The 121896-nt window shown below is 42.9% G+C and overlaps 1 protein-coding gene across 1 annotated transcript; it reads right to left on the bottom strand.

Moving 5' to 3' along the window:
- Positions 1-449: 449 nt before the first annotated feature.
- Positions 450-78717, bottom strand: GADL1 (glutamate decarboxylase like 1). The gene is made up of 10 exons (XM_077809303.1): positions 78375-78717; positions 71968-72047; positions 71802-71856; positions 67961-68077; positions 62785-62849; positions 62446-62527; positions 55469-55668; positions 45926-45977; positions 42480-42569; positions 450-623 (listed from the first exon to the last, which is right to left on the bottom strand). Exons 1-10 carry the CDS (start codon positions 78471-78473, stop codon positions 450-452), a joined length of 1014 nt encoding a protein of 337 aa, XP_077665429.1. The 5' UTR covers positions 78474-78717.
- Between the last annotated feature and the right edge of the window lie 43179 nt (positions 78718-121896).

The following is a 121896-nucleotide window of genomic DNA, read 5'->3' as shown; positions in this document are numbered from 1 at the left end:
CATGCCAGGCTAAAATCTTAATGTATCAGAGATGTGCTTTGATTTTAATACTCACTGAGCTAAATTCATGGCTGACATAAGCAGGCATGACTCCACTGAAGTTAATGATATCATGCCCACTTATGTCAGTGGCCAATCTGGCCCAGTCTGTCCACCAGTACCTGCCAAATATCTGCCTTATTAGCCTATAGGAGATCATTCTCACAAGGTGATGCTTCTCCGAACGGTAGTGAGGGTGACATTTAGGCAGCTGCTGTAAGCAGTGGCATAGCTATGACCACTTGTAAGAACAGATGCTCAAGTCCAGAGGTACTCTACCTGCGAAATCCTTAGTATTGCTACTTGTTGAACTTTCAACTACCTGTTACAAAATATAATACCAGTAGGCTACAAGCATTCTTGATCGGTAAACATCAGGCATATAAGCAGCTGGTGCTGCTGACCTACAGCTACAAGTCTCTGCCAAGCAAGTCAATCTCGTCCAGCAGGAAGTCCATGTCCTCACGGCTCACCTGGGGACTGATCACTACCTGGCGAAAGAAGTTGACTTTGCCACGGTGGGGTTGGTACCCTAACATCATGCTGCCTTTCTTCATCATTCTCTCTTTAATTACAGGAGCAACCTACAGTGGGGAAAGAGAACAGGTGTTTAAAGTTGTAAGCTTGAATCATATTTAGCACCAGGACAGGTGTTCTTAGCCTGGACGTTGTGACCACCTTGCCTTGCCGCTAAATGGGAGGGAGGGCCCCCAGTATGGAAAACGTGGTCCAGTTAGGAACAGATTGAGAACCACTGAGTTAGGACAAGATCTTGCCACCCTTTACTTACATGAATTGGCCCACTGATTTCAATGGTACAACCCACATAAGAGTTCTTTGCATGGATAAGGGAGATCAGGATTGGGCCTATGCATATCTCTATCTACCTATGAACGGCCATATTGGGTCAGACCAAAGGTCTATCTAGTCCAGAATCCTACCTTCCAACAGTGGCCATTGCCAGACGCTTCAGAGGGAATGAACAGAACAGGTAACCCTCAAGTGATCCATCCCGTCGCCCATTCCCAGCTTCTGGCAAACAGAAACTAGGGACTCTGGCCAATAGCCATTGATGGAACTATCCTCCATGAATCTAAAACACAATTTACATTTTCAAAGGTCTGTGCAAACACCGACTAATTAATCTTTACACTTCTGGTGTGTGACCTAAGTAGCTGAATGATGGTTACCAAAACCAAATGCCTTACTTAAGAGCGGCATTATCAATCAGCAGTATGAAATGTTGCAATGAGTAATACATCAATCAAGGCTAGAACCTATCCTTCTCTGGCTACTGCTTTTTGTAATTGTTTATTATAAACTGAAACAAATGTTGAGAGATAACTCAAGCCACCTGCACATTAGCTAATCTCATTAGCTGATCTCAACTACCACCAGGCCTTGATGTCAGTGGAGTTACTCTGGATTTAAATGAGTGTGAATGAAGAGCAGAATCTGGCCCACAACCTTACAGTTTCAGTCCATGCCTGTTTCATCTTATATCATACCAATAACTCAGCCACACACAGTTTCCTTGGGCCTTTATGACCAGTCTGGTTACTTCTCCAAGCTGGTCATTAATCCCTCAGCACCTGCCCTGAGTTTCAATCTTTAGGGCTAGCTTTTGCCTTTAGGCTCAGGCCTGAGCAAGGATTGGTACATGAATACACCAGCCCCCTCGTGCTGTGCACGGGAAGGGTGTGGGGCACAAGGAGAAATAAGTTACTGCAGCCCTCAAAAGGTCACAGTTGAGCTCCCACACGTGCCCAGCCTGTGATTAGTGAAACTGAGCTAAGATTCTGCCCCCTCCCCAACCACTCGCTAGGAGGAGACGTATCTGGGGAGCAGGCACTGCCCTCCGTGTGCACCCCCTGCACAGCTGAATAAGAGGCAACTAAGTGCAGCATCCAGGTTGAAATCCTGGTTCCACTGAAGTCAATGGCAAAACTCCTACAGATTTAAATGGAGCCAGGATCTCACCCCTTAGGTTTTATTGTTTACTTAGTGACTAGTGCTGCCACACTTGTTCCCGTGAGCAGCATGTTACTCTGCAAGTAACCCCATTGCAAAGTAAACATGAATAAGACTCGCTGAATAAGGCCTGGTTTTCTGAACCAGCAAAGTATTTCACCACATGCATATCTTTAGGCATGTGAGTAGAGCCACGGAGGCCAATGAGCTCTTCACATGCCTAAAGTTAAGCATGTGCTTACATTCTGTGCTGGACTGAGACCAGAGCAACCAGCTCCTGGCATGACCAAGCCCTTTATGAACATGACAAAGTCTTGGCCTGATTCTACAGGCTGGGGACCGACTGGCTAAGCAGCAGTTCTGCAGAAAAGGACCTGGGGATTACATTGGCGAGAAGCTGGATGTGTGTCACAGTGTGCCCTTGTTGCCAAGAAGGCTAATGGCATATTGGGCTGCATTAGTAGGAGCATTGCCAGCAGATCGAGGGAAGCGATTATTCCCCTCTATTCAGCACTGGTAAGGCCACATCCGGAGTACTGCGTCCAGTTTGGGCCTCCCCACTACAGAAAGGATGTGCACAAAGTGGAGAGAGTCCAGCAGCAGGCAACGAAAATGATTAGGGGGCTGGGGCACATGACTTACACGGAGAGGCTGAGGGAACTGGGCTTATTTAGTCTGCAGAAGAGAAGAGGGAGGGGGGATTTGATAGCAGCCTTCAACTACCTGAAGGGGGATTCCAAAGAGGATGGAGCTAGGCTGTTCTCAGTGGTGGCAGACAGAACAAGAAGCAATGGTCTCAAGTTGCAGTGAGGGTGATCTAGGTTGGATATTAGGAAAAACTATTTCACTAGGAGGGTGGTGAAGCACTGGGCTGGGTTACCTAGGGAGGTGGTGGACTCTCCATCCATAGAGGTTTTTAAGGCCCGGCTTGACAAAGCCCTGGCTGGGATGATTTACTTGGGTTATGTCCTGCTTTGAGCAGGGGGTTGGACTAGATGACTTCCTGAGGTCTGTTCTAATCACTAATCTTCTATGATTCATATTTTAGGCATTTTTAAATTTTTTCAACATTTTCTACATTCAACCGTATCTTCAGAACAGCCCCTCCCCTCACCCTTTTTGGCGAGATTTTGGCTTTAAGCTGAGCAAATAGAGCTATAGATCCAGCCTCAGTTCCTGCAGTAATTTATTTCAGCTCTAAAAGCCTGTGGCAGAAAATGCTACTGGATCCAGAAAAGAAAAATGATGGTGCCAACCTTTATTTAATAGCATTATTTCTACATGGCACGTATGCACACACATTTCACTAGGTAACTCTCAAGCAACTTGTTTTGATATAAACATCTCATGGTTAGTCAATGTATTTTACAAGATACCATTCTACCACACTAGTTTAGCTGTGGATCCGCATGATGATCTTGGCTTAAAATCAATTTTGGATTTAAAGAAAATATTCTTGGCTCTAGCTCAGGGTGGGCAAAGTACGCACGGGCCAAAGCTGACCCATCAGGGCTTTGGATCCGGCCTGCAGGATTGCCACCCCCATGGCACAGCGAGCTAAGGCAGGCTCCCTGCCTGTCCTGGCCTCACGCTGCTCCCGGATGTAGCCAGCACCACATCCCTGCGGCCCCTGGGGGGGACAGAGGGCTCCACGCCCTGCCCTCACCTACAGGTACCTCCCCCAAAGCTCCTATTGGCTGGGAACGGGGAACTGTGGCCAATGGGAGCTTCGGGGGAGGTACCTGCAGGCAAGAGCAGCACACAGAGCCCCCTTCCTGCCCCAGGGGCCGCAGGGACACAGTGCCGGCCACTTCCGGGAGTGGAGTGGCACAGGGCCAGGACAGGCAGGGAGCCCGCCTTAGCCCCACTGCGCGCCACTGCCACCCCAGAGCCGCTCCAGGTAAGCGGCGCCAGGCTGGAGCCCGCACCCCAACCCCAACCCCCTGCCCTGAGCCCCCTGCCGCACTCCACACCCCTACTGCACCCCAATCCCCTGCCCTGAGCCCCCTGCCGCACTCCTGCACCCCAGCCCCCTGCCCTGAGCCCCCAACCTCCTGCCCTGAGCCCCCTCATGCACTCTGCACCCCCTGATCTGAGCCCCCAGCAGCATCCCGCACCTGTCCCCCACATTCATGGCCCTGCATGCCATTTCCCCACCCAGATGTGGCCCTCAGGCCAAAAAGTTTGCCCACCCCTGATCTGGCTTAATTTGTCTCTACCACTCCTTGTTGTCTTTGTACTAAGTCTACTTTTTTTTATTTAGTGGGTTTTTTAAAAATTGATAGAGTTAGAATTTTAATTAAAATCCACAACGCGACATAAGTATGAATGAAGTACATTATGACAATGAATAACAATGCAGAATTCAGTCTATTCCCAGAAGTTTGCCTTTTGCCTAATAATACAAACAAGAGAGGAAAGAGATTAGTAGTGAAATCAGCATTAATAAAGATTTGGAGGAAAGAGGACAATAATCACAACAAACCTGACAATGAGAATTTGAAAATTCAACACAGCATCAAAAGTTTTAAAGACAGATTGTGATCCCCTTGCTAATACTGAACAGAACCTTGCATCATGTCCCATAAAAGCCAAGCGGACTACTCATGGTTTAGGTATTACTCAGTGTGAGCAGAGGGATCACAGTACTAGTTTGTAGCTGCAATGTGTGTGTAATTTAGGGCTTGTCTACACGGTGCACTAGTCTGCCCAAAGAGGTGTAAATTCTCATGTGCACTAGAGTGTTGCACACTAACTGGCCCATGTGGACCCCGGTGGCAGGCACTGTAAGTTCCCTAGCGACCATCAGTGTATATCTGTTTCAAACAGGCCTACATTAACGTGCACTAGGGAACTTCTAGTGCATGCTAGCTGGGGCCACGGGGTCCAGTTAGCACACAACCTGCTAATGAGCACTAGAATTTATACCCCTCTGGTGCAGACTAATGCACCATGTAGACAAGTCTCTAGAAACAAATGTTATCAAAGATAGCTCTGCCAATATAATATGTGCAAAACCACCACCCTCCCAACCTGGGTTTTTATCTGCATGACAAAAACCCCAAGGACTTGCCAACCTGGGTTGTTTTATAGTATGAGCTACATTATTCTCGTCTCAGGCTCTGTCTACACTACAAGCTAGTGCTGTGATTCCCATACTGGTGTACACATAACTCATGCTAGCTCTCATTCAGCTAGTGCAAGTATAAATAACAGTGTAGCAGCAGTGGCTGTTTCTTGGCTGAGCCATACCGAATACAAACTCGCCCTGGGAACCGATGGGTCTGTATTTGGCATGGCTCACACGTGCCTCCATTGCAGATCCTAGTGCTATTGCAGCTACACTGCTATATATTTACACTTGCGCTAGCTCACTGAGAGCGAGTGTGAGATGGGCGTTCACAAACAGCAGAATCACAGCAATAACTCCTAGTGTAGACAACCTCATTTAGTCCATACTCAAGAAAAACTTCCACTGAAGGACTGCTGGATATGGCTGTGCCACATGAGCCATCCTTACTCACTCTCCTCTGGAAGTAGTCACACTGCAGGTAGGCATTACTCGGCATAATGGTGGCTGAATCTGCCTCTATGCTTGGGACCAAAGCCATTTCAGTACTGTCGCACAGTGTGAACCTTGGGGCAGAATTTGGACCTTTGAACTGTCCTTGTACAATTTTCAAATGTGAGTTGGACAGGGTAGGGTTTTGTGAGCTTGTACATACAGGTTTATTTGCTCCAAATATGCCCTCTCAGACACAGAATATATTTGGCATGATGGAAATTCTCATGCTCCAATTTGGTTTGAATGTCCTGGTCCCTTTTACCATTACATCAAGTTAGTAACAGTTCAGCTCTTCCGCTCTTACTACTACTTTATACTGCACTCAGAAGGAGTAATTATTTGTACTCAGGTAGTGCTCAAAAGCCCCAGTCAAGACTGGGGCTACAGTGTGCTGCTTGCCACACAAATACAGAAGAGAGACAACTTCTGGTTTACCCCACAAGTGGTCCCAGTGGACATCCTCATAGAACAAAGGTGTAACAGTGGCAGACCTGCATCCTTATTATAATAATTTCTCAGGCTCTCCTTTAAGATTCAAATGCCATGGGCAATTTTAATATTTATTGATGTTCTATCAGTTATTTCTTCTTTTGAAATGGATTCCCTTCATCTCACTGAGTGCCGTTCCAGCATGCGTTCTGTAACTCGCCACCTCAAACTGTGCAGTAGTACAAACAGAGATTGTGAAAGCAGAAATATTGAGAGCATCAGCATCAGCAATACTGGGATAAATATACTGTGCTACAGCAATGCTGGTCTCATGGAAATAGGAGGTAGAAAATCTCTTATATTATCTAGTTTATCATGCTGCAAATGAAGGCCTGTCCCCACAATACATTCTTAAGTGTCTCTTTCCCTTTGTGCACTATGAAGCCAAGCATTTTCTACTTACAAAGCACAGCTGCTGGTTTGCCATCAAGTATTCTGAAGGAACATGGCTGGGTTGTGGTAACAATTTCACCCATGATCATTTCCACTTGGGGAAAAAAAGGAGCAGAACATACACACAAACTCTAAGCACAAGCCTCAGAACATAGGCATTAAAGGTTGGCTTGCATGTAGGGCCTGATTTTCAGAGGTGCCAACCATCCATAACTGTTCGGAGCTGCCGGTGCTCAACAGCCTGGAAATCAGACCCTTAGTCTATAGGGCCTGATTCTGTGAGGGAATTCAATGTCTTGAACTTCCACTGAAATAAATGTGAAGTCAATGGGAGCAGAGGGTGCTAAACTACTGGCAGGAGCTGCTCAGCACCTAACAGAATAGACCCCTAGGAAAGCAGTTTGGTAAGAGTGAGACTGCTTCACCTTTCCAATTATTTTACTCCTGGATTTACTTCAAATTATAAATCAAATTCTTTATTTTGCACTTCAGAGGAATAGTCTCAGAATGGTAAGTGAAAGGCAATCTTAGCCCTAAATTCTTTAGCTCTCTCAACAGCTCAACTTGGGCCCTTTGGCAGTGGAATTGCTCCAGGTCTGCTGTGCAAGATAAGGCAGGTGCTAGGGAAGCTATTACAAGGAGCGCACACCCTCTGCTCTGCATAGCCTCCCAGAGCACTGCTACACAGGGGAATTTGGGGGTCTAGACTGGGGGATAGCTACGGAAGAAGTATCTGCTGCAACCTGTATTCTTCTCCTAACTCATAGCAGCTATCCAATTATTAGGCTGGGTTAGCAGCCACAGAGTAGTACAGCTCCTCCTCCAAAGTTGTCCAGCACCCAGCCCTGTTACTCAGGTTGGGGGGAGTTTAGCATTAAGGTTTTAGTTGCCTGCATTTTAGAGTCCAGACTGTGGCTGACACCTGCACATATTTGTGAGGAAGTGGGTGCAAGGATCATCCTGCCCTGCACAGCCGCCAAGACAACTCCCTCTATGCACCCCACAGGGGACAGAAAGCAGTGAGGGAAGGAGGCCGGGCCTATAAGGACAGTGCAGTTTGCAAACTCCTCATGTGCATCAGGGTGCTCTGGGAATGACGGTCTCTCCCTGAAGCTCTCCTCTCACATGGGGTAGCTCTGCATGACCCCAATGCAGGGCTGTGCCTTTAAAAACACTATCTAGTCCTTCACTGGCATACTTGATGGTATTTAATATTCTTCAGAATGGTGAAAACTCCCATCTGAGCTCAAGTACAGTGTCTTACAAATAAACTCTATTCAGCCCCCAGCATTAAGGCCTAGCCATCAGAAGAGTCGAGCAACTGCAAATCCTGTAGTCAGTAAGAGATGCAGGTGCTCAGCATCTCTGAGGATTAATTCGTGAGTTTTGACACTAGGATCCTCCAAGAGAAGCTGAAGAAATGTCCATTCAAAGCCATCCACTATTACACCAACTACCAAGGTGTAGTAGGTGTCACTTCAGAGTGACAATGCTATATGAACAATACAAACTCCTGGAACAACTTCCTGGCTCATGGAGGAACGACTCAGGCATTTGTTTCTGTGCAATGGGAAATCTCAAAAGTAGCTAGGTTGAACACCTGATATTTTAACCACAGCACTCAAGTGGGACCCTAGCAATCCAGCGTAGGTCACTCAGCCTCATACTCTGCAATATGGAAACTTAATGAAGGTTTATTCTAATGAAAAATAAAACAAAATCTAGATAAAGGGGCTTGGTCAGATGTTCTGTACTAATCATTCCAAATCACACTGACTCATAAATAAGTTGTAAAGGAGTGGCCCCCTATTACAAGACTGTGATTCTGTTATTTTATTGGTTGCAAAATATTTAATATGTTTGGGCTACAGAGAACAGTAACCCAGCTCTCTTCTTCTGATTAGACAGATTCACTAGGCTGCTGTTCAGAATATCCCCACTGCCTTAACATTCCTTGGTTGTGGGAGAATATCTGTAAAAAGTGAAAGAAATTCTCCTCACAGGTCAGAATTTCCCCAACAGGCATGTAACACCTCTTACATCTATACAAGAGCAGAGTAATGGCCAGCCTGGATGAGACTAGTGTTCCTTCTGGTGCAGTATCCTGTCTCAGACAATGACAAGTACCAGACAGCCCCATATTGGACAATTATAAAATAACCTGCCTATAATGGAAGTTTCTTTCTAACCCCTAGCTTATGTTCTGACGCATGAAGATTTATATCCAATGATAAAGGATACACTTTCTAAAATAACTGTGGATGTTCTCATTGATATGGCCAACAGTTTTAAGCCTAATAAACTCAGACAAAATGTGCATAAAAAAGAATGTTCTTTCATTATCTTTAGCTATATCTCCTTTCATTTTCATTGATTGTTCCCTGGTTCTTAGTAAAGAAGAGTGCCTGATTAGTTTCTCTACACTATTCCTTACTCTGTATACTTCTTTTATGGGACTCCTCTCTAGACAACACTGTCCAATATTTTCAAATCTATTCTCTCTCCAATATATTTTCCTGCCTCAAATCACTCTCATTACCCTTCTCTGAAAGCCCTCTATTTCTGCTCATTCAGAACCAAAGGCGCCTCTGAACTGCTGTAGTATTATATGCTATGGGCCCAGTCCTGTTACGTGCTGAGCTTCCACAGCTCCCATTCAAAACAGTGGGAGTTTTTAAGAGAGTGTGTATTTGGAGACCTAGACTTTGTGACTTTCAAATTTATTTTGTAATTAATGTCAGACACTCCAGAGCTAAGGCAATAGTGATCATTTATAAATTGATGAATAAATGGGAAGAAAAATGTTGGAATAGCTTATGAAAAACTGTTTTGGTAGAATTTCCACCCTAAATCAAAGCATAAAGTACCAGAAAACTCCTGATGCACTTGTCCTGTCTGTAAAGTTTGGCCAGGAATTTCACAGGTACTGTAATAAGCATTAGTCCAAAGAATTTCACAAAGACACAGTGTCCTCCAGTACTAAGGTTAATGTTAGTATCTTGGTTGAATAATATTTTACAAATATTCCAGATAAACCAGACAGTTTCCAATTTACTGCAAGCTCATTCACCAACGAAGGACTGCCCCACAATGTATTTTGAAGTGTTGCCTTCCCTTCAGGCACATTCTCAGCCTGGGCTTGGCTGTCATCTCTTGCCCCGGGTACCCTCAAGACCTGCCACTCCTGGGCAAGCTCACTGTTCCCTGCGGGAGTTGGGCTCACTCCCAGGGCCCTTTCAGAGTCTATTGCCAGTCCACGGCACTGCTCTACACGTCCAACAACAGGGCACTGATGGAGAGCAGACGTCCAGAGACCGTATCAGGGCTGCAGTGTCTGTTTGCCCTAAACAAAAAGGTGGTGGAGGGAAGGGAAGGCTAATCATTGCCTTGAGCTTGGGTCCCCTGGCTATCAGGCTTTCCTAGTAACTTCTCTACTTGGGAAAACTTTCCCACCTTGCTCCATGGCCAGCTTCACCTTTTTAAGCTCCCCTTTTCCAGGCAACACATGCTCTGCAGGTGCACCTAATTGGCACTGCCTGAGTGCAGGGACGTTCGTTAGGCTTGCTGTCAGTGGGATGGGGGCATGTCCCATCACAGTACACACAGCAGACCTTCTACTTACAAAACACAGCTGCTGCTCTGCCAGCACTTGTTCTGGATGTTCTAGTCGCAGAACATGACAGGGTTCTTGTAACAATTCTACCAAGGATCCTTTCCACTGGGGTTAAAAAGGGAGAAGAATGAAGTTGTAAGATGCAATCTGGGGGAATTTAAGAAGCCTGAATCCTCCCCTGATGACTCTTGCCAAAGGAAGACAACTTGCCAGGGACCACTCCAGATGGAAGGCCATTCGACACACTACCATAGCTACAACATAGCCATGTGAATCTGCTGCTTCTGCTTCACTCCAAAGCTATTCCTATTTATGTTAATAGTAACCTACATGCACTGGACCAGATTCTGCTCCCACTGAAATCAGTGGCAAAATTCCTCATTTACTTCAATGGGAGCAGAATCTGGCTATCTAAATTTTCTCCAGATCCACAATTAAGATGGTAGCTTACAAAAAGATTTTAGCTTTAACTAGGAAAAACCACTTGTAGTTAAATCCATATACGTTGTAGGGATCCACAAGAGTCACTTTCTGGAAGGTCGCAGGATACTGGCAGATCAACTACAGTATTAAGGATTTCAGCTGCTCAGATGATGAATCTTCCCAAAGTTTCAAGTATCAGAGGGGTAGCCGTATTTGCCGCTCTTACAGATCCAGACTAAGAGTCCTGTGGCACCCTATAGACTAACAGACTTACTGGAGCATAAGTTTTCGTGGGTGAATACCCACTTCGTCGGATGCATGTATTCACCCACGAAAGCTTATGCTCCAATACATCAGTTAGCCTATAATGTGCCACAGGACTCTCTGCCGCTTTCCAAAGTTTGGGACACTGCAGTAGAATTTGGCAGTAGACATGTAGTGGAAAGAAAAAAAAAATCTCCCTGCTGATAAAACTCGAGAAAAATCACGATTTCATAAAAATGTAAACCATTTTCCATTCTTGCCTTAGCTATTTTGCTAAATGGAAGACAAGTTTATACATGAAACAGTCTCATTTGACCACAAAAATCTGTTTTGGCTACAAAGGAGGCATTCATGATTCATGATTTTGCCTTAAGTATTTGGCCATTTTTGGTTATGCAAAACTGCTTGCTGCTAGATTGGCTGGACCAAATTCACAGATATTTACAACAGAATGAGTTACTAACCTGGGCTCTGAGACTTGCTGCCACAGGGTATTTTTGTTGTTGTTGTGTAGACATACCCTCTGTCTCCCTGTGGCTCAGTTCCTCATCAGTAACGTGGGAACAACTATAATTTCCTCTTCCCTCACCCTCATTATTGGACTGTCTTGTCTGTGAGATTTCTCAGCAGGGACTATCTCTTATTAGATGTTCATACAGCACGTCGCACAGCGGGGCCCCAATATCACATGGTTTCTCTGGATGCTACTAGAACATAAACAACATTTACCAACAAATCTTGCGAACAGTTGCCACACCACAGCTGCCAGTTTTTTTCCTATTCTGAATACAGACGATGACTATGGAACCAAAGATACCAATGAGTATTAACTGTTGATATATTGACCGCTGTATACAAGTAAGCAAACAACTTTATTTGGTTGTTTATAATCACTACACTAACTCCCCACCATAAATATATGGAAGCAATGGCTCTTTCAAAACATTTTAAAACTAAGAAAACATTCTCCATTGTTTAGTAACTTCTTGTCTTTGTGTTGGAAAATTGGTTGCAGACTTTCAATGAAAGCTTTTTCTTTTTTGGTGATAATTAAAACCAAACCCCGACTATTTGTCAGATGTCACCCCAAGTGGGACAAGCTAAATACCAAATGTTTGCACTCCCAATCACAGCTTTGTTCCTGTAGCCAAGGCGCTCTGTAAAAACCCAAACATGTTTTTCTTTTGTCTAGAATTTGTTCTGGGCCCACAGCCCTAACCCACTAATAAATTATGACAAAACATGACTGCGCCAGCATTTCCCTCGTGTCATACCATACGACAAACAGAGAAATAAATACAATTTGTAAAAGTAACAGTAAACCACTTCCACATTCTTCAGAGCTACTAGAGAATCAAAGTGAGAAATGGATGCCTCTGTATTTTTGCTCTGCCACGGACGTTCTCTGTGCATTTTGATCTGGGGGCTGTGGTGCTACACCTTCCATAAAGCGATCTGTGTGCGCTCCTCCCATTTGTTACTTTCTGTGACCAGGAACATGAATTAATTATAAAAATTTCTTGACCAATAATATATGGCAGGTTGGCTAAGCTTCATCTTGCTTCAAACAATTGTTTTAGCCATTCATTTATGCAATGATTACAGCTGTCTAATGCATCACCTTTTTATTGTGCGTCTCTACCCAATATTGCATTTGACTTATCCTTGATTAAACCACAATATTTACACAGGGCTCCCAACCAATCCCCTTACTAGGGTCCTACCAAATTCAGAGTCCGTTTTGGTCAATTTCACGGTCAGGATTTTAAAAATTGTTAATTTCATTATTTCAGATATTTAAATCTCAAATTTCACAGTGTTGTAATTGCAGGGGTCCTGACCCAAAAAGGAATTGTGTGGTGGCTGTAATGTTATTGGGGGGGGGGGGAGTTGCGGTACTGTTACCCTTCCTTCTGTGCTGCTGCTGGCAGTGGTGCTGCTTTCAGAGCTGGGCAGCTGGAGAGCGGCAGCTGCTGGCCGGGAGCCCAGCTCTGAAGGCAGAGCCGCCGCCAGCAGCAGCGCAGAAGGAAGGGTGGGGCATGGGATGGTGTTGCCACCGTTACTTCTGCGCTGCTGCGGGCGAGGCGCTGCCTTCAGAGCTGGTCACCCAGCCAACAGCCACCGTTCTCCAGCCACCCAACTCTGAAGTCAGAACAAAAGTAAAGATGGCAATGCCACGACCCCCCAACAATAACCTAGTGAGCCCCCCCATAGCCCCTTTTGGGTCAGGACCCCCAATTTGAGAAACGCTGGTTTCCCCCATAAAGTCTGTATAGCAGAGGGTAAAAGCACACAAACGACCAGATTTCATGGACCGTGAAGCATTTTTCATGGCCGCGAATTTGGTAGGGCCCTAGTCATTACAAAGGTGAGATCTAGCATTTAATGTGAAGGGATTCATTTCACTTTACGTTTTCAGAAAACTGATTTAAATTTATGGTACTCATTTTTAAAAAGGATGAGGCAGGAGAGAGAGTGCAACTGACTCAGCATTTACAGATGAGTGCATGGTTTTCTACAGAAACTACAGAATGCAAACCACCACAAAACAAAAAAAATCAACCTTCTGCTGATGGCATCTGACTCAGATAATGAAAATGAACATGCATTGGTCCACACTGCTTTGGATTGTTATCGACAAGAATCCATAATCAGCATGGACGCACGTTCACTGGAATGGTGGTTGAAGCATGAAGGGACATATGAATCTTTAGTGCATCTGGCACGTAAATATCTTGCAACGCCAGCTATAACAATGCCATGCAAACGTCTGGTCTCAATTTCAGGTGAGACTGTAAACAAGAGGTGGGCAGCATTATGTCCTGCAAATGTAAACTAACTTGTTTGTCTGTGCGTGTCATAAATATAAAGGGAAGGGCAAACACCTTTAAATCCCTCCTGGCCAGAGGAAAAACCCTTTCACCTGTAGAGGGTTAAGAAGCTAAGATAACCTCGCTGGCACCTGACCAAAATGACCAATGAGGAGACAAGATACTTTCAAAGCTGGAGGGGGGAAAAAACAAAGGGTTCTCTCTGTCCGTGTGATGCTTTTGCCGGGACCAGAGCAGGAATGCAGGTCAGAACTCCTGTAAAAAGTCAGTAAGCTATGCATTAGATTCTGTTTTGTTTAAATGGCTAATAAAATAGGTTGAGAGGAATGAAATGTATATTCCTGTTTTTGTGTCTTTTTGTAACTTAAGGTTTTGCCTAGAGCGATTCTCTATGTTTTGAATCTGATTACCCTGTAAGGTATTTACCATCCTGATTTTACAGAGGTGATTCTTTTACTTTTTCTTTAATTAAAATCCTTTTTTTAAGAACCTGACTGCTTTTTCATTGTTCTTAAGATCCAAGGGTTTGGGTCTGTGTTCACCTATGCAAATTGGTGAGGATTTTTATCAAGCCTTCCTCAGGAAAGGGGGTGTGGGGCTTGGGGGGATTTTGGGGGAAAGAAGTTTCCAAGTGGGCTCTTTCCCTGTTATTTTTGTTAGACGCTTGGTGGTGGCAGCAATAAGGTCCAGGGACAAAAAAGGTAAAATAGTTTGTACCTTGGGGAAGTTTTAACCTAAGCTGGTAAAAATAAGCCTAGGGGGTTTTTCATGCAGGTCCCCACATCTGTACCCTAGAGTTCAGAGTGGAGAAGGAACCTTGATAGGGCGATTGGCTGAACAAGAGGTAGGCCCTGGCTGGGATGATTTAATTGGGGATGGGTCCTGCTTTTGAGCAGGGGGTTGGACTAGATGACCTCCTGAGGTCCCTTCCAACCCTGATATTCTATGATTCTATGACTTGCAGGCTCTAAAATTTTACACTGTTTTATTTTTGAATGCAGGGTTTTTTGTACATAATTCTACATTAGTAAGTTCAACTTTCATGATAAAGAGATTGCACTACAGTACTCGTATGAGGTGAATTGAAAAATATAATTTCTTTTGTTTTCTACAGTGCAAATATTTGTAATCAAAAATAAATATAAAGTGAGCACTGTACACTTTGTATTCTGTGTTGTAACTGAAATCAATATATTTGAAAATGTAGAAAACATCCAAAAATATTTAAATAAATGGTATTCTATTATTAACAGTGCGATTAATCATGATTAATTTTTTTTAATCATGATTAATTTTTTTAATCGCTTGACAGCACTAGTGATTAGGTTTTCCTATCTTTCAATACTGGCAAAGGAAGGTTCCATGCAGGAATGAAACAACAGCTTGTCATCTTGAAAGAAAGAGATACCAACAAAAAACATCCCTTTTTACTTTGTATGCATAGGGATGAGCTTGTGTTTTCCTTCTCCGCTGGGAAAGGGAAATCACAATGCAATGTGTGTGGTGGGTGTATGTTACAGTAAGCAACTTACATTATTTGGTGACATAAGTTCAAAAACCCAACACACTTCTCCTGCAGAAAAATAAATGTCTCTTCAGAAATTTGGAATGGTTCCCTACTGTTAAGAACTCTTATTCCGTTTGCACGAGCCAGCTTCTGGCATAAGGTACATATGTAGCAACACTCTGTATTTGCATTACAGTAAAGATCAGAGAGCTGCAATGAGCCTTTGTTCATTTTTTTACACTGGATCTAAAGGCAAAATGAGCATTAAAACAAAGCCAGGTTCTTTGTATCCTTTTCTATCTTGTAAAGGAGAGTAATGACCTTCATGGAGGTTGCTGACAGTTTCTCTGCAGGGAAAAAGTGGACTGTTAAGGGAGGCAAGACTGTCTGATCTGATCACCCTATTTAACAGAGAACACATTACTCACCCTCAAAAACCAAAATCAATAATTGTGCCTGGTTTTATTCCTCACCAGTAATTCTTTTTACCTTCCTCAGACTCCTGTTTCAAGCCCTGATCCTGACATGAAATGGGCACTGCCAGACCCCTCCTTCTCCATGGACCTCTGCTGAAGTCAAAAGGGCTCCGAGAAGGCAGAAGGGTCTGTCCACATGCATCTCATTGCAGGATCGAGATTGTGCTATGGTCACACCATTCCCTCTTCTCCTAATCTCCTATCTATATTCAGCTATCAGTGGTGTGTTGTATCTGACATTTTTCTTCATGACGGAAATGAGAAATGTTACAAAGTCTCTATGCTTTAAAATGATGCGTGATCAGGGAATTGAAACAATAAAACAACCCCACAAATGCATGAGATTTCATGGCATGAGTGGGTAGGGGCGTGTGTATGTGTTGGAGGGAGGGCGGGGGAGAATAAGAGGAATTGCTGAAATAAGAATTTACACCTGCAGCCTTTCACAAACTGAGTAAGCGAAAGATGCACAAGTGCTTCTGAAATTCTGGTCAATAGTGTTAACCATATGGGGCTAGATTGTGGCAGCCCTTAGACAGCTGAGTTGTGGGTAGGGTGAGAGGGAGAAAGAAACTTCCTATATAGCCTGTGTAAGGCCTTGGCCGAAAGTGCAACCTCTGCCCTCCAGGGACTTCTAACAAGATGTTCCCCACACCCTGCAAGCAGCTCACCTGAAAGTGGGTGAGTATGCATGGAAAATAGGCAGGAAGCAGCCCTGGCTGGCCAAGAAGTGGGGGTCAGGGGGAGGTGAGCGGCATCCCATAATGGGGCCTAGAAACTTACACTTGGGAGTATGGAATGGGGAAACTCCAGAAACTTTTTTGTTTCTCCAAGACCAGTCTGTGAACTAGATTTTTACTATGGGCAGCAGCTAAGTGCTACAATCTACACCACAGTCAAAGTAACTGAAACGTACCACCAGAAAAATAACCCTAATGCAACCAAAAGTTTCAGCGGAAAAATGGTTCTAACAAATGTTGTATGCTGTACTCATCAAAAGCGGTGTACTTATCATTAATAACCCATACTATGTTTTGTATAGATGTCTGGAAACAATATGTTTAACAGAAACATAATAAAGCTAACAAAATTCTAGATCTGTTGTGGGATTCCTTGTCACAAGCAACCTATGGCAACTATGCAAGGGTGACATTTAGCCCTGGTGTAATATCACCTTTACTTGAGTTGAATTAAGAATGAATTTGGCCCCATGACTTTAATTACCTTGACATACTTGCAAACCCCCTGCTAATCTTTACTCTTGGTGCCAACAGAATTATTTGTGTGAGTTGAGGCTACTCACAGAAGGGTTTGCAGGACTGGCCCAAAGGGCATCGTGCTCATTTCTTGTAGCAAAGGCAGAGAGACTGGCCACCAGATGGGTTTCAGAGTAACTGTTATTGCTCTCATTAAATACATTATAACTGATCATATAAAGTCTTTATTGCTTTACTATAAATAGGAGTAACAACATTTTTAGTTTTGTGGAGCATTGTTATAGGAATATTTTAATTAAGCAAGCAAAAGCTTTAAGCTTTTATATTTCTAGTACTCCATATGAGCAAATAAATATTAATTAATATTTTTAAAATGCAGCTTTCAAGTTCACTGTGCAACACTTCAGTCTGGAGACAGGATTGCAAGAATCCCCTTTTCCTTACACATCTCCCAGGGTTGAAGGTCCAAAGGAATTCTGAAACCTGCTCTGGTATCTGCTATATTAACAGAACTAAAATTTACATGTAACATTCTTTTTAAAATATTTATACACCAAATCACCTTCTTTTGAAGAGATGGGTGGAGTTTGGAGGATGACAAGGAACAATCTTGTCTGAGATTTTCTGTGACTTCTGTATTGTATTTGCAAACTCTAGGTCTTAGTGCTTCTCTGGCCAAGACCATGGGACAGAAATGAGTGTGGGTCACAAGACACAATTTGTAAGGTATTCTGCCTCTCACAACTTTTGCCTATGCAGAAGTGTTGCTAAAATTGAGGAAGCTCTACAAAGAGCCAAACAGCCCTTCCAGTCATCAGCATGGTTCCTCTCACATCCCACGGCACAGTGGGGAGGGTCCTGAAACTGGAAAGGGAGCCAAGCTGGGCTGGGTGATGGCAGGTGGCGGTGATGGAAAGAGACTCTGTCAGGAGAAAGACAGGTTTATAGCCATATGATGGGGGAGGGAGTGGGAAAATGGGAGGGACTCTGAGAGGATAGGAACAGAACCAGATTTCTACCAGGGGATAGGAGGGCTGGAAACAGAGGTGTTTACAGGTGATGGAGTGGATCAGTAGCATTGTGCAGCTTGCACAACAGGAGTACGAGCAAAGATAGGGTGCTGAGTTTCAGGGACTCAGGAACCAAGTCAGACTTCGGGCTGGTGAGGTTGGTGGGAAGAGATGGGAAGGCTCTATAGTTAGGATGAAGAAAAGGAGTACTTGTGGCACCTTAGAGACTAACCAATTTATTTGAGCATAAGCTTTCGTGAGCTACAGCTCACTTCATCGGATGCATAAAAGTGGAAAATGCAGTGAGGATGTTTTTATACACACAGACCATGAAAAAATAGGTGTTTATCACTTCAAAAGGTCTTCTCCCCCCACCCCACTCTCCTGCTGGTAATAGCTTATCTAAAGTGATCACTCTCCTTACAACGTGTATGATAATCAAGGTGGGCCATTTCCAGCACAAATCCAGGGTTTACCAAGAACATCTCAGGAACTGGGGGAGGAAGGAAGGGGGTAGGAAAAAACAAGGGGAAATAGGTTACCTTGCATAATGACTTAGTCACTCCCAGTCTCTATTCAAGCCTAAGTTAATTGTATCCAATTTGCAAATGAATTCCAATTCAGCAGTCTCTCGCTGGAGTCTGGTTTTGAAGTTTTTCTGTTGTAATATTGCAACTTTCATGTCTGTAATCGCGTGACCAGAGAGATTGAAGTGTTCTCCGACTGGTTTATGAACGTTATAATTCTTGACATCTGATTTGTGTCCATTTATTCTTTTACATAGAGACTGTCCAATTTGACCAATGTAAATGGCAGAGGGGCATTGCTTGCACATGATGGCATATATCACATTGGCAGATGTGCAGGTGAACGAGCCTTCAGACGTTCGTGTTAAACCCTGGATTTGTGCTGGAAATGGCCCACCTTGATGATCATACACATTGTAAGGAGAGTGATCACTTTAGATAAGCTATTAACAGCAGGAGAGTGGGGTGGGGGGAGAAAACCTTTTGAAGTGATAAACACCCATTTTTTTCATGGTCTGTGTGTATAAAAACATCCTCACTGCATTTTCCACTTTTATGCATCCGATGAAGTGAGCTGTAGCTCATGAAAGCTTATGCTCAATTGGTTAGTCTCTAAGGTGCCACAAGTACTCCTTTTCTTTTTGCGAATACAGACTAACACGGCTGCTACTCTGATAGTTAGGATGGAAAAACCCAGGGTGGAGCAATCTGTGCTGGCCTTATGGGGTAGGAGCAGGTGAGAACTCAAGCAGGAAAAACTATGGGAATCACATTCTTGATGATTTTCCACCTGTAGGTTGGTATAAACTTTCGCTCAAATTTTGCTTTTGTGCCTGAACATCACAGTGTTTGGGAGATGTAGAGGTGTCATCTCACCCATCCCCAATAGCCCCATCCAGTGTTTTCAGTCCACATTCAGTGAGGCAGAAAATACTGGACTGAATGTTGTCTAGCTTTTTCCCATTGGCTGTGCCACAGGGCCAGCTCACAACACAAGGAATCATCCCTTTGCATGCTTACTGAGGACTTGAACCCTTCTGCAAATTGGGGGTTGCCTTTAACCTTAAAAGTTGCCAATTTCATGCAAAAGTCTTAGTTCTACTACCAACATCTTTGCTGGTTAAATCACCAATGCAGTAATTTTCTAAATTTCCCTACAAGCAATTCTGTCTAGCTTTGGGCCCCAGTGCACATGCTAAAGTGCTTTGCTAGATCAGGGCCTTTGTGATTTACTTGTCAACAGTGGGATACCAAAGAGAGAAAAGGTAAAATAGTTTCAAACTCTTGCTTTTGCTGAGTTTCTGCACTGAAGTTGTATTTTTACTGAATACCGTGATAAAAGCAAGCCTTAATAGAAACAAATTGCATTATTCTGGCTGAGTAACCTTCTTTATTAGCCAGTTTTTAAATTCCAAAATTCCTATGTTAATTAAAAAAACCCTGTGTGAGCAGGACTCCCTGAACAATCTGATGATCTTTTAAAGTAGTTATGACCTAGTTTAGAGAAGTTGCCTTTGATAGTCTGCTAAACTTCCCTTCCTTTATTGAAGAGGTCTGTACAATTTAATAGAGAACAATAATCTTTCTGTAGCGTTTTTGAACCAATCTATTTATCAGTGACTTAGGGTGAGATTTTCACAGTGACTCTGCATTGGCCTAACTATGCTCCCATTGAAGCAATGGTAGTTTCATCTCTGACTTATAGGAACAGAGTAACACTGAGCACTTTTGAAAATCCCACATAATTCTTTATTAAATTTTGTAAAATGACTTAAATATTCTGCTGAAAGGATATAATTCTCTAATGAGTTCTATATGTTTTAGAAGAATTCCTATTGGTTATAACCATATTACATATTATAGGTAAGGCCCTACCAAATTCACAGCCATGAAAAATATATCAGACTGTGAAATCTGGTCTTTTGTGTGCTTTTACACAATTATACAGATTTCATGGCGAAGACCAGCATTTCTCAAATTCGGGGTTCTGACCCAAAAGGCAGTTGCAGGGGGGTCACAAGGCTTAAGAGGGTCACAGTATTGCCACCTTTACTTCTGCGTTGCTGCCTTCAGAGCTGGGTGGCCAGAGAAGTGGCGGTTGCTGACCAAGGGCCCAGCTCTGCAGACAGCAGCACAGAAGTAAGGGTGGCTATACCATACCATGCCATCCTTACTTCTCTGCTGCTACAGGTGGCGGCTCTGCCTTTGCCTTCAGAGCTAGGCTTCTAGCCAGCAGCTGCAGCTCTCCAGCCGCCCAGCTCTCACAGCAATGCCGCTGCCAGCAGCAGCGCAGAAGCAAGGGTAGCAATACCGTGACCCCCACCCCCATACCTCCTTTTTGGGTCAGGACCCCTATAATTACAACACCATGAAATTTCAGATTTAAATATTTGCAATCATGAAATTTACAATTTTTAAAATCCTGTAATCGTGAAATTGACCCAAATGGACTGTGAATTTGGTAGGGCCCTAATTATAGGACTTCTGGATATTTTTGACTAATCAGATCTCTTTATAGAGTGATCTACACATACATACATACATACACACACACACACACCTACATCTACTGTATGTTCATGGGGAAGAAACTTATTCCATTTCAATCCCATTGAGAAATTACTTCTATTTAAACAGGGATCTATTTTTAGGTGTCCTAAAAATACTAAAATCCAAAGTTCTAGAAGACTTTACACCTCAGTCCACAATAGAAAGCTGGATAGTTTTGAAAAAACATTACAGGTATTACCATCAGCATACACACAAGATATATCTCAATGCAGAGGGGTGTACCACAAAAGCATGAGACAAATATGCAGATGCAAATCACCATGCAGCACCAATTTTTCCACCATCATTAGCAATGATTTTTGAATATTTCTGCAATCCTTTATACAAGCAAACCTAATGGGAGTTTTGCCTGAGTAAAGGATGTAGGGATTAGACCCCAATCCTTTTTTGTAATTGGAGTGGAAATAGTGCTTCCCACCAATATACTACAGCAAAGTAGAAGGGCAATTGAACTCTACACACTCCGATGCTGGTGACAGGGAACAACTAAGTACTACTGTGTGTATTAAATGAAGGCCAAACTCAAGATTTATTGACCTGAGAGCAAAAAGGTCAATATTTATTCAAACAATGAATCTTGATATCTGACTCTAACAGATGTTAATCTGTGTATTATAAAATCCATCCTAATTACACTAATTACATTCAGTGTACTCATGAGTTCTGTGCCAATATTCATTACTATTGCATAGGCTTCTGATAATTAATCTAAATGCTAGGAGATGAAAATACTTATTTTTGCTACTATAATTTTATATTTGTACATTTTATTGGGTCCCCTGAGTTGAGTTCCCCCTTCATGCTACTGCAGATGATCCTTCTATTCAAACCCCAGCAGCAGCATAGCCATGCATTTACACCATTGTCAAGCTCTCTCTAATTAGATTTAAACCTTAAAACTCTTGGAGCCAGATTAAGATATTTTTAGGCACTATGGAGGGGTTGGGGGGGGGTGGACAAATGGAAAGAAAGTTGCTTCCCCAAAAAAGGCACAGGTGAAAATTGAGTACTTAGGCCATGTTATAGTGCTTTTCATTTGTAGATCCCAAAGGACTTTACAAATGTGCTTCTTAATCCCCATTTTATGCAGATGGGGAAACTAAGGAACATAGAGGTTAAGCTGCCCACAGTCAAATAGAGATCAGCAACAGAGCTGGGAACAGAACCTAGGGCACCTAGTTGCCAAGCCAATGCCTTATCTGTTGGGCCACACTGACTCATAGCAGAATTTTACCATTAATATGTATGCTGCACTATACCTTCAAGACTCTTCAAGCAGGCTGTGCAAAGACTCCAGGTGCAAGAAGTCAGCTTCACAGAGCCAGAGACTACACGCTTCCCCCACAACTGAAAGCAAGGTATGGAAATTCTACAAGTCAGTGCAGCTATTGCCCATATTAGCCTGCTACTCGCAGACTATGGAACACATTGCGTGGGCCAAAGTCACTAATTCATTGAACCAATGGCAACAGGTGTGGAGGGCAAACAGACTGGGGGAACTTGGTGCATCATGGAAGCACAGCCAATGTGTGCACTGAACTGATGTTTCCAATGCTTTTCCTGTAGTATTTAAGCCAGCAAATTATTTCCTGGTCTTTTTCATTGCAGTTTTTGGAACTGATGCTTTGGAACATTTTATGTAACATGTACTCTGCCTTTGACTGTGGCAGGAGAGCACGTAGCCCCATACACACCACTCAACTGTGCCTTTCAGACTCAAGAGGCCTAAATGCAAAACAAGTCCAGAACACAAGGGAAAAAAACCAAAAGGCACCAAAGAAGCTTCAGATGAGTTGCTCTGTAAATCAGGTGTTCTATAAGTCTCACATGTCAAAGGTCACTAACTTAAAATAATCAAAGTGAATCAACACCAGGTTTACAGGTCAACTTGAGTCTGAGGGCCATCTCTTAGCAGGAAGAACAGCTCAGGGGAACATGTAGCAGCCCATGCCCACTTTCCTTTCCATTTCCAGAGACAGATTTATAAAATTTGGGGCATACAAATAACCCATTACAGTTGCCAAGCTGGTCACCTGCAAGTACCTGCTGTGTGCATGTACACAGACTATTTGAATGTATATACTCTGTACATGCAAATGTAAGCATGCAATAGTGCAGATCTAACTTTATAAATCTGACCCATGATGGACTCCCAATTAAAAAAACCCAACTATTACATGGCATAAACTCTCCATACCCAAAGTACTATGGGGCACTTACATAGCCACTCTGCATGCATCCGATGAAGTGAGCTGTAGCTCACGAAAGCTTATGCTCAAATAAATGTTAGTCTCTAAGGTGCCACAAGTACTCCTTTTCTTTTTGCGAATAGAGACTAACACGGCTGCTACTTTGAAATCTGCATGTAGAGTGGCTACAGAATAAGGCTCTCCTATTAACATTCTAGACACTCTAAACTGTTATTTTAACCCCAGATGATTTTCATTATAACCAGATTAAATTAACAAAACTAGTGTATCAATCATATCATGTGCTCAGCAGCTTGGAATCTTGCTTGACACTGTATTTCCTATACATAGATCTCCACTTTAAAAATATTTTCTATACACGTCCCAGTTTCCTTTTATTTATTTTTAAATTCTGCAATCATCTGTGAGTGGATACTTATCAGTTACCTCTATCACGCTGCACAGCCAATTCACCTATGTCACTGATCTCCCTGTACAAACCTTGTCTTAATTGCTGGCCTTTCCAGAGATTATGATTATGATTCAGTTTCTTTTGAAGATGTAAATGCCATCCATTCAGTAAGTTTCTGGACTAGATCCTCAGCTGTACCAGAATTATGCTCAGCATGCAAGCTAATTTAGAGCAGCCTCAGAACTGCTCAAAGTTACATAAAATGATTCAACACACCTGTTCCAAGAACTGCCATAAAAATGGCCAGGAAATAATCCTGCTAAAATAGCACAGAAAAGTCCCAGTTCAATGGCACACACTAACATCCTCTCAGGGATTGTTACACAAATGAGGGATGACAGGAGACCACCACATTTCAGCCACTGCCACACCCACTCTCATCTCCAGCACATCAGAGTTATACAGAGCTGTTTACACCAACTCTTAGCCACTCTGAGAGGAATTCCCAGCTTCCCATTTAGCGGAATTTTATGGTCCTCTGTTCCTCTCAAGAGGCACATTGGGGCTGTAGTGGAGGCCATAAGGTAGCCCTCTTGATCTTACAGTCCAGAATGTTGTGCGTTTTCCTGAAGGGAACCACACATGCACAGTATTCATTGACCTTTTCTAGATATTTTCAATGGTTGACAGTATTTATTAGTCTTCCCCCCGCCATCACACAGAACTCCTTCCACAAGCTCTAAACCTGAAAGTTATTTTCCAGCTTTTACCAAAAGGAAAGTCTTTGGCTGATTCTCTGTTACAAAACACATTTTCCAGTTATATAATCTAAAATTCATCTTACATTCTTTCCCTTAGAAACTGGCAATGCTCTCAAGACACAGGAATGAGAATTATTATAGGGATAGTTTTTATAATTTTGGATCTGGCAGTATAAAATGTTTCTCATCAGTTCAATTTGAGTCTTACCAAAATCCACCCTCAAACTTTCTGAACAGAACTTCACATTTCCTCTTATTACCTAGTACTACATATTTTATCACATGATAGTAGATTTCTGTAGTCAGAGACTGGGTTTCAGGCTTTTGCAATTAAATGGAAACTGGTATATTTGAATTCCTTGATTGTGGCAAAGACACTAATCTGATGCCAGTTTAAGTCATGAGACATTTCATGGATATCTGGTAATGACAGTGGCAGAAGCATTTCCTTGGTTTTATCAAATAACTTGATAATTGCAGTAACAATATCGTAATGATGTACCAATTCCACAGCACCTTTCAAACTCCTTGCTTCTTCTTTACTCTCTAAGAAGATTCTGGAAAAAAGATTAATCATTCTGGGATGGAAAAAAAAAGTTTAAAAGCTTGTCAAGGAAAATAGTATCATGTATTTTCATTTTCTGCTGTGGCAGTGGTAATTTAGGGAAGGAGAGGAGACTAACACAACTTGGATTGCTTTTGATCTCCATCTAGTGAGTGAATTAAAGAATTGCATGAATGTAGGGAGTGACTTCCTGATTTGGAATTAAGCAACAGTACAATTCTTTATATTGTTTTAAATTAACCCTCAACAAAAGACTGAGTAAGCTTGAAAGAGCAGGAATTTCCAAATGGCCACGGTTGTCTGATGAAAGCCAGATGTTCTGCAATGATCTTATTTTCTAATCTCTTTGCTACATTCATTGCTCATTATACGATGTTTGCTCAAAATTCTACTGGAAATATATATTATTTGATATATTTTTCACTTCTAAAATCCATTCTGTTGGGTGTTTTTACTATCAAAAATGTGTGTCCTTTTTGTGCTTCACATCATCTATAATGCTTATCTGTGCATCAGAGACACTGTCTCACAGTTGGTGGGTCAGTAACACAACAAACCTGATAAAGGACCTCTGAGCAATTTCACTGTGACAGTCCCTGGCAGCTTTAGGCTTAGCAGTGATGTAGATGAGTCAGGCAAGCTTGGCTAACCCTGGACTGCGTTGGCTAAGTAGGTCTAGGTTCTGGCCAGTGGCCACTCCCTTCAGAAAACCTATTACCAGGGACTCCTTACATCAATCAAAGCACTGAAACTCAGTGGCAAAATCATTACCTAAGAGCTCCTTTGATCATGCTGGCTCTGAATGAGGGTTCACACAGCATGCACTGAACTCTTCAAAGTCCTGTCTCAGGATGTACTGGGCTCAACATGAAAACTGGGGTATATTCTTTCAGGGCACAGCTTCTTCTGATTGTTCCAATTCCCTGTACAAAGCACCGAGTTCACCTACAGTATTATGGTACTAGATACCAATGTTGAACAACAATATAGTAGTCCAAAACTTTGGTCAAAAATCGAGAAGGAATATCCCAAGAAGTTGCAAAACAATGCTCAAGGCCTCTGCCCTGCAGTGAACCAAGAATGGCTGAAAGAAGGATACGGATATCTTTCCATATAAGAAAAGAGCTCCTGATCCACAGATACCCCAAGTCAGGGAGTACTTACCTCCCTGCTTCCTATTAGATGCCATGTCATGTCAGTTCCCCATGGCCACAAAGGGAATAATTACAGACCATCTGTAGAGCCCTGGGCGGATGCAAAAATTTGGATCCGCATCTGTGATAATTAACTTGTATCCGACCCATGATCTGCACTCCACCTTTTTATATATATCTATCCACATTCGCATTTGCATCTGCACCAGCCCCCTACCTCACTAAGAGAGCCCTGCATGGATACCAAAATTGGATCCACATCCAATCTGCAAAAATGTTAAAAACAACCGCAATCGCGTCCGCAGATTAAGATATTGCCGGATATAAAGCAGATATTCACAGATTTTCAGGGCTCTAACCATCTACCCAGGCTGAAAGCCATACATAGCAATTGGTCATAAGGGACCTCTCCGTGTATCCTTTTAAGTCTTCACAAAGGCTGAGTAGTTTCTTCCTTGGATGACTGACAGTTCAAATGTCTTCAGTTAAAAGTATATACTAGTTTCTCAAACATTTGTGGATTCAGTTCTCAGTGGATATACATGCTACGTTGAATATAGGATTGTCTATCTTTACAAACATGCTTTCACATTTCATTGAACACCAACCTCTCAGTGATAACTACATTCAAAGTAAATATATACTTTCTATTCTAAATCTTAAGTAATACTCTGTATAAAATTACATATTATAAAAAAAGGACAGCAGCAATTGCTCCTTGGAAGGTTGGAGAAAATTCACACATACTGTAGGATCTTCCCTAACAGCAGCTTGTCTCCTCAGAAAACAGCACACTGTGGACACATCGGTGAAAATTATGTTAATATAAAAACTGAAGAGAATTTTTTTTTTCTTTTTAGCAGTAGATTTTGCATGACTGCACCCAGCAGACATTAACAGTGTGTATGCTAATTAGTAGCTCAAACCTATTCCTATTGTTCTGGTGCCCCCTAATGGTCTTACTAGTTCACTACCTGCTATGGCTTCAGATATTTTGTTGAGCAGAATTTTGCAGGGTTAAAAATGCATGTGTGGCTCTATGTACAGTTACAGTGGTACTGTTTATGTATCAGAATGGCTGCATTCTGAAAACAAGTCTAGCTGTTAAGATTCAGCATAGATTTCAATACATATTGAATGCCCAAGCACTAAAGCCGTTTAAGTCCTTTACCAGCTTTTAACTGGCATGAAAAATGAATCACAACTGAGAGAATGCTTCACTGGGAAGCTCAAGCAAGGGATATGGAATTTTCCATAAGGTATGGTTTAGAAATTTCAAGGTTAGTGTTGTTTATAAAAAGAACCAGATTCACAAAACAGAAGCCTGCTTGTAGGGTTGACGGAGGACATGAATTTCCACAACCCAGCTGAGATGCCACACATCCAGCCAGATTGCAGGAAAGCCCTGCAATTGCTGCTGCATCCCTCTTCCCCAAAGAAATACTAATACTGCTGCCAACCCAGCCATCTATCACCACAACCCACTGTCATCCCCCACCCCAGATACCTCCAGCACCTCCCACCATACCACTCATTACTTGGCACCCCCAAACACTCTCCAGCATGCACCCATCCCAGGAAGAGCTGCCAAGTTTTGTGTAGCTCCTTGTTCTACCTTTGTCTGAGTCACAGTATAGAACACAAGGTATTGCACCCAACCCTAGGTACCTATTGGGACCTCACTATCACCAAAAATGATGAATTAGTCACTTGACTAGCAGTTAGAGGATGAGAAAGTACTTTCCAGTCCATTAGTAACTAAGGAGGACGTTAAAGAACATCATCTACTAGAGATAAACATTTTAAACTTAGCAGGCCCAGACAACTTTCACCCAGGAGTCTGAAAAGAGCAGACCGAGGAGATCTCTGGCCCATTGTTAAACATTAATTGATGTTAATGTTTAATAGATCTTGGAATACTGAAGAAATTCTGTAAGACTGAAGAGTGCTAATGTTGTGTCACTATTTTAAAAAGGGCAAGTGGGATGATTCAGGCAACTACAGGCCAGTTAGCCTGACATCAGTCCCAGGCAAAACAATGGAAAGTCTGATATGGGATTCAATTACGAATTAAATGATAGCTATTTAATTAATACCAGTCAACATGGTTTTATGGAAAATAGGTCTTGTCAAATCAACTTGATTTCATTCTCTGATGATATAACAAGTTTGTTGTACTTTATTAACCAATGCCTAAATACCTTTAAAAATCTGGCCCTTAGGTGTTCTGATGCTGAGTGTTGCAGTGCCTAACTTTTAGGCACCTAGAAAAAAAAAATCACAGGAACACCACTGTGATTTACAAAGCCTGAGAAGAGCACCTAGGCTCTAAACAATGAATGGGGAGAGACAGGCACATTAGAATGCGATCCACAAAGCAGCACACTAGGCGAGGAGCCATCTAAGCTAGCCAATGGGAGATGGAAACCAGAGGGGTGTGCTAAGCCCCACCCCTCTCACAGAGATAGATGACTAAGACCAGGCAACAGGGCCATGCATATCTCTGCCAGCGATTCGTTAACTGGGAAATATGGGCGCTCCTGTGTCTAACTCACAGTGGGGCCTGCGCTGGTAAGTGTGCTCAGAAGCCACCTACCTCCACACAAAACAGTTGTGAGGGAGGGCAGAAAGGAGGATGAGGACCTCCCTTATGACCTCTGGGGATGTGAAAGACCCCTGATTCAAGTCCCCCCTCTGCCTGATGAGAATGGATTTAAACAGGGAACAGCCACCTTTCAGGTGAGCGCTCTAACCACCAAGCTATGGGATATTCTGATGCGGGTCTCCCTAAATCTCGCCTCCTGAAGTTGTTCCACTTTAATTAAATAACTGAATAATGAAATATTAATTGGACCAGCAAAAGAGTTAGAATGACTCTATAGCCCAGTGGTTAGGGAACTCACTGAAGAGGTGGCAGATGTCCATTCAAAGCCCTTCTCCTCATCTGGCAAAGGCAAAAATATAAGCACCTACCAAACTTTTATTCCAAAAATGTAGGGACAGCATGAGTTTAAGCACCTCCAGGCTTAGGCATCAGCCAAGCAGGAGTTTTGTGAATCTTAGTTGTGCCTAAAAACAGTACTTAGGCTCCTAAATCTTAGCATTAGACACCTCAGTACCTTTGTAAACCTAGCCCATAGTCTTAAGGCTTTTGACTTACTACCACAAGACATTCTGACTTAAAAACAAACAGGATTAAAATTAGCATTACATTTCAATAAATTACCCGCTAAATGGATTAAGACCTGACTAAATAAAGATTTCAAAAAGTGATGGTCAATGGGGAGGCATCATTGAATGAGGGTCTTTCTAATGAGGTTCCATGGAATTCGGTACCAGGCCCAACACTATTCAACATTTTCACCAATTAGCTGGAAATAAATATAAAATCTCTGCTGATGTAATTTGTGGGTGACACGAAGATTGGTGGAGTGGCAAATAATGAGGAGGCCAGTGCAGTCAGACAGCGTGATCTGAATCTCTTGGTAAGCTCTGCTCCTTGAAACAAATTGCTTTTTAATACAGCCAAATGCAAAGGTTACATCTAAGAAGAAGGCATGCAGGCCGTACTACAGAATAGAGGACTGTGTCCTGGTAAGAAGGGACTTTGAAAAGAATCTAGGGGTCAGAATGGACAAACAACTCAACATGAGGTCCCTACGTGATGCTATGGCAAAAAAGGTGAATGTGATCCTTGGATGTATAAAGAGGGGAGAAGAGAGTAGAAGTAGGGAAGAGGGCATGCTAGAATACTGTGTCCAGTTCAGGTATCCAGATTTTTAAAAAGGATGTTGAAAAATTGGAGAGGGTGCAGACAAGAGCCACAAAATTGATTCAAGAGCTGGTGACAATGCCTCACAACGAGACTTAAAGTGCTCTATAAGTTTAGCTTACCAAAAAGAGGATTGAGTGGTGACTTCGTTACAGTGCATCAGTACCTTCGTGGGGAGAAAATATTAGGTAATAAAGGGCTGTTCAATCTAGCAGAGAAAGGCATAACAAGACCTTCCAGCTGCAAAATGAAGCCACACACATTCCAAGTAGATACAAATTTTCAACAATGATGCTGATTTACCACTGGAACAAACTATCAAGGGAAGTGGGAGATTCTCCATCTCTTGGGGTCTTCAAACTTTCAAGTGGAAGGAGTTGAAACTACTAACAATCTGTTTTCACACAGCTTGTATGACTGTCTCCCCTCCGCTAGACTGCCAAAGGAGGGACAAGGCACGAAAACTGTCCGCCTTCCCCTCCCCCTCCCACACACTCCCATGCATCGTGTCTCTTCATTGTCAGAGTAAAGACACAAGCACTGTAGCAGCCTAGAACTGCTGCCAACACTAGACACCTCAAAGCGGATGCATCCCATTCCTCTTCTGCAGCCTCCAGCAGAGAATGCATGTCACCCCCTGCATAAAGGTGGAAGATGAGCTTTGTTCCGGTATTTGCTCCACAATAGTTCCCAGAGGCACTCTTTGGCTGCTCAGGCAGAATGCTTCCAGAACCCCCTATACTCCTTCATGGTCTCCCGGCATACTCTCCACACAGTGGCTTAAAGCAGCAATCTAGCCATACCTTTATATTGGCAGCCTTTATGTAATATCTAGTTAAACCATCGTTCCCATTATATGATTAACTTGGGTATATTTTTGCCATCTCTTTCAAAAATTCCCCATAACAGAGCTGAGTCTTGCAACCTAGTGCCAGTGTTCTGCAGTACTGTACGTGAGCAACAGGTTCCATTTCCAGGACCAAGTTCATCCCTGGTGTAATGGAGTCTTTCCCTAAAGGAGTTACTAGGGGCAAAATTGGCCCAACTTTGTCTCACTTTCTGGGCTAGCATGGCAGATCCCCCCTAAGAGGTGGGAAAAACCAAAGGGAACATTCACATGGTTAAACAGTCACTGTTTTCTGGATGATTAAGGAGAAGCTCCAAAAGGGAGTCCAGTCTGGTCCTCTGGCAAACAGATGACCCGAGGGCTTCCATGTTTACGAGTGAAAGAACCTCACGGCTTCTACCCAGGAGAAGATAAATTGTCCAGCTCATCAACGTGTAATTACTTCTTTCATCACTGGCATTCCACCACACCAGGCACATTGTCATCATTCATTAACTTTACACTGAAACCAGCAGAATGCTAGGATGCACCAGGCACTTACAGCACACACAGCTGGTGCCGGTTACCCTGGACAGGAATGGTACAATCAGCTGAGCTGACCGGGTAGCAGTGGAGTGGTTAGGTATAAATTAGGGGTGTAAACACGGTTTAAAAAGTTAACCACTGAAATGATTAAAAATATTTCATTTAAATGGTTAACTGATTAAGCGGCTGGGGCCGATCCGACTGGTGCCGCTGGGCCTGCTCTAGCCAGGGAGCGCTGCTCTGGAGGCACTGCTCCAGCACTCCGGCCAGGTGGTGCAGGGCGGCTGGGGTCAGCGGACCGGGCAGACAGCGTAGGACCACTGGGGTTGGCGGACTGGGCAGCCAGATCCGGGCCACTGGGGCCGGCCAGCCCGCCAGCCCAGGGTTAACAGTTAAGGCCAGCTAACTGGTAAGACTACTGCTTATGCAGCTAACATTTTACATCCCTAGTATAAATGGGAATGAACACTACAGCGCAGTATTAATGACTGCACTAATATGGTGAAAAGGTTTGTAACCAGAGACCACCTCTATTCTTGTGGAAAAGGTTTGTTCAAAAAGCCGATACCAATAGACAACCCAGTGTTCATTACTCATTTATAAGATTGTGATTTACAACAATTATTACTTCTGACATTTAAGTAGCTTCATAAATATTTTACATAACCAAAGACATTCCTGTTACCATACACCGGCAGTAAGAGAAACTGCCTTTAAACTGTGCAAACAAAGACCATTGCAATCTATATTACACAGACACTTTGTAATCCTTGTGAGGAAAATTATTCACTAACAGTTAAGTGACTGCTAATTACAATTTTGCTTCAGCCATGTTTGCTTTTTCACTGTGGATGAAATCTACCCTGTGCAGAAAGGCTACACAAGGTCCAGGCATCACTTAAGTCCCATTTAAGCTCCTCAAAGTTGAAATATTGAATGTTAAATTTTAGAAGGAATAATCACATCTAACAGTTGAAAAGCCACAGGCTTTGTTGTCAAAAAATATCTGTTGAGCAATTGTGAACAGTGAACAAATCAGTAAGTCACAGTGTGTTTGCAGATAATTCAAGTACAGAAAATAAGGGTTACACTGACCCAAAAAAAGGTGTTCACCCAGAATCATCATCATTGTCGCATTTACCTCCTCAGTCTATGAATCCTCTCTTTAATTCAAACTGTTTCAAGATAGCATTTATTCTTCACTTATCCTCTTTAAAAAACTCACTCAGTGAAGTTCAGGCCCTTTCCCCTCCCACCTCCAGACATGCATGCTTGTCAGTAGGCAGAATTTCTGTGCGGGGACTACAGGAGAGTTGGGGGAATGGAATCCACTCCCCAATCCACAAGCAGAGAGCTGGGCATCTCTGCAACCCCTCTGTAACTGCTCTTTGATTTCCTGGACTGAGAAAGGGGCCACATTGCCTAAGCAGACCCAGAACTATAACTATTGGACACATGTAACTGAAGACCCAGTTTCATGCCCCAGATACCCCGCCAGGCTCCCCCTCTTGAGGAGTCAATGCAGAAGTGCTGAGCAAAGGACATGTTCAGTTTCCTATGTGCCTCTTCTCAGATCCCCAGCATCCAGAACAATAATAAGGCAAGGTACTGACAAGGCCTTATGAATACTGCATACAATTCAAGTCACCCATGTTCAAGAAAAAAACATTCGAAACTAAAACAGGTCCAGTGAAGAGCTACTAGGATTATTGGGGAATGGAGAGCCTCTCTTATCAAAGCAGACAAAAACACCAAGTCTCATTTAGCCTAGCAAAAATAAGGCTGAGAAGAGATATGATTGCTCTTTGTAAATACATCAGAGCGGACTAAATACTAGTGAGAGTGATGAGCTACTTAAGCTAAAGGACAACATTAGCACAAGAACAAATGGGTATAAATTGGCCATGAACAAATTCAGGCTGGAAATTAGAAGGTTTCTAACCTTCAGGGGGTGTTCTGGAACAGCCTCCCAACAGTAGTTATGAGGGCAAACAACTTAATTAGTTTTAAGAGAGCTGGACAAATGTATGGGTGTGATTATATGATGGGGTTACTTGAGATGCTAGGGGCAGGGCTCAGCACCCCTGGGGCTCACTTTTGGTTTATGTCTTATGTTCCTAAAAGCTCATGCTTCAGGGCTTCAGCTGACCAGGAAGGGATTTCTCCATCATCAATATATTGGGGGCAGAGGATCTAGTCTCCTTCCTCTGAACAGTCAGGGATGAGCATGGCTGGAGATGGCACAATGCAAGCTGTAGCCATTAATTCTGTGCATTAAAATCTGATCTATATTTGTTAAAAGAGAAGAAAAGGCCTTTAGTCAGGTAAAATCTGGGCACAATGAATAAAGCTTCTAGCGAGCTCAAGATTCCAATTACTTAGACATTCTTGGGATGCTTCAATTATTGAGTTCTCCTGTGATGTATATCAGGTTTCATTTTGATCCCTAGTCCATTAAACATTTTCTGTGACACATTCAAAATAACTGCAGTTTGGAGTTCAGCATGTAACTCAAACTCGTTTTTCTTCCATCATTGGTTATTAATGTGTGTACAGCATGGAGAAAGACACTGCATAATGAAGAGGTGCACAGAGATGCACGAACACAATGACACTTTATAAAAGAAGCGTATAGCACCATACAGAAGTAAATAGAACTAAGTAACACAAAATTAACCTCTTGTTGAACCTTGGAATCCATCTTCCTGGGGGGAAAAAACCCACTAGAGCAGGTATAAAAGATCATATTAAATACCAACTGATATTTTAAAACTTCAAAAGGGAATGAAGGAATAGAAAGTAAGTACTCAGATTTAAGCAGAGCAAAAATTATGCTGTTTGTTCAAAGGGGCCGGGTGGAGTCAGGGATCCAGACACACTAACTGAAGCTGACCGATTATGCAGAGTGTATCACCATGCACTGGCTAATACGTAAGCCTCAGAATTGAAGATATTTGATGGTAAATAGGGCAGGAATGACAAAAAAATTACTTTCTGCAAAAATCATACTGCTGACACAAAATCCTCTGCTGCCTGGGAGCCCTAGGTTTTTTTTGTTTTTTTTTTTTGGGGGGGGGGGGGCAGGCGGAGGTTTAAGTAGCTGACAGTAAAATAAGTAGTAAGACGTTGACTATGCTTATCAGAGAGAAACTGGCAAATGCAGGAGATGTAATAATCCAACATCTTTTTCTAAAAATTGAGGTTTAACTCAGTGCCACTAGAGAGTCACCATTACTCCTAACCTAGTTCTACCACCGTCATTTCAAGAACAGTAATGTTTATTCTAGATAAGTCTGATAAAAATCATCATATCTGAAAAGTGTGATGAGCAATTCCTGAAAGCCTCCTGGAATCTGTGGCAAAACATGTAATTTTTGTTCCATTTAATCTCTACAGCAATAGCGAACGGATTCTGCAATGCGGCTGAATATGGCAAAACATGTCCAAGAGTTGCTATTATTGAGCTATTTTGAAACAATTATGATGAATCAGTAAATGCATGCATGCAGGGGTAGGAGTCAGGAACTCACGTTCTAACCCCGCTCCATCTATGGAGCGAACTGCTTAATCTCTTTGCCTCAGTTTCCTCATTGGTAAAATACTACCTCATTAATTACCTAACTCTCAAGGGTGTGCTCAGGATTAGCTAATGAGACACATTCAGCCTAAATTTCCACTAGTTTCCTATGCTCTTTAAATAGTGTCAGCACTAGCAATTTTTAAAAAAATTCAGTCTATTTTCTGGCTGGGTGGTGTTGCACCATTCAACTTGCATGGTAGAGAGGGCTGGTTAATCCAGGACATGCCAATTTCTTCTTTGTTCTTCTTCTCAGCAGATTCTGCTCGTGACTATTTTCTCTCCATTCCTCAAATAACTCCTAATACTCCGAGCCTGATTACCACTGTGGCTCTCCAGTTTTACACCACTGTAACTACTGAAAGTAATGGAGTAACTGAGCCGGTGAATCAAAACCACTATTTCCTTATTAGAATGCTTAGACAGTCTACCTTTCTAACTCTTCGTCAACATAAACACACTGACGGAGGATATCATGGCTCAGAAAAGCGTGTCACAGGCTTTCTACCATGGCCTCATTTCCTATACGAAGAGACAAAGACTGTCTGAGAACTCACTTATCCGGGACAGACGTGGAGACAGATTTTCTTCTTCCTTACTTCTACCCGTGAGTAAAGGGAGGGCAAAATTCTATTGTTCAGACCTGGTAAAATGCTGCACCCACTTCAAATTGACGCAAAAGACTATTTTGTTTTTATTTAGGCCAGGCCTACACTGCAGACCTAACCTGGCATAACTATATCGCTCAGGGGTGTGAAAAATCCACACCGCTTAGCAATGTGGTTATACCGACCTGACCCCCCCACGTAGACAGCGCTATATCAACAGGAGGTGAATTAACTACGCTGACAAGAGAAGCTCTCCCATCGGCGCAGCAGCGCCTTCACTACAGAGGCCCAGCTGCATCAATGCATCTGCCCCATTGTTGCACTGTACGTGAAGACAAGCCCTTAGAGAGAAGCCAGCCAAAGGAGAATGCCAGTCCACAGCTTGAGGTGCCTTTCCCATCAGGCAACACAATTTGGAATGGCACAAAGTGCAGGGAAATGAAGAATCCAGCCCTACCAAGCCCCAGCATCCTTGGAGTCTATGGTCCTTCAGTTTGGGGAAAAAAAAAAAAAAAGGCTCTTTACCCTCTTTCTCCCAGGAAACACCCCCATAAAAGCTGTTCACACTGAGATATTTTGAAACCCAGAGGGTTTATTTTAATTCAATGCTTTTTTTTTAAAAAAAAAAATATCAATCTGCAAACAGTATTTCATGTGCTGTGGAAGTGTCCTTTCAACATCTGGAATGGAAGTATGAATGAATTGGGCCTTTTGAGGTTTTACTAAGGCTGCATAGAAGATTTAGAAGGCCCAGGCCAAGTGGAAGCAATGCCTTCTGCAGTGGTTTATCCCTCCCCCCCACACCACAAAAGTCCCAGTCTTGTTATACGCTATAGCTCCGCCCTAGAGGGTTCAGTCTTTCACTTTGTTTCTGCCATTCTCCCCAACCTTGGTGTTTTAATTTCCTCTTTGTCTCCATCCTCCCTAATTGTTTTCCTTCCTTTCTGGTCCCTCTTCCATGACCATTTTGGCCATGATGGGTTTTGCCACAATCGAAGACTGTGACAGAGTGCAGGGAGTGATTAGGGGAGCCTGCACTCTGGTCACTTAGATGCTAATTAGTGCCCCAGGAGAAGCTGATTGGGGGTAATTATCTGATCAGGCTGGTGGGCTGGGTGGACCCATCAGTCCAGGGCTGATAAAGCAGGCACAGGAAGGAAGTGGAGGGGGTCAGAAGAGGGAGGAACAGGGCTAGCTGAGTCTAGTCATTCAGGGGCCTCAGACTGGGGAGACCTCTCTGCCGTCAGGTCCTGCTGAGAGGGCCTAAAGCTTGGCTAATATTGTATATAAGCATGGGACTGTGGTGATACTGGTGAAGAGAAACTGACAAAGTTTCACTGAGAGCACACCCGGTGGAACCTGTGTGGTTTCTACGGGAAGAGGACAGGAGTGGAGACTGGCCCCTGTTACACATGGGGGGTTGTCCAGGATTGTGATTCCCTCAGCTGTGGTGACAGAGGACTAGATAGGGAAAGCCGGTGCAAAGAGACAGCATTTGCGTGATGGAGCAGACACTACTATGGTTAGTGGAGCAACAAATGGAGATGCAGAAGGCTATGCAATTGTTCCTGGCATCCTACTAGGTGGAACGACAGTCCCTCCTTGCGTGGAAGGCTGAGCAGCAGAAGCGTCCACAAGAGTTTATAAAAGAACAAGCACAAGCACAGCAGCAATGCATACAAGGTCTGGTGAGTCTCAGTACCAGGAACAGGGGAAGAGTTGGCTGCAGAGAAGTAGGTCTGAGCAGCAATGTAACCGCCGGCAATGTTACCCTTCAAGTGTAGACATACTCTTTAAAGCTAGTAGTCCTGGCATTGTCCCTTAACAATTCTCAATTCTTAATGGCTTATCTTGAGCCAGTCTTTCCTTACCTGCCCGTTTTTGAAGACATTCTCCAGTTGCATTAAGCTATTATAGTCATGCAGAAAACAGCCCGACAAACAGTATTAATAAATTATTACAGAGCATCTCCCAATCCATCATAGCTATGACTGTCGGGCCAATCCCACTCCCATGGATTTCAGTGCAAATCTCTCCATTTATTTTAATGGGAATTGGATGAGTCCTTATATAAGGACTCTTTGGCTCACACAGACTGATTCTATAGCCCATGAGACTTTGCTGAGATTAAGAATTACTCATGTAAACAAGAGTTTACAGAATCAGGACTGCAACACCTACTCTCCCGAAGTACACATTTTTAAAGTCAAATTTCTTAATGAGGAAAAGGGAAATGTAAAGTAATGTAAAGAGAGTGATGGGGTAAAAGAGAAACTCTGAGCCCAAATCCTGCATCCCATATGCAGACAAAACTCACAGTGATACCAAGGAGCCATTTGGCTGTGCAAAAACTTGGCCCTCTTGTTTAATGTAGCAGCTGTGAACTGTGCCATTAATTTTTTGCTGTCCTAAGATAAATAATGAAGGGCAAATACTAGTCATCCAGACTATTCTAGGTCTTGCATTTCTTGCCCACTCAAAACTCCTATTGCAGTCAATGGATATTTTGGGTGTGCAGAATTGGGCCCTTGATTTATATTTGATTAATACTACAAGACTCGGAAGTTGCCAAGGCAACCCTATTTCAACCCCCTTACGTTTCTGCATTGATAGACAACTTTTCAGTCTATAAATGTATCAGAACACTACTCATGTGATAGGCTCTTTTACCAACCTCGCTATCCGCTAACCAGAAACATGTTTTTCTCCAAAAGGTGGGTAGGGGTGGGAAGGAATTAGTCTGGATAAAGGGGGAAATAACACACCAAGGTTTAGGTTTTATAGCACAGCTACATACGAGTGCAGAAAAAGTATCTTACACTCATAAAATGCTTTGCCTTCTGGTCATTGAAATATAATCAAACTAATTTTTGTAAAACTTGACCAAAAAATCCTATAAAGGACAGCATCCAAACACAAAAAGGCAAAATCCAAATAAACTTTCAGACTAAAAGGCCAGTATCAGAACTAAAATAATTTTGTATAGAAGCAGTACAGACATGACAGGAATATGATGCGTGAACATATATTGTTCAGAAATACAATACAGATGAAATTCACCCCAGTGCAAAGGACCCACCACATGGTCAATTACATCACTTAAATCCGGCTTTCTGGGCTTACCTGGTGTCTAGTATGTTCCTTTGGTCCTCTGCACTGGGATAAATTTCATCCTACATGAACACATAAAATTATGGCCCATATCCTCTTCTGAGCACAGATTCCAATGGGCCAGTAGAATAGGGAATCAACCAGAAGAAAGTTACTACTACCTTTTCTTGGTGCTGGTTTTATGCTTGTCCCAGGCCCAGCAGAGTTTGGACCAGCCTGCAATCTCCTCTAAAATATACTAGCTGGCAATGTCATTGGTCAATAGAGGAGATCTGGAGAGCAACATGCTCCAGCTGCACCCCTGACAAACCCCTTCTCCACCCCAACACGGCCCTGGACAGGAGGCTGCAGGGGTGGCATGACCAGGAACCAGCTATGCAATCTCAATGCCTTGTGGGGATTCTCTCATGCAGCAGTAATCCCCAGCTACAGTGATGGAACCAGTTTCCTTCCTCTGTGCTGCTGGGGCCCTGCAAACAGAGCGGGGGCGGGTGTGCAGAACCTGACCCCTCTATGAACAAAAATGCACATGGATACCTGTAGTTATGAAATGATACCATTTGAAGTGTAGAGGGGGCTGGGTTTAAATTTCCACTTTCCTTTCCCTCCCCTTCCCATATGGTAGGGACCATCACAGTTTTCAGTTTTCTTTCTTTATCATGTCTTTAATAAGCTCTATATATTCCATTTGCTCCCTTTGTTTTAAAATCATACCTATTTACAGTGCATTCATAAAAGAATGAGCAGCAAAAAAACCACCAGGGGGCATGTACGGTACTAACAAAGCTATTCAAGGCTTGTCACTTTATCCAATGAGCTGCATCAATTCCAGGTTAGAAGCAATTTCCTTTATTTTGCAGTGAGAAGCATACAGAGATCCACACTAATTTCCTATTTGATTGTAACAAAAGCTTCCCATTTACCAGGACACGCCACTTATTTTTTTTTATAAGCCCAAGAAAGAAATCCCTCCTATCATCTTCTTTTACTTTTTCAGAATCTTGTTTTAAAGCATTTGGTTTGAATCCATTTTTGCTCTGGAGTTTGTGCTGTGTGCCAGGAATTCAAGAGGCATTTAAGGTGATATAAGCTCTTTAGAGCAATGACTCTCTCACACTGTGCATGTGTACAGGTCCTAGCACAATGAGGCCCTGGTTTTCAATGGGACCCCTAGCTGCTACTGTAAGCTTGAAAATATTTTAGTCTTTTATGGTAAAGTGCTGAATGCTCCAAATAAAGCCCATTTCACTACATTACTAATGTCTGGCAACCTTATTTTTCCCCTCCACCTTCATTGTCTTCTGCTCTTTAAAATGCCCCAGTATATACTCCGATGAAGATCTACTGTTGACAGTATCATATCTGCTTCTAGTGGTATAGCAAGTCCATTCCCCCTCCTCCCCCTCCCCCACCCACACACAAATTTTTGCATTTAGGAGCCTGCATTCTAGTTTTATATTCTGTACAAATTTACAGTAAGCATTAAACGGAAAAATGCTTTGAGAGAGATAACAGGTTGTGCAGGACAACAACAGCTGTGACATCATAATCAGATCACGCCATGGCCTCAGCCAGTCCTGACTCATGCCCTGCACCACGTGGGCCATGAAATCTGGAGTAAAGCCAACGTGCAGGTAAGCTTTAAGGTTACTTTGCACCACTCTAATGGCACAAAGTCCCCTTAGCAAGGCTGAGTATATGGTCCCAGTGCTGTTAGCTTAGCATCTTTCACAAGCACTAAACTTAAATAACCTTAGAAAATCATGTATAATTCTGATTTCTATTGCTGATTATGCAGTGTAATAAATCAGTGACCTGCACAAGGAATTTCTAACATACATCCTCACTTAATTATTCACAGACTTGCAGATCATCAAAAAAGTAGATGACTGATCTTTGTCTAAATGAAATAATTTACTGTGTTTAAGTATGGTATGAAAAGATATTGTAAATTAATTTTTTTTAATGTTCGTTTTAGTGAAATAATGAAGATATTCAGGAAGTGCCAGCAGTTAAGAAGGAAATCGTATACATCCCCACACTGAATTATGATGACATGATGCAACAAGCCTCTTAAATCTTCAGCTATCTAGGTCTTAAGCCTCTTGGCAAGGATTGCACTCCTTACTACCCTCTTTTCTTCCACCTTTTCACTAATTAGTTTAGTATTAATTATTAGATTAATTATTGTAAATTATTTAAATCAACAATGAATCATGGAACTAAATTATACTGATGTTAAAGACATTAACCCCCAGGTGTTCGAATCTTTCAGCTATATTCTTTTCTGCTTCTCTCTCTCATTGAGCGTCTTTGTTGCACTTTGTGTCCCACATTTGCCTCCCCCCCCCCCATTGTTGGGGATGGAGAAATAAAATAACCACAGAGCTGCTCCCTGGATTATTGGGAAGGCGAAGGAAAACACTCTTCCCTTCCTTTGTACAGAAACTCCCTTTCTTTCCTTCAAATCCTTTCTTACAACCTACTTTCTACTGGGATGCACAGTCCCGTTCCAACCTTATAAAAGCTAACTTAACAAAGCTAACAGAATGGGATATGTTGCGGTATTTACACCACAGCCCTGATAGGTGGTGCGTGGAGCTGCACTGCTCCACGGGAAGCACTGGGGAGACTCAGGAAGGCATTCTCTGTGTGCCTTAAGGTGCTCAATCTATTCCATCTCTACCCCTTCCCTCCTCCCTAGTGCACCAGCCCTTCTACACAAGTGGGCACAGGGAAAGGTGGGGGGCCATCACCTCCCCTCTTCTATGCTCCTCCCTGCCCCGTTTTCAGAGTCTTGCTCACTGAGGGCACAGACACTGTTACAGTGATAGGCCATTGACAGTTGTGTATGGAGGGGAGAGGAAGCATCTTGCGTTAAGGGGTCCTCATGATCTGACCCAACATGAGCGGCGTCTTGCGATACGGAATATGGAAACCTCTCTTTTTCCCCCCCCACCCTGCTTGGGGCCATAGAGCACCTAATGTACTTTATAAGCTTCTTGGCGCAGGGACCATGGGCCAGATCCTCAGCTGATGTAAAACAGCATAGCTCTGTTGCAGTCAATGGAGCTCTGCTGACTTTTACCAGCTGAGTACCTGACCCATTTTTGCTTATGGGGCTAGTAAAAATGTTAGGTAATACTTCTGTTTCTTTTCTTCCTTTTTTTTATTTTTTTTTAAAAGAATAATATATTTGGAGGAGAGAAGATCTCATCCCAAAAGACAGAAGTATCCTGCTTTAATTCAAAGGGGGTCTTTTTGTGTTGTGAGCACCACTGGGAGAAGAGCTGGGCTCTGCAGAAAAGATTTCCTAGCTGTGTCTAGGATTTACATATCCTCATTCCACCTTGAAATTCTACTGCCTAGTTTAATGTATGTTAAAAGGAAAAGCAGAACAAGCCACCCACCAACAATTGGCTAGGCTCACTTTGTGGCAGAGTTTCTTAGTCAAGAATACACAGATATCCCAGTTTCCATTACTTTTCTAATTAATCTTAACTGTTGGCTCCTCTTTAGTTAATTTACTCTGATCAAGGAATTTAGTACATTTTCAAAATATTAGTAATTTTCCATAAGAGTGACAAAAGTTACCAAAAGGCTCACCATTACTTTTTTTCCATTCTAGTCCTACTTCCTTTTATGGGTTGCTTAACATCAGAAATGCATTCTTAAGCACATCTTCCCTTACAATATCCATTGATAATGCAAGACAAGTCCCAAGGACAATGTTAAGTGTATGAAATAGGTAATGAATGCTCTGTCTAGACAAGAGATACAGACAATACTGTTCCTCTTCTCTCAACTCCATCGTCTAACAGTTTTGATAGTAAACTGAATACTTGCATAATATCTGCTTTTGTTACATTAAGAAAGAAACTTAATTAGCCTTGTCTAAATAGAGAGCATAATAAACTTAGAAATCCTACTAACATCTATTTAAGGATTAAATAACATTCTATTGATGGGTTAATGGTGGGCACATCCAGGAGCTAGTTCTCCTTCTTCCCTGGCAGAAGGGATAATCATAATAAACCAGTAAGCCATGTGTGTACTACTCACCTGATGGAGCTTCTTCCAGAACTCAGGTCCTTCCTCCATTTTTCTTAAGCCTGATGGAATGTACCAAAAGCAAATGTTCGCATACTCTGGCTGAGTAAGAGAAAAAATGATTGCTTATTTCTCTCTCATGTCACGTCATATTCACGAGAGCGGGTCAAAAAGTTCTATTATATTTCTGTGAAATTTTTCAGCTAAAACATTTGAGCTTTAGAAAGTTTCATCAAAAAAACCTCATCAGATTGAAGGTGCTTTTGTTCAGTTGCCATAGTAAAAAACCGCAAATGCTGACTTTTATATTTTTTCACCCCCTTTACTCTTATACAATGCCTATACCCACCCCTGCTTTCCCCATCCCGGACGGGCAGGGGAGTCTTCAAGGTTTTACACACACACACACACACACACACACACACACACACACACACACACACACACACACACACACACACACACACACACACACACACACACACACACACACACACACACACACACACACACACACACACACACACACCCCTTCCTTTTCCAGTGGAAAAAAGGAGGAGGGAAGGGAAGCAGAGAGAAGGTGAGCATTTTAGCAAAATTTCAAAATTAAAACTTAATTTTGATTTTTCCTTAATTTTTAATTTCAAGTAAAAAAATTGAAATTTCATGAATTTCATCAAAATTTCAATAATTTTGCATTATTTCAATAATAATGCACAAAAAAAATCAGAAAAATTTGGTTTCAGAAAACCATTTAAAAAACCCTTGTAATGGCAATTTTTTTGACCGCCTGGTACTCATACAGTATAATGATGGACCTGATGCCAGAATTCCATGCGTTTAATAAGAGTCCCAAACTCCTTGAGGTGATGTACAAGTCCTGCCCAGGAGACAGTCTCTCAAAATTTCTGAACGTGACTGTGGAACAAAGGAAGACTCTACTTCTCCACCCCGCTCCCAAATATCTCTCTTAGGTTTTATGCTCAATTCAGAGCTTGCTGTGAGTCTCCCAACATCAACAATGACCATTCACAGTTGGTTAAAATTAGGACACTTCATATTTATGAGGCTTCTGCATGTAGGATTCACAAATTTTTCCAATAGGCCCCTACAGATTCAGCCCACTCTCTTCTGGGACAAATGAAGGACACATAGTACCATCCAGAGAAACAGTTAATGCATCCCAGTTCTGTTCAAACTTCCCCAAAAAACTCCACCTCCTTAACAGTGACCTGTCATGTCTTTGCAATTCAGTGCTCTACTTGAGGGGGGGCAAAGGATGGAGAGGATTAGAACATACCTCCCCACTACTAAACCCTACTATACCCACAGTTCTCACTGATGCTGGCTGAAAAAGAAGGAACAAATATTGAAATAGGGAAGAAGATAGCTAGATCACACCATCATTTTGCCCCAGTGCAAACACTGCTGGTAGTTCCAGACCTCCTCCAAAGCACGTGGAGACTACCTAGACCATGCCAAATTCTTTCATGAAAGGGCACTGGGAACTATTTATAGTTGCTGCCTCACTTTAAACTGCATTTAATACATTATTTGATCAGCAAGGAGAATATCATTATCAGCAGGACGAGATCAGCAGACTTGCCACCTGCTGCTAAAGAATGAAATTAAGTTCAGCTCTAAAAGTCTCAGATTTCTCTAATAGGAATGGATCAAGCCCTGGACATATAGTAGTTTCCTCATGAGCTGAAGCTCTAGCTGACTAATATGGGGTTTTAATCTCAATTCTGTTTCAGGGCAGAGGGTGCACGCAGTCCGTGGCTTACCTTCCCTTCATCAGATGCAGCCGTGACTCAGTTTCCCTTCATTCACTGGGTAGGTTAACCCTCTGACTATGTGAGAAAAACTCTTACCTTTTCCAGAGTCAACAGAAGTCTAAGAAAAACTGGCTCCACTCAGCCATTTTTCACATAGCTTCCAGTCCCTTCCTCAGGGCCTGAACTATCTTACCCCTTCATGCAGCGAGTGAGGGCAAAGCTTTTCTCCCACCTTCTCTAGAAGTCCCAGCCTGGGGCCTCTAAACAATAAGCAATTGCCCAATCCCGCCATCAGGCTCTTTTGCCCCAGGTAGTTTCCTTCATGGGCTTCCTTGCACAAACCTAAAACCCTCACCGTTGGTGCAGGACTGACACTTCTGGGTCACTGGCAGCCTTTTCCCAAATGGGCAGCTTACTCCTCCTTAGGGTTCTTATTCTTCTGCAGGCCTCTTCCCATCCGTTCCTCCTTCCCACAGCCCCTCCTTGGCTACTTTCTGCAAGTCCCACCCATACTCCTGCACCCCGGCACTGGAGAGGCTCACCAGCAGCTATGGCTGCTCTCTCCAGGTTTTTCACTCTGTAGAGGACCCCACATCAGATCTGACCTCTTCCCTGAGCTCTTTTACATCCCTGCCTTCCCTTTCCCAACACACATTGCTGCCAAGTTGTTTACAATTCCTACCAGTTCTTCTGGACTACAAATTCCAGAACACCTTGCCACTCAAACAGGCTTGAGACAAGCCAAAAAACCTTATTACCCAGGATAATCCTCCCCCACCCGCACCTTTGTGCTCTTTCCAAATTAGCAGAAGTTTACTGGGAAAAATTTGTTTAGAATTTCTTTCCACTTCCACTCCAACCATGATAGTTAATGGATAATCAGCAAAAAAGCAGCACAAATATAAACCCACATTTCAATTTTAAACAATTCGCTTCTGTTTTGTTTTTTTTTTTAAATTCTCTTTCCACCCCGTTGCTCTGCATGGGTCTGCTGCTCCCTTCCTCCTCCTGTCCCTTTTTTCTCCCCCTATGCCTCTGCCATCCTGTTATTCTCCATCTTCCTGCCTACTCTGCTCCTTCTCCCATTGCTGCCTTTCACTTACACACTTCCTCTAAATAGACTCCCCTCGTCGATGTCCCCAGGTGCTGATCTCATTGGCCAAAGAGCTGAGCAGGGGCAGGAGCCGAGACCCCTGCTACTCAGCACATTCTCTGCAAACAGGATCTTCATCAATTTACTTTGCCATGGAGTAAATTGGAAGGGAAAAAGAAGTTATCAGTAGAGCTGGTTGAAAAGTGCCAGTTGTTCTGCCCTGGAAATTTGGGAGTGCAGGGGAAACGGTGCACAGGGTGGGGGGTTAAATGAAGAAGAGTCCACTTTCAGGACAAAAGTTTTAACTGAAAAATTCCAACCAGCTCTAGTTCTTAGCCATAACTCTAGGATGGGTGGTCCTTTTGCAACCCTACCAATTGCCATACAAGGGGATTACTCAAGCCGTACGTCCCAATGCCTACACAACCCCAGAAGCAAGGGAAATGGACAGACTATGTGAAATATGGACAATATGATGTGGTTTAACACTTCTGTGCATCAGCAATTTACAAAGTTTATTTAAATATGCACCCAAAATACAGACTGACATTTGACAAAAACACAAACTCAGTTCTATAGTCACGTACCTCCAACAGAAGCTGGAATCCTTCTCTTTTCTTAATTTCATCTACTAGATATCTGTAAGTAAACACACAATGTTACAAGATGTAACAGAAATACAGGATATGCAGGTAGCAAAAAATTGTCTTGAACAAGTCTAGATTTCTTAATAGCAGAGCTTAAAAATAGTTTCTATCTGCTGTAAAAATACAACAGTTAATGGGATAACCAGCTCCCGAAAATAAGTAAAGACTGGAGCCAAGTGGTGAGTGATGGTGTAGACCAAATGCTGCCCACTTTCAGGGGGAGCAGAAATAGGGCCTACCTGTATTAGAATTGTGAGCTGCACTGATCCACCAATGTAGCAACTTTTTCCAACATTGAGGGCTTGTTTACACTTAAAATGCTGCAGCAATGTAGCTACACTGATGCAGCTGCGCCGCTGTAGCACTTAGTGGAGTCACGATCTACATCGACAGTGTAGGTACTCCACCACCCCGAGAGGCAGTAGCTTTGTCAACGGCAGAAGCTCTCCCATCGACATAGTGCTGTCTACCCTGGGAGTTAGGTCCACTATAACTGCGTCGCTCAGGAGTACGGATTTTCCACACCCCAGAACAACATAGTTATACTAACGCAAGTTGCTAGTATAGACCACGCCTGAGTTGTTCTCCATTAATAACTCACTTTCTGTTCCACAGCTGAAAGCTCTGTGCTGTCATCTCATTTCACTTCACTGCTTACTTCTGACATTTCTCTCAGTCCTGCCACTGCCCCCAGTTCTCTTACTCTCTCCTATTCTTCAGGAGCATGCCCCAGTGCACGGGGCCTCTCGCTCTCTCTCTCTCAGCAACCCCCCGGTATCCTCACAATTCCACTTTTACACAACAATATATATCACTGATGCACAATAATTCCTGGGAATTCTCCAACAGTGCACTAAAAGAAAAATTTCCTCTTTCACTAGCAGCAGAAACACACTAATGTAATAAGCGAAAATTGATCTGAACCAAAATCCTGGATCCAAAACCCCTCAAATTACAGAAATATTTGGATCTTGACCCAAACATACAGCAGGCACAAATCTCCACAGAATTCTAAATCAAAAAGGGTGGATTTCACCCCATCTGATTGTCAGAAGACTTTGGGTGTGGATCCAAAGTTTGCAGCTCAGTTCCATCTCTAGTCATAAAGGTAGTAATTAGAGCTGTGTGTGGAAGATGCAGGTTCCATTTTGCAAAGGATTTCAAAGTTTGGCTTTGTTCCAAATCATAATGAAAACTGAAAATTTTATAATTCTCCACAAAGGAAAACTCAAAAAAAAAACTGGTTTGGGTCAATTAAAACATTTCATTTTGATGGAATCAAAACTTTGCAACATTGGCTATTTTGTATTATATTATAACATTTTAAAAAAATTAAAACAAGGTCATTTCAAAACAAAAAATCTAAACATTTTGTTCCAAAAATGTTGAAATGGGACATCTCACTATTGTCGGAACTTTTTTCCACATTTTTCTTCTGAAACGAAACAGTGGTAAAATCAACCTGATTTTGCGACATGTTTGAAGTTCAACAGAACTGCATATTCCAATGCAATATGGTTCCATCAAAGTTTTTCCAACTGGCTCTAGAAGTAATGCACCAAGAGTAGAGATAGTCAAACTATTCATTGTGAACAATTTGTCCACATTTTGCCTTTTTTTTTTTCCTGTTTGTGAATTGTTCAGAGTTTCATTTGTTATTCATAATTGTTCAAACTATTGAGGCTGAAATTTTTTTGCATATGAGCTCTTTGAAAGTTGTTCACTGCCTGTATTTGTTATTCACTTTTACTGCTGTGCAAGTAGTCACCTTAGCCACATGGTATTGTTTCTGTGCCCTAACTCGATCAGTATAACTGTAATAAGGAGTGGAAGTGTGTGATCAAGTCACCCAGTATTTGATTTTCTGAAGTTAGGAGGAGCAACCCTGCCGGATTAGGAAATGGTTAGGACATTTAAAACCTTTTTTCCCCTAGACCACTTGAGTCAGGTCTTGCCTAAGACATCACTTCTAGAAAATTTTAACTATTGAATTATTACAGGCTGGGATCAGATTTTAAATTACAACTGACAGCCCGACCCCCGCACCTCACCGCCCGCTGCTGACAGCTGGAACCCCGCGCCTGGGGCTGAAGCATGTAACTTAGCTTCCCAGGGCCTGCTGTGGCATGAGGTCCCAAGCAATTGCCTTGCTTGCCACCCCCTAATATTGGCTCTATACTTGCAACCCCCTAAACCCGTCCTGTGACCACTAGCTTGATAAACATTGGTCTACAAAGTCTGTTTAATGTTACACAAGTTACCATCTCTATTTAGCTTATGTACACATATCACAAAGAGTACAATTTAAAAAAAATGCAGAAATGATAATCACAAAGCATTAAAACAGACTCCCCCTTCCTTATTTACAGCGTACACAAACATTAATTCTAGAAAAGAGTACCAGTTTTTTAAAATGCAGAAATGATCATTTTAAGTTGCAACAACAGCAATACTAATGGTAACAACAACACATAATATGCAGAAAGTACAGTACATAGCACAATGGTAGGTACAGCAGCACTCACATTTATAATGGCTAGAAAAAAATCTGACAGTTTGTGTTGTTTTAGATGAGAGGTTCTCTTCTTCATTGTGTGGTCATGGAGTTGCTTCATCATCAGCAGTTCAGAGGGGTCGGTATCAGGCTGTTGCTCTAAGTACTGAAGGAAGAGGTTTCCTGCTATTGCAGCATCGCAGTGAGAATTTTTTTCCATCAATCCTTCCTCAGCAGACTCTTCAGATACACAGTCGCTGTCAGCATGTAGTACAGTCTGTATGATTTTGGCATCATCCAATAAGGGATGGCCAAGGTAGTTAGTATCATTTTCAAGCCAATCTGCAATATCATCTTTGTCGACTTCTGTGCAGCCAGGAAGTCTGTGGAGAAGATCCACAAATGCACTGGTCTCTTCTTCAGCTGCCAGTGCTGTTGTTGCAGCTGCAAGGTCACTGTTCTGAACGTCAGCAATAACTTCAGGCCACAGATTTTTCTACAATTTTTGTAAGGTTGACCTGGAGATGTCTTCCCATGCTTCTGCAACCCCGTATACAGCTTCCGTGATACATTTATTTTTCCAGCGCTGCAACATATTTCCTTTGTTCTTAGCTGCTTCATCAGACATCAGTAGTCGATTAAGAAGATCCCGTTGATAGCGCTGTTTTAGACTTTCCAGGACGCCTTGGTCCATAGGCTGCACAAGAGAGGTTACATTTGGAGGGAGAAAAAAACCCAGAAGTTTGAGTCACCTTGGAAGGTGAGCCATCAGAGTGAGTGGTTGCATTGTCCAGCAGTAAGACAGCTTTCAATGGTGTTTGTTCAAATGAGCTCACATGCTTGGAACAAAAGTTTTAAAAAACTCGATCACAAAACAAAACACTGTCCATCCAGGTTTTTCCCTGTGATTTGTAGATGACTGGCAAAGCATCCATCTTTAAGCACACGCGGATTCATTGCTTTACCAATGATAATTAACGGGAGCTCGTATGTGCAACTAGCATTAGTACAGGCCAGGGCCGTCAAACGTTCTTTGCTCTGTTTGTAGCCAGGCACAGATTTTTCCATTCTGGCAGCAAGTCCCGTCACAGTTGTAAACTTGTTCCAGAGACAAGTTATGCTCAGCTAAGATACTTGCCTTTTTTTTTTTTTTTTTGGATAGTCAGAAATAACTCCTGAATCAGTAGACAGCTTTTCCCAGGTGACTGTTAGTTGTCGGATGTCATGACGCTTTTTAAATTGACTGAACCATCCCTAACTAGCACAGAAACATGGGTCCCCTTCTAAACCTTGATGAAAGCCTTAAGCCTTCTCACATAGTGAAGGACCACTAATAGGAATGCCTCTCTCTCTTGCCGGTATAAACTACAGATAAAGGGCTTCATCTAGACCAGCATCATTCAGTTTCTTCATGGTCTTCTAGTGTGCAGAGTTATTGAGTTATTCATGCAATATTTAAGAATTTGCTCTGCATTGTGTTTTCGATGTCCAATACTGTGCTTCTCCCAATGCTATAATTTTGGGCTATTTTTGCTAGTGACTCCTTTTTAAAATTTTATTAATAATCTCTAATTTAGCATCCAATGCCAGTACTACACATTTTTGTTTAGTAGCGTCAATCGTTTTACAAGACTGAAAACATGGCATGCTAACACTATCATGGAGGTGATGTCAATTTCCCATGATGCTGTGTGCGCGCGGGTGGTTCTGTTAATAAGAGCCGCCACATAATGGAGGCTCGGATAAACTGGGTTCTATGGTAATTATATGTTGCCATATTCACACAAAGTAATTACATGTGACATTTGCACGCACAGCCCCAGCTGCAAAGGTTGCAGCCAAATCCTTGTCAGGCCTATTTAATTGCTTCTGAGGCTAAGTCTACACTATCAATTATGTTGGCATAATGTATGTCCCTCAGGGGTGTGAATAAGCCATCCTCCCCCCGAGCGACATAAGCTACACCGACTTAGGCACCGGCAGTGACAGCACTATGACGCGGGAGAGCTTCTTCCGCCGACACAGATGCGGCCACTCATTGGGGGTGGATTAATGCAGCTGACGGGAGAGAGCGCTTCCATCAGCTTAGACCAGCTACACGAGAGAGCTTACAGCGGCACTGCTGCATCGGTGTAAGCTCTCTAGCGCAGCCATAGCCTGAGTAAAGGCACTAGGTAAGGGGTTTTGTGCGGCCCCTGCTGTGAATGGAGTGGTTGCATACTTCTATCTGTCTTTAACTACAGTGGCTCCAGGGAGTTCTCCTGGAGTTTGGAGAACATTGTTCCCATGTCACTGTATTGTTGTTAATCGCTGTGTCCCATTCCACACACAGAAATATTCCATACATCTAGCTACCTGCATTTATTGAATGTACTTTATCTCCGGTTTGTTCTGTCAGCAACTGCAAATTAGTAATGCCAGCATGAGTCTGTGTGTGCAGTCAGCATGATCAGACCCCATAAAAGTCCTTTTGCCAGGATTCTGGCCAGGGTCTGGGAATATTTCAATAAATCTGCCCGTTTGTTGCGATACTTAGGCATTTTTCTGCTTGTAACTGCTTTTACTGGTTATCGCCACATACAGTGAGCACAAATAGAGGGAGGAGGAAGAAATCTGTCAGAACACCAACTTTGGGCCCTGTGTACCTGCCAGAGGAAAGTCCCAATATGGGCACCACCAGCACAGTTTCATTGTCACAGTCTGGCACTTCAACTGAGATCCTGCAGAGATTGTTTATCCAGGGGCTCAATAAAGAATACCTTAGAGAGCATACATTTTTCAAAGCAGAGCATGGGGAGTTGCCGTGTTGTTTGTGGTTAACCAGACTTGTGCATGTGACTCATTACCCTTAGTGTATATCCATATAACCCGATTGCCATGACAAAGTGCTGATGTCAGCTCTGAATGCTGTATCTAACTGCATGCTGCTGAGATCCTTCCACCTGTCTTATCAAAATGAAGCCAGCACTGAATCTCTTTTTCAAAGTCCATTTAGATCAACAGTTATGTTCGCATTATAGTTTGCCACCTGGTCACCATGATCAACCACAGAACTGTTCAGGTTGACAAACCGAAGCATAGAATAAAGAAAGATGCTTTATCATTATTGCACCAAGGATTAGACTGATTTTATTATGGGCTCGTTAGCAAACTGGGCAAAGACCCACCATGCCTCTGGAGGAGATATTTTTGTGGACTTAAGTGAAACAAGTTTGGTGACCGTGACTACTGGCTAGATGACATTTGTCCATATCATAAAACTACAGCACCGAGCACAACAAACAATCTGCTCAGAAGAGGTCCTAGACTGGAATAGCCAGTGTTCCCTCATTCATTTAAAACAAAACTTTACACGAAAACACAACACCAGTCCTTGTTTTTGGATGACCTAAAATGAGATCACCTTGTTTTTGAAAGAGGTTAGCAATTTTAAAATAGTGTTAGCAAGACAGTTTGCATTGTAGAATAGCTCTCCCCCCCATGGCTAGCATTTTGTCTTTTTTTTTTTTTTAAATCACCCACTGAAACAAGGTTAAAAGTGGTGTGTCACTGACATCTGATGTTTCTCTGACCACTGTTCACAGCCAAAAAATGGAGCCACTAGAAAATCCATCACTCTCGATTTCTAATGTCTGGTCCATTTGGCACCAGTGGTGTAATTTTCATCCTACATCTTTCCATCATTGACAGTGGAACTGTATTTTTATTATCCCTGGACTGTGGAATCACAGAAGGGGCAGAGTCCTAGTACAACAACTTCATAACAGAGCAGAAAAAACACGAAGTATTTGAAATTATTAACACTGCAGAAAATGAGGGGGATCCAGTAGTGAATGAAGCTAGGTTTCAGGAGGAGGGGTGCCTTTAGAAAAGGAATCAGACAGAAGTGATACGAACTGTGGAGATGATGGTCTAACACAACATCCAGATGTGATCGCAATCTTGTGACATATTCTAAAATGCAGCTTATTCCACAAAGCAATAAGGGAATCTAATTATTTGCCACCAGGACTAAATGTAAAGAAAATAATCTCCGAAGTGATCAGCTGAGCACTCTGTCATAAGTACTTTAAAAATAAGTCCTTTCAAGTAAATAGCTTAGGAGCACTCTGATTTGATCTAAATGAATGCTATGAAAACACGATTCACCTCTTTAAAAAAAAAAAAAAAAAAAAAGGAAGAAATCAATGCAACGGCCAATGGGCAGAGTTTGATGCAAAGGGAGCACAGAATTGCAATCAGATTAAAACCTTTGCAACTCTGCCTGGCAGTGGAAAAATTCTCACCTTCAAATTGTAAGGTCAATGGACTAGCTCCAGGTCATATTCAGGAACGCTAAAATATCATCTCTACAGCATCAAAGTAAACCCTACTGTAACATAGCAAGAAAAAGGCTGCACAGTTAGTCGTGTAGTTATGAAATCTGTTTTAGTGCCCAGGGAAACAGATGTCTCAGCTCCCAAGTGCCCGTGCCCATGCAAAATCAAGATAGCAAAGCAGCTACTGTACAGAATATCACTGGTAGCCGTTATCTGATTAAGGCAATTTCATTAAAAACAAAACAAAAAAACCCCACACTGTCACTTAGAAACACCACCAGCTAAATCCTAACTATCAAAGAAGGTATTGATCCCACCATTAATCTGTACATTCTCAGTCAGATGACCTGTGCCGGTGACCTTGATGCGGCTGAATCCTTCTACTGATAGCAGAAGGAACTGACGCGCTCTGTATACATATATTAACGGAGGGCCCTGAAGTGCACACAAGACTGCAATTTACTCAGAAGACTCTAGGGACATTTAAGCAGCAGAATCACGACAGTAGATTTAGTTTTCAATGACTTCCATCTAGCGCCACCTTTTTTCTGTATAATACACATATTTTTAGGCAATTAATGTTTTAGCTTTGTCTTTATATGGAAGTGTGGAAGAGGAACTGTCCCTTTAACTTGCACCATTGTAAACGCTAGGGTATTACTCTCTCTGACATGGTATTTGGCATCAAATTAAAAATAAAATATTAACATAGGTCTGATAAGTATTATTATTTATATTTATTATTTGTATTTTGAAGCCAAGGAGCCCCCGTCATGGATCAGGACCCTGTGCTAGGACCCTGTGCTGTACAAAAAGAACAAGAAAAAAAAAGGACATTTTGTTTAAACAGATTATTTTAAAAGATCAGTGTCCATGCAAAATAACCCATATAAATAATTCTCTTCCTAGAGCCTCTGGCAACACCATCTTGGAAGTGCTCATTGAGGGAGAATTTTACACAGTGCACAATGAGCTTATGGAACTTACTGATACAAGACAGAGGTCAAGAACTTAGCATGGTTCAAAAATAAAAAAGGATTGAAAATTTATAAGGATAACAAGAACATACAAAGATACACTAGTAGAGAGGTTTTGCAGGGATGCTTCAGGGAAGAAGCCAACCTCTAATTAATGGGGCTTAGAAAGAAAAATTCCCTGTGGACCAGGTATTCTATAAAATCCTGCTGTACGGTTTCTTGCATGTTCTTCTGAGGCACAAGATACAGGCCACCAATGGAGTATGGACTTGATGAAGCACTTGTGTGATCCATTATGGTAATCCCAACCTTAATTTTTAAATCCAGGTTCTGCACCTGACTTTCAAGAACATTATGGCTCATGCTCAAACATATTTTAAAAACAAAGCATTAATTTCAAATGCCTCTTGGAAGCACTTGCAAATGCTAGAGTGGTGGGATTTCTTGGCTACTGCAAGAAGCGAAGCCACAGATGCTAACACACTTTAAAAACGATGGCACTCTACATATTAAAACCTTGTCTGCACCAGGGAGTTGTAGGGGAAGGGGAGGAAAACCCACTCTCCCTACAGATGCCACCCCCAATTTGGTGGCATAAAAGAGCAGTAAAGGGGCTGCAGTGGCCCCAGGGAATTTCCCCAGCATACACTGTCTATGGCATGGAGCATGAAAGAAGGCAGGAGGAGAATGGTAAATTCACCTCCAGCTGGATACAGCACAGAATCTGGCCCAATGTGTTTTGGTATTAATGAAAAACAGCAGCGCTGATTCTAAATTAGATATCTGAAATAAAAAGGGTGTTCTTCACTGGACCACATCAGTTTCCAGATCACCACCATTAGGCCTGATACAGATTGATGGTTTCCCTTTAATTTGGGCCCTGAACTTTATTTTATCCCTAATTTATCAATTATTAGAAGATTTTAAAGTTACAAAGGTTTAAGTGGTTTCAGGATAGACCAGAGGTGGGTAAACTACAGCCCGCTGGCCACATCCGGCCTGCGGGACCGTCTTGCCCGGCCCTTGAGGCTGTCCTCCCTCCTCCACAGCCATGCCATTGCACGGTGCAATGCTCTGGGCAGCGGGGCTGCAGAGCCTGGCCTGACCCGGTGCTCTGTGCTGCGGGGCACAGCTGCCTCTCTTGGTGCAGCTGCACTGCCAGTCACCGGTGCTCCAGGCAGCGCAGTAAGGAGGCAGGGTGTAGTGGGGGATTGGATAGAGGGCAGGGGAGTTCGGGGGACGGTCAGGGGCATGGATAGGGGTCGTGGTGATCAGAGGGCGGGGAACAGGGGTTGAATGGGGGCAGGGGTCCTGGGGAGGCAGTCAGGAAGGAGAGGAGGGGTTGGATGGGGCGGCGGGGGGCGGTCAGGGGACAAGGGGGTTGCATGGGGTGGTGGGAGGCAGTTAGGGGCACAGGGCAGTTAGGGTCGGGGGGGTGGATGGGGCAGGAGTCCTGGGGGGGCTGTCAGGGGGCAAGAAGCAGGGAGGTCAGATGGGGGCAGGGCTAGGCCATGCCTGGCTGTTTGGGGAGGCACAGCCTCCCCAAACCAGCCCTCCATACAATTTCAGAAACGCAATGTGACTCTCAGGCCAAAAAGTTTGCCCACCCCTGGGATAGACAGTGTGCTGCAACATTGTTCTGGAAGCTTCACTCAATTAAAATAAAAAAACATTCAAATTTGAGATCAGGTACCTAGCTAAGGCAAGGGCTCGGTTTACTCTTTCCTCAAGTCCTGTAGTTCCCAATGCCTTCCATGTCATCCAGAACTTAAATGCATCTGGTCGTCTGCTACACTGGATAGACTTGTCTCCTGTGTCGTAGCTGACATCATAGAACTTGTCCTGCTGGAACAGGTAGGAGGCCTTGGCAGAGTAGCATTTCTTAAGCAGGTCCTATTTTAAAATAAAATAAGTTTAGACTGCTGCTGTGCATTTAAAAAAAACCCGTTGAGAGTTTCATAAGCAACATTATAAGTAGGAAATTCACTTTCAATTAAGAATGGATGTAGAATAAAAGCTTGACTACAGAATTTAATCTGGATTTGCAACTGTGTGTTTAAGTGGCAGCCATGCTGCACGTTTTCTAAGTAGATCATGAAGCCTATAAACATGAAACCTGGCTGAACATCTCATATAAAGAACACAATCCATTTTTTAAATTTCAGTGTGCCTGACTAAAGGTATAGTTCATATTTCATTTCTCCACATCTGTTGCAAGTTTGATTGTGAAATGGTACAAGGTGTCTGGCAACACTTTTATTAAAAGTCTCTATTTCTGTAACAGAATGTACAGGTTTTAATCTGCATTACAATACATCACAGATAACTCTCTTGAACTGGTAATAAAATAGAAGAAAATATCTCAAGACAAAATCCAAGGGATATAGAAGTGATACGAGTTACCTACCAACATACGTAGAATAAAATCTGTTAGGAGGATGAGAGAATAATAAAAGGGAACTACATTCCTCACTTCAAGTCACTATGTCTTCCTCCTTCTTTCCTTGTTCCTTCAATTCCCCTTCAAACTTTGGGCTATGGACTTGATTGAGGGGCACAAAAAGGGAGAGTACTCAAGGGGGCGTGTGTGGGGACTGGACACTATCAATACCACTAGCTTCCCAGAAGGGCCAGCAAATCACCACCCTGTCTCACCTCCATACTCGCCAGCAAAATTGACCTTGTAGGGAGGAAGCTCATGCTATCACCTTGGAAAAAGTGGTACCGTAGCTGCTCTCCCCTTGCTCTCCTCGGAATGGTAATGCTCCTCCTCCATACCCACAAGTTGGAGCAGTGGCTGGAAAACCACAATTGGGCCCTACATTTGTAAGATTTAAGAAAGCATCCTCTGTCCTTTTAGGAGATTGGAAGTCATGGTGACAAAGGCAAGCAGATGGAATCTTCAAATCAAACAAAAGGTCAGACACTGAGCCTTTTCCAATCCCTAAAGTTTCTTATAGTCTTATGTTCTTCTGAGTGGCCACACCAGCTACAGTAATCTACCTGTACAGCCATTGCATCACATTAAGTCAGTTTTAAGAAGAAAGCTTGCTCTCATGGGTGGACATCTAAGTCAACTAGCAGAACGGATAGTGCTACAGTTTGAAAAAGAAGTAGTGGTGTTCAAAAAAAAAAAGTGAGTTATTTGGTTTGGCTCCTACGGACTATGCCTCACAATTCTTTATAGTATTTCAGTTGTGAGGGTGAGGCAGGTATGGACACGGCGTTATCAAAATATAACATAGCTGCATTGCAGAGGGTGTAAGGAATCAGAACCTGCAGCACAGCCAGTCTCCAGGCAATCTGAGGAGCGGATCTGGCCTGTGGTAGGCTGCCTCATTGGCAATAAGAGTCAACAGACTAGTTCTTAAACCCAGCAGCAGCAGTTTGGTGGCTGCTCAAAGCATTAGCCCATGACTGTGATAGCTTCTGGCTTGGAAACAGCCCTGCCCCTGTTTTTCCTCATTCCATGTAACCTGGTTCTGGCCCATGGCTCCAATTACTGATGTCTGGCTCCTACTGTAGCCACCAGGGCTCACTCTTACTCTAACCACCAGTCAAAATCACCCACATCCCTATCTCTGACAGAGAGCATCAAAGGATATTAGTTCCCCTCATGTCATTCTTTCCTATGGAAAATAATGATGTCTATCACAAAAAGACCTAACATGGTGTGTAATGTTACTGCAAGCCATGGAAGGTCACTCGTGGAAGAGACGTGAAGAACACCAGTTATGGAAAAGGTAACTGTCTTACCTCAATTGGTGTGCGTGCTCGTCCGCCACATGCACCAGTGCCGGAAATTTTTCCCCTAGCAGTACCCATAGTGGGGAGCGCCCCCCAGAACCCCCTGGAGAGGCGCCTGCCTGGCACGGTATAAGGGGAGCTGCATGCTCCCCCCCCCCCCCCAGTTCCTTCTTGCCAGACAACTCTGACAGAGGGGAAGGAGGGTGGGATGTGGAACAGACATAAGCAACACATCTCAAAGAACACCAGTTACAGAAAAGGTAACTGTCTTTTCTTCTTCAAGTGATTGCTCATGTGTATTCCACAATAGGTGATTCCAAGCTATATCTGTTGGAGGTGCGTAGGAGTTCACAAGTTCCCAGGACGGAGGACAGCCCTGCTGAACCCGGCGTCATCCCTGGTTTGGGGAACAATCGCATAGTGCGAGGTGAACGGGTGAACCGAAGACCACATGGCGGCCCTACAAATGTCCTGGATGGGGATACAGGCCGCGAAGGCAGACAACAAGGCCTGCGCCCGAGTCGAGTGTGCCCTCACAATGGGTGGCAGGGGGACACCCGCCAGCTCATAAGAGGAACGGATGCACGAAGTGATCCGACTGGCACGCTCTGCCAAGGCGACAAACAGTTACGAGGACTTTCTGAACGGCTTGGTCTGCTCGAGGTAGAAAGCCAGAGCCCGCCGCACATCGAGCATGTGGAGACGGCGCTCCCCACTGGACGCATGAGGCTTGGGGCAGAGGACTGGTAGAAAAATGACAGAGACTGGCAGAGACCACCTTCAGTAGGAACACGGGGTGCGGGCGGAGCTGGACCTTGTCTTTATGAAAGACCATGTACGGCAGCTCGGAGTTCAGGGCCCTGAGCTCCAAGACTCGCTTGGCAGACGTGATTGCAACCAGGAAGGCCACCTTCCATGAGAGACGAGACCAGGAGCACATGGCCAGTGGTTCAAACGGGGGCCCCGTGAGACAAGCCAACACCAGGTTTAGGTCCCACTGCGGGTCCGGGGGTCTAGAATACGGAAAAAGACGGTCCAAACCCTTAAGGAACTGGCTAGTCATAACATGGGAAAATACCGTGTGCCCTTGCACCGACAGATGGAAGACTGATATGGCTGCCAGGTGCACCTTGACTGACGAGGACGCCAGGCCCTGGGCCCTCAGGTGGAGGAGGTAATCAAGGATAAGCTGGATGGGGGCGGTCACTGGGGGGAGACACCCTGGTCCACCACCCACCTAGAAAACCGGGACCACTTCACCAAATAAGCGTGGTGAGTGGAGGGCCATCTACTTTCGAGGAGGACACGCTGAACCTGGTCTGGGCACATCCTTTCCTCTCCACCTAACCACTGAGCAGCCATGCCACGAGGTGAAGATCTGCCAGGTTGGGGTGGAGGAGGCGGCCCTGGTCCTAAGAGAGCAGGTCCGGGGGGAGTGGCAATGGCCACAGCGGAGCTACCGCCAGGCCTGTGAGGGTCCCGTTCCAAGCCGGGGCAATTAGGAGGACCCAGGCCTTGTCCGTCTTTACCTTCTCCAGGACCCTGCTGATTAGCAGGAACAGGGGAAAGGCGTAGAGAAGCCGGCCTGACCAGGACAGGAGAAAGGCATCGGAGATAGCGCCCCTCCTCGCACCCCCCCAGAGCAGAACCGGGGGCATTGCCAGCTCTGCCGAGTTGTGAACAGGTCCACCTGGGGAGTTCCCCACCTTTGGAAGAGCCAGTGGGCCACTTCCAAGTGGAGGGATCACTCGTGTTGTGAGGAAAAGTCCCTGCTCAAGTGATCTGCCAATTCATTCCGGGTGCCCAGTAGGTAGAAGGCCTTCTGATGGAAGTCGTGGGCTATACAGAAGTCCCACAGCCTGAGGGCTTCGCAGCAGAGGGCAGAGGATCGGGCCCCGCCTTGCCTGTTCATATAGAACATTGAGGCCATCTGCTGCTGTCTCTGGACTGGGAGGAGCGGCAGTGCCGGGATCTACGACGACCACGGGACCACGATCTCGACGTGGAGGACCAGTACCGGCGGTAACAGCTGCTCTGTGAACGGCCTTGACAGGCAGACCCGCGACAGTGAAAAACCGGCGATCGATGCCCAGGGCTGCGATGTCTTGGTGGAGACTTGGAGCAGGAGTCCGAGTTGACGGCATCAACAACTGTGCCGTGATCAACTGCAGTACCCTCTCCAAGACGAGGACTGATGCTGAAGCCCGCTGCAGTCCCAGCTGATATTCGCTCCTTGAGGACGAGCAGTGCCGCAAGTCCCGGACGGACAGAACCCAGCCAGACAGTCTAGTTGGCGTTGTGGGCGATCCACCTGGACTCTGCCCCGAGCGATTGCTGGGCAGTGATCGGTCGGGAACATTCCCTCGACCCTTTCTCTTTAGGTCCGAGGCTTAAACAACTTGCAAATCTTGTCCCGGGCCACCTGGCACCTTTCGCTGATATGGGTTCTCCCAAGCAGCGCAAACAGTCTGCGGGCAGGTCACTTCTTGGCATTGAATACCTACAAGAGCCACACGACTTAAACCCCAGGGCGCGGACCATGCCCCGGCCTGGGCTCACTGACTAACTAAACAGCTAACTAACTACAGGTACTAACACTGAACGAACAAACAGTTCTGGGGACGAGCTACAGCAAAGCGGGAGCACAGCAGTTCTGACGCACCTTCACTGGCGGCAAGAAGGAACTGAGGGTGGGGGGAGCGTGCAGCTCCCCTTATACCGTGCCAGGCAGGCGCCACTCCAGGGGCCGCAGGGGGCGCCCCCCTCCCATGGGTACTGCTAGGGGGAAAACTTCCGGCACTGGTGCATGTGGCAAGCACGCACACCTATTGTGGAATACACGAGCAATCACTCAAAGAAGAAATTGCTATCACCAGAACTGAACAGCTTCATAATTGAATCCGTCAGACTACAGACACAGCAGGTGTTTAAAAAGTAGTCCTATCTACTTAGAGTACAGTAACTCCCCACTTTATGTCCTCTCGCTTAATGTTGTTTCGATCTTACATCCCTGCTAAATTACAGAACATGCTCCATTTAAAGTTGTGCAATGCTTCGCTAGAACATTGTTTGGCTGCCTGCTTAGTCCACAGCTGGCAGCCCCACATCAGCTCCCCTATGCCACCCTCCCTACAGCGGCTCCCACCCGCCGGCAGACCCTGCGAATCAGCGCCTTCCCCCACCTACCCCCGCCTCCTGCCCGTGGCAATCAGCTGGCTTGTGGCGTTCTGGAGGGAGCGGGGAGGAGCGAGCACACAAGTTTCCCCTCTCTCCCCTGCCTCCCGAATGCTGCAAACCAGCTGATTGCCATGGGCAGGAGGCAGGGGAGGGAAGGGGGGAGGCTGTGCAGAGTCCTCACTCCTCCCCCCACCCTCCTGTCCCCTAAACATCACATGCCAGCTGATTGCTGTGGGCAGGAGGGAGGGGAGAGGAGCAAGGATGCGGTACGCCTCTCCCCTCCATCCCCTGCCTCCTGCCTGCTGCAATCAGCTGGCTTGCAGCGTTCGGGAAGCAGGGGAGGGAGGGGGAGCCTGCGCACTGGTAGCCCTCGCTCCTCCCTCCTCCCTCCAGAACACCGCAAGCCAGCTGATTGCCATGGGCAGGAGTCAGGGGAGGGAGGGGGGAGGAGCGAGGACGCCGCATGGAGAGTAAAGGGGGAGGGGAGAAGAGGTGGGTTAAGGGTGGGGGATTGGGGGAAGGGGTGGAGTGGGTGGGCCGAGACTTAAGTCCCCGGCCCCTGGTGCTTGCAGAGTAGGGGAAGCTGCCGCTGCTGTTCTGCAACGTGCTTCTCCTAGCCTACAGCACCTTCAGCCTCCTTGCCTGCCTCATTGTCTCCAGTGCCAGTGGGCTATGCCTGTGTGGGGTAAGGCAGGGGCACCTCCCAACTATAGTACTGTACTGTATGGCAAAAAAAAATATATGTATATCTCTCTCTCTCTGGAACCTAACCCCCCCACATTTACATTCATTCTTATGGGGAAACTGGATTAGCTTAACATCGTTTCACTTAAAGTCGCATTTTTCAGGAACGTAACTACAACGTTAAGTGAGGAGTTACTGTAAATGCTAATTCCTGGGAAGGTTACTCAGGAGAAGAGAGTGATTAATTCATGACGGGAAAAAATGAAACTTATTTCACTCTATCAGTGTATGTAAGCAGAAACAGGAGAAGTATTGCCCACCTATACCTCCCCAGAAATACCGGTGAGCCATCTCTTTTCCATCTACCTATCCTGCTGATGCACTAGTGCAACGTGCTGAAGTAACTCTGCTGAACACAGCACCTCCTGTCAATCTGTGACAGCACCAACTAAGTCCAGCTGATTTTTATGCAGCATAGCACATCACCGGGACAGGCAGACAGAGAAGTCACCACACCACATGGAAGATATGGAAGGGATGAAAGAAACACACCAGCACAATGCAGTGAACAATGGGGAGAGGCAAAGGAGCAGTGGTTGCAAGTCGACCTAAAATTTAGTGCAAAGGAAGGAAATATTTAGCCCTAACTGTTTAATGAATGCCACCTAAAGACCAAATACTGCTCCCATCCAAATGGATGCGAGTTTTGCCATGGACTTTGATGGGAGCAAGATCAGTCTCCAAATGCTGGAGACCACTTCACCCTGCATCTGAGTGACTGAGCAGCTTACTTCATGATCTAAAGCAAATAAGTTACAGGAACACCACGTGAAAATTCAACCCTGGTATAACTCTGTTGAGTTTAGTGTCATGGGTGAATTTGGTCCCATATCTTTATTTGTCCTTTGTGACATTGTATACATTTTTTACAAGTCTCTACTTTGCATCGGAGAGTGTAGTAAAAATAACTTGCAATTGCTTTCTAATTATCTCCACTTCCATAATACAGCAATGACACACCCCAACTTTAAGTTGCATTTAAAAGATAACAGGAGGACTTACAGAGTTGTCTTTCACCAGAAGAGCACAGCACTGGATTCCTGCCATCAACATTTTATGGGGATTCCAGGCAACAGAATCAGCCCTGGGGAATTGAGGAAAGAGGAAAAAAACAAATGATTACCCTATAATCACAACTGTAGATAGTGAAAAATGCCCATATATAGTACAAATGCCTATAACAGATTTCTGAATCTTCCCCTCTGCCCCCACCTATAAATTCTGTGGTCTCTTCAATTAAAACAATACTTTGGACATACAAACCCCAAAGAGATTCTTAAGCAGTGCCCCTTCCCAATTAACCCCTTCCTAGGTGTTCCCATGAGCCATTAAACTATTTACCTGTGAATGCCATGCAGAAGCTTGCGATGCTTCCTTGACATCAAAGCTGAGCCACCCCAAGATGCCTGTTGAGATATTTACATAACCAAGACAATGTTATTTGTATATTCTAATGCTCTATAAGTATTCCCACTGCATTATTTTATAAAGCCTCAATAATCCATCTTATTCGAAAGCAATACTCTGTTTTAAATGTGTGTGATCCTCGCTCATGGTGCCTAATTGTACACTCAGTGACGTCAATGTAACCATGTTGAAATCAAGTTGGTTGCACTGGTGTCTAAGAGAGCCCAAATCTGCAAATCTTGTTCACTCGCTCTCTGTAGCACTTACATGAGTAGTGCCATTGACCTCAGTGACAATACTCTCTCAAGTAAAGGCTACTCTATGTAAGTTGCAGAGTCAAGCCCAGAATTTGGACCACTGACTTTTACTATGGAATACAACATCTGCAAGCATGTGACAGCAACACCTAGGGTCTGATGTTGCATCACTGAAATCCATTATCAGAGGGGTAGCAGTGTTAGTCTATATCCACAAAAACAAGGAGTCCAGTTCTAATTTTCACTCCATGCATCTGAAGAAGTGGGGTTTTTACCCACAAAAGCTTATGCCCAAATAAATTTGTTAGTCTTTAAGGTGCCACCGGACTCCTCGTTGTTTTACTGAAATCAATGGAATTTTTAACATGGATTCAACATGAGCAGGATTGGACCCCAACTACCTAATAGCTGCAATGAATCTATAAGTCTCAGACATTAATGAAGAGTTTCCATGCAGCTATGCATGGAAAGGGAGATTGTGGGGCACACATCACATAATGTGCTCAAAGCCTTTTGTAAGAAATTATTACTAGTAATAAAAGAAAAGGGCTCAGTGTTGAAGGCATTGATCTTGCAAAGAGCTCCAGTCTGGCAGAACCCATGCTTGTGCAGAGCAGGGACTTAAGCAGGGATCCACACAGGTATAGGGACCCACCCATGCAGAATCCATTGCAGAACTTGCACCCAAGTGATTTAAAAACGCATATGCAGAATGTTTGTGTTAAAATGTACCTGGCAGGGATTTCTGCATAAATTGGAAACATTTTTCCAGGAACTAAAAAAAAACAAACAAAATTTTGTGGAAAATTTCAGAAAGCCTCACAGAAGAGTCCTATTAAAGATCAATATTTTTTCTGAATGGGTAATGCAAATAAAATGGTTTTTATACATATTTATGAAGCAATTGTTATATGATGGATATACTGTTACTGACTGGAAGTTAGGCCAAAAGCCATGTGATAGGATTGCTGTTACTGATTGAAAGTTCGGTTCCCATCCCTGCACAGCTCTGGAATGATCAAAAGAAGTGGAACCACTGCTGTTCTGCTGTATGAGGCCAGAAAGCAGAAAGGCCATTTAGAAGGATTCCACAGCCCCCTTCAAGTTGAAGAGCCAAGCAAAATGTTTCTCCGCTCAACAAGAATGCTCAGGGGATTGTGGGTGGACTAGAAGAGAGGTAGGGGTGTGGTCCGTGGGTCATCAAATTATCTAGATTCATTAGCAATGAATCCCACACAGGGGTGGGGCACACTGAGCTATGGCCGCTACTAGAGCCCAAGGATAGCTCTAGGTGCTATACCTGTATGTTGGGGGAGAGGGAGATTCTGAGGCCCCTATGTCCTACCTTGGCCCAATTTTTTCAGGGAAATGTGAATTTCACGCTAAGGGTGAAATCTTGGCCCGATTCAAGTCACCGGGCACTTGCTCAGCTCCAAAAATGGACAAATTCATACAATTAGATTACTCAGAGGATTAACACACTGTGGTAGCATTTCACTTATGAAGACCTGATTTAAAACATAACTTTAGGTCATAGCAAGTGACCTAGACGTAGTAGTTTCAGTCTGGTCCCCAGACACTGTATTTAGCCTCACCCTAGGAGAGGTCTCAGTCCCAGCATACTATTAAATTAGGGCTGAGGTGCACTGGCACAGCTGTGTGCTGATGCCTGCACAACCCACACCTGCACAGTGCCTTCCTCTTACTGAAGTCCCCAAAAAGGAAATGCCAAGATTGGATCCTGAGAAGTACTGAGCATCCACAATTTCTATAAGTGTAATAAAGTAGAAATACTGGATCCAGGTTTTCAAGACGCAAGTATGGGAAATGCAAGTATTCATAGGAGCAGCTGCACGGAGGTAAGTTGCATCAGGTGGTCTATAATTTATCTATATCAGTATCTGTTTCAGAGGCAAAAGGCTAGAAATGGTATCTGTCATAACTGGGAGATAGGAACAGTGAAGGCACACCAGGGAATGAAAGGTTAAAATCATGTCTTACAGGCACTTATATGGCTCACTCTACGGCAGTATGAGAGTACCATACAGTCTTATGTATGTATCCTCAGAAAACCCGTGAAGTAGGAAAGTGCTATTATTCCCATTTTACAGATGGGGAACTGAGGCTCCAAGGAAATAACTGACTTGCCTCTCAGATCATACAGTAAGTCTGCAGCAAAATAGTGAATTAAACGCAGGTCTCCCAAGTCCTAGACTAGTGCCCTCACCACTGGACTACTCTTTTTCTCATACAGGAAGGAATCAAATTTCAATAATACTCCTCCAGCTGTGAATCTCAAAGTCCCACAACTTCCCTGTAACTATTAATAGTTATTATTCCAATTTTACAAATGGGAAAGGAAGTACAAGGAGGTTCAGTGAGTTTCCCAAGATCACACAGCAATTCTGTGGAAGAGCTGCAAATAAACTTCATTTATGCTAAATGCCCACTCATTGGCTAAGGGACTGATCTGACACCCATTCAAGTCAACAGAAAAGCTCCCATTAATTCAGTGGAAGTCAGATCAGGTTCTAAGACAATACAACTTTAATTATGTGTGTGATAACAAACTGAGCTTTTCATTTTTATTCAGAGTTCCTCTTTAGACAATACAGACAAAAATCATCACATTAGGCCCTGCATTTCATAATCAACAAGTTAACTCTTGAAATACAGCGTAACTCTTTAAAAAAAAGAAACACACACAAAAACCACAAAAAGTTCTGCATCCACAAACACAAACTTGTAATTTAAAGTGTTGTGATTTTTTTTATATTTGAAGAAGGAAATCTAATGAATACGTAGCTTCCCTAGTATTGTTTGACATAGGGTAAGATTTAGAACTGAGTTATACCTGTGTAAATCTGGAATAACTCTACTGACTTCAATTTTAGACAGCATGGTGAATAGCTCTTGGGATTGAAGCCAATGGCGTGACTGATTCACACCAGTGTAACTGACATCAGACTATGGCCCTGCTGTATAGAGCACTTACATCTACTCAAAATCATTTGATTTTGATTGTTCTTTATTTTTTCAAAACTATAAACAGGGCCATATTAGGTGTTCTCTTGATGACCCCGGACTGCACAATGCATAAATCAGCACAGAACTAGGCTTTTAGCATTCAAACGCTATTTTTAGTGTACATGGGGTTGCTGTTTCTTTTCAGAATGGCCTCTGATCACCATGACTCCTAAAGATTATTTCTGAATTACAAGTTCCTGTGTTTACTTGTTTTCTCTTTCTTATATTCATCACTGATCATATTACAAATATCACTTGAGTTCTTTTCTGCAGTTACAAGAATAATCACTCCACAATTCTGAGCTTGAATAGATATATATGGCTATACAAATTAATAAAATATAGGGTTACAACCCCTCTACATGCACACACAAATACCCACCACTAAAAGCGTAAATAAACCAAAGCCCCACTATCAGCCTACAGTAAGAATTCTCAAACTTTTTCATAATGTGGGCCACATCTTAATAGCAAAGTTGCCGTGCTCACCAAATAGCCTTCCATTCATAATCGTGCAGGACACCTCCCCTTCCTCTGGAAATCAAGTAAGATCCCTGAGGCAACTACAGCAATTGCACACACACGGAAAAGTAAAATTTTCCTAATATTAAATTATTATTTTTAGCTTCTTAATATGATTTATCAGCTGGAAACAAGAAAAGCCAGCTCTCTGCAGGCCACTAGCAAGTCCTCCTCAGACTGCAATTTAGGAACCACAGGCCTAGGACAATTATCAGATGAAAAATATTAGATTTAATAAAGCAATGCCCTAACCATGCTATTTCTCCAGCACTTCTATTAAAATGAATAGGGCCAATCCATCAAATCAATGGCAAAACTCACTGACTCAATTAGAAGCATGATCAGGTTAAATATAAAAAAAGTTTGTATTTAAAACTCAGATCATTGCCATTGCAAAAATCTTAAAGTGTTCAAAATCAAAACAAACAAAATTAAATCTTCCATATAGACCCAGGTCCAGATTTTCCTCTGACTACATCGGTATAAATCCTGAGTAATTCCATAGACTTCAGTCAAGTTATTCTGGATTTATACTAGTGTAATTAATAAGCAGAATCTGGGCTACAAGATTTAATTTTAGATTAAATCATTTTAAAAAATTAACTCTTCGTGTTCATACCAGTAACTCAATGGTTACTCCAGACAGAGATGATAAATTCAACTTTCCAAACTTTCACTTATATAAGATTAAAACCTTATCATACAATGAAAAAAAGGGTTAGAGAACATTTTATTCTGAGCAGCCCAGGAAAGTTTAAGCGGGTCAACAGGAAAGCCAAATCCACGAATGTGCGACAGCCATCAGTTATTGCGATCAATGTAGATTTTGCTCTCATTTAGACCACTATAAACTCGTTGACTACAAGTCTTGCTAGTCTCACTGGGAACATTTGACTTTGACCCAACTAACAGTAATTATGCTATATCCAGCCCATATTAAGAAGTTGAAAGAATTTGAAGGAATATTTCTATACAATTCTCCTCTTCAAAACTGCATCGGGTTTTGTTGTGTCTTTTGGGTGGGAGGAAGGAGTGGGAGGCGGTTTAGAAGCATTCTTAAAGTACAATCTGGCAATCTGCAAAAAGACTTTGACCAGGTTTCAAAACCCACTTCTTTGCTGGTTTTCAGCAGGCAGAACTTAGCAGAGAAAGTGGCTGCATTTCTGCTGCACATGCAAAGAATGGCAAATGGAATTAAACTCCTGTCTAATTTCTGAGTGCATGGAAATATCACAGCTGCCGAAGAAAGCATCAACAATGCTGAAGCAATACTAACAAACTACATGGTATATAAACTAACTTACATCCACATGCAGCCAAAGGCCATGTTTTTCACAGATATCAGCTATTTTATCCAGAGGATCAAATGCTCCCAACACAGTTGTACCAGCTGTGGCACAGACAAGAAATGGTGCTGCCCCCTGTGAAATGATCCAAAACAAAGAAATGTCATTTGCACCGTTCACATCCTCTAATATGCATGCTGAGCTAAAATATAACGAGGTCTAGAAAAATAGGGCAGGTATAACAGTGTCTACATTTTAGTTTCTCAGCAGTAAAAGGCTAACGTAAGAGGTACTGTATTTTAAAGTGCTGACTTTCAAAAACCAGCATTCCTGGATGACATATTGTTATGGGCTGGAAGCCACTAGATGCAGACTATGTTTTGACAGTTCTGAGCCCTGTAAAGATGAAAGCATGTTGGATAGTTGACATCTCTCTTTTTTTACTCTAATTGTCATTTCACAATCCTTTCCCTCTCACTACTGTGTTTGCTGCAGTTCTGCCCAATATTGATGACACCATTAGCTCAACTATCAGGCAAGGAAGTGACTCCTCATCTCTCAGGGGATCCCACCTGCATTACCTTGCAGTGTTTGTATTCTTCACCCTGCTTAGTGCAGAGGAAGACTGAGCTTGGTAACATTTTCTGCCTTAGCAGGTGCCAGCATATTCTAAAGCTGGAACAATTATCACTAACCCGAATGTCAGTGGCCCACAGCAAGTCACTGTGTCTGTCCTACTCTTCTAAAAATAGTAAGGATTATAGGCAGTGGTTAAACATATAGTGAGATCTTCTTCCATCTCTCTCTCAGACAGATTAGATAGATTGAGTAGTGAAACTTTTGGCAGCTTTGAGGTCTCTGGCAATTCTCTTTCCCTTTTGGCCTCAGCGGCAAAAGTTTTCCTTTTTAGTTAATCCTAGCAGGGTGATTACAATAGTAGACGGAATTCTGCCCTTCCGATACAAGCTTGTAGCTCTTACTGATGTCAGTGAGACTTGCACATGCAACCAGGTGTGCAATTACTTAGAGAAGCTAAATTCATCCCAAGCAGCACTGAGCGATGGAATTCTCAGGTCAATGGGAGCGGTTAGTCCTCTGCACCACTCAAGGTCATGCCCAAACTGGTATTAAACTGTTGAATTTGGGATTTCATCAACTACATGTTTAATTTTAGGCTAACAAGAGGGACCTCTCTCCGATTTATTTTTAGGGCTAGATCCTCAGCTGATGTAAATCAGCGCAGCTCCATTCATTTCAATTTATAGCAGTTGACAATCTGGCAATGTGATGTTTTATTTCGAATGAAATCCAGATCAATTCTAAATAACTATCACTTACTTTTAAACATCTATTGAAGACATATAGGCTTCATTCACAATTACACTAAAACAACCTTACACCTAACCATGTCAAAGGGCCTTGCGGGGGGAGTCAATTTTACTTACACTTCCAGAGCAGTGTAAAGTGGCCTTAGTGTAAATGAGACTCAGGCCCACATGTTCACAAAAATCTCAATCTGTAATGTCCCTCTGAACTTTTGTTCATTCCTCTCACAGTCTAAAACAAGTCAACTAATCTGAAACACAACAAAAGAGCCTGAAACTAAAGTACCCAGTGAAGCAACACTTCCACCATGGCAATAACTATGTACTGATTACATTTAACAAAAAATAATTAAAGAATCCCTGCTGGTCTGCTCCCACAGTAAATGAACAGGCAAAGCCAAAACTCCCATTGAAGCCAACAAGGGGTTTGCCTGAATTAGGCCAACAGGATTGGGTCCTCTATGAATTCTTGATAATGACCATGACATTTTTAGTAAGTAAGGGAAGCATGTTTTTATTCTGCTTGCCACTATATTTAAGCAAATCCTCTTTTCTGACTTTTTTTCCTTTTTGCTTTAAGTTCCAGGTCTAGTTGTATCTTGTTAGTAAAGAGGCCTAGGGTTTTTGTCTATTATGCCTTATGCAGTGTTAGTCCTAGGATATTAGATAGACAAGGTGGGTAAGATCATATCTTTTTTTGAACCAACTGCTGTTGGTGAGAGACAAGTTTTCAAGCTTACACAATGCTCTTCTTCATGTCTGGACTCTATGGAAGCTTGTCTCTCTCACCAACAGAAGCTGGTCCAACAGAAGATATTACCTCACCCACTTTGTCTCTTTGTTATGCTTTATAGAACACTCATGCAGTTCCACCACTGCAGAATAGGAAAAAATAGTCCTCTGGTGTGATAAGAATATTTACTGCGATTCACTGAGACATATTGCTGTGGAAAAAGTATAAAATGGCATTTAATCAAGGAGAGAGGTACTTACAGAACCTAAACTGAAATGAGAGAACCTTTCAAAGTGCTTGTCATTCCCATTTCAAGGCAAATGAAACAATAATAAACATTCATCAAAGAAAGAAAATCTGTAAACAGAACATTTTTAATAAGGAAAAGGTTTTCTTTTCTATAAAAATAAGTGCAAAACAAATGGATTTAGCCCACTCTTATTTTAGGTGCTTTTCTTTAAAATCATCCCCCCCAAAAAAAAAAAGTATCTATCAACAGTTCATTCACAGGCCAAGAAAGGAAAGTCCTTTTCTTACCTGAGCAAGGAATTTTTCCCTATTAGCCCAGTTAATGTATTACTTTTTAGTTGCCCGGTTTTATTTTCACTTCTGCTTTCTCCTACCTGCTCAAAATGAGTGAAGTTTAGCTCTTCTCCTCCAGCTGTCTGGGAGAGGGGAGGGGGGAAGGAGGAGGAATTTGTTTTGCTATACAATTAAGCCCACAATAAATCAGTAGTCAGTCAACTAAATATGGTACACAGTGGGGAAATAACTGTCAGTTTTTGGTTAAGGATATACCTGTAAGTCAGCCCTTATTGAAAGCTCAGTGTCTTTTTCATTTACTCAGTGTGCAAGGCAGGATGGTGCAAGGCAGGTTGGGACTGTCACTTCTGACTTCATTGCAAAGTAGGTGTAAGTGTCAGCCCCATTGTGTGTGGTCCAGCACATTAACATCCTAGATGACACACCAGCTGTCTGTATGCGATTCCCAGATTGAGAACTAAGGGCTCAATCCCAGCCCTTACTGCTTTGATGCACAAGTTGGGTGCATAGAGGAAGGCCCAGCTGGCCAACCCAAGGAGAGATGATCTGCATCTTAGGAGTCATGCTGTAGCCCCCAAGCTAGCGAGTTCATAAGCTACTCTCAGTAACAAGCACTAACTGGCAAACTGTCGGCACACACTTTGCTGCTGCTCAAAGGAGCAGCAAAATACATCCCACAGTGCATTACCCTATCCCTGCAAATGCTACCCCCACCCATCTTCCTGGATGTCAGGATCCCTGTAGGAACATAAACACTGGATTGAGTCTCTGATCCCTGTCACTGCAATGAGCGGGGTGGAATGTGATACTACATGCTAAGACAACAGGCCTTTATTGCACATACTTCCTAATATTTGCTGATTTTTCTCTTATAGCTTTTGCTACAGTTAAGATTGTTACATTATAAATCAAGAAAGCAGCAACAGTTTAAAGCAATGCATTCATCATGTCAATTTACGAAGGCTTGAGGGCAAACGGAATATTGTGAGCGGAAAAGATGTACTAGAGTCCTTCAGAGCAGCATTACTTGATCTCATGATTAACACGAGCAAAGGCCTTGGGAAACGTTAATGGCCTTGTACAGCAAATCCCCCGGAATTCCTGGCTTACTGAACAATTTGTGGCAAGCAGGTTGCACGCATAAGAACATGTGTATATGAACTGCCCTATTGTAACTTTCGCTCACTCTTATTCCCCTTTCCTTCATTCAAATGCACAAGCGCGCAGCCTGCATACTCGCTCTCTCCCCACCTCTCACCTCTTTCCTGGCCCGCTGGACTTGTTTCTCCAGTTCCTCAGGTATCATCTTACCTCTAAGGGACACAGATTTAAAACTTTTTCAGTTATGTTCAAATAGGTTACTTACTTACAGCACTACTGCATTTTAAAAGAATCAGACCATGGCAGTGGCTCCGTTTCCTTACCTTTCATCTGTTGTGATGAAGTAAACATTCTGCGTGCCAATCCCCAGGAAAGAAGCTGCCTTGTTCATGGAGTAATGACACTGAGTAAATGAAAAAGACATCAAAAAAGTAAACAAGCAATTTAAAAAAAGCTTGACATGGCGCATAATGACATCAATATTTGACAAAGGTCACAACACTAACTATATTTCCTAATACAAACAACAAATTGTGAATGCTGTGCAGAAACAAAATAGCTAAAGTCAAATGACATGCACTGAATGGTACAGTAGATAAAGAGGCAAAGAGTAATGTGGTTGACATTTAAGATATTGTTATGGTATCTTCTTATCAGTATCTTCACACAAATGTGCACATAAAAACCTGCTTCTCATTTATACTAAAGCAGGGATTCTCAAACTGGAGGGTCAGGACCTCTCAGGGGGTCACAAGATTATTATATGGGGGGTCGCGAGCGGTCAGCCTCCACCCCAAACCCTGCTTTGCTCCAGCATTTATAATGGTGTTAAAGTGTTTTTAATTTATAAGTGGGGGGGAGGTCGTGCTCATAGGCGTGCTATGTGAAAGGGGTCACCGATACAAAACTTTGAGAACCACTGTACGCAGCACAAAGGGGCCATAAAAGTAGAAGTAAACATACACTAGTCCACATTACACCACTCTAGCAGTGGGAAGGGGCCTTAAAGTGGGTGTTTACATTATGAGAGTGGTATAAAGTGGCCTTAGTGTGAATAAGAATCAAGTTAACAATCTCTGCACTGTAGTTTGCAGTTTTTCTTCTGTTTAATGCAAAGATTCAAAGTTTCATATTTTACCATACTTCTAAATTCCATATTTGTGACCTAGGGCTTGACTACTCATGGAGTTATTCTAAAGTAACTCCATGTGAAGACACTTACTCCAAAATAAGAGTGCCTTGTTCTGATTTATCTTAGTTCACGGTCACAGTTAGCTATTGCACTTTAAATTCACACCCTGCCTTAATCCAAATTAACCTTCAAGTTTAGACAAGCATTGAGGATTCGATCCTGCAAGGTACTGAAAAGCACCTGCAAGCTGCTAAATGCATTCATCTCCCATAAAAGCTAGTGGATACTGATGAGCCCTTAGCATCTCACACAAGCTCTCAGTATCTTGCAGCATTAAGGCTTGCCCTAAATCTGACAGGACATATTAAAATTGCTCTTGTTGGAAAACGGAAGCAAATCCTTCATGTTATTATTTTAGGGGTTATAATAACATACATTCCAACAACCCTGACAACGTCTAGAATTGTTTCTTTTCATACAGGAGATGAAGCCAGGTGGTTAATTAATTCCATTTTCTTCCACAGGGTTCACACAAATGCAGTTACAGAGGAACATAACTATGAAAAATGTACAGCACTTTAATGTGTGAGTATGAATATATCAAGGGTATTCAAGCCTGTCACGCTTATTTTGATGAGATGGATCATCTCAAAGGGTTTTCTTTTTCTTTTCTTTTTTTCCTTTTCTTTTTTCTTTAAACCAGGAAATTTTTCCTTTCAACTAAATGAACACAAAATACTAACAGCTAATATCAGTCAGTCAATCTTTAAAATGTTTAATTTTCTAACATGACACATTCACAAAACCTTTAGGATTCATTCAGACTACTGCAAGAATAATAGTATACATAGGTGGACAATTAAGCTTGTGTTACATCAAATTACATCACTAACTGGTAATATATTATAGATCTGCAATGTTTTTTGTTCATGAGAGATTCAGATTCCAGCAACAGAGAGTTTCAAATTATTTCTGAATGATTAAATAAATTAATAACAGCAATTTAAAAAAAAAAAAAAAAAAAGCTAGCTTATACCACTGACTTTTACCACTAGGTTCAAATGAAAATCACGACACTGAGTCACTTGGAATAATCAAATTGCTCCAGAAAGCGATGGATCTGCAAAATCTAGAAGTTGGTAGATAAAGGCAGATCACCGAATCACAGTGGAGAGGGGCAAGGAAGAAGAACATAAGTGCAGCTTCAGCATTTGAGAAACTGAGAGACAAAAAAAATGGGAACTGACTGAATCCCCAAGAAAAACAACATGTACCTGTGTCATTTCTGGACTTTAAGTCCAATCTGCTCCCATTGAAATGGAAGATGTGCCACAGATTTCAATGGGAGCAAAAACAGACCTTAAGTGTATGGCCAGAAGCTATCACTATAAAAAGGATAAGAGTTGTGCTAGAACATAGCTTTGGAGTGCTTCCATCACGGGACTAAAAGACAAAGTCTCCAAAATATACTGGCTTCAAAGATCTCTCTTATTATTTCCTAAACACACTAACGTAATAAGTTACATAGCACCATATTAGCAAAAGATACACAGGTATTTACAGAAACTAGAGTCAAATCTACAGTGTCAATCCTTTATAACAGTGCTTAGAGTTCCCATTTTAAGTAAGCTCTTTGCAATCTTCTTTTGAGGAAGATATAATATAAGAAAAGAAAATATAATAAGAAAAGAAACCTTTTCAAACCACAAGACCAAACTGAATACTAGTACATTTAAAATGGGGTGTGGGGAGAGTATATGAGATTATTTTGACTAGGGAATGAAAGACTTAGTATTTTTTGTTGTAATTCCAAACACTATGTAACCTTGTCCTGCACTCATGCAGACAGAATAAAAAATATTTACTTGTTTTTGAAAAGTTTTCTGGAAACCAAGCACATAAAGCAACTATGTTATTATGAGATGGCTTTATTACTCATTATGTCTATTGTAATCTCAGTAGCAGATCAGAGGGATTGCTTAATATCGTACTCTCATACTTCGTTTACATCAGGGTGGGCAAACTACAGCCCATCAGGGCTTTGGATCCGGCCCCCGGGATTGCCAGCCCCATGGCACCGCGGGCCCTGCACCGCTCCCAGAAGTGGTGGGCACCACATCCCTGCAGCCCCTGAGAGGGGCACCAAGGGCTCCGTGTGCTGCCCTTGCCTGCAGGCACCACGCCCCGCAGGTCCCATTGACAAGGAATGGGGAACCGTGGCCAATGGGAGCTTCGGGGGAGGTATCCACAGGCGAAGGCAGCGCTTGGAGCCCTCTGCCCCCGCCTCCCCCAGGGGCCACAGGGACGTGGTGCCAGAGCGGCGTGGTGCCAGGGCAGGCAGGGAGCCTGCCTTAGCCCCGGTGCGTGCCGCTGGCACCCTGGAGCCACTCCAGGTAAGCGGTGCTGGGCTGGATCCCGCACCCCAACCCCCTGCCCTGAGCCCCCTCCTGCACCCCCTCGCACAGCCCAACCTCCTGCCCTGAGCCCCCAACCCTGCACCCCCTCCTGCCCCCCAACCCCCTGTCCTGAGCCCCCGAATACACCCTGCACCCCCTCCCACACCCCAACCCCAGCCCTACATTCATGGCCCTGCATGCAATTTCCCCATCCAGATGTGGCCCTTGGGCCAAAAAGTTTGCCCATCCCTGGTTTACGTGTATGATCAAGTCACATCGGAGGGGTTCCATTTCATCACACCAAAAAACTACCAGCATTAAAGTATCCATTGCAATTTCTCATGCATTTCTTTTCTTCTCTTATTCTCAATTTCACTGCATTCTCATCTTTCTGGCCCACCACAATGTTCTTATTCCCAAACAAAATCAGATAAGACTCAAATATAATGAAAAGGAAAGTGATAAAAATGTGGTTAATGACTGTAGCTTGAGTTGTACTCAGTTATGTATTACAGGTTCAGAAACACTAACTAAAACTCAGAAAGGCAGGATACTAATAATTTTTCTGCTGCTACCTCAAGTGTCTCTGAGGAACTGTCCAGCAACGGTATGTGCAGTTTCCTCCATAAACCACCATTTTTTCAAGTATCTAAGGATTTTGTATCTTCTTGAGTTAGAGTGTATGTTATCTAAACTTACTTTACCTTTCAGCAAAAGAGCAGAGACTGCCTATAATGGCATGTAACCAACCTGTGACCGCTAGCAGCAAATGTCCCATCACCAGCCATTGGTGATGGGACACTGGATGGGGAGGGCTCTGAGTTACTACAGAGAATTCTTTCCTAGGTGTCTGGCTGGCAGGTCTTGCCCACATGCTCTGGGTCTATCTGATCGCCACATTTGGGGTTGGGAAGGAATTTCCCCCTGGGTCAGACTGGCAGAGACCCTGGGGGGGTTTCGCCTTCCTCTGCAGCATGGGGCACAGGTCACTTGCAGGTTTAAACTAGTGTAAATGGTGAATTCTCTGTAACTTGAAATGTTTACCCCATGATTTGAGGACTTCCCTAACCTCTAGCTGAATTACTGGTCTATTACAGGAGTGGGTGGGTGAGGTTCTGTGCCCTGCAATGTGCAGGAGATCAGAACAGATGATCATGATGGTCCCTTCTGGCCTTAAAGTCTGAGAGCAGGTCTATATTAGAAGTGCTACATCGGCGCAGTCTGGTAAAGACGCCTTATGCTGATGGGAGAGCACTCTCCCATAGGCATAATTACTCCACCTATGCAAGCGGAAGACAGTGCTTAGGTCACTGTAGCCTGCGTCACTCAGGGGATGTCTTTTTCACACCCCTGAGCGACGTAAGTTAGGTCAACTTAAGCGGGAGTACAGACCTGCCCTCAGTCTAACACCTCCTGAAGAACAGTACCACATTGACACTGAGTGCCTGCCTGAGAACACCACTGCTGTGCAACACTAACAGACCACCTCCTACAGTGCTAGAAGCTCAAATGTAAGACATGGCTTTGAGACTAAGCCATAAAATGAGGGCCGTAGACCAGTCAGTATGCTCTGACCACTGCTGATGTTGAGCAGTATCAGCTCATTGTCTCCTTGTGCTCCCCCATCTCTTTGTCTTATCCACTTCTTGTCTCTATTTAGATGGTAAGCTCTGCAGGGCAGAGATCAATCTCTTTATTGTAGGTTTGTACATCACAACGGGTCCCTGGCCCTTAGGTACTATTCAATACAAATAAACAAAACATGATAAATAATAATAGAAAGTTGGCATTATGGTGTATCAAATTCTTGAGTTTAAGCAGTTTTTCATATAACTGCAATAATCAAATCATATCTGAGGCAAACTATTTTGAAAAACAGAAATGAGATAATACCAAATCTGGGTGGAACAGAAGTAAACATGGGTCAAAAATTAGGATCTCTACTAAAATATATGTCTCCTCCCTTTTAAACTGATAAAAATTCTAGCACTTCTGTACAATGCCAATTAAAATAACTAAAGATATTACAACAAATGCTAGGGGCACAGGTAGAAGTACTGGGTATGTAGGTACCAACAAGAGAGAGGAAGGATGGTCTTGTGGTTAAGGCAATAAAGAGGGATTCAGGACAGCTGGGTTCAGTCCCTGACACTGCCACAGAATTTTTCTCTGATCTTGGGCAAGCCATGTGATCTTCCTGTGTCCAGGTTCCCATTTGAAAAACTGGGATGATAAGTCTTTGCCTCGTCCATTTATACTGTAAGCTTTTGGGGGCCGTAAGCACTTAAGGGCAGGGACTGTACTATTACTGTATTTGTGTACATTTCCAAGCAAAATGTGGCCCAGATCTCCACTGGGGCATCTAGCTGCTATTGTAATAGAAGTAACAATAATAGATAAATAGATACCACCACCTGTGCCAATCTAATCTCAAACACAACTATACTCAACCTAGTTTATTTAAAGGGTTGTGAATGTCACAAAGCCCAAGTGGCGGAGATGTAGGTGGGAGAAAAGAGGCTCTAATTAAAGGCTGAAGCTCTGAAGGAGGATTAGTGCCAGTGGGCATCCCTCCTACTCCAGTCTCCCACCTGAGTTTTGCATATGTTATGTTTGAAAGCTTTAAAATAGGAAGAAGTTTTTAGATTCTTTAAAGTAGGTTATTAAGGCAGCGTTGTTCAGAGAGCTTCAGTGAAAGGTTTTGCTAGGATTCTCTTTGTTGGATTTGATTCTCCACTCCAGCCAAGCTGTGCTCAGAGCCAGTGGAGAAGGGGGACTGCAGGGAGCCAGTTGTAGCTTTCTGACTATTGACTGCCTGGTCCCAACATAAGCTTAAGCTGCAGGATAGTAGCTTTAACTTACATTACTGATGGATGTTCCTGCTAGACCTTATGTCAGTGGGAAATCAAACATAGTGGAGCTCTGTTTCACCACAACCCCTCCACATCCTGCCCCTGACACAACCTCCTCTTCTCCCAACACCAGAGATAGGAAGGAGGTGGAGAGTTTCTCTGTACAGGGGGAATTCACCACCTGTCATCTCCACACACCATGTTTCCCACTGTATGAAGACGACCCTTTTATTATGCTTGAAACAGCATTAGACACACAATCAAACAATGGAAATGTACAAGCACATGCGGAAGAAAAAAAAAGTTCATTAATTAAAAGTCTATAATGAATATGGGTGCAATTTCTTTACCTCTTCCGATGTAAACAGGACTAGTCTTGGCAACCCTGAAAGCCCCTTTTCCTTTATGTCAGGACAATATTTATACCTAGCTAAGTTCATAGCATACATATTAGAAACAGAGCCACCTGTAAAAAACAAAAACAAAAAAAAAAAACACAAAACATATTCATTTATTATATTTTAGAAATTCAAACAAACAAGTACCTCTTGGCACTCATCTTGTGCTGTTAGCACCTAGCTCATAAATTAAAACCACAAAACTAGCCTGTAACTATATCCCTCATAGCCCAGTCCTTACTCAGCAGCCTGAGAGATGAGAGAAGAAAAGGAGGCTTTGCTGCTTGCTTGGAAGGTTAAAGGATCTGGGCTGTAGTGGACCAAATGGCAGGGGAATGATTCCAGAAACCAAGAAGTCCTCAAAGAGAATGTCTGGGCACCAGTTCCTTCTGGTATACATTGTGGGATCTCCAGGGCCTCTGCTGATCTCAATGGTGGCAGTACACCAGAGAGAGAGAGATGGTCCCTTAGGCAACCAGGTCTCAATCCATTTAGGGAGGAAAGGGGAAAGACAATGAGGAGGAATTGGAAGGAGTTGAAGATCTCTAGGAGAAGATCTGGAAGGGAAATGGAAGAGCTCAAGGAGACAGATGGGATTTTTTTTTAAAGCAAGATTGGCTTATATGAAAAATCAGTTTTATGGAAGCTAAAAAATCAAGATACAATTAATGCACTAAAGAACCTTTTAGTGTCCTCAGGTATGTTTTGAGTAAATTTTCTTTAAAAAAAAATCTGCAGAATATGCAGAGGTTTTTCTAAAATATACACAGAATCCAGGACAACCAAAAAAAAAAATCCACAAATTTGGTACAATTTCCCACAAATTTCCCATGGTTATGGTTAATTTACTTTTCTACCACTTATTGGTGGGATACATTAACTATTTCTCACCCCCTCCACTAACTATATTTTAACATTTTCTTCTCTTTCACAGGAAGCAGGTTGAAGAATCTTACAGCTTGGTTTCTTGATGCTAATAACTCGGGACAGAAAGATTTTGGGGCTAAACTGTTATATTCCATTCTCCCTGTGCACCTGTATCTGAAATATATTGACAATATTGCTACTTTTAAAGAAAAGTATTAAAATGTAGCCTTTAAAAAAAATTAACCCAGAAATATTTCATGGTCTACCTGCTCATATCATTTCAAAACAGTATCACACCAAAAGGAGTTTGCTCAAGTCATTCCTACTAAGGTAAACATGGACACCCAAAATGTAGGCAGTGTACACAGAGGTGTACCCTGTCACACCACTGACTGGCTTTCATGCATACAGTTACAAAGATGCTGACAGAAGAGAAGAGTAACCGGGAATGGTGAGCACAAGTTATACATGTGATACCCACTGATATAAAGATGTAAAGTGCAGGGGTGCACTGCACCTGACCCTCGTGTGGGTGCATGGATCAGGCATCTTGCACAAGGGACAGGCACAATCACAGCCCTGTGCTAGAGACTGACAACCAGCTCAAAGGCTGTCCCCTTCGTAGCAGTCAGTGGAGCTGGCTAGCAGTACAGAACGGAGCACTGCAGGGTAGTGCAGTATATGAACCCCTCCTACATGCTCCAGAGACACAATCACCCTCTGAAGTAGTACAACTTCACCCCACATCTCAGCGCCGGGCTCTATGTAAACTATACAACGTGGCCCATAACAGCTAATACATTGCTTGGAGGCCTCCTGCAATGTATTTTGTAAAGCACTTGTGGCCCTCTGAAACTATGACCACTTTAAATAACCCAATCTCACCCCAAATTCAGTCTGAGTTAATTAGCTCATACTCATAGAACTGGAGCCTGAGACAGCTGCCCACTCAGGTCACTAAAGGTGATCTTATCATTGATATTAATGAGAACTGGGTGGGCTCCAATTCCAGGGTCTCTAGAATTCGTTCTGTGTAATTTTTTTTGTTAATTGATCCATACAGCTGCTTTTGTTTCATGTGACCATACAGATTCATAGGATTTTTATTATGATGGTCTAGAAGCTTGGGTAAAATAACTTTATTAAAGCCAAAAGTCCTTGCGTCATCTGATTTTGTATGTTTTTTGCGTACACAATACAAGTTAAATAATCACAAAATTCTTAATCTGTAGTTCTCTGCAGTTTCTATAGGTTAGTTTGAAATTCGGAAGATGGAAGGCTGTTTTCTTACCTGGATTAAATATGCCATCACCTTCTTTCCAGCCGACAAATTCAATCATTCTCTTCAGGACTGCTTCTTCCACTAACAAAAACACGGGGGACACCTCATATGTATATCTGAATAAATATAAAAGTATCATGATTGGCAATAGACTGCAGAACTTATGGTCATAGGATGTCATAGAGATTAAGAATTTAGCAAGATTCAAAGAGGGACTGGAGATTTATATGGATAACAAGAATATCCAGAGTTTATAATGTTAATGATAAAAAAAAAGTTTTGGGAGGAAGATAAAATCTCAGGCTTCTGGGTTTAAGCCAATCTCTAACTATTAGGGGTTAGGAGGAAACTTCCCTCGGTGGCAGTTTATCCCACATGAATCTACTGTGCAATTTCTTGCACCTTCCTCTGATGCATCTGGTGCTGGATTTCAATATACCAAAGGTCTAATCCAGTATGGCAATTTCCTCTGTTCCTAACAGCATCATAAAACTGACCTTTACATTTTCAAAGCAATGCACAGGGATTTCAGTCATGTGATTTAGATTAAATGAATAACAGCTAATAAAACCATATGCTCCTGGGAAAAATTACCCATTTTATGTAAGTTACCCTTTTGTTTACTACACCTTTACATCTGCCTGCCCAACCAAGAAGCCATTTGTGCTCAGTTCAGTGCAGACTATTTTAGAGGAGATACACACACTGTGCTCTCTCATGGAGACTTTACTTTTGTTCTTTTTTATTATCTTGTTCTCTTCATCAAAAACAAAAGTCACTCAGGTTGAAAATGTGTATGGAAAACATAACATCCATGAATGTAACTAGACAATTTCTTGTGGGTGCTGAACTGTAGGAGCTCTTGTTGCTTCTGTAGTTTGGCACCCAAAACACTAAAGGCTCTCCCTACCTGAAGCAATTGTACTTGGACCCTAGACTTCAGTTCTATCTTCCCCATATTGCTTGTTTATATTCCTATACAACATTTGTGCAAATTCATTGTGGTGCCCATACTTAATACTATGTGGAGCAAATACTGAAGGTGGCTGAAGGACTCCACCGGGCATTCTTAGAGAGTTCAGCTAACATCAGTCCTAACCTTAGATCAACTTTAAAATACCAGTCCCAAAATGGGAAAAGTTTATCTAAGGGCATATAACTTTGGAATGCCATGGACAAGAAAGAAAAATGGATCAATTTAACACTTCATACCAAACACACACAATGAAAACAAAAAAAATAACATTTGTACAAGCTGCACCTTGAACACCCGGGAGCAGATTGAATCTCCGTTATAATGGCATAAATCCCAAACACCACCAGTGAAGTTACCTTGTATTTACATTGGTGAAAGTGAGATCAAAGTCTTGCTCATTGAGAGGACAGCCTTTATCTGAATAAGTTTGTTTTTAAAAGTATATCTAAATAGCATATCTAAATCCCCTAAATAAGAACAAATTTACAGGTAAAAGGGATGACAAACAAAAGCCCTTCAGTGGGGAATCTTTACTCCAAAATTAAAACCTACAGACTGAAAAAGGCTCCAACAGCTTAGCCAAGTTTCTGTTGAAGTACATGGTTATGTGATGCAGAACCAAATTCTGTTATTATCTCCAGGTTCCTGCTAGAAGTCCTCTGTGTTAATGTAAAGAGAAACCTGAAGTGGGTATTCATAATTTTTTAAAAATCTGGATTATAATAATAGCGTTCCAGGGTTATCTCAATGAGTACAAAAGAGAGACACTTACACACTTGGGTTTAATGCTTCTGTAATGAAACGAGCCACTAAAGAGTAATAATCAATACCAGCATACAACTGATTGAAAAATCTTGGATGATCTGCAGATTTAAAAACGAAACGTAAGTACTCCTGTATACGTCACAAGTGAAAACAAACACAACAGCATCTCTACTGCATGACCACAGGATGCAGATATATAGATTAAAACATTCTACATGGTCAAACAGCAGCATTTTACTTTATTATCCCTTTTGTATCCATGTGACTCTCCTTTCCCCAGATTGGCCAAACTTTTCACAAAGGGTGAAATTCGCAACTGTGCTCAAACAAGGTATAAGTGGGACTTAAATAGCCTTCTTCATAGGGTTGAATTTATTAAGGCTGCTTGAAAACTTCCTGCTGAAACTTTTGAAGGAAAATTTGGCTTAGTTTAAACAAAAACTTTCATAGAAAGTACCAGTTTTTTCCTCAAACATTTTCAATTTTTTATTGGAAAACTGAAAGCTTTTTGTTGAAAACAAAAAAAAAAAAATAATAATTCAGTTTTCAGTTTTGACCCCCCCCCAACACAAAATTTCCACTGAAAATTTTAATAAAACACAATTTTTCTCATTTTCATTTATATTTTCTGCTGAAAAAAACCCCACCATTTTCAGACCAGTTCTAGAATATACACATACAGCCTCATCTTGAGAGACAGGAGCTGAGGGCAGTCTGACTCTGCACTCTACATTTGGCTTCCTAAATTTCACTCTCCATTTTAACCCCGCACTTAACTTTTATCTATCCCATCAGTGTTCTTCTTTCCTATCCCTCCCTGCCAACTTGAGGGGAAGTTTTCTATTTTTTAATTTCTCTGTTAAGTTACTTTAAAGAGCCAACCTGTCTGGAAATGCTTTTCTAAATGTTTCTTTTTTTAAAATTGTGTTTCTTTCCTTTACCAGAATTTCTGAGATATCAAGAAAAAGAGAAACTGTCTTTTACCCTATTACCTTAATTTAAGAGGCACCATTTGGGGTTCTGCATTATTAATGAGAAATTATGTTAAAGTTCTCATCATAAAATCAGTTCAATTCAGGGTCCACTACCATCTGGACTACAGTTCATCACATTGTAACTAGCTATTATAAAACCGGGTGAATTCACGACAGACTAGAAGTCTTAAATCTGAAGCTTTTGCTAGCTTTTATAGTTAGGGTAACGTTATTTGTGCACCTTGATTTTGTATTTAATTCCTTTTCTAGGGTGGCACAGTGCAACAAATGAAAATGTAAAAAAAAAGTTACAAAATGAAGATAATATATTCCTCTGACATTGTAATGACATCTGCATATTAATATTGCCTAGGACTCTTCAGATAAGCACAGCTAATTTCTGTGTTCTTCAAAAACATATGCTCACTCTCAAAAAATTTTTTTTATTCTGTAGCAACAGCATCTTTAGCAGGAAACATACCCAGTAATTTATATCAAATGCCCTTCACACCTTCTCAAATACACTGTGCGTACAGGATATGTAGCTATGCTTCTGAAATTCTAACTAGGCTTTTGATACACCACCCTATTTCCTAAACAGATGTTAATCATTTCTTTCTGTTGATATTTGGTTATACAGAATGCTTTTCATCAAGTTTTCCCGCCTGAGGCCAATTCTACAAGGTGCTGGGTGCCTTTTCTGAGATGCTGAGCGCTTATTCCCCATTGTCTTGAGCAGGAATTGTGGCTGACCAGCATTTTACAAGGGGATACTCAGCAAGTAGCAGGATTATGTTCCAGGTGAAATTTGTATCCATTTGTGAAAAAAGACAGTATATACCTCACTCAGTCACCTGATTACATTTAAAAAGCGATTTAAAGCATGCATTAAGGTTTTGACTTTCCTTTTGCAAACAGACTGTTTGCTATGCGTTAACAGTAACCGCAGTGCCATTCTTGACCAACCGCCTGACTTAACCTTGCCTTATTTGCATTAAATGGCGGTGACTATGACATCACTACTCACCAACCAGACAGCAGGAAGTCCTATGCAAAGGTCTTGGGGATTCATAAAGGTCTTTCTCCTGCCTGATTTGGTAAATTGTTATATCATATTCCATACCTGTCTAGAGGCCAAAGGTGTCTTTCAGGAGACTTTAGAATAGCAGAGTCTCCCATTAACATCAATGGTAATCCCTCGTAGGATTTTTTTAATGTCATCATACAGATTTTAGTCCCCCTCAGAAATCCATCTGATCACTGTGAGGATCCAGGTGGCTTGGCAGGTATGATACTCTCATTTTACAATAAGGACTAGATATGAAGGAGAGAAGAATTACTTATGCCAGCATTTACTCAAACAGCTATAGAACAGCCAATTAAAGCATTCATATGCCTTCATATAGTTACAGGCAGGTAGAAAATGTTGACATAGCAAATGTCACCTTGTTTCCTGAAGGGTAACAAAGTTTAGGAGAAAATACCCTGACTTCAGCGTTTTTGATGATAATAAGGTAACACAATTAGAACTCAAATTCCTACTAGTTTTGACGCTGTATCGTATAATGTCCTGGCAAAGTTGCAAGAGTCTCTGATGGGGCTCCCCGGTATCCCTCATTTCCAGATCGAGAAGTTTTTTCAGTTTTTCAGGAGGCTGCCATTCACAAACCTAATGATGGGGGAAATGTCAGCAATGAATACATGTTGGCTGAGGTGAAGACAAACGTTATGGTAATAAAACCTCACTCAGCAATGGATTCTGTAATGTAATGGTTTCCAAAGTAAGAAAATTGCACTTAAAAGTGCAGCACTACTCTGAACAGCGACTGTAAAAATGGCCTCATGGGATCCTATTTTTATTGTGTCTCAGGGACTCCCTGCTCAAACCTGTTCTGGTTAAAAGCAAAAAGATTATTTTTCTAACAGCCAGAGCTGCAAACTCATCCTGGAATCTGGAAACCAAGATGAGTTGCTTCTGGTTTGTATATCTTTATTAGGCATAATAAACCTGTAGGCCAATTCTGCCTTCAGCAACCCCCATGATATGCCAGTGTCTTCAAATGCTGTTGTGCCAAGGGCATGGAGCTGGCTCATGCAGCCCACAAATGGGCAAGGCCGGCCTACCTGTCCAGCACCTCTCTCAAATAGCTTCTGCAAATAAGGGTGCTATGGAACCCAGATAAGTCTGTAATACTGCCTCCTCCAGTGGTAACATAGCTACCTTTCCTCAGGGTTGAATCTGTATCTCTGGCACAGATGCTCTTGCAGGCACAGCAAACTCAAGGGTAAATTAGGCCCCAAGACCAAGGGGAAAAAAAAAAAAAAAAAAAAAAAAAAAAAGGTATTCCAATGTAATGTGGGCAACGTTTTCTTGCAAATGTATATTTTAATTTAATTATGCTATTAAAAGGTTTCATGATGCCACATTTTTAAATCTAGGCAGCTATATTTTATTTCAAAACCTAACCACACCGTCAAAGCAAGTTGTGCCCTTTATGTGCTATAAAACTCAGCTATCTTGGAAAGCTAAAGTTTGCAATCACTCATATCTATTACAATATATTTTCAAACTGATTCCAAGGCTTTACCTTCTCTGTTACATCAGCAGCTTTCCGTATGACCTCCTCCATTATGATCTTACAGGCCTCTTCTACAAATTTCTCTCCTGCTTTTGAATCTGTTATCGGGCCGTTCAGAATGACACCATTCACCAAGACAGCATTCTTCTTCCTCTGGAATATATCCTGTTTGTTACTATCAACTGTAAAAGAAATGTGACTTGGTTAAAGCGATGCGTGATCAGCTAAATCAGTGGTTCTCAACCAGGGGTACATGTATCCCTGGGGGTACGTAGACATCTTCCAGGGGGTTTATCAACTCATCCAGATATTTGCCTAGTTTTACAATAGGCTACGTAAAAAGCACTACTGAAATCAGTACAAACTAAAGTTTCAGACAATGATTTGTTTATACTGCTCTGTATACTAGGTAAGTACAATATTTATATTCCAATTGATTTATTTTATAATTATATGGTAAAAATGAAAAGCCAACCATTTTTCAGTAATAGTGTGCTGTGACGCTTTTGTATTTTTATGTTTGATTTTGTAAATTTTTAAGTGAAGTAAAATGTGGGGGTACACAAGACAAATCAGACTCTTGAAAGGAATACAGTAGTCTGGAAAGGTTGAGACCCACTGAGCTAAATCATTAGCTGGAAAAAAAGCACTCTCTCACTACTAACAATGTATTAAACTCTGTACACGCAGCCCAGTATAATTAATGAAGTCCTTAGGGAAACAATTGCCATGAATCTTTGCATGCATTAAGAATGCAGAATTAAACCCTAGAATAGGAAGGGAACAGCTTTAAAAATAGAAATTATCTAATTTCATTAATTTTTAGATAGATAGATTGATAGATAGGCCAGCCAGAAGGGACCATTATGATCATCTGATCTGACCCCCTGTATAACACAGGCCATTGAACTTCCCCTAGAGTAGATCTTTTAGAAACACATCCAATCTTCATTTTAAAATGGTCGTCGATAGAGAAGCCACCACAAACTTTGGCAAATTGCTCCAATGATTAAGTCCTCTCACCAATGAAAATTTACACCTTATTTCAAGTCTGAACTTGACTAGCTGCAACTTTCAGCCTTTGGATTATGTAATACATTTTTCTGCCCATTGAAGAGCCCATTATTAATTATTTGTTCCCCATGTAGATAGATACTTATAAGTTGATCAACTCAGCTCTTAACCCTTTCTTTGTGAAGCTAAACAGATCGAACTCTGAGTGCGTCACTATAAGGCGTATTTTCTAATCCTTTAATCATTCTCGCGGCTCTTTTCCAAACCCTCTCCAAATAATCAACATGCTTCTTGAATTATGGGCACCAGAACTGGTCACAGTATTCCAACATCACCACACCGGTGCCAAATAACTTCCCTACTCCTACTCAAGAGTCACCTGTTTTGCATCTCAGGATCACATTAGCTCTTTTGGCCACAGCGTCACACTGGAAGCTCACACTCAGCTGATTATACATCACAACACCCAAATCTTTTGCAGAATATTTAGATAGTGGTAACATCCAAAACATGCTAGGGACCTTCCACACACAGAGGAAGACATGGTCCCTGCCCTGAAGAGCACACAGACTGAAATAAAAAAAAAAGATGCGGGAGGTGACAAGCACCTGGCTTATTAGCTCCATATTAAGCACACTAGGTTTCTTTGTCCTCTGACCCTTCCTCCACCATTCAGCCCTTTTTCCTTCCTCATGGAGCAATTCCCAGCATCATTTACAGCATCCTTATGCCCTTAACTCCCTCCCTCCATCCCAACATCTAGCCTGATTGTTCTGACCATACCACCTTTGTCCCTCTCCTTCAATTCTTCCACTGGCTCCCCCTTCTCCACTGCATTAAGTTCAAGCTTCTCACAATTGCTGAGAAAGCCCCTTCCCAGCTTTACTCCTCCCTGCTTTCTGCTCTGGTCTCATCATTTCACCCCACATCTGATCTACTCTCCAATGATGCCACATCTTGCTTGTCCACTTCTCCCACAACCATCTCAATGCTTTCTTTCTTAACACCCTATGCATTGGATGCACTTCCTGAGGTGCTCCACAAAGCCCTTCTCATCATCCCCTCATATAGATTCTTCCTGAAGCCACACTGCTTTTATATCATTAGGAAACTACCTGACTAAGGCATCTATTTACCTACTTCACTTATTTATCTCATGAGAGAAGATCAGGAGTCCAATTTTGACTGAGATGAGCATAAAGTGGAGGGTGAGACATTCAGGAGGAGATGTCAGAGAAATAGGCTGAGATGTGAGATTGAACAAAGACAGGCCAGAAGTGGAGAGGTAGTTTTGCAGCTATTCATGGGTGCAGAAGTGGTAGTTAAAGCCATGTGAGTAGATAAGGTTACCCTTAGATAGTGAGCATGGAGTGAACAGAGGGTCTAGGACAGAGCCTGTGGGAACTCCCATTGGAAAGTGATGAAGGGGAAGACTACCAAACAAAAGAGACACACTGTACAGCCAGAGATGTGGCAAACAACCCGGTACTTCAATAGGGCAAGAAGGGTCAACATCTCAAGCAGGAGGGAGTGGTCAGCAGTATCAAAATGCAGCCGAGAGGTCAAGGAAAATGAGAATGAAGCGGAGACCCTGAGATTTGAATAGGAAGAAGTCATAAGAGACCTTGATTAAAACAGTTTCGGTCGAATGGAGAGGACAGAAATCTGGTTTGAGAGGGATCCAAGACAAAGTTGGGGAAGAGGAACTCGGGGTAAAGACTGTAGACTGCACATTCTATGAGTTTGAAGGTGAAGGGGGAAAAGGTAGTCAGAGAGACAGGCAAAGTATAGTGTCTTCACCTCTTGGCACCCAGCACTCTTTCACATGTAGGAAGCATTGAGAAAAATTCTGCCAAGTTTTCTGAGTTCATTATCCCTTCCACTATTGACTTTACCATGAGAAGCAATGGTAGGGCATGAAGTTGATTTATGCAACAATATCCCATTATTAGTCTTGACAAAATTCAATTTTTATTTTTTTCATAATTTCAACAGTTAATATTGATGTTTATTTTTAAACTTTTTTCACTATTTTTATTAATTTCAATATTCACAATTTTGGGAAATTAAGGGGTGTTAGACAATAATTATTTAATTACAATAAACTAGAAGATTCAAAAAGTTAAAGCTTTGTCATCCTTAAAACACAAATGGGCTGACAACATCACGTCAAAATATACAAAGTAAATATCCTTAAATCAAACTCCAGTAAGTTTGCAAGCAGCATTTTTCTTATTTTGCCTATCTGTAAATTTTTATTAACAAATATATTTTTTCGCGATTGTGTGTGTGTACAGTGAAATCAACATTTACCAGCATTTACCAATAAAAATCAATCCTTCCAAGCCTGCTCATGATGTATTAGGATAAATCATTACTCTATAGATCCCTTATGATTATTTTGTCTCCAATCATACAAGACAAAAAAGCAAGAAAATCTAAGGTCAAGTCTGTCAATCTGGACTTGATTTTGAATCTATGTAAATCAGGAGTAATTCCATTGACAAATTGAGAAACACTGGCTTAAAATCAGAGATATTAATTCAGACCAGTGTTCCGAGGTATTAGATCATTACATATTATTGAAGGAATCTCTAGAAAAGAAAGCTCTGGCTCCACAAAGGAGCTACTCCTACACATTGCTCCATGATCCCATCAACAGTTTGGCTCTTTAAGGAGCAGTGCTTATCACTGGCTCTCTTGATTTTGCCTGTGAAATCAAAAAGTCCTCTCCAAAGTGACAAGGAAACTACAGGCATGGCACAAAAGTGAATGCTGCAAGGGGCCACATTAACTTATGTGCCAATATTCACTGGGTTACAGGCGGTGGCTGTTCCTGGTCCCACCCTGGCATGATCAAGAGTTTTCTAGCCAGGATCCTGCATTATTGCCATAGAAGGGCCTGCCTAGGCTTCGGTGGAGTGGGGAAGCAAACTGTGGAAGCACCACTCTCCCTCTTCACATTCTTTTTAACTCTCCAGTCAATTTTTAAATTCTTTTTTGCTCCTACCTGCACTTCCTAGCAGAAGCAAATATGTGACCCTTTATGTTGGCCCAAATAAATGACTGCCTATTTCCAGCATGCTGCCTGACAGCATGAAGCACATTCACTTTGGATATCAGTCACAATTCACATTCCCACATGGAGGAAGCAAGAGAAATACAAAATATAGCCTAGAAATACGGATGCAGTGTGTAGGTCCATAAAAAAAAACTTTCCAATCTCATGTTGTTAACTTTCTGTAGGCACAAAATAGCTACTCAATTTTCCTCTCATTATTAGGACATATAAAATCAAATTCTGACCTGAAGTGGCCAGTCAGTCCTCCCATGAACTACCAACTTTAATGGAAGCTAGTATGCACATCTATAAAAGTATTATTTTTACTATTAATATTGTCCGAGAGAAGAATATGACTCAATTGGTAAATTTAGGTTGATAACATGCCCTCTTGTACCAAACTTAATATACCAAGCTTTTTAATTTTAATTAAAAAGATACTTGTTCTCTTGTAGATCCAACATAGAACCTTGCGAACAGGCAAGTAATATTCCATCCCTTCAACTGAAAGCCACATAGGTCAATTCCCATCTTGCCTTAGAGCACAACTCAGCAGGAGCATTGTACACAATTTGCAGCTTTGAAAACTCTCAAGGGGTTTTCTCTATGAAAACGAAATTGATAGATTTCAGAAGATTTGCAGGACCTGGGTTTAGTGAGGAACGGGAAGACACCTACCTGCTCTTCGGGCACACTGAACAGTGAATTAGGGATTATTTTAGGATTTAGATTCAGTTCTCCCTTTGATGTACGTATGACCTCCCATAAATGTTAACAGAATTTGCACACACAAGGGAAAATACTGTCCCTCTCTCTTCTACAGATGATGTGAGCTTCACATGCAACACCATTCATTTAGATCTACAGAGCAGGGGCTGGGACTAGGGCTAGGATCTGAGGAGGCCACAAAAGGGATGCACACCACCTGTATAGCTCAGATGCCAGCTGTTGCAAAGTTGTCCCGATTGCTGTTTTGGGAGAACAGGATTTTATCCATGGAGAAAAAAATGGAGCCGGGGGATGCGAGGGCAGTTCCTATTCTGTTCCCAGAACCTGCAGATGTCAGCAGGGCGGATATGCTGTGAGGAAAGGGGGCGGACAATTGTACTGAGGCCCCTCAAACAATTTGCGACTGGGGTGAAAAGGGACGGTTGGGGCCCCAACAAACATGATGTACAGGGGCCCAAAATTTGTCTCGATAGGCCTGGATGACAGAGGCTGTGCCAAAGCCATAAGGCTACCCTTGTGCCACTGAACCAGTCTCACCTCAGATCTCCTAGCTCAAATGGAGACATGCTACTAGGACTTCCTCATCTTCTATTGCCCATAGAACAAACCCTCATGGGACTCTGTGGAAAAGTTAGTGCAGCCTTGTTCTGCACTAACTTTCCCATGGGGTTGGTTGTAGGGTAACAACCTTCCCTTTCCCAGCCTTGCATTTTTGCAAAGACAGGTTACCGGTCCCCAGACAGATATTTGCAGATCTTGGGGCAGAGAAGAACACTGTGGAGACAGCTGATTATTTCCTGCTTGTCCCCCCAACCCCACAGAAAGGATTAGACTTACGTGCAGATCGCAGGGGACATCTGGCCCTTAGTTTTTATTCAGTCCTTATTCAGGTAATCTCCCATTCCTTTAAATGGGAGTTTACTTGTTTAAGGACTTAGTAAGGAGGGTAGGACTTGGCCCTGGGTACATTCTTAAATTAGTCAGAAGAACAACATGCTCTCCATTTACGCAATCAATTTCTCAGTAACTTTTGGCTATAGACTTCCACGTCAGCCTATGAGCCAAATTCTAGGCTGGAATATACCATATGGATGTGGCCTCAATGGACATTAATACGAACTACAAATTTTTGCATCCAAAAGCAGAATTTGGCCCTAAATACACATGTTTTCTGTGTTGGCTGGGTTTGAGTTTTGCAGACCAAAATGTGGACTTAAAGTATTGTGACTCTTAAAAATATCACAAGATTTGCTGTAAAAAACTGCTGTTTTACTTCAAGCCCCATTTGCTACTCTTACATGAGAATCTGAGATTTCAATTTTTAATATTTTTATAGTAAATTGTATCCCTCATGGTTACGAGAACAAAGCTTGAAAACATGACCATAATGTACCCTAAAAGTTCAAAAGACAGAAGGCCAGGAAAACCCCAGAACTATTATTTTGTTTTTAAATCTCACAATTTTTAAGCAAAGCTTATGACTAGGGCCCATCAAACTCACAGCTATGAAAAATGCTTCACCGACTGTGAAATCTGGTCCCCCCTCATGCAATCTAGTCTTTTGTGTGCTTTCACCCACTACTATACAGATTTCACGGGGGAGACCAGCATTTCTCAATTTGGGGTCCTGACCCAAAAAGAGGCAATGGGGGGGGTCACAAGGTTATTGTAGGAGGGTTGAGGTACTGGTACCTTACTTCTGTGCTAACTTCAGAGCTGGGCAGCTGGAGAGCAGCAGTTGTTGGCTGGGCAAACACTTCTGAAGGCAGCATTGCAGCAGCAGCACAGAAGAACGGGTGGCAATACCATACCATGCCCCACCTTTACTTCTGTGCTGCTGCTGGCAGTGGTTCTGCCTTCAGAGCTGGGCTGTGAAATTGACAAAAATGGACTGTGAATTTAGTAGGGCCCTACTTCTGGGGGCCCAACTCATGGTGGTTGTTTTTTTAAAATGTTCTGGATTGGCAATACTGGACTTGAAGCAACCTTTAGTTTTCACTTTTAAATGACATGGTAGCTGGTTTAAATTGTGTGCTCTTAATACCTGCTTTTCCAAGCCCCAGAGCCAACAACGTCATTTAAAACTGTATGGAAGACCCAAAGCTTTTAACTGTACTTTTCCTTTTAAAAACTATTCCAAACATCATGGTCAAAAGAGCATTACTTTATTTGTCTATTTCTAGTGGGCTTTCAAAGCCCCTTCTAAACAACTGAGTTTTAAAAACACACACAATGGGTCTAAGAAAGCCCTTTGTGTTTCACAGGTAGCCCACATGCTAAGACAGCATCTTCCCCCATACATTTCTTATGTAATAGTAGGCACATGATCTACAGATGGTGTGACAGCGACAAACTTCTTTGTTTTGCATTTTAAAAGCTAGAAGCAGCATTCTAAGCAGAGTCAGAGAGAAGGCACACACAGAAAGTGCACCAGCAAGTGTAATTTCAGGTAAATGGCTCAAGCATAGAAGCAATACTAAAACATTAGCAAATGGAAGTGCTCTAAATCTGAGATTAAGGATTACTGACTGCTCAAGATGGCCTGTGACAAACAGAGGGCCTGATCCAGCTCCCATTCAAGGCAACTGGGGATTTAGCCATTGGCTTCAGGGGGAGCAGTATCAAGCACATAATTCTGAAAGTACAATATTCTACCTCAAAACCTTAATATTTTCAAACCAGCATTCCATTTTTATGATCAATATTATTTTCCTGAAAAGCAAGCATAAAATTTGAGCACCTAAAGTTGAAACGATACACTCAAACACAAAATACTCTTTGATGTTACCATCTTTTTCACTATACAAGCCTTACTAACAGTGAAATATGTGATTCTGTGTTTGCATAAAATAGAAAAGCCTTTGGTGCTATATTCTTACTCTGCAAAATTAAACTGGAGCCTTGTGCTTGACACATTCTAACAGCATTTATTTGAGTAGAATAAAATGCCATGGGGAGATTTACTACTTACAGGAGGCACAGAACAAGAGGGGGATGGGTAAGAGGTTGCACTGTAAGAGACACAGCTTGTCTCTAAATATAAAGTGCCAAATCCTGCTCAGATTACTCATGAAATAGTCTCATGACTAAGTGAGTAAGTAGAGCGGGATTTGACCCAAAAGAGTAAATCACAAATTGTAACAAATTAATTTCACCAACTTCATCTGCATTCATCCTAAATAGATTTTAATTTTAAATCATGGATTCAACCTCTCAAAATTGTAAAAATTCTTTCTTGTATTAAATACTAAAAGTACTCTGCATCAAGTGAATTAAAAACAAATGGACAAATTCAATTTTGAACTGTCCGCCCTCCAGCGTACACTGGTTTGTTGTTATTGTTATGCTGCACATTATAATATTAAAACTTAATCTGTGTTGGCCTATATGATCATTGTTATGTATGCCAGGGAATTCAATCATGATATAGATTTTTTTTAAATAATTGCTTTGTAAATGTCCATGATTCAAATAAAGCTGGTCCGGTGATACGGCAAAATATATTGTTTTATAGCAAACCCATTTCTCTGGCCTGCTACTAAGGAACAGCTAAAGACGACAGATGAAAAGTTTGCTAGAATGGATCATACAATGCTCAAAGTTGCAATGTTATGGGGTCGGAGTGGTGTGATACAGCTGCTTTGGTGCCCTGGGTGGATCACCCAAGTGCAAAAGAAATCCTCAAGCATTGCAGAGTTGGCATAGTAGCTCCTATACCACATCTCCTCCCTGCTGCTGGTGAAGGGGACATAGCCTGAGGAAAGGAGGTATGGACAGAGTGCTTGCCGTTGAAATGCTCTAACTTATACCTAAAGACCGTCCCTGCACACAGCAGCCCCAGGATTGTAATAGTGGAAAGGTGAACCCTATAGTGCAGAGTCTGAGCTGTAGACCTCTTTTACCAAAACACATACAAATCCCAGAGTTGGCAAGAAGTCACCTTGGCCCTGGATGTAGGATAGTGCAGCCTCTGGGCTATGCTAAGTTGTGCCTGGCTGCAACAGTCCCTGTTCCAGTAGACAGGAATCACTGAAGTTGGACTATGCTTTGAACAAGCCTTTTTACCCTCCGACATACCTGATTTGCCCTATATGACAGGAAGGATTAGGAGGAAATGGCATGGACATGGCTATGCCAGCCATATGCCGCACAAAGATTCCTCTGTGCTGGGTAATCTGTTGTCAGGCAGCTAAAGTGGCAGACTGACATGAAGCACCCTCATCAGGAGCCACATCCTGCCCCTCATTGTTTCCAGAATCCTGAACAGATGCAGTCTGAGTGTGAGTGCTTACAAAGCATTATGCCTCTGCCCAACCACCCTGATCACTGAGTACCTACTAAACATGACAGTATCAAGTAGGACATTTTAAAAATGAAATAAAAACAAACAACCAAAAACAAAGTCGCAGGGTTCTACACTGTAGCCGGAGCTCAGAAGTGGATGTTAATATTTAAGAATGACATTTTGATGTCCCAACCAAGTAACTGAAAGAGTGATTCATGCTGTAATATTTCCAATTAGGAAAAGAGGCTGAAGAAAATTGGAGTTCATCTTAATTTGAAACTGAGAAATGGCAGGTGTGGAGAATGAAATAGAAATCCTAACTCCATGACCCCAATGAAATGCAGCCTGCTTATATGTTCTAACATTTAACAGTCACAAATGATCTAACAAGCGTATCAGACACAAAATGGTTCTTATTTAAATTAAAAATGGTCACATTAATAATGAATATTTTATGCTGAACTAGGGTGACCAGATGTCCCAATTTTATAGGGACAATCCTGATTTTTGGGTCTCTCTCTTATATAGGCTCCTATTACCCCCCACCCCGTCCCGATTTTTCATATTTGCTGTCTGGTCACCCTATGCTGAACAACCAGTGTTGTCCTCTTTCCTTTCTGTAGGAAAGCAGATATATATATCTATCAGATGTGATAGAAAGAAAAGTACTGCATATGATATTTTCAGGTCCATGACATGTTCAAATAGCTAAAATTTGATTGGCGGTTCCTATCCATTGGTCCCAAATCACCTATAGAAATGCCCTCTGACTCCTCTGCTATTCACTAGATCATCATGAGAAAAACTGGACATAGGTCCTTTTAAATGGAGGTTTTCCTACATGATTTTAAAAGCAATGCATGACAGCCTTTAATTTTATGCAAGTGTTGTATTCTTGTTTTGGTCATTTAAAAACATTAAATATTTAAACAGCAATCTTTGCAAATTCAGCTGAGGAAGCAGTCATTTAGTAAAACAGCACTCGTGAATCAACACAAGTTAAAATGTAGAAGTACATAAGTAAAAAGGAAACTTCACATTTCTTCTCTATGTGGTTATTTTTTATTAATACAGTTGCAGCCAAAATAACTGTTTCCTGACTTTTTTAAAAATTCATACTGTACATTTTACAAAATTTCTGCTTCAACAAAGCACATTTTAACAGTGGTGATCTTAGTCCTTATGCTAACTACATTTGTTACATTACCTTCCCTAAACTCCTCTAAGAAAGGGAAGTTCTATCAGCTCTACCAGACTTTCTGCATGACCTTGGGAAAATGACTTCATCTCTCTGCTTCAATACCCCACATGTAAAATGGGGATGATAGATAGGTAGATAGATAGATATACACACACACACACCTTACCTTTACCTATAATATCTACATAGATTGTAAACTCTTGGTGGCAGGGACCATCTCTTTCTGTGTATATGTAGAGTGCCTAACCCACAGTAGGGCCCAGATTTCCATTGTGGCCACTATATATAAATAATCATAGCGTAACTGTTCCTATTTTTGGAAATGGGAAGACAGGCACAGAGAGGCAATGTCATACAAGCAGGTCCATAGCAGAGCCAGGATTAGAATTCACAACTTCAGTCTTCCAGCCTCATTACACCAAACTCTTGTCAAATAAAGCGTTGGGCACATCTAGGGGAAGCCCCACGTTCCATGCACCATTAATAACACTGCTAGTCTGACAAGCAGGGCACAATCATTGGTTGGGACTCCAGTCGGACTCCATAGATCTTACTCTGCATAGGGCCAGCTATGCTTTTAAGTTATGTAGCGTACATGTGTGTTTTTTGCAGTACCCCTCCCCGAACTTCAAGAGGCAGGAATGATGACAGTGCACATGAATGGCTCCCAGCCAGACCCAGACAACCCTCAAGGGAGAGATATTCAGGGTCATAGTAGCCTAGAGCCAGGAGTGTCATGCATACTAAAATCACCAGCTGGCTGGACAGAGATCACATGGTTCAAGACAGCTGAAAAGGCAGCCACAGGTAAAGGCAGTACACAGCTTTCAACTCTCCTGTACTTGTGACCTACCTTTCACATTTTTCCCAGCTGCCCATGGCAGGATGAGTGCAGGCTTTTCTTGACCATTCTGATTACTTCCCTTGCATAATTTGTCATTTCAGGTCAGCTTCTGCATTGTACTAGATGAACGTTATATATGTGCGTTGCCTGCTGTGTCTCATTTTGCCAAATTTCCAAGCTCTGTAATACCATATGTTCGCACCAAAGACAGCAACAATACTGTATGATTGAGTAGTGTTTGATAGAAAAAGAGGTTTCAGAAGACCGACAGGGTCAACATGGGAGACACATTGAGACACACATTGGCAAAACAGCTCACATAGTCGGGGTGGGGAGGAAGCATCAAAGGAGAGAACCATGCTTCGTAAGACCCTGCCATTTTTCAGTAAAGGGGAAATCACACCTATGAGGATGCCTAATGTTGCATAAGACTGGGCTGCTGAGATCATAGAATATCAGGGTTGGAAGGGACCTCAGGAGGTCATCTAGTCCAACCCCCTGCTCAAAAGCAGGACCCATCCCCAATTAAATCATCCCAGCCAGGGCTTTGTCAAGCCTGACCTTAAAAACTTCTAAGGAAGGAGATTCCACCACCTCCCAAGGTAACGCATTCCAGTGTTTCCACCACCCTCCTAGTGAAGAAGTTTTTCCTAATATCCAACCTAAACCTCCCCCACTGCAACTTGAGACCATTACTCCTTGTCCTGTCCTCTTCCACCACTGAGAATAGTCTAGAACCATCCTCTCTGGAACCACCTCTCAGGTAGTTGAAAGTAGCTATCAAATCCCCCCTCATTCTTCTCTTCCGCAGACTAAACAATCCCAGTTCCCTCAGCCTCTCCTCATAAGTCATGTGTTCCAGACCCCTAATCATTTTTGTTGCCCTTCGCTGGACTCTTTCCAATTTATCCACATCCTTCTTGTAGTGCGGGGCCCAAAACTGGACACAGTACTCCAGATGAGGCCTCACCAATGTCGAATAGAGGGGGACGATCACGTCCCTCGATCTGCTCGCTATGCCCCTACTTATACATCCCAAAATGCCATTGGCCTTCTTGGCAACAAGGGCACACTGCTGACTCAGTATAAGGCAAAAGCCTCAGATAAGGCAAAGAGTAGCGCACACAAACCTAGGGCAAGCAGAGGGACATTCTGAGACAGCCAAGTCATTAACAGACCAGCACTTAGCTGATCCCTCCATAGAGTTATTGCTACCTGAATAAATAAATAATTTTTTGCTCAGCAAGGACTACCAACACCTAGTAATTTTGATGGTGTGCAAAAAAAAAACAAAAAACAAACACACACGATCGTTTTTTTTAAAAAAACAAAAATCTTATTGTTGCTTGCCCGTATTTAGTAATATTTTCATAATAATAATAATGGCTGTTGATTAATCGCAGTTAACTCACGTGAATAACTCAAAAATTGTGATTAAAAAAATTAATGAATTACCATTTTAATCAGTGTTAAATAGAATACCAATCGAAATTTATTAAATATTTTACGTTTTTCTACATTTTCAAATATATTGATTTCAATTACAACAGACTATAAAGTGTTCAGTGCTCACTTTATATACTATTACTTTTATTACAAATATTTGCACTGTAAAAATGATAAACAAAAGAAATAGTATTTCAATTCACCTCATACAAGTACTGTAGTGCAATCTCTTTATTGTGAAAGTGCAACTTACAAATTCAGATTTTTGTGTTACATAACTGCACTCAAAAACAAAACAATGCAAAACTTTAGAGCCTACAAGTCCATTCAGTCCTATTTCTTGTCCAGCCAATCATTAAGACAAACAAGTTTATTTACATTTGCAGGAGATAATGCTGCCCACTTCTTGCTTTCTGGTGACACTGTAAATAAGAACAGGCATTTGCATGTAGGATGACCAGACAGCAAGTGAGAAAAATTGGGATGGGGGTGGGGAGGGTAATAGGACCCTATATAAGAAAAAGACCCCAGTTTGGGACTGTCCCTATAAAATCGGGACATCTGGTCACCCTATTTGCATGGGACTTTTGTAGCCCAAGATATTTACGTGCCAGATGCACTAAGGATTCATATGTCCCTTCATGCTTCGGCCACCATTCCAGAGGACATGCTTCCATGCTGATGACGCTCATTAAAAAAATGTGTTAATTAAATTTGTGACTGAACTCTTTGGTGGAGAATTGTATGTCTCTGGCTCTGTTTTACCCGCATTCTGCCATATATTTCATGTTATAGTAGTCTCGGATGATGACTCAGCACATGTTCATTTTAAGAACAGATTTGACAAAAAACAAACAAGGTACCAATGTGAGATTTCTAAAGGTAGTGACAGCACTCAACCCACTGCCTTCCAAAATCTGAAAGGTATGAGGTGTGGATCATGCTTTCAGAAGTCTTAAGAGCAACACTCTGGTGGCATCTGACTCAAATGATGAAAATGAACATGCGTCAGCCCGCACTGCTTTAGGTTGTTATCAAGCAGAACCCGTCATCAGCATGGATGCATGTCCTCTGAAATGGTGGTTGAAGCATGAAGGGACATATGTATCTTTAGCGCATCTGGCATGTAAATATCTTGCAACGCCAGCTACAAAAGTCCCATGCAAATGCCTGTTCTCACTTTCAGGTTACACTGTAAACAAGAAGCGGGCAGCATTATCTCCGACAAACATAAACAAACTTGTTTGTCTAAGCAATTGGCTGAACAAGAAATAGGACTGAGTGGACTTGTAGGCTCTAAAGTTTCACACTTTTACTTTTGAATGCAGGGTTTTTTGTACCTAATTCTACATCTGTAAATTCAACTTTAATGATAAAGAGATCGCACTACAGTACATGTATTCGGTGAACTGAAAAATGTGATTTCTGTGTTTTTTACAGTGAAAATATTTGTAATAAAAACAAAGCGAGGACCATACCCTTCGTATTCTGTGTTGTAACTGAAATCAATATATTTGAAAATGTAGAAAACATGTAAAAATATTTAAATTATATTGTATTCTATTATTGTTTAACAGTGCAATGGCAAGATTAATCGCAATAAATTTTTTTAATCGCTTGACAGCCTTAGTAATATCAAAAACATTTACTGAAAAGCAGCTAGTTAGCTACAAATGTGCCTACTCTAGGTTTGATAAGCTGGTTCCCTACTAAAAAAAAAATTGAATTTCCTATAAGCATATTTTTAAAACTGGGGACACTAAAAGTGTCTCTGCCTTTAAATATTTACTTCTTGTTTGTTTGGATCTCATTACATTTTCAGAGGTGTATTCCTCTTTTCACCCGTGCACTTAACTCAGTGATATATGTGCATTCAAAGTAGAATTAGACCCCTTATATTCTGTGACTATAAGGAATCAATCATTTTATGATCACATCCCCTCAAACTGCCTTCCATCTTCACTACCAATTCCTCCCTCTTGGTCAGAGTCAAATCTAAAATGGCTGTGACCCTGGTTACTTCCTCCACTTTCTGAAACAAAAAGTTGTCCCCAATACATTCCACAAACGTATTGAAAATTTTGTGTTTTGCCATATTACTTTTCCAACAGATGTCTGAGTTGTTAAAGTCCCCCAGTATTATCAGGACTTGTGTTTTGGATATTTATGCTATTTGTTCCAGAAATGCCTCATCCACCTCCTCTTCCTGATTTGGTGGTCCATGTAGTCACCCTTACTTCCCACCCTCCCCTTATCTTTACCCAGAGACTTTCATGTGGTCTGCCTCTCACTTCCTTCGGGACCTTAGAACAAGCGTGTATGTTCTTGATGCATAATCCAACGCCTCCTCCCTTTTTATCTTGCCTGTTCTTCCTGAACCGCTCTATACCAATATTCCAGTCATGAGACTGGACACCAATTACGTCATAATTTAGCTTATGTACTAATACTTCCAGTTTACTCTCCCTTCTCCTTGCATTTGTGTATAGACCTCTAAGATTCCCTCCATGTACACACATAAACCCCATTATTGCTAATAAGAGATGCCCATGTGCACAGAGGGCAAAAAAACCACAAACACACAGAAATATTGGTGCAACTTGACTGTGTCCAGCCAATTCTTCTTAAATGGCCAATTCTGATGCTTTACAAACAATTGCCTCCAACAACCTCTGCAGTCCGTGTCTGCAAATGATCAAACAAAAAGAGTTGCTGGAAAGTTAACTTTTGTTATTGCAAAGTTGCAAGCAAAAATGTTTTTGATGTATATTTTGGACATATGTTAAAAAGTTACTGTCCTACATTTGAATATTTAAAAGGAACACAAATGCAAGTCTGTATTTCAATTTTTCCATGCTTCACATTTAAACATACTGTAAATGTTGATGGAAATCTAAATGCCCTTCAAATAACAAGACAGCTTACATTAAGCAGGAAGGAATTTAGGCATATGAAATATAAATTGTCAAATAAGCAATAAGAACAGTTAACGTGCAATAAAATTCCCAGTGCATTATAATGTGACAATTTCTAGCTATGTAATTGACAAGGTATCTTATTTAATTAAGACATTATTTATCATACTTCTCAAATGTCAGGTTAAGCTATCTTACTAAACACTCTCTAAATGCCAAGACAATTTTTTGTAATTTTAATGAAGTTTGCATATACTTATGTATAACGGCTTTGTTCTATGCTATCTTGATTTTTTCCCCAACAGGTTTCTTTTCTTGCAAGTAATTGATATTAACATACGATGGCATGTCTCTCTTGTCAAATGAGATTTTAAGACACAGAAAGGGATTTATCCTGCAGTCCTTACTCTGGTCAAGCTACCAGGCAACCTTAACTTCTATTGCATTTGCTAGGTTGTACATTACACAATTTTAGGTGGAAGCATCCTGCATGAAACAGATGCTCTCTGGCTCATCTCTCCATTCTGCCAGCAGCAGCTACAGTGTAGCTCCCCAATCATGCACTATTCACACAGAAGAGCAGCCAGCAGTTTAGAATTAAAAGGGAGCATATTGCATAAACTGTGCTCCCTGTCCCCTGTGATTTTTGGCACAGATTCTCTTCTGCTCTATTTGATGGGCTAGAAGAGGTTCGTATGAGACTCTTCTAAATGGGCTCTAAAGGCTGAGTCTATGAAGGAGGATCTCAGCTTTCGTGTTATTAAAAAATATGTAAGTTTCTGGGCCTGTTCCTTGCCAAGATAGACTGGCAAAAGTTAATTGACGTGAGCATGGACGTACACACAAACATTTAGTTTTCACATACAACTTGTTAGTTGAAGTAGGGGTGTATCCCAAAGAATCATCTTGCGGATTCTCCCCACAAGCATTAAGTTGGTCCTGTTCATAATGGGTCATAATTTATGGAGAAAAATTGGGCTACAACTAACAGCAAGTGATTTGAACTTGTTTCACAGCCTGTCCAAAAATATGCTAAGGTTGGCTCTGCTTGTTAAAAATTTTCAGCCCTTTCTGAGAGCTCCCACTATTGCTGTGACTGCAGTAGCTGCTGCGAGAGCTCTAGATACATACCAGGGATGAACCAATGTCACCCCTGCAACTCTTTCCACTTTGCCAAGCATGGCAGTAGTGCAAAATGGAAGTCATACTACTGCTGCACCGAGTGGGAGTGCTGTAGTCACTGCACCCCACTTCTCCTCCCACTGGTGCCTGCACTTGCCCTACTAGGAGTATTAAGAGCTGGTACTGGAAAGGAACATGGAGCCATTTCCCACCAGCCAGAGGAGAACTACCCATGCATCAGCCCAAAGATCAGCTCTCAAAACTCACACATACTACAGGAGACCTCCAGCAGTCAGGGGAGATCTGCCCACCTCAAGAACTGAAGAGGACCCATGCTCCAACTGACTACCCAGCCCATCACTGGGGGGACCCACTACCCACCTGACCTACCCCAACTACCTAAGTCGGCAGGACAACATGCCTGCAAACCACAGCCACGAGTGGAAGTCACAGAGCCACCCACCTATCACCACCACTGCTGCTGTGAAGAACACCTGCCAGATAGAGAAACAACTTAGAGGACCTTCAGTGAAGTAATGGGCAGAGGGATGCATAGCTGGTCAAAAAGTACTATGCAAGATGGTGGAGGGATGGAAGATGGAATGATTCTTGGGTATAGGGAAAAAATATGAAAGTCGCAGATATTTTTTGAGGAGAGAGGTGGGGAGAGAGCACAGAAGTATCTTACACAAGGAATGTCATGTGCACAGTTGACTAGGCCCATCATTTTAGAGGGAGCCCGTTATTTAAATTTTTATAAACACCAAACACCATTGCACAGCAGAAGGGAGCACAAGGCCCGCTAGCTGTGCATTTGAGTGAGTCTGACACTTAAATCAGTGGTCACTAAAAGTTTTTTTTGAGTTTTGTCTCGGTAGAGAAAATTAAAAATTTGTTTGAGATCAGTAATTTTCAAGGATGCTCAGTCCCATGTGGGTATCTCTCACACAGTAGGATGTCTGGAATTACAGTGTACACTACAGCATATTTCACAACATACCAGAAATGTCATGTAGCTTTATGACATTCTTTTGACTTATGGGAATCTAAACAAAAAAAAAATCATGGTTCTTAAATAATAAGAATCCAGAGCTTTCATTTAAAAGTATATTTTATTGTTATTTTTGCTGATTTACAATTTTTCCCCCACAAATAAAATGCTCAAGATTTAAACCCCAAAACAATGTAAAAAAGTTGAGATCCTGGGAGGTGGGAAGAATCTAGGACACAAACTCTCAACCTGTGGGTTGCAACCAGGTTTCAGGGGTCTCAGCAACCCTTACTTTATGACTGAAAGGAAGGGGGCTCCAAAACCTTTTTTCTGTTGTAACAGGGTCATGGTATGGAAAAAATTGCACTGATCTAGAATATTCTTCTTGCGTTTATGGGAAGTACCTTTTTTTAAATTTCCAGACTAGCAACAGTTTCCCCCATTATTTTTTAATGAAGTATAAACATACTTGTGTACAACAACTTTATTCTACACTATCTGATTTCTTGCAAACATAGCTTATTGAATAGAACAGAATAGAATAGAATAGAATCAGGGCCAATGGGGATTAAAAATGAATGAACAAAAGACCAAACTAATGGTAATGTAAAAAAAAAAACAAAACCAAGAAACAGACAGCCTAGTCATTAATGTTGTAGACATCAAACAAGTAGATAGCTTCTGCTACATGGGTTCCATCATAACATGGGACAATCGCTACGAAGATGACAAGAACAAGCAGATAGCTACTGTCAGCAGAACGTTCATGAGCCTTATTAAAAAAGTTTCAAACCTTAAATCAGTGTCTACGACAGATAAAACCAGATTATACACAATGGTCATTGTACCCACATTACTTAATGGTTGTGAAACATGGGTACTGACAAAAGCATCTGGAGCAAAAGCTATAACATTTGAAATGAGGTGTCTGCACTATATCATAGATGTGACATAGCATTTCTTAGCCCTGGTCTACACTGGGGAGGGGTCCACCTAAGATACACAACTTCTGCTACGTGAATAGCGTAGCTGAAGTTGGCGTATCTTAGGTCGACTTACCTGACCGTGAGGACAGCAGCAAGTCAACCACTGCCGCTCCTCTGTCAACTTCGCTTCCGCCTCTTGCTTGCTGGAGTTCCGGAGTTGATGGGGAGCGCATTCGGGGATCGATTTATCGCGTCTAGATGAGACACGATAAATCGATCCCCAATAGATCGATCACTACCCACTGATCCAGCAGGTAGCGAAGACCTGCCCTTAGGCATTCTAGCCATCTATAGAAGACTGAAAGTACAGAACATGATTACAATCATCAAAAGGCAGCAACTACAATGGTTTGGCCACGTTGCTAGGCGTCAATGAGACAGTGGTATAACATCGTATTCAAAACCATCCAGGCAGCACCTGATTTTCAAAACAATCAGGCTCAAATGGTGGTTCAAAACAGATGTTGATGGAATCTGCTCATAACCTTGGCCCTATCCAACCTCAGCCCTGGGGAAAGGAGAGGATGATGATGAATAGTTTTTTCCACTCAAGAAACCAGTAAGTTGCACATTTCTAAATTTTTGCAAGTTAATGGTATAGCAATAAGCTAAATGTATAAATGCACCAAATTATATGCTCTTGATAGTTATCCTGTCAAACCTCATTAAAGGTACCACAATTATATGAAAAATAGGTCTCTCATTCCTAACTTCTGTGAACTTATGTTTTAAGCTTTTTTTGTCCATTACCTGTTCATTTAACAGCTTTCTTCCTTTTAATATAGCTCAGTGTACTACTGTAATAACTTTCAGGTGTAATAACTAATGCATTTATAAAATAGGTTTATTTTTCTTTTCCTAAGATACTTGCTTCAAAGAGCATCATTATGTTTCTGCACATACTTATGTCCAGAGCAAGGGGTGGTTGGAGGGGCTAAGTATTATTCTTTAAAGAATAACAAAAATACTGAATTACAATATTTTATTTTAACAAAAATACTGAATTACAATATTCTATAGTGCTTGTTCAAAACACTAACATTTTAAAGGGTTTTTCATAGATTACTGGAGCACTTTTATAAAGGGAGGTTATTTATATCCAACACCCATTCATTTTGATGGGCTCCATAAATTGATGTATTCCTCCTATAGAAGGAACTTTCACATCAAGGAGAACAGCAAACCACCTTTCACACCATTATCACAAGGAAATTCCTCAGAACGCTCCCAGCTTCCCCCCCACCCCCACCCGTGACATCCCAAAGATGCCTTCATTCCAGGCACTGCCCCCCAGCTCCAAAGGCAGATGATATTTCAGTGTGGGTAGGCAGGGAAAGGTGCACTCAGTAGAGTTGCCAATTTTGGTGGACATATTCGTGGAGGTTTCATCACGTGACAATCTTTAATTAAAGATTAATCCAGAGGCAATGTGTGGTGTGGAACACACAGGGTCACATGTATGTCTGTCTGTCTCTCTTTCCCCCTCCCTCCTTTCCCCTCCCCCCACCCGATTTCTGGGACACCCAGCAGTGAGGAGGTAGTGGCTCCCCCTGGTGGCAGCACTCACCATGTGTCTGTACAGCACAGGGAGGGAGAGAGGAAGCAACAGGGCAGCTGGCTGTGGGCTGAGCTCCCTGCTGCTACTTGGTGCTGCTTCTCCTTCCCTGCTGCTGGAGTCCCAGTGCTTCCCGCTGCCTGCTTTGCAGACCATCCACTGAGGTGAGTCAGGGGAGCATCTTCTAGATCGGGAAGAGGGCCTGCTACATAGTGCTTAGCACCAGGTAGCTCAGGTGGAACCCCATCCAGCCAGAGAGCCCCAGGGAGCAGGAGAAAGAGTGGGAAAAGGGAGACACGGACCCTGCAGCCTCCAATGTGCCTATCAAGAAAGTGTTGTGGGGGCATCATATTCCCTCCTCCAATAAAAAGTGTCTTGCTAACCGAGACGCTCAAACCCTGAGCTCCATCACACCGTGGTGCCACCCACCCTCATAGGTGCCAACTTCTGCTCCCGCCAGTGGGTGCTCGACCCTGCCCCCGGCCCCACCCCCACTCGACCCCTTCCCCCAAGTCTCCACTCCCTCCCTGCCTCTTCCTATCCCTGCTCCGCCTCCACCCTGTCCCCAATTCCACCCCTTTCCTCAAGTCCCCGCCCCACGTCCTCCCTTGAGTGCATGGTGTCCCTGTCCCTCCCTCCTGGAGCGCCGCCAAGGCAGTGGGCAGAAGTGCTGGGAGGGAGAGGAGCAGGAATGTGGCACACTGAAGGGAGGAGGTGGGGGGGAGCTTCGCTGCCAGTGGGTGCAGAGCACCCACTAGTTTTTCCCCGTGGGTGCTCCAGCCCCAGAGCACCCATGCAGTCGCTGCTTATGCCCACCCTGCTGGCACAGGAAGGACTATGCATCCCAGCTGTGTTGCCTCTTTTGTTTGTCTTGTTTTGAACACTTGCTAATTGACTGAGGCTAGTTCCATCAGGGAGTGATGCCCGCAAGCTCTGCCAGGGGCTGGGCAGCCAGAGAACAGGAGGTGGTAGTTGTTAGTGTCTGTTGTCTACCTATATATTAAGTTTCAGGGAGTGGAGACAGAGGCAACAAGTGGGGCGGTCGCATGCCCCTGGAAAAACTTTCAATTATACCCCCCCCAAGCAACTCTCCACAGTTAGGTGTCACCCTGAGCCCCGGCACCTGTAGCCTTAGCACTGCATAGCCCCAGCACCCCTGCGCTTGCCGCATCAGTTATGAATGCAAAAAAATTGCTTGAGCCCTGGCCCTTGGCAACCCTCGCACTCAGGGCAGGCTAAAGAAGCCACTGTGCTGAGAACGGGGGCAAGTCCCCCCCAGCCCAAGAAGCCTTCCCCGGTGCAGAGGGGACGCGTGGCAAAAGCCCGCCCCCAGCAACTACACCCCCTCCCCGGAGGCAGCCCAACCCCCAGGTTTCCCGCCACCCGGGGAACCCCAGCTCGACCGAGCTGAGGACGGGTCTGAAAGGGGCGAGGGGTGGCCAGCGAGCGGATCCCCAGCCACGACCCCCCCTCCCCGCGGAGAGGCAGAAGCCGGCCCTGCTCCCGCCAAAGGGAAGAGCCAGCACTCAGGCGCTGCCCAAGGTCGCCTTTACCCTCCATCTCGCCTCCGGAGCCGGCGCTGCTGTTCATGGACGCGCCCCGTGCAGAGCGCGACCCAAGCGCTGTCCCGGCGGCGGCTGCTCGGGTGTCCCTCGCCCTGCGCCGGAGCCCGCCCTAGGCAAATGGCCACAGGTGGAAGGCGGCGAGGCGAGCGTCTCCCGTCGCGCAGCCTCCGCAGCCCTGACCTGCCCCCTCCAGCAGCAGCTGCTGCTGCCGCTCCTCACCCGCCACCGCCGCCGCCCGGCCCCTTCATTAATAACTTGGGCGCTGCTGGCTCCCTGCCGACGCGGGGAGCTGCTGGCGCCGCGAGGGGACGCAGGGCACGTAGCGGGCCCCAGTCCCCTAGTGCAATAAATCCCCGCGTGGGCGTGGTGTGACCGGCCCTGGGGCTGCGGCACGGGAGGTGTTGGAAGCGCAGAGCTGTTCACACAGCACCCCCCGCAAACACACACAGACACACGCTTTGATTGCATTCCCCGGGCAGTGGTGGGGTCCCTCTCACGCGCAACGGGAAGGTTGTTTCCAGGCCCAGTCCTCGGTTTTGCCTCTCAGTTACTGATGAGCGGCACATGGTGCGGAGAGGGGGGAGGAACAATTTGAATAAGGGAGATTGGAAAACAAACGGAGCGAGATTGGAGTTTACTCACTGGAAACACACCCCGCAAAAGCCTGCCTGGGGAAGAGAGCGCTTGTCTTTCAATTAATCCTCGGGGAGGGGAGCTGCCTCCTTGTCTGGGAGATTTTAACGGCCTCAGGGAAAGGCGTGCTGCAAAATCCTTCCACCTAAAGCAGGGTGGGAGGAGACTTTGTGTTTTGTATATTTGGGTTGTGTTACACCAGGGATTTCCCAACAGCCCCCCTGAATTTCCCCAACACCTTCCCCGCCCCCCAGTTTTGTGAACTAGTTACATGCAGTGTTGCCAATTTAGTGATTGGAAATTTTAATTGAAGTTGAAACATTAATACACACGTTAAAAGCATATAGGTTGTATGATAAAATGCATGTACCTGAAGAAGTATAATAGATGTGAAAAGCAGGAACATAGACAAGCTTTCTTATACTGTTGTTTTTATTACAATGTCAGTGTGTTCATTTCGGCAATGTTGGCCAACCTGATAATTTCAAATTATAATTTGTAAACAAAGTCTAAAAGACCTCTCCCTGACAGATAGTGATGGGGTGGGGGGAAAGGCTTCAAGACCAGATTATATTTAATTCACACCTAATCTACCTAGGTATCCAGTGAACAGTGCTGTGTTGCCCAAGTGATAGATTTTGGCTGGGGTTGGGTTACAAATCACTTGAATGGGGGGGGGGGGGAAGTGAAATGTTGTTATAGCTTATTGTAGGATTAAAGGGCAGTAAAACTGTACTTAGCCTGTGCTGATTGAGGGCATCAAGAGAGAGGGTGGGGACAGGTGTTTTGCTTGATGGTCTGCCTGAGTCACCAGTACTATTTGACCTGCCCTTCCCCAGTGTTTAAAGACAAAGCTGATTAGGCTCCATAGATAGTCTTTTGTTTTGTTAAGTGACCACTACAGCTGAAGTCACTGACAATCAGGTCTAAGTGCTTAGACCTGCTGTGGGACAGTGTTTCTGTGGAAGAGATGGCCCAGTCTGCACTAGCAGCAAGGTTCCCCCACTAAGAGCTCAGCTGAAATCACTGAGAGCTGGGTGGAACCTCAAGACACCAACTCGCAGAGGTCACAGTGGCAGGTAGCAGCAGAGGGTGATGGCGCAGGACCATTGACAACAGAGCGATGGAGTGAACGGTGGCACAATGAAAACAGCGGCCAGAGCGAACAGGGAGCAGCTGGAGGAATGAGCAAGGTGCCTTCTTGCCCCCTAACTGGGGGGTGAACTCATGTCAAAGCACCTCTGAACTCTGAGTCTCCACTGTCCAAGGACAACACCAGTGAGTGTTAATGAGGCTGTTAAGAATGCTGGAGACACAACACAGTTCATGCGAACAAACATGGCTGTGGCATCATATTTTCTATTTAAGCAAGAGATACCACACACTAAAAACTGGAGGCCAATGTTAAGTGCATTGTCACTTGTTCATCCTGAAGTTGAACACTGGTTCTGAACAAGACCAGCAAATGCTCACTATCTTTCTGCAAGAAACTCAACTGACTGGCTAGAAGCATGTGGTGCAACAGTGAAAGACTTAACAATTTAAAAAGTGAGGAACTCTCTCACTGCATTCAGAAAATTTGCATACATGGCTGATGATGCCCATTTGCGCTGGTGCATTCAAGTATTAAGTCATTGTGTACATTATCTTGATGTCAGTGGTAGGCCAGTAGATGCATTTCTAGATGTTCAAGTTATAGAAGACACATCAGCGGCATCTGTGACAACCCACATCTTAGAAGAGTTAAATGCTTGTCAATTGGACCCCAAACAGATGGCTGCTTGTGTATTTGATGGAGCTGCAAATTTCTCTGGAAGACATCGTGGAGTTCAAGATTTGCTCAGAGAAAAGTGTAACCCTAATCTCTCCTATACACTCTGCAGAGGCCATCTACTCCAACTAGCTCTAGTACGAGCTGCAGACTCTTCAAAAGACATTTAAAAAGCTATAAATTTAATGTCTTCATTATATTCTTTTTTCAGCAAGAGTCCAAAAAGACTGACTATCTTGGAAAATATAGAAGATACACTGGGACTGAAGTTCAAATTAGTCCAACCTAGGAAAACCCTCTGGCTTTCTCATGAGTGATCCTTGGCTGTTGTCTTAAAATTACTCCAGCCGTTATTACTAGCTTTAAGTAGTGAGGCTGGTGGATTACTCTTGCTACTATGTTCAGAGAAGACTATTGCCATTCTCTTTCTTGTAAGTCTACTGTTGAAACCACTTGGGTCATTAAACAATGCCATCCAGGCATCTGCTACAACAGTAGTAGATCTTTGTCCAGCAATAGAAGCTACATTTGGATCAATTAGGGGGCTATCCATTGAAAAAGTACTGGAAGAAGCAAAGACTTCAGTCCAGAAGTTGACTAATGAAGGCATTTGTATTGAATCCTTAAGTGAAGAGGACAAGAAGTGTTTGTTAAGACAACTGAAAAAATACACAGACTTGATTCTTAAAAATCTACAACGGTGACTTCTAGATTCTACTCAACCTCCGTGTAGCTTTTACAGATCCCTGTCCTATAAAACACCGACAGTTGAGTGGAGTGAGGCACTACCAACAATGGGGCTGCCATGTGCTCAGGACAAAATAGAGAATTTGAACACAGAGTGGAATGTGATATGACAAATGAATGAAGATTTGACTTCAACTTCTTTTTTATCGTCACTAGTGGCTCGACCTGATCTTTGTGCTATGTTTCCTGTGATGAAAGTAGAAATTCATCTCGTGCTACTTGCAGTCACAACAACTACAGTTGACTGTTCTTTTTCGTCATTGAATAGAATTTTGTCTTTTGAAAGACGTCGCTTTCTGCCTGATCATGTGAATATCAATTGAATATTGAATAATTATAATTGAATAATGAGCATATCAATTGAAGGAATGGAAGTACCGGATACATGAGAAGCCACCAAAGATGAACACATTGCATTCAAGAAGTTCATTAACAGAGTTGTGCAAAATTATAACAAGAAACCAAGAAGGATGTAGATGTAGTGCTTCATAGAAGGGCTTGAGTACCCAACTTTAATTTGTGTGATGATGTAAAAACTGAAAAATATTTCATGACCATTTTATTAGATTTAACTATTGTGCCACACAGCCCACCTTCACCCTCATGGTCTCACCCCTCATCGGTCCTGACCTCCGCTCCCCATAAATTCAAACACCCCCCCCTAATTTCAATTCCTGGGGAAAACACGGGTTGTGTTGTTTCTTTGTGGGTTGTGTTTTGTGTGTGGTTCTTTAGCCACCTAAATAATATTGCAAAACGAGTGGAGCTCCCTAAATGAAAGCGAAAGCGATTAAGTTTGATGGTGTTTGTAGGAAGGAAGGAAAATATAGGCCTGGGCGGGTTGAGTTACTACAGGGTCAGATCTGCTGAGAATTGCACCAAGGTAACGCCAGAGTAACTCCATTTAAATCAATGGAGTGATATGTGAAGTGAGAAGAATCAGACTTTGTGGGTATAAATAGCAGGCACAAAAGGGTGGAAAATTGGGAATATGGCAATTAGGGCATTATCCCGAACTGTGACAGTGTGCATCAAGGAGATTTCAAAAAACTTCAGAGGGAGATGTTCAGTGTCTCCAGGATGCACACATGCTCAGAGCAAAAGCTTTCCTCATAATAGGTGTGGCGGTTCAATGATGAGACAGAACACAGCTTTATGCAAGCAAGCAGGCTGGTCAGCTGAGATGGGCTGTTCTGCCCCCCCGCCTTCCACCTTCTCCTTTTATTATATTTCTCCCCCCTAAGCATTACACACTGCTACCGCAAAAAGATACACAAAGGAATGTATGACGTTGATTAATATACTTATTTACCATCCTTTATCTACTACAATCCTGGTTCTCAGGCCTTGAGCCCAGGCTAAGAAAGCTTCCCACAGTTGCTGTCCCAACAATCAAGTTCTCATGGTTCATATCTAGCCCTTGTCCTTGGATAGAGCAATGTGTGCATTGCTTCTACAAAACAGTCAGGGTGTGCCCTGCCTGCTTCCAGGTGGAATAGCTAAACATGAACCCTTCATCCCCCCGTTTTTTATTTAATGATATTTGGCCATCTCATGGTAGCCGTCAATTTGTTTTGTCATGCTATTTAACTCCCAGACAGACAAGGACATAACTTGGGGAGCTTTCCAGGGCGAAATTTTACAAAGTCTTAACAAGGAAGGAATACATTGTACACAGCAGCAGCAAAAAATAAGCCCAATGATTACAAACACAGCATAACCAAAAAGCTGTTGCAGCCATTCTAGAGAGGGCAGCCAACCTGTAAGCCAATTCCAAAAACCCTCAAACCCCAGATCTTGGCGTATGTGTGTTGTAAGACTGGCCAATTCAGCCAGTCTAGTTTCTATGGAGCGACTATTATCAGTTAAATTAAAGCAACACATGTGCTGAAACGTGGAGCAGCCTAGATGGTGTTTCAGGAGCAGAAAATCAATGGCTGCTCTGTTATCCAAAATTGAATCCCTTAATTCGTGTTGTTCTGTGTTAAGTAAGGCAATAGCCTGGGATGTTGTATTAATTGCCTTTGCTGCAAAGCATGCCAGGTTATTTAAAGTTCTGGCTGAATACATAGCAAGCGCGGGGACCCCAACAATAGAGGCCGCTAAGGCAGTATACTCAGCACGACTAAAAAGCTCAACATCTGCAATACAATCATCTGAAAGGGGTACACTTCTTTTACTACGTTTTTGACCAGCAAAAGGCAATATAAGTGTCATTCTACTAAGACAGCAAAGGGTGCCATCACTTAAATTTGCAGGAATGTAATTAAAGGTGCATGAACCGCAAGTAAAAAACCATCCTGATGGTAGGATGATATGGCCATAATTATATGAAACATTAACAGCATGGGAACAATTTAAAAGGGGTTGAGAAATTTTTCGACAGCCCAAGGGCACCTTTGTACTAGTGCAGTTAACTACACGCGCACAGGTGACATTGTGAGCCCCGGCCGGGTACGGTGTGTGGAGGGATATAGCCGTGCGAGGCAGAGTATAGTTGGCCGGGCCCTAATTAGCCATGCTAGAGTACTGGGAAGAAAGATTTGCATAAGCAGAGAACAGTGTCTTATTCTCCATCTCCTCAGGGTGATGACATACTGGAATAAGGCATGTACCTAACAAATCTCCGGCTGCTACAGAATTAGATAGACAAAAGTGGGTAACATTTGCTATTGAAGCCAATCTTTCACATATGTTATATGTCATTCGAGCTCATAACGGGGGAAGCGCTTCCGAGCCAACCCCTACAGGAAATAGCAGGCGCAAAAGGCACACAATCATCACAGAATTAGCAGTGATTTGGGCGAGAATCGCCACAAACAAAGTCTCTGGCTGTTGATCTGCTGCCAGTCTTCGTTGGGCCGCGGCGACCAATGCTTTTACTGCTCCCCATGTCACGGGCCGGTTTGGGACACTACGCCTCCTCCGTTTCCGTCCCGTCGTTGTCGACTCGGGGGGCAACGCAGTCTCCTCCAAAGTCAGCTGAAACTCTGGTATGGGATTCGACAGCCCCTGGTGCCATGCCATGTTGTTTAAGTGCCGGTCGCACACACCGAGCTGGAACCCACAACGGTCCTGCAGGGAGAGACATAGCAGCATATCCCTGACCCCAAGTGATTAGAGGTACTGGGCCCAGCCACTGTGGATTGGGCAGCTGACGGTAAAAGACACGCAGTCTTTCCAGTACCTCAGATTTGTGAAAATGCCGATCCGCAGGGGTCTGCTGATCTGCATTAGTGTTAAATTATTTAAAGTAAACAAGAGGATATGCATTTGCTGTTGAATGTCTCCTAAGGTTCGGAGACACAGCTCCCCTTGTTTTAATTGTTTATCTAGCAAGGTTTTGAGTGTGCGATTGGCACGTTCAACAATGGCTTGGCCCGTGGAATTATAAGGGATTCCGTGTTTAAGACGGACGTCCCAGCGGGCACAAAAGGTGGAGAGGGCTGCAAAGCAGTAGGCTGGGGCATTATCTGTTTTAATTTGGCAGGGGCGACCCATAACAGAAAAGCAGGCCAGCAAATGGTGAATAACTTTGTTAGTGGCTTCCCCACGTTGTGGGGTTGCCCAAAGGAAGCCAGAATAAGTATCAACGGAAACATGTAAAAACGAATAGGGGCGGAATTGTGGCACATGAGTAACATCCATTTGCCACAGCTGATTTGCTGCGGTACCTCAGGGGTTAACGGCATAAGAAAAAGTAGGAGCAGCAGCAGCACAGTGAGGGCAGGAATGAACAATGGAACGTGCATGATCAGCAGGAATGTGAAACTGCCGGGCCAAAACAGAGGCAGACTGATGAAAAAAGGCATGGATTTCAATGGGGTCAGAAAAAAGGGAATTTACCTGACCACGCAACGCGCAATCGGCGCGTGCATTGCCCTCAGTGAGTGGCCCAGGCAGAGGGGTATGACTGCGAATATGAGCAACAAAGTAAGGGAAATGACGAGTGGCAAGAAGATGCTGCAAAGACAAAAACAGGCAAAGGAGGTCTGCATCAACCTGAGGGGTAATGAGGGCAAGGGGTAAATGATCAATTACCTGATAAACGTAATGGGTATCCACAATTAAATTAAAGGGACAATCAGCAAAAAGTTGAAAGGCCAAAATAACAGCAGCCAATTCTGAACGCTGTGCAGAACGCTGAGGCAGTGTAAAACGAGAATGCCAACGAGGGGGGTCACCCAACTGATAAGTGACTACACCTCGGTGGGGAGAGCCATCAGTAAAAAGAGTGACAGCGGAAACAATGGGTTGAGAGCGGCTAAGACGATGAACAACTAGGGGCACCTTTTGGGTAATGACCAACCGAGGATCTTTCGGAGGATTGTAAGAAATCTCTCCCACATAATCACAAAGAGCAACCTGCCAGGCCAAGGAGGTGTGGCACAAAGAGTCAAATTCAGTACGGGACAAGGGGAGTACAATGGCAACTAAATCAGTGCCAGTGAGTTGCACTGCACGGTGGCGGGCTTTACGAACAAGATCAGATAGGGCATCTAAATACGGATAAATATTTCGAGGAGGGATGGATGAAAGGTATAGCCATTCTATAATAGAGACGGCTGTGTCTGTACGGGGTACAAACAGAGCCGCAGTTGGCGTATGAGGGGTGGCAAGAAGAACCAATCGTAAGGGACGGACCTCTGGGAGTCTGTCCACAAACTGCTGACTCAATGCTGCATTGATTTGTCGAATGCAGGCAGTATGCTTTTCAGTGATGGCAATAACTGCACCCGGTGCCCGGGCTCCACGCAGGAGCTCAACGGCTGCAGCATTGAAGTGGGGAGATGAAAGTAGGGCCGAATCCAATTTAAATGACCCAAAATCTGTTGTAATTTAACAAGGGTTAGGGGTTGAGGTAGAATTAATTCCGGACGAACCGGAGCAACATAGGTTTGTAAAACCTTATATCCGAGGTAGTGGTAGGGATAAGAGCGTTGGATTTTTTCTGGTGCCACTAACAGGCCATTTTGGCCGAGAATCTGAGATAAAGATTCAAGCTGTTGTGCCGTGACCCGGGGACCACTTAGCAAAATGTCATCTATGTAATGGTAGACCTTTAGCGAAGGGTACCGGGCACGGAAAGGGGCAAGAGCCCGATCCACAAAAAGCTGACACAAGGTTGGACTATTATGCATTCCCTGGGGCAAGACCTTCCACTGATACCTTTGAGAGGGTTGCTGATTATTATATTGTGGCACTGTAAATGCAAATTTTTCGCGATCTTGAGGGCAAAGGGGGATGGTGAAAAAACAATCTTTTAAATCTAACACACAAAGTTGATCAGTTTGAGGAATTAATTTTGGATTTGGTAAGCCAAATTGCAAGGGGCCCATAGGTTGGATGCGTTTATTTATTTCCCTTAAATCATGTAACAGCCGCCAAGCACCCGATTTTTTCTTAATAACGAACACCGGGGTGTTCCAGGGACTAGTGGAGCTCTCCAGTCGCTGTGCTTGCAAATGCTGCTGCACAAGCGAATGAAGCGCTTTTAGCTTTTCTAGAGGGAGGGGCCACTGGTGAATCCATACGGGCTCTAAGGATTGCCATACCAAGGGTAATGCGGAGGGCACGGTGGGTGAGGGAGGGTTTTGGGCCATCAGATGTTAATATCGAGGGTGGTGTCTAACTTTGTAAGTAAATCACGGCCCCAAATATTGAGGTGGACAGGGAGTACAAAAGGGCGGATAGTAGCAAGGGTACGGCCTCCCGGTTTAGAGACTGTGACCCAAGACAAACTGTGGCGCCCGGGTTTACTACCCCCGATCCCCCACAATTCTTTAGAAGGAACCGTAGGCCAACTAACCGGCCACTCCAGATCACGAATCACCGTAACGTCAGCTCCAGTGTCCACCAGCCCTGTAAAAGGAACATCATTTAAGAGAAGTGTTAACTGAGGTTTCGAGGAGCGGACTGACATTGTCAGAGCAACAAGTGGAGAAGACGCGCTGTGAGACGGCGAGTGAGACAACGTCGATCCAAAGCCGCCTCCGCCCCGAGTTCGATCCTCGGCAGCTGGCACCTGATAGGGGACTAAAATCAATTGTGCAATTGACCGTCCACGCGGGAGCGACTGTGGAAGATGAGTCCACACCTGAACCTTAATAATGCCAGTGTAATCAGCATCAATGACCCCTGGAATGACAAAAAAGCCCTGTTTCCCAGCACGTGAGCGAGGGAGAACAAGACCTACAAAGCCGGCAGGGAGAGGTCCCGTCACCTGTGTAGGTATGGCACAGACCTCCCCGGCAGCCGAAAGTCAGTGTCCTCCTGCATGATCAAATCAAGCCCTGCACTTCCAGCAGTCGCCGCCCTCATAGAGTCTATGGATTTTAAGGCAGAGGAGCGGTTGTTTGAGTGGGAAACACCCCCGTTTGGCCCTGGGTTCGCGCAGTTTCCGGACCCGCTACGACACTGATTAGCCCAGTGATAACCTTTCCCACACTTGGGGCACTTCTCTGAGGGTCAGGCTGGTGCCTTAGATGAGCGGCACTCCCGCTGAAAATGACCCTCCTTACCACAGCGGTAACAACGCTTCCCCTCCTTCCCAGTTTTTCTCAGGGCGGCAGCCAGAACTCCAGCCTTGTGGGCTTGTGTGCCAATGTTCTGGCACGCCCGCAGCATGTCTGAGAGCTCTAAAATACCAGAGGCTTGCGCTGCCTGGAGAGCACGGCGGCAATCCTCGTTTGCATTTTCAACTGCCAATTTTAACCGGAGCTCGTGAGCTGCCTCAGTGTTATCCACCTGTCGGAGGATAGCCTCATGCAATCTGTTGGTAAAATCCAAAAAGGACGCTGAGGCACCCTGACGGATACTGACAAAGCTTTTGGTAGGCTTGCCTGAATCCGGGACCTTCTTGAAAGCATGCTGGGCACAGGTGGAAATAATGGGGAAGACGGCCTGAGGGAGTTGAGACTGCATCTCAATAGTAGCAAACGGGCCCTCCCCTGCCAAATGCTCATAAATGATACCGTGCTCTCTATGTACCTGAGCTTGGCGTTCTGCCATCTGCCGATACTCACTAATCCAAATAACATACTGACTGGGTGATAACATCATGCGCAGCAGCGTTTTCCAATCCTCAGGGATTAGGGAGTACCCAGTACCTATCCCTTCAATGAGACCACGCACAAAGGTGCTAGTCAGGCCAAACTCACGAATTGCTTTCTTTACCTCTCTAACCACCGAGTATGGCAAAGTGGTCCAGGTGCCCACGGGGTTGCCCTGGTCATCATTCTGCCAGGTCACCGGGCAAACTGAGACCAGATCAGCCAGCTCCTCCGCTGTAAGATCTGATCGAGCTTTCACTGCGTGAACCATTTTGCACCAGCAAAAGCTTCTGAGCAGATACAGATGACCCTCCGGGGGGCCCCGGAGCATGGGGCCCCACGGACGGAGGGTGATCACACAGTGGCTCCGGTGGGGAAGGCAAGGGAGGCGGTGGTAATGAAGACACTGGGGGCAAAGCAGGGAGAGGGGGGGCTGTGGGTTCGGGAGAGGGTCTTTCCGAAGCGACACGCTGGGTTGCATCAGTAGAAGGGGGGAGAGCTGCAACGGGGATGGCTACAGGAGCCGACGGGCGTGGCGAGATCACCAGCCTCGTGAAAGAGGGCCTATCTGAGGTGACACGCAGTATCGCGTCGCGACAGAGGTGCCAGGCATGTAAAGCCTGCACGGGCGCCCGAGGCTCTTCGTGCAATGTCTGGCCCAATCGCTCCCAGTCCGCTAGCTTAAGGCTTCCGGCTTCAGGATACCACGGGCACTGGGCACGCACCTCCTGTAGCAGGAGAGTAAGTGCTCGAGTGGGGCAGTCATGCTGAGCTGCACTGCAATGAGCAACACTGCAGCTCATTGCGGTGTTGCACTTGCAAAGCAGAGAGGGAGCTTCCCATACTTACCACAATGAAAAATACTCACCGGGATCCACGAAGTGGATGAGTGACGCGTCTGAAACCCTTGCCGGGCGAGGTGAGTGCTGAAGGCCCCACGTTTGGGCACCAGTTGTGGCAGTTCAATGATGAGACAGAACACAGCTTTATGCAAGCAAGCAGGCTGGTCAGCTGAGATGGGCTGTTCTGCCCCCCCACCTTCCACCTTCTCCTTTTATTATATTTCTCCCCCCTAAGCATTACACACTGCTACCGCAAAAAGATACACAAAGGAATGTATGACGTTGATTAATATACTTATTTACCATCCTTTATCTACTACAATCCTGGTTCTCAGGCCTTGAGCCCAGGCTAAGAAAGCTTCCCACAGTTGCTGTCCCAACAGTCAAGTTCTCATGGTTCATATCTAGCCCTTGTCCTTGGATAGAGCAATGTGTGCATTGCTTCTACAAAACAGTCAGGGTGTGCCCTGCCTGCTTCCAGGTGGAATAGCTAAACATGAACCCTTCAAATAGGGAGATTTTTTTAAATGCCTTTAACACTGATCCAAAATGAAGAATTCTTCCATTTAAATGAGTGTAGATTGCATGGCATTGGGGAGTGATTCCACTTTGTGATTTTCTGGAAAGATGAAGCCACTACTGCATGAAGTTGTAGTGGAGTGAGATAAATGCCAATACGTTCAGGGGACAGCAGCCTAAAAAAAGCCACGGCATACTCTGCCCAGCCATTAGGGCTATTTTAAGGCCCTTGCTGAGTGAATTGTGTCTGACCTCATTACTGTAGTTCCTTTCAGGCCACTGATCCCATTCTTCCCTACATGTGAATTCCCAGTTCTAAGACCTAAACTTTTCCCTTTAATTCCATAAGAGTTGCCACCTTTCCAAAAAAATAAAAACAAGCTATGTCTGGTACAGACTATTAGAACTGTGGTAGTAAGGAGGCAGGAACAGTATCCAAATACTTAACTGATAAATCCCCTACTGGCTGATGTTTTTCACTAAAATTCAGGCTGAATTAAACTTTGGCAAAGATTTTTCAGATGTTCTTTAGATCTCCAGAGGTGAATTGCACATTTATTCATACACAGTATCCTAATTTGCATTGCTAAAAAAAAAAACAAAATAATATAACCATTGCCTAGCTTCAATGTACCCGATAGTAAAATGTCCTTAAAGTTTCTAAGTTATAGATGATAATTTTCTAACACAAAAGGTATCCAGCACAAGGTAATGATTTTGGACCTTACTATGTTGGATAAAGATGAATTAATCACTGGACTGGAAGCAAGTTGTTGCTTAGAGACCAGTGATTGTGATTTGAGTACATTCAATTTGGGTAAACAGAGGACAGTCCCAACCAGTAATGTATGTACTTGGTGCTTCAAAAGGCTTAATTTCCAAAGCTGAGGAAAATTATGAGTGAACATGACAGGGAGGAAAAAATTTAGATAGGAAAATTTGAATTAAAACTGGGAATTTTTAAATTAGTTTATTAAATGGCCAAAATCCACAATTCCACAATAAAGAAAGAGGACAACTTTGGCTAAAAGCCCATCCTGGGATGTTGGGGGCGGGGGGAGAAAACCTGGATTTGTGCTGGAAATGGCCCACCTTGATTATCATACACATTGTAAGGAGAGTGATCACTTTACATAAGCTATTACCAGCAGGAGAGTGGGGTGGGGGGAGAGAAAACCTTTTGTAGTGATAATCACCCATTTTTTCATGGTTTGTGTATAAAAACATCTTCTGTATTTTCCACAGTATGCATCCGATGAAGTGAGCTGTAGCTCACGAAAGCTTATGCTCAAATAAATTGGTTAGTCGCTAAGGTGCCACAAGTACTCCTTTTCTTTTTGCAAATACAGACTAACATGGCTGTTACTCTGAAAGGAGAAGGTAGCAATTAGAAATAAAAAAGCAATGTATAACAAATGGAAAAAGAGGAAATAGATAGCAAATCAATTTAAATTAAAAGTTATAAAGTGCAGAAAATTAATAAGGGAAGTTGAAGACATCCAGGAAAAGTCCATGGCTGGCAGGGCTAAGGACAATAAGGAGTTTAAGTATATTAGGAACAATAGAAATCCTAGCAGTGCTCTAGGCCCATTACTAAATGTGCATAGTAAAAAATTATTAATGATGCAGAAAAGGCAGAATTGTTCAATGAATATTTTTGTTCTGTATTTGGAAAGAAACAGGATGATGTACTTGTATCACATGAGGATAATGAATTACTTTCCTATCCATTAGTAACTAAGAAGGATGTTAAACAACATCTATTAGGGATAAACATTTTAAAAATCAGCAAGCCCAGATAACTTGCACACAATAGTCCTAAAAGAGCTGTCTGGAGAGATCTCTAGCTCACCGATGTTAACTTTTAATAAATCTTGGAATACTGGTGAAATTCAAGAAGACTGGAAGAGTGCTAACGTGCCAATATTCAAAAAGGGCAAATGGGATTACCTGGGTAACTACAAGCTAGTTAGCCTGCCATCAATCCTCAACAAAATAATGGAAAATTGAGATAAGATTAAATTGGTAAAGGATTACAGGACAGAAATATAATTAACGCCAGTCAACATGGTTTGATGGAAAATAAGTCTCATCAGATAAACCTAAGTTCATTCTTCAATGAGTTTACAACTTTGGTTGGTAAAGGTAACTGCATAGATGTAACACATTTAGATTTTTGTAAATCATTTGACTTAGTACCCCAAAATATTCTGATTAAAAAATTAACATAGTACAATATCAATAAAGCACATATTAAAAGAACTGTCTAAGTGACAGATTCTGAAACATAGTAGTCAATGGAAAATCATTGCCAACTGGGGGTATTTCTAGTGGGGTTCCACAAAGATTGGCTTTATGACACTATTGAAAATTTTCACTAATGATGTCAGCACATATAAAATTATTGGTGATGAAACTTGCGGATGATGCAAAGATTGGCAGAATGGTAAATAATAATGAGTACAGGTCAGTCATACAAGGCAATCTACATCAGCTGGTAATCTGGACCCATTCAAACAAAATGCATTTTATTACAGCCAAGTGCAAAGTTATACATCTAGGAACAAGATATGGAGGCTTTACCTAAACAATGAGGGGCCGTATCACGGAAAGTAGTGACTTTGAAAAACATTTAGGGATCATAGTGGACAAGTAACTCAAACATGCACTCCCAGTGTGATGCTGTGGCAAAAAGGGCTAATGCAATTGTAGTGAGGCAGAGTGGCCTTCCTCCTGACTGGAGAGCGAGGGAG

The sequence above is a fragment of the Eretmochelys imbricata genome, chromosome 2 (assembly GCF_965152235.1).
Source record: "Eretmochelys imbricata isolate rEreImb1 chromosome 2, rEreImb1.hap1, whole genome shotgun sequence".
Taxonomy (NCBI): Eukaryota; Metazoa; Chordata; order Testudines; family Cheloniidae; genus Eretmochelys; species Eretmochelys imbricata.
This window is presented reverse-complemented; position numbering and strand designations above follow the sequence as displayed.

What these genes read in the sequence shown, in the direction of transcription:
- GADL1 (XM_077809303.1), bottom strand. Translation starts at nt 78,473, where the DNA reads ATGTATGCTATGAACTTAGCTAGGTATAAATATTGTCCTGACATAAAG. An exon ending in GCCTTTGGCTGCATGTGGAT is followed by an intron (nt 62,850 to 67,960) that starts GTAAGTTAGTTT and finishes ATATCTCAACAG; the next exon opens with GCATCTTGGGGTGGCTCAGC. An exon ending in TTCTGGTGAAAGACAACTCT is followed by an intron (nt 55,669 to 62,445) that starts GTAAGTCCTCCT and finishes ATTTTAAAATAG; the next exon opens with GACCTGCTTAAGAAATGCTA.